Consider the following 112220-nt stretch of genomic DNA (forward strand, 5'->3'; position numbering starts at 1 on the left):
TGAACTACACATGAAACTCTTGTTGTGCATTCAGTCTTTTGAGTGAGTTTGCTGAAATCAAGACAATTTAATTTATAAAGCACTAGAGGCAGAAGAAAAAAGACTTTCATGCTCTGATGAATAATAATGTTTGTGATTTAACCATATGTATTTATCATAAGGAATTATAATTCCTAAGGAGATTCTACCATAATTTATTGTTGTTTCCATGTCCCCCCCTATTTTTCCCTTCTTAATGTATTTCACAAAAATCATAAAGTCTATTTAAAAAGGAAAATATATAAAAAAAACACAAAAAAACTATTTAATAAAACTATTTGAAATGTGGAAACAACGATCAAAACAATTTTTAAGCAGAATACAAGATTAAAAGGAGATCTCAATACTTTGCGATCACATTAATGTTGCAAATAAACCAATAGGGAAGCTCTCACTGACAGACACCGTTGAGGGGGCGGGGCTGAATGTGGGCGTCGTCGGTCACTATTTAAATGCACGCACATCGACCCTCCTCTTCAGTGAGGAGGAAGAGCTCAGTCAGTCCTGCAGTCACCTGTGTGTTTCAATGTGCTTTCATTCATGTGCGGACTGTGGAGGAGAGATTACTCTTTACACAATAAAGCGGTGAGTAAAACAAGGCTTTTTTAGCATCTCATGTGCTGAGTTAAGTTTAATGTTAACAAACATATTCCCCAGTATCCGCTCAGTTTATTTGCATAAACAGCCTATCGATCTTATAAGAAAAATCGATAGATGGGACAGTTAGGTTACTTACACGAGTTGTTTTGAATGCATATACTTGTGTAATATGAAATACATTTTTGTCGGGATGTATTTTGTAGAAACCTTGTTTCCGCTCAATTGTGTGTTTAATTAATCAACTGTAATATATATATATATATATATATATATATATATATATATATATATATATATATATATATATATATATATATATATATATATATATATATATATTGTGTTCTACTCCTTTAATTTAGAGCAGGAAGGATATAATGTGACGCACCTTATATGCATACAATATGAGCTGTTTTGAACCTACATTGGCGGAGTGACATGATAATTGATGTGATAAGCCACTCTGGTATCAGGTGCCCCACGTTGTTGTAGGAGTTGGACATAAAACAAAATGCTTTTTTCACAGCCCTAAAATAAGTTGTCTTACACTATTAAATGTTATATCATTGTGTTTTTATTGTCTATGACATGATGGGCAGTTTATTTTCTCCTAACATTGTCATTAAATAGTCTGAGATTGAAGCTGTGAGGATACAATGTAACAGTCCAATGTATTTCTCCAGGTGACCTGCTTCAGAACTGTTTATCAGTGGAAATAGAGGGTGTAAACATGGAGCCCAAAACTGTCATGAAGGAGAAGTATTTCATCGTGACACGAGGGAAGTCGAGGAAAGGCTTCTGCCGGGGATGCATCGGCCGTGTGGAGGCAGAGACGCAGTGTGGGGAGCTGACGGGACTCCTGTACTCTGGTGGCAGCAACGTCGGGAGCCCCAAGAGCGGCGGCACGGTGCGGAGGGAGGACACGTACCCTCTGACCCGACACCAGGCCCAGCTCCTGCTCTTCGTCTCCTCTTTCAGCAAGCGTCTGGAGCTGCTGTGCAACCCCCAGCTGTTCTCAGCCATCTGCGAGCTAACTCAGGACGACCTGGTGGTGGTGAAGCACAAGAAGGGACACCTGCCCGGCCTGGTGAAGAACCTGATGCAGATTGGGAGGAAGGAGAACAAAGATGACCTCCAAATGCTCGGCTTTGAGGTGGAATTTGTGGTGAGTAAAGTTGATAACCTCAAAGTGTGGGTGTCTTGAATAAACCAGCTAAAGCATGTGATCTGTACTAAGTAATTGCACCTGCACACGAGTATGACTCAAGAAGATGCGCTGCAGCTATGCAATCTCCAGTCATCTGTCGCTAATCAGTCAAAAGATTGTCAGAGAGATATGCACCTTGCAATGTCATAATTGCGAATTGTTTGCATGCTTCTGAGAATTTACCTGGGCTCTGTGCTCTGAGTGCTTAATGACTGTTTGCTTTTCATTGACTGTTATGTTTTGTTCGTGCCTGTAGGACAGTGATCACAACCAGTCATCCAAGAAACCCACACCCCTGCCCTTGTTCAATGCTGCAGACATCATTCAGGTGGTCCCGTCTTACTCGGTCCCCCTCGGACTGCACTGGAGAGACGGACAATGTAAGGGTGAGTAATGTCAAAGTCTCAGCTCGCCAGCTACCTTCAAAGATAACATGTGGAAGGCTATATATGAACCACACAATAACTTTGTCTTAGAGTGCTTGATTTTTTTTTTTTAAACAAAAACCTTGTCCCATTCCCCTACATCTGGCAAATGTAATCCTGTAATTGAAAGTTGTTACCAAATGCCTGGGTCTATATGGAGGACATGGAAGAAGCAGTCCTAGTACAACTGGAAAAACTGGTCTTGTTGTGTTGGAATGTAGAACACTACATGCATCACATGGTCAGGCGTGTTTGCACATTTGGAACTGTTAGCTGTCTGCATACCTCATATGTAGACGTGTTAGCCGGAGGTCAAGCTGATGAGGAGGCATGTGACAACTCCAAAAAATGTCATATGACTTTCTTACCGTCATCCTCTCCCCACCTTCCATGCCTCTGTGCAGGTCTAAACACAAAAGCGGTGACACGCATCAACTCCATGCCAAACACAAGTTCCCGTGCACGCCTAGGGAGAGAGAGCCATACGGAGCCCAGGGTCATTCAGAACCAAAGCACGTCTCCTGCGCCTCTTGAGGTGGGGTCCATGGTGGAGGTGATGTCCAACTCTAAGATCACAGTGTACGGAGTCGTCCAGTGGTTGGGAGTCCCTGCTGGAAAGACTGGTGACTGGGCTGGGATCGAACTGGTGAGGCACTAAAAAGTACTGTTGTCAAGTACAGTTGGCATCATGCATCTAAGACACCTTTTTATATCGTTTTTTTTTCTTGTTTTAGGAATATGAGGTGAACGGCTGCTCTGATGGGAAATATGGAGGCCAGAGATATTTCACCTGCAAAGCGAGCCGAGCTTTGTTTGTTCCTGTCACAAAGTGCAGCCCTGATGCCAGATTTCTCTACTCCTCTACAGGAAGTGGGACCTCAAAGCCCACTGAAATACCTCCAGGTTAGACATTTGTCTTAGTTTGGTGGGACATGCACACAAGCAAGCAATTAACAAATTAATCATGCTGAAATTATTGGAAGCATTTATTCTGAAGGCTCTGTGTGAAATGGTTCTGTTAAAAAATAGGAATGAACTAGAAGGCCACTTGGGGAGTGCTCACATCTGCCAAGGCCAATACCCTCCCTCGCCATTTTAAAGAAAGTTCAAACAAAAAACCTGGATCTGGCCCCTCAATGGAATCTGCTCCACAAGTCAATGGGTTCTTCCCCGACCCATACCACATCATTCCACCAATTTACAATCAAATTTGTCCGATGGAGTTTGTGCAATCCTGCAATAAGCAAAACAAAAGGCAATGAAAACATAACCACCTTTAAGGAGGTACTTCAGAAATGGCCATTTGTATGCTGTGTAGTACGCTGAGCAAAATCAATGTCATGCTGGACATTTAGCAGATGTTTCTCATTCCTTTTCATAATTGCACAAAACCTCACAAACTCGGGATCAGGAACTGTTGAACACCTGGGCTGTGCACACTTCAAATAAACAGTCACAAGTCATGCTTTCTAATCTGGGTCACTGACTTACTGTCCACACCCTTGGCAGGACAAATGAAGTCAATGGCATGTAATGCACTTCCTGGTTTGAAGCACTGTTTTTTTTTATCAGTTGAACATGTTTCCTTTTGAACATGTCTGCCAGTCATATGAACGTCCAGTGATCAGTTTGGCTGTGTTTAAACCTGGTCAGAAACCTCTGCAGAATGCTACATTTCCCAAACCTAAAGCTACCCCTGAAATGATCTGTGTTAAAACCTAATTTAATGGCTTTCAACATGTGTTTGTTTGCTTTTTATTAAGTTCCTCTATTTGAGGACCCTGAGGAGGACGCACCACCTATCCCTGAGTCAGAGGCCTTGTCTTTGTTAGAGGGAAGAATGAAGGGGATTCAGGGTCATATCAACTCCTGTTATCTTGATGCCACACTCTTCAGGTAAAACCAGTTCTTCACACCTTGGGGCGTTTTATTCTCAATTGCCACATTGTTGTGAACCTGGATCATATTTATTTAATTCCCCCATTTATCTGTAGTAATTTGATTTGGAGATCAGATACAAGTGAAATGAGAACAGTGACCTGTATTCAGATCTGCAAAGAGTTTTAAAAAGTGGGTGGTTCTCTCCTCAGTTTGTTCAGCACGTCTGTGACCCTGGATCATATCTGCAAGAAGCCTGCTGACACAGAGCAACCCATAACCTGCACTCTGAGGAAAATAGTCAACCGTTTACGCAGGTATGAACACTTTATTCAAGACTTTTTTTTTAAATTCTTTTCTTTTCTCTTACTGTCAGCCAGTTTGCAAAAGAACATGATGACATTGTATATAATCTCAAATGGTAAACAAGTACTCTCTGTCTTTGTATTATGGGTATTCCGTATTGACTATCTGAGACTGAAGGTACACAAGGTTGAGCCTTGCTTACATTAGAAGGAGTGGCTTTGTGTTTACTCTTTGTTGTTTTTGGTGTGTGCAGCTGTTCCATTGTGAGCTCTTGTTTTTGATGTGTTTTATGGCAGACAAGGATTTGTGCCAACTGAGAGCGTCATGAATTTCCGCAAACAGCTCGGCTGCGACACATTTCAAACAGAGGAAAAGGGTATGCACCATTATCGAACATGCATTGATTTCAAATGTGTTTTAATAGGTCTTTGCAAAGTCATTGCAACACAACATGTGATGCCTGCTTTTGCACTTTTATACATTTAGAATTGTGTTGCTTCACACTTCATTGCAGACCCTGAGGAGCTCATCACAGTCCTCTTTCAGAAGGTGTTGAGCACGGAGCCACTTCTCAAGCTCAGGTATGAAACCGCTCTGGGCTGTTCAGTATTGAATGTCATGTTCTATTTAGCTGCGTTAGACTGAGTTATTGAAAAGCTGTTTCTTCTTAGATCGAAGCGAGAAACATGTCAGGGTGCCTACACCTTGCAGATCTTTCTAGAAAAAGAGCAGATGGGACAGATGCCCACCGTCCAACAGCTGCTGGACACGTCCTGCCTGTCAGGTGACATCAAGTTTGATGAGGTTAGTGCTGCTTTTGAGTGACAAAGATGACCTCATGGGTTTATCAAGTTTTCCTCTATACAGTCGCGTAACCATAATACTGCCTTTTGTCCCTCAGGCACCGTACTGTCTCATTGTTCAGATGCCAAGGTTTGGAAACAAGTATAAGATGTTTTCTCACATCATCCCCTCCACTGAGCTGGATATCACAGATATTCTATACAACTGTGAGGAGCTGGTACAATTTGCACCAATTCATATCTTAGCATAAGAAAGGAAAACCATTTTTAACTCAGTGTTTTTAAAATGCTTGTGTATCACCTACTTTTCCCAACAGCTCCAAGAGAATGCTTCGTCTGTGGACATTTGGCAGAGTATGAGTGTCTTCAGTGTCTACCAGATCGCAAACTACAGCCAGGAAGAATCAAACAGTTCTGCACTACCTGCAACACACAGGTAAACTACAATATCACGTAATAAACAGCATACCTTCAACAAGGGCCAACTGTCCACTTGTATTCAACCAACACGCTCAAAAAGCTCAAAAGAATAAAGAAATAACAAAGGATGAAAAAGTGGTACCATACATGTAGAAGACCAAGATAAAAATATCAAGAGTGCTTTTGGTGAGTAGGACTGACGCCGGTGTTAATGTTCCATAAACAAAAACACGCTCAGGAGATTTCTCTGTTGTTATGAACAGATCTGAGCAGAGAATGTTCTGCTGCGTTGTTAATGTTGAGAAAGGAAAACTCTGGAGAAAGTCCTTACCCAATTCAGCAGACATTCTCTGGAGTTCTGGATGTGAAAAACGGCTCTAAATATCAGTCACCAGGATTTTTCATGAAGATCTATTAATCAAAATCGTTGAAAATGTAAAGTTGGTGAAAATGTAAAAAATGCTGATCTGCCCCAAGTTTTAATGGGTACCTTCTTGGATTACACTTCCCCCTTCAGAATTCAATAAAATTGGTTTTACATCCATCTCCTTGGTGGATGTAACTAGAGATGACTTAAGTGTGACTTTTCTTTTTGTTTAACAGGTGCACAGTCATCCCACACGGCAGGGTCACTCCCCCAAACCTCTACAGGTTCCAGCAAATGTCTCCCCTGACACTCCTGTGCCCAGACACATGATGCAGCTGTTTGCCGTGCTCTGCATTAAAACCAGCCACTACGTGTCCTTTGTCAAATACGGCCCTGACCCTCGCTCCTGGCTCTTCTTTGACAGCATGGCAGACCGATGCGGTAAGATGGGCCTCACCTGGTTTCATTTACTTTTGTTAATGGGGAATTTCTTGGCCTTTTTTTATTTTATCCTGATGTTCGTGCAAACGCTGAATTGTTTTGGCTTACTCTGTGAAGTGGTTACACATGACTGCTTTATTTTCTGATAATGCTGCCTTGACTTTACTAGATAAGGGCACACTCTGACGCATGCTCTTTATCTCTTCTCGCGAAGACGTCTAATCTAGAGGCCACTCTTTTCTTACAGGTGACGATCAAAGTGGCTACAACATTCCAGAGATCCGAGCTTGTCCGGAGCTTGGCGACTTCCTGTCCCAGCCGGAGGAGGAGCTGGCTCGGGCCAACCCCTCCCAGACTCCTGAGCTGACGCGTAGGCTTCTGTGTGACTCCTATATGTTTTTATACCAGAGCCCAGCCACGCCACTTTGAATTCCAAACCATCAGGAGCCTTAAACGCCCATGAGGATGAAGACACGCCGTTCTCACAACAGTGCCCCAATAACCTTGCACCTCTACCTAATCAGAGAGATGTTCTGTTGGTTAATACGTCCAAATAGCAGGAACTGAAGTGGATGTTTAAAACTAAATGGAAAGAGACAATAATTTTGAAGAGAAAAATAACTTTGAATTTGCTTGATCTTTGTCAGTTTATGTTGACTATGTAAAGAAAGAAAGAATGAGGGGTGAATACATAACACTTTGCACTCTTTTCCCTATCATTGCCCTCTGTGTCTCTTAAATGTCTTGTGGTTGTTATTTATACTTTGAGGTTTTTTAATGAGTTCATCGTAGCATCTCATTTTTGTTGTTGTCTATATTCTTGTATTGTTTGTTACTTGGTACATTAAAGTTCATTCAACCACTTTGTGCCATGTTTATTTGATTATTCTATCATTTTAACACCAGATTAAACATTCACTCAGTCTTTAGACTTTGGGGACATCTAGTTGTGAAGTTGCATGTTGCAGCTGAATACCCCTCATCTCCCCCTCCCCTTCCAAACATGAGAGAACCTGTGGTAGACTCCAGGTGTCATAAAACTGAAAAGGTGTTTAGTTTGTCAAGTCTGGATTACTGGTCCTGATGCAAATATAAAATATGTCAATATAAAGGGCCCATTCTAGTATAAACGAATTTGTGTATTGGATTAAAATTCCAGACATTCTAACTTGAGTTTAAATTAGACCGCGGAATGCAGATATAGATGATAGTATTGCCTTGTATGTAAGCAGCCTTTTGTAGCATGGAATAATAGATGATATGCATGGGAGAAAAGGGTTTGGCTAAACAGGAAGTAGTGATTTGAGGCTCTGACAGGCGGGGGCCGTTGTAGTAGGTAATATAATGGACTACAGCGCCATCTAGTGTTGGAGTTTTCCTCGAACACCAATCGTCCACATGGTCTGTGAATGGTATTTCAGAAATAACGCTGCAATAATCTGTATGTATTAATTAAGTTTAAGTGTGTCAAGGTTGTGGAGGACAGTGCAGACGTTTCATGAGTCACACATCCTAGCTGTGGCTCAGGAGGACGTCCACCAAGTAGAAGGTCGGTGGTTTGATCCCAGTTGCTGAACATGTTTTATCATGTGTCAGAGGAAAAGAGGAAGCAGTTGGAGGCCGAGGTTCCATATATGCTGGACCACAAACTTGCTGAGCCTTGTTCATCTAACTGGGCCTCTGGTGTCTTACTGGTCTTAGTGGTTGTTCTGTGTAATGTTGTTTGGATCCACAACTCAACCAACCCTAACTTCACAAGCTCTCCTCTCCTCATCCCCTCCTCTACAGATTAAGATACATTTATGTATTTGTCACATGCACAGACATGCACAAGCACACTCATGCAAGGAGGGAAATTTAACCTCTGCTTTTAACCCATCTGGTGCAGGACACACAGAGCAGTGAGCAGCCATGTACAGCGCCCGGGGAGCAGATGTTGGGAGAGTAAGGTGCCTTGCTCGGGGCACTAGACAGGGCATCCTCTTGGATTTTTGGACAGATCAATCCAAGTTCGTGTTTTTTTTGTTTCTCCGTGGAGTCGAACCAGAGATGAACCAGAGACCTTTTCTGCCACTAGTCCAAGTTTCTGCCACTAGTCCACCGCCTCTTCAGGAAATATAGCTGCTCCTGAGGGTAGCTGAGGTTGGGGAGATGGAGGGATGTGCTGGAGGATGCAGCTCTGAATGAACACAGTTAAACCAGTGGATTATTGGTAATGTATTGCGTGGCAAACTATGGAGATCTCTCTCTCTCTCTCTCTCTCTCTCTCTCTCTCTCTCTCTCTCTCTCTCTCAACTGGCAATAAACCAGTTATTACGCACTTATCCTGTCTGTCTTCCCTCAAGTTTGTGACACAAAATACTGAACCCAATATTCCCTCTGACAGCCGAGAGTGTATGATTGATGTGTGATAGGGAGAGTGCTGCACACGGATGCACTCTATGAATGTGTGTGTGTGTGAAGTGGTGAAAGGTTCTGTTAAGTGCTTTAAGTCATCAACACCAGAAAAGGTTTGTATTAATACAGACCATTCACATGATTTTTTAATCTTAAAAAGGGACAATACTTCAAGGCCTTGAAGGCAGCTCAGACTGTACAAGAGCATTATTCTAACTTAACTTGACATATATGTGAATATTTACTAATTATGTCTGTAATTTGTTTTGAGCTTTGCCATTTGATAACCTATGAAGTAAATATTGATATGCAAATTCCCTAAATCGCAAAAGAATGAGTATGGTCAACGAAACAGGAAAGACAAATCTCAGACATGATGATGATACTGATTGTTGATATTTGATATTATTAATAATTAAAGTACACAAAGCCAATTCTTCATAAGATAGGACAAGATAAGATAATCCTTTATTAGTCCCACAGTAGGTAAATGTGAAACGTTACAACAGCAAATCAAAACCAGTAATGTAATAATAAGTAGCAAGAAATACTTGTAACTGATGGGAGAATTTCCCAGAGAGAAATTAATATTGAACAGTTAAATGTGAACCTTGTCATTTGCATATAAGATGGAGAGAATAGAAACAACACACTGATAATCAAGTGGAGGAGTGAGCCTGGATCACAGTGTTCTCCTGCTCCATGTGTACCCTGCCTCAGTCAGCACAGTGTGTGTGTGTGTGTTTCAGGGCCTGAGCAGCAGCAACACGTTTTGTCGAGAGGAGGAGCCACGCTTGCTCGCTACCATTTAAACGGAGGCGCATGCGCACTAGTGTAAATTTCAGACTTACTCTTACACAACCGTGTCTTTTCTTCATTCTGCCTGCTTCACTCACCGGTGTGTGCCGTGGCTCCACGTTTCTCTTTTTTAATTTCTCCACCCGACAACTCGTTGGAAATGAGTGGGGACCATTACCACAACGAGGACCAGGTAACGTGGAGCGGGTTTTGCGGTGTCATCGCTGCTGCTCGGTCCCTCGCCACCGTTGAATTTGTTTGGTTTTGACAGGGTAACTTGCTAACTGTGAATAGTATCTGCTAGCACACATTTAGTTGTCAACAGCGACTTGACAAGTGTCCCCATTTTTTTCTTTGTGATCTCGCAGACAGCTGCGGTGTAGTTAGCCTCCAGTTTAGTGTCGGTGGCGAAGGGAAAGTGGGTTAACGCAGCATGTGAACTGGTGTTAGCTGCAGCTAATGCTAGCCGTTAGCGGCTCCGGTGTTAGCCGCTACGCCATATTCCCATCCAGAGTAGCACGTTAGCCGAGCTAGCGGGCTACATAGCAAACTGTCGCTTTGCTGCCTCGCAAGTTCAAAGTTAGTTAGCCGGCTAGTTAGCTACTACGGAATGTAACATTCATCTGTGTTTTTCTTTTTCAGATTGACTGTGGCTCTCGAGTCAATGGTAAGTTCACCAGTGTCAGATTCCAGATTAAAAGGACTGTTTTCCTCCCGGTGCGACTTGTTTTTACTGTTCTAATGCAACGTTACGATAGTTCTCAGCAGAGGACAGAAATGGCGTCCAGAGACTAAGTCCTCTGTCTCACTCACAAGCGCCTATTGTTCAAAAGGGAGGTGTTGTTTGAGCTTTTCCGCAAACAATTTTCTCGATCGGAGTCCATGATGCCACACACGTTGAGGTGTTTTATCAGTTTCTCGCCTCGGATGGGCTTGTTGGGCCGCTTTTAGCACCGCATTTCCCACCTGAAAGTGAAGGTTTGGGGGTTGAGGACTTAGTCTCTGCGCCATTTTCTTTTTCGGTGTAGCGGCCTGACTGTGCTGCAAGCTGAACCCAGGCTGGAAGTGCAGATGGCTGAGTGTGGAGGAGCAATGCGAAGGCACAGGGCTACATGGGCTTCCCATGTGGCGGCCCATGAGAGAATAGATTTTTATAAAGGCGATCTAATGTTATTTTTGTTTTATTTTGCCTACTGAAACATAGCACTCCCACGGTAGGCGAAAGTACAGCGTTTTAAAGTTGAATCCACGTTTCAGTAGCAATCATCACATGGCATTAAATTGTGTATTGGATGATCTTGACAACAATTAAAGTTAAAAGTGAGTTTTCTAGTTTTTTTTTTATTCAGCACAATTATAACCTGTCTGACCTGAATCTAGACATACTACTTTTTTTTTGTTCTTTCTTGAAAATCAGCTTCAGGACCATTTTTTCCTTCTAACTGACAAACTGACTCTTCAGTACTTTGAGACAATATATTTTACATCAGTATAAGATTACCCAGCAACCAAGCATGGTGGATTTATTGATACAAGCTTGGTGTTTCTCTGCACCCTTAATGCAAACGTCATATAGTCAACCATAACAGGCTATTATTTGGTTTTCATCCTGAAACCATGTGACACTTCTCTCAGGATCATACAGCCTTGCCACCACCTTTATGATTTCAGAGTTTTGTTTCCTTTAGACTGGAGTAAAACAGCTTGGGTTTAACCGAATTGTGGGTCTATCATTTCCTTTGTCACCACTATGAAGATGACCCTGCTAGAATTCAATATGCTCCCCCATTTTAAAGGTACATGTTGTACTTGTGCATACATTAACTAACAATTGTTTGCTAGTCAGTGGCAGATGTATATTCTGAATTTGTATTACCCCCGAAAGCTGATAGTAGGGTGGAGCTTTAGTCAAACGTCTGTTAGATATGTTTTACAGTTTATCAGTTATGTGACAGAGTTCAACAGCGTCTCGACTTATCACGTCACAACTTGGTGTAGAGCTCTTAGGGGACCACAGAAGTCAAATCTTCTTGTAATAATTGGTCAGCAAAGACGGCTAGTTTTACAGTGATGCCAAGGACATGTGGATGATAGTTGTGTTCCACTGCTGGACCATTGACATATCGGCATCTTGTTTTTAAGGACCTGTAAGTTTATAACTGTTCCCTGGTAAAGATTGGCTGTTGACGCTTTATTTTTGCAGTTGCTTTTTTATTTTCCACAAACATTCTGCTGTGACGCACAAATTAAAGGGAAAAACCTTGTTCACGTGCATGTTTCAACCTGTCAGTTGTTTCATATTGTCTCTAACAATGAGGCTCATACGGGCAGTAGGAGGTGCTGTGCTACCCTGAATACATTTTCTGTTTACATGCTGTACGACATTCAAATTGTGGTGCACTTTGTTCGCCCAGACACTTGCATATTGATTCATACTTGGGCCATTAGGTACTTCTTGGTTCTAATGTAGACATGTGTATGGCATCCAAGCACCATTCAGTCCTCTGTTGGATAAATTCATGTAATGCTTTGTGTGCTTTTGAAGAATGTAACCCTGTTCTCTTCTCAGACTCTCACAAGCATAAAGACAAGTACAAAGAGAAGGAACACAAACATAAGGACCACAAGAAGGATAAGGAACGGGAGAAAGCAAAGCATGGCAACGGGTATGACGGGTGTCCTTCCAGACTGTTGTGTTGGTGTCTGCTTAGTGTGGACAAGACGTACCACTTGACTATTGTAGGATTTTTGGTTGTAGATGGTGGAAGCTGAAACATCCTGTGTCATGTGTTTCTTTAAATTATAGCGACTACAAGGACCCCTCTGACAAGAAACACAGAGAAAAGGAAAAGATGAAGCACAAAGATGGCAGCACAGACAAATACAAGGACAAGCACAAGGAGAAGAGGAAGGAGGATAAGGTGAATAACTATGCAAAATTATTTGTGGGTGAACATCTATTGTGACATTTTTGGGCTCACAATTATGATATTTGTATTACTCTGTCAAATCAGTACCTTCATGGCCCCCTGAGCTATTTAAAAACACGACTAAAAATCTGTAAATTGTTTTAGTTTTCTTATTCTGTTACAATTGTGATATATTTGGCCAATATGTGCCATGAATCCTGACATTAAATGTTAACGGAAACTTAGTTTTGGTTCTCCATAATGTCAGGATGCTTCTAGAAGCTAGACAGATGTGATTGTATTTTAGTAGAATTGTTTTGGCATTGCTCTTGATAACTTAGGGAAATTGTCTTCAAATAAGGTGAATCTTAAGGGCAGGGATGGGAATAACCAAGATACTCTTATTCTTTCCTTTCAAACCAAGTATGTTTAGGCCTGCAAGCAAAATTAAGCACATGGCTTTAAGAACTAGCATTGATGATTTACCATTTAGTAACCATTAAACTGTTAATCTTCTCTGTTGACAAAGTTGTTTATGATCTCTTACTTTTTCGCATAAAAGTTTTATTTCATTATCAACTGTGTGTAAACCAATTTCAGATGAAGTCCCTTGATGGTAAAATAAAAAAAGAAAAAGAGAATGGCTTTGCCAGGTAAGTCTTTACGCCACTTTACTCTGAAGTGTCACATGTAGGCTATCAGCAGGTATGTTTCATATGATACCATTTCTTACTATGAGTGCTTTTTCTTTTGCAGCCCTCCTCCACATGTGAAGTCTGAGCCCGAAGATAACTTTTACCACTCTCCTAAGTCCCTTAAAAGAGAACGGGATGATGATAACGAGTAAGTAGCCAATTCCATTCGACTTCTTACTTGTCTTTAACGCCTACTTCAAATCCTTAGTGAATCAATGTAGTTTTCTGTGACCTAAATTGGATATATCAGATTAGAGATTTATGGGATGTTATTTTTCAGCTCTGAATTCAAGCCCAAGAAAATAAAGATCGAAAATGACAAGAAGGCCAAGAAAAGGAAACCAGTTGAGGTAAGCAAAGGCTACACCATCGCACAAACCTGCTGTTGGATGTAGACATTCTGTAAACAAAGAAAGAGTTTGGCAGTTTTCTGCAGTATATTTTGAAAGGCACAATTAACCTGAAGAATTGGAGAGAATTGAGTGTGTTGATAAGGACATTTTCCCTGAGAGAACTCACTTGGTTTCTATTCCCTTCTTAGGACATCAAGTCCAAAAAGATAAAAAACAAAAAAGGAGAAGTGGCCGATGGAAAAAAGAAAGCAAAGAAAGAACCAGAGGAGAAGTGGAAATGGTGAGTTGGCCAGCTGAATAATGCTTACATGATAGTAGTGGGTGGTGTTGGGTCGTCTGTGGATATATTGCATGTTATTGTTGGCCTGTGAATTATTTTGTTTTCTAGTAAATTCAAACTCCTTTATTGATTGATTCCAGGTGGGAAGAGGAGAGATACACAGACGGTTCCAAGTGGAAGTTTCTTGAACACAAAGGGCCGGTCTTTGCTCCACCATATGATCCTCTTCCTAGCAACGTCAAATTTCATTATGATGGTAAGAGTGGGTTTCTCACTAGAACTCTACCGTTAAATCCCATAAAGACTGTTTAGTATATCTACATGATTGAATCCACGTTTCAGTTAGGGATGCACCGATCCGCTTTTTTCACCTCCGATACCGATATCTGAGGTTTAGTATCGGCCGATCCGATCCGATACCGATATAGAAAAACAGCGCGAAATTATGGTAACAAACTGTAAGTTTCATTGGGGGGAAAAGACTGGGATCATGAGACTTGACTTAAACATTTCTTTCCTATTTTTTTTAAAAACAAATAAACAGATATAAATGTACTGAATTACTTATTTATTTAATAATTGTGCACCAGTAAAACAATCTTAATCATAAAAAAAATAGTGTGACTGGTTCAGTCAGTGCAATTAGGGATTCAAAATACAATGTAAAACAAAATAAATAATAAAGGAGCTGAAATTGAGAAAACAATAGCTTCACTAGCTTGGTTGGTAGACTTTCAAAATAAATAGCAATCAGTTCTTTATATAGTTTAGTGCAAATGGGAATAAAACATCCATTACAAAAGCATCAAAACAATAGCTTCTCTAGCTTGGTAAAACAACAGCCTCGACTTGTGGCTGAAAACCCTGAGCGGGGGCGGTGGGAGTCGTCTCCCTCTGCTAGCTCGCACAGCCACACAAACAGCGGTCCGTCGGAGAGCCGCTCCCTCCATTAAAAATGTTACTCGTCGGTGCTCGGACCCGTGCACCATGCCCATGCTTTAATCCCGGTTAGCTGACTTTGTAGCTAGCAGACGGCGCTGCTACCACTCTCACGTGAAATTTTTGTAAGTGCTTTATGAGGTTTGTCGTATTATAACTGGACGTTTTAGTACCGCCCCTCGGAACATTCACTTTCCAGATGTTGCACGTAGCCGTGGAGCTTGTTGGCTGAGGTAATGTGTAATAGCTCCAGATAGCCGATCCTTTGGCTCGCTTCATTTTGTAAACACTGTAGGCTCTGCACGGCGTGTTGCTTGCGTATGACGTCACTCACAGCGCACAGCATAGAATTACACTGAATAGATCAGCCGATATGGATCGGCCCATTGTCACCGATACCCGATCTAGAAATTTCTTCAATATCAGTACCGATACCGGTACAAATATCGGATCGGTGCATCCCTAGTTTCAGTAGCAATCATCACATGGCATTAAATTGTGTATTGGATGATCTTGACAACATTTAAAGTTAAAAGTGAGTTCTAGTTTTTTTTATTCAGCACAATCAGTATAAGATTACCCAGCATCCAAGCATGGTGGATTTATTGATACAAGCTTGGTGTTTCTCTGCACCCTTAATGCAAAAATCATCTAGTCAACCATAACAGGCTATTCTTTGGTTTTCATCCTGAAGCTATGTGATACTTCTCCCAGGATCATACAGCCTTGCAACCACCTTTATGATTTCAGAGTTTTGTTTCCTTTAGACTGGAGTAAAACAGCTTGGGTTTAACGGAATTGTGGGTCTATGAAGATGACCCTGCTAGAATTCAATATGCTCACCCATTCAATATGCTCACCCATTTTAAAGGTACATGTTGTACTTGTGCATGCATTAACCAATAATTGTTTGCTAGTCAGTGGCAGAGGTATATTCTGAATTACTCTACCTTTAAATCCCTTAAAGACTGTTCAGTATATCTACATGATGGCAGTTGTAAAACTTTGTTTTTTTATATTTTAGGTAAAGTCATGAAGCTCAGTCCAGAAGCAGAGGAAGTTGCCACATTCTTTGCAAAAATGCTTGACCATGAATACACATCGAAGGATATTTTCCGCAAAAACTTCTTCAAAGATTGGAGAAAGGTAGGAAAAATAGGCGTTTCTTTATTAACTTTTAGATGCCTTGCGAAATATTTTCCAAAGATTCTTGTGACTGAGTGTAGTGTGATTACAGGAAATGAACTCCGAGGAAAAGACTAAGATCACAGACCTGAAGAAGTGCGGCTTCAGTGAGATGAGCGAATACTTCAAGGCACAGTCTGAAGCCAGAAAGGCCAAGACGAAGGACGAGAAACTGGTCAGTTACTAAATGTTTGTTGTATCGTTAATGAACTTGACCTAGAGTAAATGGTTAAATATTCTACTTCACATTTTGTAGAAAAATGCTGTGTACATATTTTTGTCTCGGCTGCTACCTCCTCTTTTACATGGAAACCTGCAAGAACAGTTGATGCTCTAAAGAAGGGGGACAGTTTCTACACATCGTGGTATATGGGGCATACCAAGAGCGAGGCAGTCCTTTAAGCTAATAACACAACTTGCATAGGGACTCAAAAACATCTCCAAGAAATGCTGTAACAGTGTCTGTTCTGAGGAAAATTATAAGTTTATAATAAATTTTTTTAGGGCAGGCCAACCTTTTCTTGTAGATGCCCAAATAAAAATGATGAACCTAAATTGCCAAAATATGGGCACTTTAATTACTGTACCTGTGAGCTTTCCACATTCCCCCCCGATGTATTGGGTTTTTCTTTCTCTTCATAATGTTGATCCCATTGAGGAAAGATTCTAATGCTTTGTTTTTCTCCCCCTGTAGAAAACAAAGTTGGAGAACGAACGCCTCCTTCAGGAGTACGGCTTCTGCATCATGGACAACCACAGAGAACGTATTGCTAACTTTCGCATTGAGCCCCCGGGCCTGTTCCGTGGTCGTGGAGATCATCCAAAGATGGGCATGCTCAAACGTCGCATCAGGCCTCAAGACATCATTGTCAATTGCAGCAGGTGAGCGAAGGTTTGCTTTGTCAGTGCTGATGAATTGATGTTAAGGGAGCATAATGATTTAAAAGTTCAATGTGCTCCTCACAGGGACTCCAAGCACCCTGAGCCTCCCTCGGGCAAAAAGTGGAAAGAGGTTCGTCATGACAACAAGGTGACATGGCTGGTGTCGTGGACGGAAAACATTCAAGGCTCGATCAAGTACATCATGCTAAACCCCAGCTCTAGGATCAAGGTAGGCTGAATTGTGTTCCAATTTTTTTATTTTAAATTTTTATTTTTAAATGACCACTTAAATCCTGAGGATAACTTTTGATTGCCTAAATATTTGACTTTCCTTGTCAATGCTTGCCGTCCCCCTAATCTAGGTTAGGTTTAGGGTTAACATAAAAAAAGACCCTGTCAAACGTGCTATGATTCTACTTTCCTCCACCTTATCTCTCACATTTTTTGCAGACTGAGCCCAGGTCAGCAGGAACATCTTCTGGGCTCTGAATCTTCATTATTACTTTTATTGTCGTATTCATCAACGGACCTCTGCTGCAATATCGCTCCCCTTTCTTACTTAGATTGTCAGCCATTGTCTGAAAATAGACTTTAAAAACTTTTTTCATTCTAAGAGCGCTGTAAGAATAGGTACATCCCCCTTAATGCATTTCAGCAAATCACCCAGAATTTCATCATCACTTGTCTTAAACAATGATATGGTCGAATCTGGTCTTATAGTTTGTGTATATATTTAAACGTATGTTGCATCAGGTGTTAATGGGTTAAAGTGAGTCTTGGCTCAATTCTTCAGTTCGGGTCAAACATTGATAGAACAGCATCTTTTTCCATCAGCATCGTCTGTATAGAGACTGTCTCAGTCATGTTGGATCTTTTCAAGACATTAATATTATGAAAGTTATTTTTTCTCATCTGGATTGAAGAAACTGAGCGCCTGTAATTTCTCATTTCACAATGTTAAAGTGAAAATGGCTACTTGCAGTAGTTTACTGAGCAGGGAACACTCTGTCCTGGGTCACAACCTGCTAATTCCATTGGCCTTCCCTCTGACTTTGACACACATGGCACAACATGGCCCCATGTAATTATTCATTTCTTTGTGTCTTATCCTTGTGCCACCTGCCTGCAGGGAGAGAAAGATTGGCAGAAGTATGAAACAGCCCGTGGGCTGAAGAAAATCGTGGACCGCATCAGGAACCAGTACCGTGAAGACTGGAAGTCCAAGGAGATGAGGATCCGACAAAGGGCTGTGGCTCTCTACTTCATCGACAAGGTGAGGGGGGTTGCTACCGTCATTGTCCTGAGAGTGTGTGTGGCTGGAGGTAGTTAATGTAGTGTAATTGCTTTTTAACAATGACTATTACCAGCAAGTGGGGTTTAGAGTGCTTAAACACTGGCTGCAGTGAGGGTAATGTCTTTATAAGCCGGCTTTAATCCATCTGTCCTGATGTGCTCTAGCTGGCCCTGAGAGCGGGAAATGAGAAGGAGGAAGGAGAGACCGCCGACACTGTGGGCTGCTGTTCCCTGAGAGTCGAACACATCAAACTCTACCCAGAGAATGATGGTCAGGAGTTTGTGGTGGAGTTTGACTTCCTGGGTAAAGACTCCATCCGCTACTACAACAAAGTCCCTGTGGAGAAAAGGGTAAGGACCCTAAAGCAGTGCTCTCAATTTAAATGTGCAAACTTTGCCTATGTATTCACATTTGTTCTGTCTCTTATAGGTATTTAAGAACCTTCAGTTGTTTATGGAGAACAAGGAGCCTGATGATGACGTGTTTGATCGCCTGAACGTAAGCAAAACAACACCTTCACTGTCAAACATTCAAAATACAGGATTGACCTATACCAGCTGTAACACCAGTTCTATTTTACAATGATTGCTCTCATGGTTTGTCTTCAGACTTCTATTCTGAACAAGCACCTTCAGGAGCTGATGGATGGTCTGACAGCCAAAGTTTTCCGTACCTTCAACGCTTCAATCACCCTGCAGCAGCAGTTGAAGCAGCTCACGAATGGTATGTGTCTACCTACAGATCTACAACCACTTTTTCTCATCAGTCGAGACAGTACTTGGCTAAAACCCCTTTTTCAGTCATTTTGCACACATCATTAACTGACAACCGATTATATTCTGACTCTAGCGGATGAGAACGTTCCTGCCAAGATCCTGTCTTACAACAGGGCCAACAGGGCTGTGGCCATTCTGTGTAACCATCAAAGAGCTCCACCGAAGACCTTTGAGAAGTCCATGCAGAACCTGCAGACTAAGGTGAGGAAGTGGTGTTTGAATTCTGCAGGTCAGCATTTTGCAAACAATTATTTTCCCTATAACAGTTACAGACTACACTGCAAGTACAATGTATTTCATCACCGTGCAGTTCACGTAATCGTGACCATTATGGGAAGTCAGATGGTTTACTTGCAAGAAATTGGTGGATATTTACGTTGATGTTTTAATGAGTTCTCCAATTTTCACACATGTCACACAAGAATGGTTAAAATAGATTATTATTGTTATCAACTATCAATTTTGGTTTCTTCGTAGATTGATGCTAAAAGGGACCAGCTGTCTGACGCTAGGAGAGACTTGAAAAGTTCGAAGGCTGATGCCAAAGTACGGAGAGACGAAAAATCCAAAAAGTGAGTATGGAAGGCTTGGTTCAGATTGACAGTTTACCTCTGGTCAGCCATGTGTTTAAACGCCTGCGTCTCGTCCATCTGTAGGTCTGTGGAGTCCAAGAAGAAGGCGATTGAAAGGATAGAGGAGCAGCTGATGAAGCTGGAGGTGCAGGCGACAGATCGTGAAGAGAACAAGCAGATCGCCCTCGGCACGTCCAAGCTCAACTATCTGGACCCTCGCATCTCAGTGGCTTGGTAAGATATTTATTTGTGTTTTTACATAATCTTTCACAACTTATTTGGTTATCAGAATCACTCTGCTTCCAATGATTTTTGTTGTTGGGGACAGCGATGCACATGTAAGTAATTTCTGCCTTTTTTTTCCTAGGTGTAAGAAATGGAGCATTCCCGTCGAGAAAATCTACAACAAAACCCAGCGGGAGAAGTTTGCCTGGGCCATCGACATGGCAGAAGATGACTTTGAATTTTAAATCCCAGTTTGTGGTTTTAACTGATACACTTTTTATTTTGTTTTTAATCGGATACTTGTTTTTTTTTTAGCTTAACTGAATTTTGCCCACTGGCCACACCTGGCAAAGAATTTCAGAAAGTCTGAGCAGAAAAAACAACAGCGACATGGTAAGACGAAAAGATGAGGCCATAATGAAATCGGCAGGAGGGTGTTGTGGGTACTCTAAACATCTGATCTGAGATCAGGCTACAAGGCTGAACTATAATCACAGCTGAGCAAAGGCACAGGCATAGTCTCAGTAATCTGAAGACCCTTTTACCTTTGTCAATGCTTGAACTTTGAACTGTGTGGTCCTATAGCTACTGTATTTAGCAAAAAGAAAAAATGCTTTTTATCATTCTTTTCTTTGTTCACTTGCCCTGTATTTTAGCCCTTCCATGTATTATTAATGAATTCTATATTTTGATAGACAAAGTTAAATCAAATGAATTCCTTAAATACACCCCACGCGCCTTTCGAGGAGATGTGAGCTTGACTTTTGAGGTGTGTGCGTGCATGTGTGTATGAGGGACTCGACCATGGAAGCTGTCTGTTTCGGTGAATATTTTAAACTGGACTATGTTGAATTGTTCAGCATGAAAGGGGATGTATGGGCAGGCGAAGGAGGAATACTGCAACCATGTCAATATTTACTTAAGCAAACAGAATGTGAATATTTTGTTTTACATCCTCTATCAGGGACTTCTTTTTCAGTGTAAATGTGAACCAATCATTTGTATTCTTTTGAGTTGCAAGCATCCTCTGAATCTCTGCCTAGCCCTGTCTACATCTGGTTTTAACTTAATTTAACAATTGTTCCAAGGAAAAACAACATGCATTTGTTACTTGAAGATGATGTATTTAAAGTTGGTAAATCAAGTGTTTTTCTTCAGGAAGGGTAAGTGAGGGACAAACTTTGCCAAAAAAAAAAATTCTCCATCTGTTACAATTTTAGACATCTTTTTTAATTATGTAAAGGTCGAGGATAAGATAATGTAACATTTAATGTGAATTATCAGTTCATTTTATTCCACTCTGCTCCACTTATGATAGGAAAGTTGATGTAAGTAGCTGTAAAGTCAACAGCCTATTCCTGTTATACTTTTATTGTCATAGCCTTTGATCATGTTTGAGTTTTACTCTCATTGTAGGTTTAAAAATGAATAAAATCCTACAGGTAAACATACTGTGTATTTGTCTGTGTAAGTGTTTTTCTCATTCATACCATCAGGTCCTTGTGTGTTTCTGCCTTATTATTCTAGTGTTTTGCTCGGTGTTAATTCTGTGGCCCCTCAGAGGCCCCATGTAGCACAGCAGCCTGTTGGTTTTGGACCAGCGGCTGTGGTGGATGGTCCTGCCAGAGTTCCAGCGTCCTCATATTTATTTCATCAAACAAATTTGATCACATATCTCTAGAAGAGCTTAAGCTTTCTCTGAAACTCCAGCCTTTTGGCATATCACGTTCAGGCTTTACCAAAATTAAAAACAAACAATTTGAAGAGTTAAATCTTTTAAATTAAACAACTCAAAATAAATGTTTTCTGTCCTCTATTGAAAAATAATTGGTGCGATTGGAGGTGCCTATAACGTACGATTTTTTTTCATGGAATGCTGAAGTTGGCCACCATCTGTATTAATGCACAAATCAAATAACTCTCCATACATCATGAAGACAAAATAAATTTTGGAAGGATTGCCTGCCATGGAAACTGACGGAAAAATGTTCCTCCTGAGGTCAGTGCTCAATGCTACTTGTACTGCCTGCTTCTCACCAGCAGGTGAGGCTATATGCATTTCTCCAGTGCATGTTACTCCCTCAATCATCACACTGAGTGGTCTGAATTGCAATCATGGAACAATGCAAGTTCTCTCGTGCAAGGTGCTGATCAAATAACGAGGCATCAGTGCTTGGTGAGTATTCAGTTTATTCTGTAAAGATTCAGAAGTGTAGAAAGGATGATACAACAGTGCTTTATGATCAGACTATTTCATAAAAGTTTCTTTTTAAGTGATCATAACACCGTAAGTCCAGATTCCATTTATCTCAAACCAAAATAAATTTGTAACATTCGACACAAGTGCATACACTGCTGGTAGGAGATCAACCTCCAATTTCACTTTGGATGGTATAGCACCGTTCATTAGCTATTAGCAGCTTGACAAAGATGCAGCTTAATAGGATTCATGTAGTGACTGTATGTTTATATAAACACAAGAAAATTCAGAGGAGAGCAAAGATCTCCTCATTTGGCTCTCTAGCTAGCACAATATCTCACTCTGTCATTGTCTAGGGATCAAATTGATAATTTTGCATTAAACAACATTTTTGCCAGTAACAATATTTGATACAATTACATCTTAAAGTTAAACATCTCCAAGTGTACAGAAAGCAGCACAAGATTTTTTTTTCACAGATATAGACCAACAGTGACCATCGATGCACTGGCATGTTTTTTTTTTCTTTCTTGTTTTTTTGTTTTCAGGACAGCACAGTAGCTGGAAAGCAAGGTGATGGACAGACAGGTCATATAAACACATGGACAGAGCTGAGTAAGGCAACGTTAGCGTGACAGGCTTCTCTCTGTTCAGTTTGCAGGGCAGTGTAGTGTATTGATCTCGACAAAGCCGTCAATACCTTTAATGTGGGGCAGTGTGATTTTTTCTAGCATTGCTGTCTTCATTAGTGCATTGTACAGTATATAGTCTCTTGCGTGTAGCTGAACTGCAACGTGACACCGACATTAATACAGATCTAAATAAAACATGTTTGATTGCATCTGGACTTACAGTGACTATAGAAGAGTAATAGAATTGAAAAAAAACAGATAACGGAAAAAGTAAAATTCAAGGCAGTGCTGAAGTACTGGTTGCTAAAAAAGTAAAAAATATCACAAAGCCAACAATAACATTTCCTCGACACATCTTTAGTTTGTCCAGTCGGTACAAACCCTCTCGTATAGTGCAGTTTCAATCATATATATATATTTTCCCCCTCTGACCCAAAACAATATCATTCGGCCCTATCCTATCCTATCTTCGCTCATTCAAGTCAGTTTTCCAGTCAGTGTGCGTCTTCTCTCGCTCGTTTTCTTTGATCCCTCGTACTGACCTCATTGTGCACCCTCCCCACACAACCACAAAGAAGCATGAAAGGCTTAAACATCACAGAACTCAAAAGGTGAGAAGTTCTTTCTTTTTGACGATAGCAGGAAGTGATGGCAGATGGAAGAGAAGGCGTAGGAGGATGAGGAGGGGGGAGGGGGGGTATTCACAGTTACAGTCAGAGTCCAACGGTCCAGCTACAATCACATCTGCTGTCATTATGAACACTCTATTTTTCTTTTCTTTTTTTACACCACGGCCAGGGGAGCGAGCCAACCTTTAAAACATCGTGTTCCTCTGGCGAACTCTGGGCCCGGGCATCATCACACCTCCAGCAGCTCCATCCTCAGACGATCCCTGATCAGCAAACACACACACACAAGAGAGAGGCAGCACTGTAAAAAGACGCCATGCGTATGGGTTGACTTGCCTCTCGGAAATCTATCTCACCAAAGAACAATTGTCATGATTTATTCACATATATTAGCATGCGCTCTCAATCTATAATTCAACGCTTCAGACTCCGACTTAATCTAAAAATAGCATCTTAAACACGGACCTTTGATTGCCCAAATAAGCTCCTCAGCGTTAGTACCTGTACGCACTTCTCCTGCCTCCTTTTTACTGTACATCACGCAGCAGCCACTACAAACAAGCTGTCACGCTTTCATCGCTCCACCTTGCTTTCGCGGCTTCTTTGATTGATAAACAGCCCTAAGCTTGTACAATATCATAAGACACTTGAATGAGAAGTGTATCTCACTTCACAGGCGTTTATCTCACTTTGTAATTCAAGCACAGTGACTGTAGTACCTGGCCTGATTGCCATCAGTCTGTTGTTCGATGAGCGACTGACTGGCCACTGGCTGCTGGTGGTCGTCTGCTCTCTCTGACCAGGGATCCTCTAGGACTTCTGGCGGCGCCGACTCCTCAGCTGGGCCTTGCTCTCCGCCCCCCTCCGACCCCATCAGCCCGAGCAGCGGTGAGTATGAATCCTGCCACACAACCTGCTGCCCTGAGTTCAGTCCTGCTTCTCCTTCAAGGTGCTTGTTCGTGTCTTTCTCAATAAATTTCTTTTTGGCTGCTTGGGGGTCCTTCGGAGATTCAGCTCTGCTGTCTCCGTGGGCCCTTGCCCCCTCCTCCGACTCCCCTGGAAGTTGCTGAAAGGTCTCCAGCCACTTCAGCTGCCCATTCTTGTGGCTGTACCTACAGTCGCTGAACCAGCGCACCACCTCTGACTTGGGAAGGCCCGTCTGGACGCTTAAGTCCTCATACTGCTGACTGCCGGGCCAGCGGGTGTTGGAGAAAACACCTCGGAGGATATTCAGCTGCTGGGGGGTCTTGTTGCCCCAGGGTGGGGAGAAGGACGGCTGAGAGGCGGTCACTTCGGCTGCCTCGGAATTGTGTTCTCGATGTACAATCTCAGATGTGGTCTCGGACTCGTTCATCATCAGCCTCTTGAAGTTGATCTTGATGGGGTCGACTTTCAGCCCTGGGCAGCCTCGCTCCACAGCAAACGGATCCTCATCCTTAATGAGCTGCTTTAAGATTGACATGCCTTTTACTGGAAAGTCCTTGTTGCATTTGCCCTCATCTAAAATGGATGACATGCTTTTTGTAATGACAGTGGTGCTGGTGCTTTCAGTTGGGGATTTGCTGGCGTGGTTTAGGTTCGGTACACTGTCATTACTGGTAGTACTGGGATATTCACTGCTAATACTGTTGTTAGACTTGTGGATGTTGTGGTTGGGTTTGTCGTCGTGCTTTGTGGTGTGAGCCGGCTCCTGTGGACTGATGGCGCCGCTGCTGTGACTGTTATTGGTGACGCTGGATTTGCTGGTGTTGGTGATGATTGCGTGACTCTCGGTGCTGTTCGAAGCTTCCGATCGAATTGGTAAACCGTTGCTTTTGAGATTTGGTTTGCCGTTAGTGTCGGCAACACGGCGCTCATCATTATTGCTAATGTTGGCAGAGCAAGCGGCAATGCTGTTGATGCTGTTTGTGGGGCTGCTGTTATGCACCGTTTTCCTGGTGACAGTCTCAACACCGTTACTACTGCTAGAATAGCTGCTGATGCTGCTGCTACTACTGCAACTACTGCTGCTACTGCTGCTTCGACTGCTGCTGGTGCTACCCACAAACCCACCGTTTCCAGCCATGTCCAGGCTGACGCCATTGCTCTTGACTGTCTCCACAGTGGGCTGGGTATTCTTTGTCAGTACCTGTGTTGTTCTGACTGTGGGTGGAAACTTTGGGGGGACGATTGGAGTAGAATACGAGACCCTGGTGACATTGGGGTTGGTTGACATGCTGGCCTGTGATGCCAGGAGTCCGAGAGGCCTTGTTTTTATACTGCCATAGGGAACTTTGGGCATCTGATAGTTTGGTCCTTTTGAGCCTGGCTGGGCGTGGACAGTGTGGTGAGTTACAATGTGATTGACGTGCCGTTGCACAGTTGGCTGCTTCTGAGGCGCTCCCCCTTGGAACACGGTGTTGAACATCTTCCTCCGGGCCTCCTCGATCTCTTCGGGAGACCAGCTTATGCCTTGCTTAAGCCTCTGGGCAGTAAACCACAGTTTGATCTGCTCCTCTGGGAACTCCGAGACCACTGTCAGGTAGCAGAGCTCAGCTTTGGTGGGGTAAGGGAACTTGCCAAAGGATGTCTTGAGAAAGCTGCTGGTGTCCATAGCAGCATCGTAGGTGGGGATGCTGCTGAGTGGGATCATCACCTTTGGAAGGTCTTTATTGGGGGAGGAGTAAAGGGAGGGAGTGTGCTGGTGAAAGACTTGGTTGGGCACTGTCTTCTTAATAACGTGAGCGACAGATGTCCTCGGCATAGCTGGGGCGCTAGAAACACTTCGAGCCCCGTTTTGGAGTTCAGGCACATTTGTCAGCATGCTGGGGTCTACATCCTTCCCAGAGTCAATCTTCCGTACCTCCACGGTGTGAGAAACCACAATCCTTTTGTGCTCCCCCTTGGCTTTCATCATCTTTGCAATAGGTGTTTTGGTGAGGGAGATCCCAGATTCTCTGTAGTCTTCTCCGCTTTCCGTGAACAGACTTTGTTCCACAGTTGTTACTCCGTCCCTCTTGTTAACATTTAGGGAGGCAGTGACCAAGCCCTCCATTATCTTAGGGTGAGCAGTGGCGTTATGCAGAGCCAGACCCTCGAAGCGGACGACTGACAACCCACAGTTCAGGCAGTAGAAGGTGGGCTGGGCCCTGAAGTCTGAGTGGCAGTTGTGCATGTGATCCAAAAAGTAGTTAAGATCTCTGGATTCAAAACGACAAGTTGGGCAGCTGTACGTGCCTCCTTTTTGCATCTCGCTGCCACTGTCAGATTTGGAGGAGCTGTGAGAAAAATGGCCAGACTCTCCTCCAGAGATGCTGAGTATGCTGTCCTCTGGGATTGTTGGTAGGAGTTCTGGTAGCGAGCCCAGTATGATTTCCTCACGCACATGTTTGGATTTGGATGGTATCATGCAGGGTACAGTGGATTTCCTCTTGCTGGCCATCGTGCAGCGTGGTGTCGATGGAAGAGTGAGTGGTGATTGGTTGTCCGGTATGATGAGAGCAGAGGGTGGGTGGATAGTGGAGAGGGTTGAATGGAGTTTAGTGTCATGGACCAGCCACTATGAGATCACAGTGTTGCTTCATGCCTTCTGCCACTTCAGGACTCCTGTCACATGGACGAGTTTAACAGCTCCCAGGGAACCTGTGAGGAAAGAGGACAAAAAAAGAGATGTGACTCTCTCAGCCCATATTTTATTTAGTCAAAAAGAAATGAGAGTACGACACAGTAAGAACATGGAAAACATGGCGATACAAATTGTATAAAAAGATCTTTAACACCATGCGAATGATGGACAGAATCCTACAAATGGAAGGTATATTTAAATCGTGTTTTCTATTTTAAACCCTGAAATATTTATAGATAATCCAGCAGCAGGATGCAGAGGAAGCAAATAGCCCCACACAGAGTAATAAGTGTAGGTGGGAATTCAGTGTAATCAGTGTAGGTGGTATTTATCAGTAATTACAGCATTGAGGTAGGACTCCAGGGCTTTTTCTTTTCAAAGAGCCGTACGATCTATGCTTTCAGTCAGAATGAAGGTTACATAAAATTACTGCATAGATAGAGGTGGCAAATTTCAGTCTTGACATATTATTTTAATAAATAAAGAGTTCATCAACAAGGTTATTATCAATATTTAAAAATTACATTGGGCTGATACCGAAACCCCCCGTCGCCATGAAATATATAAAAAGGAGAGCAAAGAAAAAGGCTTTTAATTGGCTTCCGCTTTCTTTCACACACACACACACACACACACACACACACACACACACACACACACACACACACACACACACACACACACAAACCTTCAAATCAATGCAGGCTGTCTGTGTTCTTGTTATTTACTAGGATTTACAGACTGGTGTCTAGCTGTCACTTTTTATGAATTCAGAGAAAAAGGAGCATAATAATCAACAGAGCCAGAAACGACCATCTAATCTCGACAATATTTGTTCTTTCCCTTCCCTGCTGCCATAGGTTTGGCTCCTCTAATTACTGATGGCATGCATCCACTGAATTATTTTTAGCAAATCCTCAAGATGCGCAAAAAAATTAAACGTGTAAGAAGCACTTATATTAAAGCTAATGTGATGGCGTGTACAGTGAATGTGATGTGCCGAATATGAATCAGGGATAGGATCTTTTTGGCAGATACCACTTGCCTCCCTACAGGAATAACCACTAAATAAATATTATTCACAGACAACTATAGCTTTTTGGAGAGATTTTGAGTGGGATGCACTTCACCTCTCCACACTGATAGTGAGCTGGATAACCTGAGCAGCTGTTTCACATTGTAATACCGACCACAAATATGCAAAAATGTCCACGTAGGTTTGCGGTTTGTTTGCAAAAATGTTGTAAGCGTAGATATTGTTATTTTAAAGGATTTTACAGGGGGAAAAGGTAAATACAAAATTAAATTTTTAAATGTTTTTTGTCATTTTTGCAAGTGAATAACTACTTTTCTACCACTCGGTTATGAGCCATATGTTTTACATTGAACATTACAGTGTGTCTTCATGTACCTAAGGACTGAAACATCCCCATGAGGTCAGGGAGGGTAACTACAAACCCATCTGAAGCCACTTACAAGCTGCCGACTCAAACAGCCTCATTCTACATTTGCTCAACAAGCAGCATGATGTCACATGCGTGCAAATAATCACAGTACACAGATCACTGGGCGCTCAAATCCATTAGCAAACCACATCCAAAGGCTTCTCCCATCCTATAACGCTGCCTTCATACGGATGGATTGAATTTGCAGCCTTCAACATGTCTCCTTGTTCCTCTCTGCGTTATGTAAAGAGAAAAGAAACATGGCTCTGCTCCCTCACAAAGCCACAAATATTTAACAGAGTGTGAGAAAAGACAAAGGATACACTCCCATCAGTGTTTCATTAGCGATGCAGCTGCTTTAAATCCCTATCTGAACACTAAAAAGTACAGAACATGTAAAACAAATGATGAGGGAAAAAAAATCTCTAAGTAGACTGGACCCTCTGCCCTCTGTATGAACTTGTGTGACACCCCCACCCCCACCCCCACGCACACACACACAGTTTCTGTATATCACATCTGAGACTAGAGAAACATGGATGTGTCAGTCATCCTCTGTCCACGTCACTCGTTACCTTCTCATGCAAACTTGTGCTCTGGGGAAAAATAAAACACACCATATCATCCAAACCCAGCCCTCTGTTGAAATCCAGCATACCTTAACATCACCTTCTGCCGTTGGTTGATATAAGGAAAACGGTTTCAAACACTTTCAACATGTTTTTTTTGTTGTGCTACGTTTACACATACCGAAAAGCACTTTGACAGACTTTGGTTTTACTGCTTCCACATGTGTGTTCACCACGGCCGGCTGGACGGTAAATAAAAGATGAACCTGTTCCAGAATTAAAACCTTCAAACTACTGCCCCAGCAGCACTGATCCCAGACTGTGACCTCCTCCTCTTAACCATACCTGTTTTTCATTCCTCCTGCTTTTTCCCGACAGAAAGAACTCAAATAAAACAAAACAAACAGCAAAAAAACTAGGTCACCAGCATCTTATGCAGTAATCCCGGTTCACTGCATCCAGACGTGGGCATGTGCTGTATGTTCTGCCGCCAGAGAGGTCATGATATCCTCTGACGGCACACTCGATTAACCCCTGGTGAGGACACCGCGTTCATTGAGTTTGTTCCACTGAACCAGGGATTTAGACAGTCAGCAACAGAGGGATGTAGTCATGCACATCTCAAACATCTGTGTGAGAGAAGTCACAATGTTATAGAACTTTGTGGAAAACAAAAATCTGGGCAGGCCTCGGTTTCCCTGCGGTGAAGTGGTTAATTTTGTTTGTCCCACAAACAGCACACTGGATGCCAAGACGCTTTAGAAAATTAAGTGATGGAGAAGGTAATTCGACTGTGACTGGTGGAGCAGCACCCGGAGGGGACGGCGGTATGCGACCAGGCAGACGCTGGCCTAGTACAGAAGCTCCCCCCCCTCCCCGAAAGAACACACATTCCACTTCCTGCATGAGAAAACCCAAGACAAGCCAAAAGTTGAGAAAGGTTACGTAAAGAATCAGGTCACCTATCAAAAGAATGGGCTGCTTTATCTGGCCAGTGAGACGTGCGATCAGACACAAGACAAGGGCTTCCCAGACAGGGAGCCAGTGAATGGTTCCCTCTGAAAAGCCCGGCCTTGCGTTTCAATGGCGGGTTAGACAACACTCAGACGATCACTGTCCCCGGTGCGTCGTATGTTCTCGCACTAGCACTGGGGGGGGGAGTCTTTTCATCTCGGCGGACCAGGGGAGTTGTATCTGAAGTGAGGGAAAGTGGCAGAGCGCTCAGAAGTGCTTTCCGAACACCCACGCTCAGCGCATGCGGAGGGGCCCTGCTCCACAAACTAAGACCCGCATTCGAACCATTCAACTTCTGGAAAACAAGCGTTTCAAAACAAATGGGATTAGACTGGGTTTCAATTCTGATGGCGCTTTATACGTTCTGCCTGATTTAATAGCAGCGTTAAGATATACAGGAGGGCCTCCCTCATGCGCTCTCACACTGTCATTTCCATGACAATATTATATTTACATCTCATTAATATGTATTTAATTGAATTCTCTATACTTTAAAAATGGCAAACAGCTGAGTGGGCTGCTCCCATCTCCAGAAACCAATCGAAAATACGCAGCATGTATCCTCTTTCATCACCTCATAAACTGCTGCAGTAATTACAATATTACAACAGGGAAAAAAAACATGCCCGATCTACAACGAGCTGCTACCAGCAGGAAGAGAGGCGAGGCTGCAAAAAGAGGTTGCTCGACATTAAAATTGTATTCAAAACAGTCCAGTGATTCAGACACTCCCAGATCGTTGGGTCACCTACAGTTGACATCAGCAAACAGAGATTGGTGCTTTTTGTTGTGCCGCCTGTCACATGAACGAAAATGTGAAGGCTAGAGGAGGAAGGACAAAGGAAGACAAAACTCAGACATCTGGGACTGAAGTGAGAGGATGACTGATGATGATGACAGGCTGTGCTGTTTCAATATTCCTCCCCGCTGACACCTCATAGACACACACGTCTCCTCACACACTCCCTCCTCACACACTCCCTCCTCACCTCCGCAACATTTAGCACCTGCACCGTTCTGCAAATCTTTCTTTGAACTGAATAACTGACGAGGGTCTCTTGATGCGACAGTCGCAGAAGAGCTAAAAAAAAAAAAAAAAGAAGAAAAAGAGGCACGAATTCTTTCACTTATAACAATATTTATTTTGCGTGTAATTTGCTTTGACAGTGATCCGCGGCTGTCTTGCTTCAAAAGTCAGCCTCCAGCCCTGCTAAAAAAATTGGTGTCCACTGGGAGTTGGTGCTGAGACAGGGGGTGGTGGGTAGGGGGGGGGGGGACTCCTGACAGATACATTTGAATGACCCAAAAAAAAAAAAAAAAAAAATCTGTTCTGCAGGAACATTTTCTGCCAAATGTCCATTAAATAGATTAACGTCATGTGAGTGGATCAGCTGGACACCCAAATATAAGCCAGAGACAGAGAGCAATTACTGTCTTGCACAGAAAAGAGATTGAGAACAATGGCGCCTCATTTATAAGAGAAACGTGATCCAGTGCTGGGAGCCTTCAGACGGCTGACTGTCTAATTGCGATTGTTCTCTTTTCCTGCATGTCTCCTGTGTCCATCATGCTGCCACAGTGGACTAATGAGAGATGTGATCGTTTGACAGGAGGCTGGACATCTTTGTGTGTGTGGACGGCGGTGTACATTAATAAGTTTCATGCTCCAATGTTACGTGTGCAGAAAAACAATTCAGAGTCGTAAGGGTCATTAGCACGAAGCACTGTACCAGTCTCTACACTGTGTTCTCCACCCGGCCGGCGTGCAGAGACTTCAGTGTGGACGCTCTGTCTCCGCTGCCGGTTTGTGTTATTTTTTCCTACATGGGTGTGTTTGTGTGCGTATTTGTGTCTGAATGTCTGAGATGCAGGTGTTGTCAGCCGGCTCATCCTCCTCCTCACACACACACACACACACGCACACACACACACCTTACCTCCGTGACTGCAGTCTTGTCCACTGGGAGACTGGTCTGTGGTGCCACTCATGTGTTAACATTGCCATGGCAACCCCTTCTTCCCCTTGCCCACCTCGCCACACACACAGCAGAGTCACTCGCCCCCACACCCACTAACCTCTAGACACACACACACGCGCGCATATACACACACACTGAATTCCTTGGACTGCATCCGGTGCAGGACAAACTTAATCCACATGCCCTGCCAGCCATCTTTGAAAAGTCCATTCATGGTTCAAGTCTCTTTCAGCTAACTTTGGGTGAGGTCCGCAACAATAACTCGGCCGTCTTGTCTGGCGAGCAGTTTGTAGCGACGCTGTAATCCCTGCTCCGCTGTTCTCATGTGTTTTATAGCAGTTGATCAAAGGAGTATCGCAGCTGCACACGCTACAAATGACCTCCCGTCTTTGTTATTGACTTGTTAAATCAGTGCCGAGGCCCGAAGACCAATGATGTGCAGTGCAGACCCACTGCCCTCTCCTGTCTGTCTGAGCATCATTGTCGCACGGCCCTGTTTTGTGTTACAGCGAGCGCTAACTGTTGAAATGTAACATTGTTCTCCGTACGCTTCTATCTGTGCCACAGATGAATGACAGACAAATAAACCATGGTGCGCAGAGGAAAAAAACCTCTGAGTCATGCATCCTTTTACATCACTTTTGATGAATAACTTCTTCAGTTCTGTAGCCAAGACTACAGGCATTCATTTGGCAACTTAATGCGAAACGAAAGAAAGATGGCGGCTTACTGCACATTGTAGTGTCCATCCTAAAATGGCTGACATCACAGCCTCCTCTAACTCCCAAAGCCTGGCAAACGCCAGCTCCTGCTGACCAAATCTTTCTTGCATGGGACAGAGAAAGTGGCAGGGGCTCTTTCCCCACTAGCCTCAAGGTCCCCCCCCAGCCCCCCCATCAGTGCACAGGCGTTTTTCTTTTGGTTGGAACTGTGCAAACATGCTGCTTTAGGGGGTCTTTTGAGCGGTCTGGGCAAATGACAAAAGCAATAAGAAAAAGGGTGAAAGACCCAAATAAAAGTGAACCTGTATAGCCTGCCGTCCTTTTGCTGGGGTAAAATGGGGCTCGGCATTGTGTTCCGGGGGATTTTCTGTGAGGACCATGAGGTATGCTGCTTTCATGACTGCTTGTTTTTACAAAAAACGGCTGTAAAATAGATCTTGTTGGCACGATCGTCAATTTTCTTCTCTCAACTCAAGGAATGTTGCACACTCCATGTCAGCTAAATCTTGCAAATCATGCCCATATGACCTTCCTCGGTATTCTCTGGCAGGGGATTCATTCTGAGCTGAGGGAGGCACACACAAACATAACATCCACAAGGGCTGCAGTAAGAAACCGGAGCACCAAATCCCGAAAAGTACAGTACAGCAGGTTTGTGAGGGGCGGCATGAGCAGAGACTCAGCTCTGCAGAGGGGAGTGGGCACTCTTGGCCCACTACATTGTGCCTGTGTATACAAACACTCCGCTGTGGCCATAACGAAAACTGTGAGCTGTGCCTAATTGCAGGGAGTGAGGGATGAAAGGCAATATGCCTGGCCTCATTAGAGCAGTTCCGAGAAGGGAGATGGAAGAGCGTTCCCAGGGATCCACAAAGAGAATTGACATTCCCCAAGTGTAAGCGTCCTGCTGGAGTGAAAACCTCCACACACGCTGAACTCACTGGGCCAAGCTGAACTCCGGCTGCCGGAGCCGCACAGCGAGAGCTCATTTACCTTTGTTTTGCCGGTCATCACACACGCCTGCAAATCAACTATGGGAGAGAAGGAATTGCCCACTGGAGAGTGGACTGCACTCCCCACTTGGAGACACTGTCCACCTACTCCTGCAAGAAAAAAAACCTAAATTTCAGGAGTGCTGCACGTGACCTACATTATATGTAACAAGCTTATGTGGTTCAATAATTGAAATACATTTCCTTAAATTGCCAGTGATTCATCCTGGTCCTACCGGCTGCTTGAATAATTTCGGGGTGTTGTGGACACTGGAGCCACACATGATCCACTGAGGCAACATTAGTCAGCACAGAGGACCCTCCCCTATAAAGGCAGAGGAGGCACTTGGCATTCAAAGCGTGGCCAATATTTTATGCAAAGATATCAAATCTGACTGCGGAGGAACATTTCGAATACAACGCTGACTGATAATCCAAAGTTTTCAAAAATATCTGCGTTCCTGTGATAAGAGCAGCTCTCCTGACTGTACTGTATATGCCTCCGTGTGTGTGTGTGTGTGTGTGTTTGTGTGTGTGTGTGTGTGCGTGCGTATGTTTGTGTTTGTGTAAGAGTAGGGCAGCGGCACATGTTGGTAGGAGGAAGAGGAGGAAATGAAAGAAAAAGTCCAGTGCACAGAGACACGGGCCTACCTTTTTTTTCTGCTCAGGCAAAGGGGAAGAAATGTGTAGAGGGAGAAAGAGAGAGAGAGTGATCGATAAAGGGCAAACTGATAGTTCTCTGTGCAGTTTGAACATCTGTGGACTTTTCTTTCAACATCTGTCGACGAGGCTTTGCTGTACAAGCTCTGCGTTCACAAGTCTTACACAACTACACACAAAAAAAAAGCGCTCAGACTCGCGGCGAAACAACCGCGGTGCGTTGTGCAATAAAATAAAGCAGATACGCCACATTGTATAGGGCGAGAGAGAGAGAGAGAGAGAGAAAGAGAGAGAGAGAGAGAGAGAGAGGACGGAGGATCCTCTCTCCGCTGCTAAGTGTGACAAACCCCCGAGTGGACCCGTCTCCCTCCAGGCACACCGGGGCAGCACACCGCCTCGGAGCCGACGTGCCAAAGGCGATCTGCCACCCTATATAACCTTATGAATATTCCCAAAAAAAAAATCCTCCACCCCCCTCCTCCACCTACTGTCGCCATTTTATACATTGGCGACTTCATGTAAACTGCCTTGACTACAGCAGCAGCAGCAGCACATGAAACATTCAATATTCAATAGCGACGCGTAATTCCAAGCAACTTTACAGAGATCTCACACAACGCGAATAACGAGGCGTGTGTGCGCGTCAATTTTTGTTTTTTTTTTGTTTTTGTGTGAAGAGTGAAAATGTGTCCTTACCTCAGCAGTCGGCGGGCAAAAATGGAATCCGACATTAATATATAAATGAATAATATTGGATTAAGCTCCGATCGTTGCGCTTTGAGAAGAAGAGGAGTCGAGCAGGGGGTGGGAGCTCTCCTCAAGTGAACCCGGTGAACTGGCGTGAACCCGTCAGTGAGCACGGCAAGGTACATTACATTACATTACCTTTCCAACCCCGCTGCCACACTGTATGGAGACGGCAAAAACAACTATGGTCGGCGGCGCAGGACGAGGCAGCTCCAAAAAAAAAAAAAAAAAAAAAATTAAAGCGAGTGTATTTCCTATGAACACGTGATTCGGAGCGTCATCCAAAATCCAAAAGCCCTTTCATCTAAAATTTTGGAGAGGGGCGGGGATGCGATGAATGTGTGTGTGTGTGTGCGTGTGTGTAAAGGGGAGGAGGAGGAGGGAACGTATACTGAGCCCAGTGCACATTTGGGTATGTCGTTATAGGGGCTGAAGGCACATCGGGTTATACATAGTTACAATGGCGCCGGCAGCAGCCTGACTGTATTGTGTGTAGATTTGACACTTCAGTGATCGGCTCTTTCACTGAGCTTCATCACCCAAAAGGTCCGCTTAATTAGGTCACATGTCTTTCTCAATATAGATGGCTGCTCTCTTCTGACAAAAAAAAAGAAAAGAAAACTTGATGGGCTACTATGAATATTAATCGTTGTGGGAATTGTCGTTTAAAGCGCAGGCCTCTCAGCCCACCGGTTTAAAATAGACTTTTACGCACACGCGTAACGGTGCGAAGACCAATTTATGCAGATGTGCTGTACACGTAGCCTAGATGTTCATGTTCTTTTTTAATGTTTGAACATAAAATACTCATTCCTTTGATCGCATAACTATGTTTTTTTTCGGTTTTAATTATATAGGTGTAAAGTGTGTTTTAGGGCTGTGACCCTCACGACCTTGTTGGCCTTCATGTGCGTAAAAGCGCACAGGGAAAAGGCGCAAATTAGGCATCTTTAGAAAGAGGGACTAATATAAAAAGGGTAATATAATAATAATAAAGGATTCACTACAGCAATATATGTTTTTAAAGATATTAAGCAAATATAAAGACAACAAATATTGCAATAGAGTAACAGGAAGTGGGACAATATCCTGTATATTACATAAATTATAACATTCTCATAGTTGTAATGCGTATATAACTACCCTCCACTACCCTCCAGTATTATAGAGATACATGGATTTTCACTTCTTCTCACTTTGTCCTGACTGGATTCAGACGTTGCAAGTATCTGTGGTCGTGTACAGTCAGGAAAAACAAAGATTATCTATCAGGAAGATGAATCACTCAAACATTTAAAAAAATTCTGCAGAGGTGAGTCATGTAGTAGGGCAGGTTTCGGGTTTGGTACGTTTGATTTAAATACCTGTTTGTCTGGATCCATCCGGTAATACATGCAAATTTCAGCGGCCTGTCGTTTGAATGTATAACTATAAAGTGTTTTGTTTGTGAGACAGCGGTGTTGGTGGTGATTTGAGCTTTTGTCAGATTCAGGCAGACACTGCTCTTCAGTGGATTGTCCCATTATAGTTGCATTATAAAGCCAACAGGACATCACCGGAGTGGAGTGGCAGAGCAGAGGCTCCCAAAATAATGGAGAAAACATTTCTATTCGGATTTGTTTGAAGCAAGGTTGTAGGTTTACAGTTTCTTTGACATATGGAATAGTACGATGTAAATTTAGGCTAAACAGGTGTTGTTTCTACACAGTATCAGGATGTATCCTCCGTGAGGTGTCACCAGAGCTACTAAACAGATCGTCAGCATCCTTGGTTTTTCTGAATGAGCCTGCCCACTTAATGTAAAGTGCTACGTCACCGTGTTTCATTCCACAGATTCATTATTTCTAAACAGTGTTTCTTTGAGAGTTAAAATATGGTGCCCAGAACGTGCAGGAGCCAACAGAGGTACTGTTGCTATGGTTACTTTACGCACCTTGTTCACTGATGTAAGGTGATAAACTGTTGATCAGATATTGTCTGGTAACAATCTGTGACTGTGGCGTGACAGAACATCGTGTTGACGGTTAAATAGGCATTTTTTAATTACAATAACACGTCAATAAAATAAGCTTTTATATCCATATATGATAAATGTAGACATTTAAATCCGCCATGCCTTGGTGTAAGCTGGCACAAGTTTCTTTACTGCAAAATCAGGAATTAGAACCATTATTTATGATTGTTTTTCAGTCCTGTAAACAGATGAGCGACCAGCTTCATGCATTAAATCGCTCTGGGCCTCAGATAGTGGGAAATGTGCTGCATGTGACTGCTTCACGCCATGAAACACAAAGTGCTGCTGCTCCTCGTGATTGCAAACAGCTTCATGAGCTCTCCTCAGAGTGACAGATGAGAGGCGAGTGGGCAGATGGCTGAATTATTTTCCTGCATGTTTATCTTATATTAAAGTGAACGAGAGACCCCTCACTGCAAGCAGAGAGAGGACTGGCAGCGTGTGCGAGGACCAGGAATAAGTGTCAGAGTGAGAACTCTGCTCTCTGTGGTGTAACCGGATCAGGGCAGAGCAGAGGGACGCACAGGAGGCTTGTTTGCTTCCAAACGAGCCAATGACAGAGCTGTACATTAGACTGACAGTCTGCCTGGACCAGCCCGGAGACGCTTCTCAGGTTCAACCTCTGCGCCTCAGCCAATAGGGAGCCAGGACGCAGAGGAGCGGAGGAAACCAGGAATACGAATGTGACTCCGTGGAGGTCAGAGCCGTCACCTGGCACCTGCAGCGGAGCCGGAGCGGACAGGTGAGCACCAGGTGGGGACCCAGCACACACAGCCATGGCTCTGTCGCAGTGTTTGGATGACTGTCCTCTGAGCCTGACTCCAAAGCGCACCGGGACCGGGGACCTGAACCTGCAGGAGGTCTACAACGAGCGGCACCGGCTGGCCCTGGAGGAGCTGCTGGCGGGAGGAGTCGACCACTTCCTGGGATTCCTCGCCAAGGAGCGGATCCCCAACTTTCTGTCAGACGAGGAGATCCAGCGGATCCGGAGCAGCGCCGTGCTGTCCCGGTGCGCCTCGGTGCCCGGGGAGGAGCCCTCGCTGGAGCAGTCGATCAGCAGCTCCCTGGACTGCTCCTCCGTCACCTACTTCCCCGAGGTGTCGGACGTGGAGCCGCCGCTGCTGGAGATCGGCTGGCCCGCCTTCACCGCGGGCTCCTACCGGGGAGTCACCCGGGCCGTGGCTCACTTCCAGCCCAGCTACGGGGAGTGCATCTACAGCTGCAAGGAGGCGGCGAGGCGCATGATCAAAAGTGCCAGAGAGGTGAGCACGATGGGATAATGTGCTACAATGTAATCATTACCTGACAGCTCCACACCAGCTGCATAATGATTCTGTTATTCCCCAACAAAATCACCCCCCTGCAGGGACTGGTACCATGTTTTGTCAATATTTGATTCCTACAAGGTCAAACATATTATAGCTAGCTTTCATTTTGATTAGTTTTTTCAAATCATCAGTCATTTGTTTTTCAATGTGGCTCAAAATCCTTTAATTTCCTGGTTACCTTTTGTTTAGATGTCCTAGACTTAGTTTGATTTAGTTGTGTTCAAATTGTATAGTATAGTATAGTAGCTTTATTTGTCAATTTCTTTACATGTACAGACATACAAAGAAATCAATATATCGTTTCTCACTCTCCCACGGTGAAACATAAAGTGCAGGGGGCACAACGGATAAGACAACAAGACATTCCTAATTCTAAGTAAACAGATTCAAGTACAGTACGTATAGCAGCATAGGTTTTATGTGAAGTAAAGTGTACACGTACTAAAGTGATAAAAGTGATAAAAGTGCAAATCAATATCTTATCAAATAGGCCTCCCACTACAAAATAAGTGTGTGTTTGTGTGTGTATTTATACATATAAAACTACTTATTTAAATATTTCTGAAGGCACACTCAAGTTCTAAATCTTTTTCATCCTTAAAAATACAGATTCAGATTGTCAGATTGTCCCCATGGAATGTCCTTGATCAGCCAGAATAATAGAAGCTGAGTTTTTTTGTTTTTTTTTAAATCTTGATTAAAAAGGAAGCAGTGACCAAAGGATACAACAAACAAAAAAACTCCCCACAGCATTCAAATTCACCGTGCTGTTCCTGGCGGGAGCTGTCATTCCCGTCTCGATTTTTTGAAAAGAAACATTCCAGCGTGAGGAGCGTAAGGAGAGTCTGGAGCTCCGGCAGCACCTCAGGCCTGCGTGAGCTCTGCGCTCCAGATGTGCCTCGACATGCTTTGCTCCCCTTCGTGAACATTTGCATTCTCCCTTTCATTGGCAATCTGGAAACCCTAGATTTCAAACCTGGTTCACAGCTAGACGATGGCGGTATACCAGTAGTTTCAGTCTCGCTACCAGTTGAAATGTAGTATTGTCATTCAGAGATCACCCAGTGAACATAGTCTTTATTGTACACAGGGGCCTCTGACTGTAACAACACACTGTGCGTGTACATTGTCACTGGTCAACTCATTGAACCGGCATGGGCCTGTAAATCTCTCAAATTTAACTCTGTTGTTGCACATTTTCCCTTAAAAATAAGCACCGAGACATATCATCCAAATAAGGTGGAACTCCAGACAAAGCTGCATGTGGGTAACACCAGTTAAAAGCAATAAATCCAAAGTATGTAAACATTTATGTCTAATCCTCCCCACACAACCTTTACCGCAGCATGTGAAATTCCATTCCTCCTCGTGAAAAAGAGAAATCTCCACACAGGAAAATGGAGGCAAAATTGACGGTGCACCTGTGTCCAATACAGAAGTCAATTGTTTGCTGACCAAGCGTTACTGCCGATTGCCATGGAAACAGACCACAGTCAATAGAAAGCTCATCAGCATACACATTACAGGGATGGTGTCGGACAGAGATTCGCTGCTCTGTTTGAATAAGGCCTTGCATTTGATAATAATGAAAACACAATCATTTGCTACATCCTGGAAAGCACGGTTGCAGCCCTAGAAAGAATTCTATTATATTACCTCTGTATTCTTCCACTACAGGTGATTGCCATAGTTACAGACTCCCTGACAGACCTGGATATCTTCAGAGATCTTCAGGAGGCTTGTTCTCAACGCAGCGTCCCTGTCTACATCCTGTTGGACCAATCATGTGCTCCTGCTTTCCTCAAGATGTGCAGAAATGTCGGTGTTCATCTGGACGACCTTCGGGTATGTGTTTGGTTCAGTAAAACTGGGTGTGGCTGTGTGTGCACAACAGGATCATCAGATGGCATCACATTAACATTTGTCTTTTTTTAAGTTCTTGCGGTGACTAATATTTGCATTCAAAGCCGTTTGCTTAACAATCTAGTTGGAAAGTAAAAGACGTTGTTCCTTTACCTTCACGACCTTCTTGACACTTCCTGATACAGCATCAGTTTCCCTTTCTGCCCTGAAATAGTGCTTTTCAGGAGGTGTATTATAACATCTTGTCGCGTAAATGCAATGATGGCTGAAGCTGTTGGCAAGCGACCACCACCGCCTGCTCCCCAGTCCCCACAAGGAGCCATTTTCAGCCTCAGAGAAAACTTACACGTAGCACCTTTTAAGATTTGAAGACTGGTTAGGTCTTTACTTAACTCTCATTCCTGTTCTTTCTTTTTGAATCCTTACAGCAAATGAGAGTTCGAACCATAACCGGTACGACTTACTACATGAGATCAGGAGCGAGGATAACTGGGGAAGTTCACGAGAGGTTCATGCTGATTGATGGAAACAGAGCCGCTACAGGTTCCTACAGGTAACAGCCTGCTAACCATTTTATCTAAAGTCTGCTATTATGGAAAGTGGAAATGCCTCAAACCACGGTGTAAAATAATATAAATTTTTCTTTAGCAAATGTAGCAGTTTACTTTCAGTCTTTAATGTCAAAGTCATGTACAGTACATAGACAGGATTGCAATTAGGGACGGGAATCGGCAGGGACATCCCGATACGATATGTATTGCGATTTCTGTGGGTATTGCGATTCGATATTACGATTTCCTGGTATTTCTTTTGGTTATTTTTTTTTTTAAATCCTGGACCATGGAAAAATGTTGAATCATTCCTTCAAATACAACACAGTCAAATTCACTTAGAGCTTTACCAGTTTTATTTCAGATATTAACATTAACTTAATGACTGCCGGGCAGCCAATAGAGAAAATAAATAAAAATGTGCCCTATTATTGTATAGCCCCTGTCAACTGCACACAAACTGACAGATTAAGAAATGTATGCCACTTAGGCTACTTTTAAACAATAAATAAAAGGTAAATTAAATAGAATGAATAAAAGTTTACTTAAAATATAAACTTTGAAATAAACAAAAAGTAGGATATTGTTGTTTGCATGTAGCCGATGCAAAGCTAGTGCTTGGGTATGTTTAGATTCTTGTGCAAAAACAAGAGCTGGTCAACATGCTCTGGGGTGATGTTGCTCCCCCAATATATCCCCCCCGGTATAAACCAATAAATATGTTTTTTACGTCATTCACAAGAATCGCGATTTGTAACTGAATCGATTTTTTACGCCCCATCCCTAATTGCAATGCTGTTTCTCTCTGATCCCCTGTGCAAACATATAAGTAGACAGGACGTATGAGTACGCAACATATTCAGGACTCAATACATAGTACACAATACAACATAGTATGCAGTCATAAGGCACACGGTGGATAGGATGAGACTAGTACAATCCAGACTAGTGTAAAAAATGCAAAAATACTAAATGGGATGTCATTTTCATGTTGTTTAATGTTACTCCTGTGCAGGTTCAACTGGACTGATGGCAAACTAAACAGCAGCAATCTTATCGAGCTTTCTGGCCAGATAACAGAGAAGTTCGATGAGGAGTTCCGCATCCTCTACGCCCAGTCTCTACCCATAAACACCCGAGGACCTCCAAGTGTCCGAAACAGCGGCATCTATGAGAAGCTCCTCATCAGGCACTCGGTCACCTCCTCCCCTCACTTGGCCAGAAAGAGGCTTATGGATTCTGTGTGCCTGACCAGCACGCCCAGCCGCGAGCCCCAAACCTTAGCGGTGCAGCAGCTCACACTTGATCCTTCAACTCCAGATCGCCGTAAATCCAGCCTAGTGTCGGACTCCTCCGTTATAGGTGAGGACTGGATGGGGCAGCATCACATGGAGGAAGAGGAGATCCTGGCTGGTAGCACGACTCAGCCTTCACCCGCAGAGCAGCTACCAGGGAAAGAACCAGCGATACCCAGCACCGTCTCCTGCCACGCCTCCACTCAGACCAGCAGGTCAGTGACGGACAGTGACACCCAGACGGACCTCCAGCTCACACGCCACCCCGGCATCATCACACAGGCAAGCACAGGACAGAACCAGGACGCCTCTCGATCCTTTTCGCAGTCCAGACAGATCTCGCCCACCCAGGCAGCTCCAGAAGACACCTTGAAGGACTCTTTCCACAAGCTGACCAAGGAGCGCCAGCACCACTACTCCACCATCCGCTCCAGGCTGGAACACATGATGACCACACTGTCCCAGAGGCGAGAGCTAGCAGACGTCACAAACATGACTCAGGGGCTTGGCGCTCACAGCAGGCAGGGGGCACACAAAGACTGGGAGGAGCAACAGAACCCCAGACTGCTTGTTGAAAGTGCGGGCAAGGGCACGTGGCCAAGAGCCAGATGTGTACACTAGTTTTCCTGCAGGGTTTTCGATGATGGGGGGGTGGACAAAGAGCTCTTGCAAGGTTTCTAGTGGATCTTCTGTTTCATATAAACGCTTTTGGCTCACGCAGCTTTTTTTTTCCATTTGCCTTTTTGCTTTGCCCACTTTAGACGTTTTCATGCTGTGTCCTGTCCATGTCAAATCAATTTTTGGGGAAATTATAATGCATGGCTGAAAGTGATTTTGCAAACATTAATTGTGACCAAAGACACTGTGCAATAATATTTTTTGACCATGTCAGTTTAATGAATATCATTTGCTGAAGAGGTTAAGACTGGAAAATATTTACTGTAGTGTGAATGAAAATGCATGTTTTGGTGATATCACGTTTGACTGCTGTAGCCACATCTGATCCTCATTCCAGAGAGCAGCTGGCTCTCACTGTGCCTTGCTAATAAATGAAAAAAGTATTTTTTTCTAAATGAGGGCTCATTTCTTTTGTCTTTGTGTCTTCTTGTTCTTACTTGTGTGCACCCTTTGTGTTCCACTCAGCCGCATCGTAGTTAAAACTGCAATCAGCTCCTCCAGTTGAATTTTGGAGACAGAATTGATTCGTTGTTCAGGGTGTATGTAAAGTAGAAACTGTGGAAGATTACAAACATAGATTAGGATGAACGCTCAATCACTTCTTTAAGCAGACAAGGATTTTACAACTGCCAATTCCTTGTATGTTTATTTTCTGCACAGATAATTTGAAAGGACTCCAAGAGAGGATTGGCATTTATAAGAAGCTCTACATTAACAACAATCTAGTTAATTTCAGAATCTCCACACAAAGTCAATCATCGGCACCATGTGCTACGGGGCCTGGCACGAATGTGAGTTATGAAGCCTTTCAATCTCCATGACTCAGACCGAAGCAAAAAGGTCCCGCTGTGAATATCAAAAGTTATCAGATCTAGTTTGAAGAGTGCCCAGAATGCCCTCTTATAAATGAATTACTGGTGCTGAGTTTTTATGTGAATAATGTTTAACTATATGGAGGAGATGAGGTGTTGCCACTGCATATCAAGATGTAGATAGCTTCATTGACAAAGGAAGGAGGCACGTATGTGGTTTTAATACACGATGGAGAGCAGGAATCAGATCACAAGATTATACTTACAGATGAAGAACCACTTAATACTCTCATTAACTGATAAGCTCAAGGTTTTTTTTGCTCACAGATGGGTATTATTAAATATAAGAAACTTAGGGATTCAGGTTATAAAGAAAACAGTCTATTGAAAAATGTACAGAACAATACAGTATTTCTACTTTAGATACCCAGTTATATTTAATAGGCTAACATAAATATTTAGAAACAGTTATTGGATGTTGTACAGTAATACATGTCATTATTATTATTTCCCTGATGAGCATGTTTAATCTCTGACCTATCATATCAGAAAATATAGAAAAAAGACTGTAAATACAAGGACCTTTACTTTTTAAGAACATTTATCTGTGTGTACATACTGAGGACCTCTTCCATAATTTACCTGCTTGTTGCTATGGTCACAGAGATGACTCACCCAATATTTATTATTTAATACATTGATTAATTGCAATTTGAACCATATTGGCATTATTTGATATAGTGTGAGAAAAACTGGAATCACCCCAAGACTTGTTTGACAGATTAATGTAGCAAAAGGTCAGAATAAAACTTTATCATAGAAAAACAGAAAAAACTAGAACTAATTTAAAAACAAGTGGTGTTGTTATGAATGTTTTCCATTTACAGCAGGCCTCATCATTATCATTCAGACTTAACACAGCCAAGACTTTGAAACTATTACATGGCAATAAGGAAAAAACAGCAGGCCGTTCAGTGGGTCCTCCTGTGGCGCGTGTATCTCCTACCAGGCAAACACATCAAAAGCCTCTGCATTATGTAAAATGGCGTCGCTGAAGGGAATCGATGTACAAGTAAATACAATGGTGGTGATATGTGAGAGAATGGTATTTGATTGTAATTGGCTGCTGCAAAGCAACCACTGGCTGCAATCAAGGAAGCAGCAGGGGATCCACAACACAACAGTCTGCACCTATTAGGCTCGGCTCACTGGTAAATAGAGAACATCACATATTCCACTTCACATGCAACAATTAAAAAACCATATCTGTGATTTACTTTTTAATTGATTTTTCCCCTCTTAAATAGAAAGTGCCTATTCCGAACACATTTCAGGATCCCAGTTGTTGTGAGCGTCAGTGGCCGTCAGTGGCAGCACTCAGCCACCAGAGAGAGCCCTGTCCTCAGCTAAAACAAGCTCACTGTCCTTTCCCCCACAGTTTGTCCTGCTTTAGTCCCCTCACAGAGAAGGGCTGCTAATCTAGAAAAACCCAGGGCTCGTTTCTTAGAACAAAATAGCACCTTGTTATTATTTTTTTACCACAAACACTTTGTGGATTTATCACAATTCACAGATGTATTTGTTATACATTCATTCTGGTGCCTCTCACACTGTTTTTAAGCTGTAACACGTTCATGTTCGATTTAAGGTTGACACAGCAGAAATAGCCACCATCAGTTGTCCTCCTCAGGTCAATGGTGATCCCCGGAGAATTGTGGCACAACCTCTCCTGCTGCATGCTGGGTACATTACAGTCCTTGTGGATGTCAGCATGTGTCACAGAAGGTGCAACATTATATCCAACCAAATATTGTGTGTTTTCTTATTCAGTCAGTCAGCACGCATATAGCTTGATAATAATAAGTCACAATTTGAGAAGTCTAAAAAATGGAGTTAGGTAAATGACAGGATTAGAAACGTGGCCAAATTGTCTGAGGAGGGATTGAAGAGGAAACAGAAAACAAATGTCCAGAAATAAAAAGCAAAACAAAATAGCCTACTCTTTACTTTAGGATACTCCCTAAGCCAAACCAAATACAATTATGTATCTAATTATTCTCTCTCTCCTTTTCTCTTTTTTATATCACTCTCTTCTCTTTTCTTTATCTCTTCTTGTTTTATTGTGGTTAACTACTGTTAAAATTGTACTAAAATTTCTTGTAACCTAAATTTCTTATTTCATATGTACAATAATGATAATGACTGTAATTTTGTTCTCATTATTAATTAGGGATGTGGAGATAAACAGTGGTAGATACCTTCTTCTCTTTCTCTCACTATTGGAGAAGTAACTTTCGTCACGGATGAAACTCAAAGAAATATAAAAAAAAAGATAATGATAAATCACAGCTGCAGAATCAGGAACAACAGTAGTGATCAGATTTTTCTGCAGGTTTTTACAACATACTGGGTGTAAATGTGACTTTATTTTAATACATTACTTAATTTGAATATTTTGTACATTTTTAGCATATTCAAAAAATAGCCCGGTTGTGTGTGATACGATGGCAGCATCTCCTTCTCATCCTCACAGCTCTGCAGAGTCCCACAGGACAAAATAGATCAGGATGACACAGACAGACAGCACCGGCCATGTAATTGATTATCGGGTTTATATCCATCACCGTGTACGTGTGTGTCGTCTCCCTCTGTGTCTGGCCGTGAATGCACAGATTGGACTTCTAACTGTAGCACGATGGTTCTGTTATTTCATTATCATATAAACTGAATGAACAATTAGAACAGTGGAATTACTGTCAGATGTTCGGATTTTGGCTCGGGCTTGTGGAAGTAACGAACATCAGGTTTGGCTTCTGACACTAACTGACATAGTTAAATAGCTCTCCTGATGCTGAGCATAAACCTTTTAATTACTGCAAACATGGTTGATGAGTTTGAAGCTTGATTACTTGGCCTTCATTAGTCAGATTGTGAGCTATAGTGACTCCCAGAGGTGCAATTTGGCCCCTCTAAATACTGCCAGCCTCTGTGTTTAGCAGATACATTCACCCTACAGTAGCCTACACCCGAACAGGTGCGTGCACCCAAATACACACTGTGTACTCTTATGTATGTGCGCACATACTTTTTTATCATCATCCTGAACAAGCAGCGCTGTTCGCAGGCGTTTCAGTCTGTTCTTTAATTTGGAGAAAGAACCTGACTTGAGGGAAACACTGATAAAATGTGCTTAGTGTGCTGAGTCCTAGTTTGTCTAACTGTGCCTGTCATAATGATTTGGTGTTTGCTGTGCCATCTTGGCCTTGTTTTCCATCAGGGCGGCCGGTGGTTGACACTACACTGAGGAGGGAGCGTTCTGCCTCAGGCCACGACACACTGATAATGAATGTTCAGCTCATTGGAAAATAAAGTGTTTCTGAATTATGTGGTCAGGATCTGTCCGGTGTTTGGTTGTGTGAGTCAAAGACGCAGTGATGACGTGCAGACGTTCGGTTTGCACAACAGTCCATCACTTCCTGCGCTGCTGATGTCAGGCAAGTACAGGCCGCAGCCAGACTAATGCAGGTGGAAGGTATTGTTGATAGGCTCTTTGTATTAAGCTGCATGTTGGGCTTTAAAAACACGCAGTCCGGCAGCAGCCTTGTCGCTATTTTTAGACGGGTACAGCTGCTCCTTAGCACCCAGCCTTAAACCAGCCATTCACTGGAGATTTATGGCACGAGCCCACGAGAAACAGCTGTAGTGTCTTGCCACTTGCTTGTCCAAGGAGTGCAAGCTGAGGTCTATGAAACATTGCATTTATTGTGTTTACTGCGATGCCTCTTCACAACAGCTGACACCAGTATAAAGTGTAGTTATCAGTGAGTGGGCTGCCTCACGTGATTCGATGTTTTAACCACAAGTCTGGAGTGTCCGGTGCTGCAGCGATGAGTCAGACCACGGTCACCACGCCACCTGAGTCCAACATACGTTCCAACACTTGTGGCGAGCTGATCCCCCACAACACCATGTGTCCCAGCACGTTAGCTCAGCATACTGGTATAAAGCTGAAATAATAACACTACAGATTGTGTATCAGCAGAAAAACACTTCCTTTTTCTAATGAAAGAAGCCCACAGTGTTTGCCCATATGTCCCCGGTTAGGACAGAAGACAGAGAGGATTCCAGGGGACGTTTGTTTGGTACAAATTGCTACATTTCTGCAATTGTGTTTCCTTGACACTGTGATCACAGTCCAGTTCACCACGGCCTCAGTCTGACTGTGACTGTCACATGATTATAGCTGTGTAAATTGGCAGGAAAGTGCTGTGGAGATACAGTCTGCAGAGGAATTGTCCTGCTGGTGGCTGCCTTTACGAGTGTGTGTGTGTGTGTGTGTGTGTGTGTGTGTGTGTGTGTGTGTATATGTGTGTGTGTGTGTGTGTGTGCGTGTGTTTCGGGGGTGGGCACTAAACACGCAGCTCTCTTCCAGCCACACTGTAGCAGCTAAGCTTAAGTTTAGCTTATCACTGTCAGTTTGTTGTCTGCATTATTCAGAAGGACATCTTATCAGCCGGGGCGATTCGTATTAGCCGTCTCCACCATGAGCTCTGCACAATGATGTTCTACACTGTTCCACATTAACTCTGGTGTCTATTTCACCAGCTCTCTATCCATTTATTGATGCATGTCTTCCATTGATCCGGCCATTGATTTGCCATGCAATCCATTACCCATCTGTCTGTTTCAGCGGGCTTTTAAATGATCCGTCAGATTGAGCTATTAAAGGGAGTCGTGGTGAAGTCCAAAGGTTGGTGATACATTCAGTGTGTGTGTGTGTGTGTGTGTGTGTGTGTGTGTGTGTGTGTGTGTGTGTGTGTGTGTGTGTGTGTGTGTGTGTGTGTGTGTGTGTGTGTGTGAGAGAGAGAGAGGGGGGGATGGGATCAGGTGTTGTAGGCATTTAGAATTGGGTTAAACAGTGTTATGAAATGTACAGAGTACAGAAGTCATCAACATAATTGATTAGAGTAGCATCGTCTATATTTGAACAAGAACCCAAAATGTGTAGGACATATTCATTAAAAACTGAGAAGTATTAATGTATCTAATCTAACATTTGAATTACTGCAATAATACTATTAATGAGTTAGTTGAATTGCTTACCTTGTGTTTTCTATATATTTAAATACATTTAAATACACTAAAAACAACAGTTAAAGCCAATAAACAGCTCAGACATCTGCTTTTATTTTTTTAAATATCAAATTAAGGATTTTACTTGCTCAACCTCAATTCATAGGAAGCGTTTGACATTTGTTAATCCTCGTTGTTTTTGTGCTGAGGGATAGCTGAAAAGATAGATATGTCTGTCCGTTAAGTTTCCAGTGTTAGCTATCAGACATTTTCCTAAAACTTTCTAAAGAGGATGTGTGTGAGAATGCAAATGTCCTTGTCACTTTTCCTGCAAGACCCTTGTGAAAAATTCCAGGAAATTTCAGAGTGAACCCATGTAAGAACAGCAGTAAAATGTTTGGAGAATTTAAAGCGAACCAGTTGAGGACGATTCTTACACGCATCAGGGAAAAAACAAAACGAATGAAAGAAAGCAGCCATACATGTAGACTGTGCTTTAAACAATGTCCTGTAAACAAAAGAACATGCTTTCTGCAGCAGAACTTGTACATGATGTCCTTCCCCTGCATGCTTCACACAGATACCACCCCTTCACTGAATGTTCCAAACATTTTCTCGTTGTGAAAGGCTATTTCCCAAACATTATTAATAATTTTCTAAAAAACTATTAAAAAAAAAGGGGAAGCTTGGTTAAAAAGCAAGCCTGACTATAACCTACATCTCACAACATCTCTAAATGCCCCATCTTGTTTCATCTGTTCACAAACTGATGTTTGAGAACAACATACTGTATTTTTCATTTTTACAGGAAGTCACATGCTGAAGCAGTTTCTTGGCCAGGCACAGTGACTTAGCTACAGCTAAGCTAATTGTCTCCTGGCTCTGGCTTCATACCTCACAGACAGAGGAGAGTGGTCTCAATGTTCTCATCTAAGGCTTGGCAAGAGACTGTCTAACTATTCATTCAATTTTAATGGTCCTTTAGGGCCTGAAGCTCATGAAAATGTTTTAGAATTTAACTGGGTAAACTTAAAAAATGCTCAGTCATCAGGCTAAAAAAACAGGTTGTGTTTTATCTGACATTTTGGAGGCTTTCACCTGACACCAGCAGTATTAAAGAAAAACACATCCTCCACATGGCACACTTCTTTAAAGTTCTGGAAGTAGATTTTTTTTTTAACAAAGATAAAAGTGTGCTGGTATTTTTGATGTTTCATGCTTTTTTGAATTATGGTGTGGGTTTTCCAGGGCAACACTTTAATCTTCCAGTAAGAACACACTTTGAGGAAACAAAGAAAGTGCCACCAGCCAAACATAGATGTGGGGCGCTCAGTTGTACGGGAGGGGTTTCAGATTGAGATGCAAGATGGATTCATATATATTCATGAATTCAGTCAGAAAAGTCAAACGGAAGCAGTATGATAATCTTGCAGTAATTGCATTTTTCCCTCCAACTGTTTTTGGCAGAGCTGAGAGCAACATCCTGCGACGTGCGACGGGGAAATCAGCAGCGAGGGAGTGTCACAGCGGTGAACAGTAGATACACTCTGACCCTGTACCTGAGGCCAGCAGATCCACAGCGAGGTCAAGTGGTGGTTATGCCAAATCCATTGGATTCATGGGTAATGGGATGGCCATCATTAGTCCTGGGATGGTCAATTATATGTTTAATTAAGCAAGACAGACGTCAGATAATTGAACTATTGACTGGCCTCTCTGAGTCACATTTGTCTTCTGATACACAGGAGGGCCCAGCTGAAGTCATATCTGATCCCAAGAGTGGATATAAAAAATCCAGGCCTTTTAATTGCTCCACAGATTCATTTGATGTCCTGACCTCTGCCTGAAGAACTTTTATGTTAAAATGCTCTGACGGTGCGCTATTTCTCTCCCAGGCCTCAGGAAACACCATTATAAGCCGACAGAAAAAAGGAGCATCCAAAAGGACCATATTTCAAGCTATCAGGCTTTTTTCATACATGTCAGTCTGCTGGGTACATGTCAGCTGCCGTCTGAAAAGTGCTGACATCGCTGCCCTCCTGTCCGGCAGCCCGCTCCCTCTGTGTGAACTTGGATTTAGCTCAAGGGTATAGCCACCGTGCTAATGTGATGTAGCTCCAAGAAGGAAACAAATTGGCCTGACATCTCATACACTGCCTTGTCTTGATTGTGTGATGGCTTCTACTGCTAATGTGTTACGATGGGTGGACCTGCACGGGGAGGGAGACGGGCCTGTGTGTGTGTGTGTGTGTGTGTGTGTGTGTGTGTGTGCTAGAAAGAGAAAGAGAGAGAAAGAGAGAGAGAGAGGGAGGATGGGGGAAGGGCCTCAGTCTGCAAGATCAGCACAAGTGGAATTGCATTGATTCAGTTAACTGCAGAGTTGGAGCGTGATGTGGAATTCTGTTTATCAAGGGTGGAGTTTACACGATAGGCTCCATTTTGATCTTATTTTCTACATCGTATTCATAATCAGCCCCTGCTCTAAACTATAACATCGGCCTTACACATTTTAGCTTTGCTCCACCTGGAGTTACATGTTACGTTCTACAAAGTGAGCAGATACCTATTCCTCTCTAATTCATCATCTTAAATGTAACAGTCCTATATTATATTTACCAGCAACACAAATAGAAATGCTTGCAGCTGCTCAAATGCTACGGTGGCAGACACACACATCATCATAATCTGTATTAATCTACGAGATCAGATGCAAACCACTGACATCATGTTGTGTACATCACCAGAGAATGAGCAGCACATTCAGGGTAAACAAAGACTCGTGTTTTATATTCAAACCGAAGCAGTGGGCTCAGAGACAACATCTGTCGAATCTTAAGAAAATGCTAAATAAATCTCAAACATTGTTTTAATTAAAGGTAATAAAGCACAGATATTGTAGCTCTGCAATAGACTGTTTTACTATAGGGAGGGGTTGTATATTGCTTTAAAAATATGTTGATAAAAGCTGTGATGTATATGCTGAGCGTACAGAATGTAAAAATAGAGATTCTTAAAATGAGGGATTTTCCTCTATAATAAATCCATATGAGATCAGATCATATTGGTAGATTTTCTTAAAAACAAAGAAGGGTTAGGAAAGAGAGAGAAGAGAAATCTAATGCAGGTGTTTAAAAGCCCTGTGTCTGTGTTTTTGGTAGAGGATGCACACATTGTAAATTAATGAGGCTCTCTCTTAAACATACATTTAAATGGGGATGTTGCAGATGTATATTTTCTCTCTTCTCTTCCCTCTCTAGCTTCTCATTCCTCTGTCTGGCATAGGGAATTTGTCTCTGAGGGTTTATCATAACTGCCTCATATTTCCCCCCCTAGTTTGTCATTTTGCTGATCCAGACGCTTTTTCACATTTCTGTATTCTTATCATCCACTGGCAGTAAGATGATCCATTTCACTTATTTCTTAGAAGTGTGACTGTAGCCTAAGTCAATATCTACAGAATGAATTCAGGGAAAGGAGGGCTTGCTGAGGAGGGGCAGCTAGTTAGCGGTGGTGGTGGTGGTGGTACTGGTGGCGCAGGACACTTTTTTATCCAGAGTCAGCAAGGGTAAAATGTCAAGCATTTCTTAGGGAAGCGGCTCCATAGGATTCCATTCTAAGCTTTAATCTTAATTGAGAGCATCGCACATTGATATTCCATAGGCCTCTTTGCCCTTCGCCTCTCAGCTACTTTCATTTAGAGGACAGCCGTGTACTGCACTAGAGCATGGGGATTGCTTTGTCAGACAGCCAAGAGGCCAAAGGCAAGGTCAACCTCTCTTTGTAATGTGGCTCACTATGGAGTGAAGGCATCACCTCTTTGATGCTGTCAGTGTTTCTGTGAAACATTTCTGAGTCCTCTTCAAGTAAAAGTGAATGAAATGTTTTACATTCTGACCTCATATTGGCACTAAATATTGGCGGAGGACTCGTGTTTTACTTAAAATAGTTTCTCAGTTTCCCGACTTGTGGATCTGAACGCATCACTTCTTTCCTCCCTCCCACAGCTCGAGGCCAAATGGAATGATGATTTAATCCAGAGTGGAGTACAAGAGGATATTTACATATTTTGCAGTCAGAGAGAGTTCATTGAAACAGTCAAAGAGATGATTAAATTATGCTTAAATTGATCTGAAATAATCGTTTAGCTATAAACGCGGCCTCTTCACAGAGGAGGAGATCTGCATGTCGTCCGTGTTGGAGAGCTCCCACTTTAGTGTCAGGGACTGACTAGCTGGCCGGGCTGATGCAGTGATAAGGCCCATATCATCGAGTAAGGTGAGGAGACGAGGAAGGTGCTGGACAGCAATGCTCCCGCCACTCCTGTGGGAAGACTCGTCATGCCACCTTTACAAAGGTGATGATAACAGATGAAATTAGGTCTCATCAAACAAACACATGCACACGCATATACACACACACACCGACAAAAGAAACTGTTTATAGCTGGGCGCACTGCCCGTATCTGCGGGACTGAGGACCGAGCTCGCCTCTATTTCTCATGCCCCTGCTGCTGACACAGTTATTCTGTTAAGAGATAGCATCACAGATAGGTATGCATGTGCATGTCAAAGTAGCCCTAGGGGTAAGGCTGTCTGGAAACCCAGTGTGAAGGGATAACAAACAGCCCATGTGCCACACTTCCCTCATTAATCTCAAACATTTATGTGACACTGACTTGGGAAGCTCGAGATAACAAGTGTAAGTCTTAGCTGCAAACACAAGTGTTTCTTCTGCTGATGAAACACTGAATCAGGATTAAAGGATTAGTTCTTCAAAGATTTGTTTTACCGGGACATACTATGAATAACAGGTTCCTATGGAGGGGCTGCAGCTTCTGACAGATTTATCAGTTGATCAGGGTTTGATAAAGCTTTAGAGAAGCTGCTCGTATTTCAAAGTCCTCTGGTGGTGTGGGAAAGCCCAACTCTCCTGCTTTCCACTCCTCCCAATCAACCAGAGCAGCCTTCACCAAACAACACCTCAGCTGCCAACAACAAATCAACACAGTTAGCCTCCACATCTTTCCACACAACAAAGCAGCTGAACCTCTCAGCTGGACATTGAGAAATAATCTTTAAAGACAGGGTTCACTTTATCACATGGATCAATAAAATCTATTCTAACCAGGCAGTGGTACTTTACTCTTGCCAATAATTCGTAACCTACTTTGTAACTCATCGGGGGACATGAGAATATTGTCCGAGCTTATTTTCTTATTTTCAAACTTTTGGTACTGCCCTTTATTCCAAAAGTTGCTGTTTGACACTATCAGCAGAGCGAAGATTACTCAATGGGTCCCAAAATAATTATTGTCATCGGGTCATATTGATGCTGGCAATTTTATTTACGGCAACTCAACAAAAAGTCACAATTTTGAATGTGTGGAAAAAGGATGCGTGTTGTCCACACATGAGTCAAGGCTGTTCCTCTCCTTCGGGATATAAATATAGCCCCACTCACCATTACTGCTGTCACTCACAGACTTATAGTGACCTTTTGACCTGGCCTGTACAAAGGAGACTTGAAGCTGACATACTCACTCCAAATGTTTTTCACCAGTGCTGCCAACTGGAGACACATCTAGGATTTCTTGTTCTTCTGAGCTTTTATTGCTGTCGGTGTGATAGTTTGTCATGGTATAATTTTAACTAATTTGCCGATCTGTTCTCTAGTAGAAAGTGTTAACGTACGGGAGGCAGCCGAATAGGAGGTTCTCAAAGAAATTGGACAGTTGAATGTTTCTCAACACCTGATGTGCAGGCTGAGGTCAGAGTTTGTTGAGACCACCAACGTGTTGTTGGACAGCTTGAAGATGTTACTGCAGCAAGTCCGGCTTGGCCATGAGTGGGCGGTGTTTTCCTTTACACACTTCACTTTCTCTTCTCCTTTCCTGCACTGCTGCTTTATCTCTACAACTGTATAACGCATCTGAATCTCCTTTTGTGATCCGTTGCCTCATGAAAAACTACAGCAAGATCCATCAGGTCAATAATTTCATGTATCCATTGAAATGTTTCAACTTGTACCTGAGGGGTTGGCACAAAATTTGGTTTTGACATTCATGGTCCCCAGAAGATGCACTTTAAGGACACTGGTGATCTCCTTACTTCACCTCTAGTGCCACCATGAGGTTGAACTTTATGTTTTACATTCAATTTTCATGTCAAAATTCTCACCTGTCTAAATATTTCATTATCAAATAGCTGCAAAATTTACAGTCTCAGCTGTACTTTGTGCTTAGTGCTACTCCGGAGATGCTAGTAATGCTAACCTCAAATCGTGAGCATGGTAAAGAGCTCAGCTTTGGACATAGTCAGTCTTGTTATAATAACACTGTATCACATGAATATTTATAATGTGAAAGAGATGCATCATCACCAGACTGCAGTTCCCATAACTTAACAGCGGATGTTAGCATTTGGAGGTTGATTTTTTGGATTCATGGCCAACAACATTTATTTTTTTCTTTCTTCACTCTCATCAACAGCATTGGTTTAAACGATAAACTGTATAAATGGTCGACAAGACTTCACCACTAGAGTAAGTCAAAGTATCTCAATTGCCACTGGTTGTCTGGCTGCAGTATAGGTCACAAACCGCACCTCATCCATGTTAGCAGATGGGATATGGACCAAAGTAAAAAGTATGAGTCCACGTCAAATAAGCAAAGCTAAGCTAAGTTTGTAAAACTTGAGTGTTATGTTTAGGATTTTTTTCCCAAAAATTGTTTAGATATTATATATTAAAATTTAAATAATTATTTGCCATTAGGCATCACAATTACATTTCTGTTTGCAATGATCAGTCTTAAGAAGCAGCCTTATGTGACTGTGGGTAGTCTGCAACAACGTTTGTCTTAAAATGAACCGTGGTTTAAATTCAGTGGGAACTCTTATCACACCCTCAGTAAACTTTGTTGTTTTCTTGTAACCTCTCATTTTATATTTTTGAGAAGTTAGGGTTTCTCTTTTTTCTGCCGTTAGATCCCAGAACAAAGTACTTCCTGTATCTTGACCACAAAAAGAGCAAACAAGTACATGGGTTCACTCTAGTATAAAATCTTGCATCCCCTTAAATAGATCCCTTATAAGCACCGTGTTGCCCAATGACAAGCTTCTCTCCCTGACAATCCGACCACAGCACACAGTTGGTTGTGTCTCAGTTGTTTTAGTGGAGGTTTAACATGGAGCATGAAGACAAAGATGGCCAGAGAATCAAAGAAAGGGCGTGAGAACACTGCTCTGCCAAATCCTCAAACTGTGTCGATGGCACAGACGGTTACGGCTCCACTAAACTCGTCCGAAAAAGAAAAAAAATATGGCTTTAGATTTAGCGCAGTGCTTCTGAGAAACATGACGGAAGAGTTATGACATACGGGAGCTGTTCACATGACACATTAGTGGGAAAGTGACACACCCAATTCCAAGGAGGCCTGTTAGACTTCACCAGAGCATATGACACTGCTGCCATATTCTCATGTCAGTGACACCCACAGAAACCTATGAAGAAGGGTGTTGAACAGTACACGCTCAGTGACAACAGGAGTTTCGATTTCAAAAACTGTCAACTGCCTCATTCTACTTTTCTTACTTTTTGGGGGTAATCTATATATTTACCAACAATGTGAAGAAAATGTATTCTTAGTATTTTTAATCTACATTTAATCGAAATAGATTCCCTGCCTTTGCAGAATTTATCTTGCTGTTTCTCAGTTTTGGGACCATCAAAAATATGAATTCTGAATTCTTCATAAAATCTTAAAATTTCAAAACCAGCAAAGAACATGCTTTCACCTCTTTTGTAAATCAATGGCAGCAGTAGATGTTTGTTTTTTTAATTTGCAGCAATCAAAATCCTGCTAACTTTTTCAGGATGTGAGTATATACTGAAGGGTGGACCTGCTTTCCAGGTTGTGTTAAACTCACCAGGGTGCACGTGCTGTTGTCGGAGCACGAATTGACCCTTAATCAGCGAAGCTTTGTCAACAGCAACTGAGAGCAACAATCATCTGCCCTATAGATAGGTTGGTTGTGTACTGGGGTCTGGGGGCTGGGGAAAGGGAAAAGGCTGTCAAGAGGGGAAGAGCCTGAGCTAACCTCTGTGTCTCGTGTTTCTACTGTGCACTAATAGACGCCTGTCATCATTATGGACAGAAACAGAAGGGCGCCTGCCAGCTGCATGACCCCCATAAAACAGGACAGGAAATCCTAGCAGGGAATGAAAGGGAACGAGATCTCTTCTCCTCTCTTCTCTTCTCTTTCCTTATCCAATAATCCTTCGTCCACTCTTTGACCTGTCCCTTGTGCTGTAGAACTGCAGTATCTATTCTAGGAAGGAAAATCAAACTGTTTGCTTGTTTGGTTGCTGAAACACATGACATGATTGGTCACTTTCACATCAGCTGAACAGCTCATTTACCTTGTCCTGAATGCCTGTAAAACCCTTCTTTTCACCTCTGTCAACAGGCTCAGGCAGTTTTATATTTCTGTCACGCTGGGAAGAACCTGTATAATTATTACAAACACTGTTTCACCCTTTGCTCTGCAACCAAAGTCCAGGGTCTGTAATGTAACAGGACTTTGTCACACTTCTCTCAGTAGTGTCCAGTGAAACGTGACAAGCGCTTTATCAGAGTGCCTGCCTATCAGATCCCTAAGAGTTCATGCTGAACACAACGTCCCCAGGAAGCTAGATCCGTTATTACAGCCAATAAGATAGCAGGACAAGCTTTATTGTCGTTCTGAGGCTACACATTAATCCACTCTGTTAAATGATGTACAGGCCATCATGTGATAACTTCAGTCATTACCACTAGTACAATCATAATTATCATGGAACGTGGCAACAGGCCTCCCTGCCAGAGATACGGCAAGAAAAAATATATATATGTCCAAAAAGTCCCAATCACGTGATTTTATAAAAAATATCGTAAACAGCTAGAAAGTGCACATACGCATGATTATCTGTATTTGCATACACATGTCTGCGTGTGTGTGTATGTGTGCAATGCCATGGAGACGTCTGTGTGCGTGTGTGTTCACTGCGTGATTCACAGTGTCACAACTGCGTGCAGAAACGACTGGACATCCTGAGCGGAAACCACAGCCGTCGAAGCTGCGTTTTCCTGCGACATACAACCTAACGCTCTCACAAAGAGTCACTTGACTGGACCCTCATATAGGAAGTGAAAGAGGAAGCCCCTCTTCCATCCTGTCCACCATCCCAATCTCTGCTCTTCTCTTCACGTGAAGCCACTCTTATAGACGACCACATATGAGACATTTAGCTGTTGCAACACAACAGTGAAAGAACTGGTTGGGGCTGGAAACGGCTCGGTACTGAAGGTCAAATGTCTGGTCAGTTGACATCTGGCTACAGAAGATGAGTGACAATCATTACTGTGAATGTGGGATTCACTGATTGATCAGCAGGGTTTGTTTGAAACAAAAGAATATTTGCTTAGCTGATCAACTGGTTCTCATTTGGCAGGCCTTTCCTCTATCTAATCTCAAACACTTTTTTTGACAGTCCATCTGAAGCTTTTCAACAAGGTTCTCAGTGTTTAGTCAGCCCAGCTGGACCAAACCAATACAGTGCAGGGCAGATGGGTATGATATCACAGATGGAAGTGGTGAGTGTTTGACTGGGGCCCGCGGCTCGAGGCCTCTGCTTGTGTTCATTGGTGTCAGTGTGCGTAGACTGGCAGCCTACATTCCTCTGCCTGTCCCCACACAATGGTCAGTATCTGCAGCATTCCTCTGTCTGTGTCCGCTGTCTGAGATGCAGCCAGGCCGTGGCAAGAGCCAGGACTCAGCCAAGAGATGGGCACTGTGTTCCACTGATTCATAAAGACACGTTGGGAGTGTTTAGCTGACCACCAGAAAGGGTTATTCGCTTATTTACAGTGTAAACAATTTGTTATAATTAAATCTAGGTTGAACATTTATTTTCTCTTATTAGGTGCCATTAATTAAAAAGGTATCTGCAGGAAAGATTTTAAAATAATGTCAGAGATAATGATGCTTCCTCTTTAACCTGCTTAATCATCTCATTCTGACCTTTTTTTTTTGCAATCATTCCCCTTTCTCCATCTGCTAAAAAAAATGCAAGCATGTCTTTTCTAAACCATTTTCATCGCTCTTTATCCTTCTCCAGCGATTTTGCTGTCTCTCTTGTTCTGATGCCACAGCCGTGCAGACACCTTTCCCTCCTGCTGACTCAGTAGCCAGCCTCAGGCGCTGTGGGCTTGGGGTGTTGGTAGCGGGGGAGAGGAGGAGGAGGAGGTTGGGAGGAAGGGGAGGAGAGGGTGTGGGTGGGGGTGCGAGGCTCCCACATCAGGCCCACCAGCCTATCACATGCGAGGGAAAAGAGCTGGCTAATCGTTTCTACAATGGCACCCTGCACACTGTCACACCACAAACCGCTCTCCTCGCCAATACTCCTACTGTATTATTCTGCTGTTGCTTGGAAAATCCTTATATGAATCCTGCTAGTGCGCAAACGTATGAAACTGAACAAATAAATACATGCTTCTAAATATACAATGCAAAATATAAATGCAAGTATACATATAGATGCATACCTTGAACTCAGTGTAGGATCTGCAAATGTAAACTGAATGCAGTTCAGTGTAAAATTATATATAAATCTGGACGATGCAGTACGTTGGTGTTTAAATTAATTATGCCATTCACAAATCGTGACATGTAAAAAGATATTTACAAATTTCTTCTATATCAACTCTTTCACGGGAGAATTGTAGTTTTAAGACCACCGTTATTTGAATAGGTTTACAGTTAGTTTATTTATGAGAACATTTTTTAAATAGAGGAAACCTCAAATTAGATTGAAGTCATGCCTTTAAATGTAGTCTTACACCACAGCCACTGATTGATGACTACTTCCCAGTAACATTAAAATAATTATTCATTGCTATAACCATCTGGTTATTTTCTGCTACATCGTGGATGCTCACGAACGCAGTCATATCCTCCGTACACTCACAGCGCAGCTGGTTGACCTTCAGGGATTGGGCCTGTTTTCAGAAGGAAAATGCTTTTGCACCTGTGATGAGATTTTAGACATGCTTTCTCTCAACAGAGGGGTGAGGTCAAAACAGTCAGGGGTCACACTTGAAAAGAGAAGCTGGTTTCCAGGCATAAGCGTGGTGCCATTAACTGAGCCACCTGCCCTGCTGAGAATCTTACAGAGAGTGGAAAGTGAAAATGTCTCCTACGACAGCGAGGAACTTGTCACAGAGGATATAAACTCATTTTACAATGTGGCCACTTATCACACATTATCACAGTGGACTTGGAACTGTTACGGTCATCCAAATATTATTGAAGTCCTGAACTGAGAATGATCTATGTTCAGGAAACTTTCTTGAGGATCTGAGACAAACATATCAAGTGAAAGGATTCCTGTGGAGCTGGCAGAAGGAGCGGCGAGCGGTGTGCTGTGGTTGTTGTTGCTCTCTTCCTCTGTTAATGAATGCAGAGGTGATCTGTTTGTCTGAGGAAGAGAGCAGAAAGGAAGCGTGATTTCCACTCCGTTTTATCTGTGCCCCACAGCCCCTGCCAGTCAGCCCCATGTGCTTTCACATGCCGGGGTCCCACAGGAAGCAGCACTCCATGAAGGGCAAAGGTCAGCGAAGGGGAGAAAGCCGATCGTCCTTTCATTCACCACCGAACTGACAAATACACAACGCTGTGATTGTTGGTGTTCTTGTGATTTTTAGCTGTCCAGTAAAAATAATGACGGAACGTGACTTTTTAAAATAACACTGTGGATTTATTGTCATATTTCATAATATGATTTTTAGAATAGATGTAAAGCACAAGCAGTTTTTTCTGGGTGTAGTCTGCAGTGTGCACAAATAAGTCCGTTCACTTCCTGATTTATGTACAATATGCGCTCTATCTTTCAGTGCCTCGATTCTACATGGTGTGCACAAATATAATGTTGGACGGAGCTGCGTTTATAGATTGTCATTTAAAAACTATTTTTCTTTACAATTTTTGGAAATGAATATTACAAATGTTGGAGTAGGTCTCATAAGTTTAACGAATTACACTGCCATGGTGGAAACTGCAAAGAAAATGGTGCATGTGAGTCCGATGTTTTACTGTAAAGAACGTTATTTTGTGGGACAGTAATTTGTCAGCAGATGAGACACAGTTTTAAAAAGTCACAATAGGTTTATTGATCCATAGTAAATGAAAAAACAGTGAATGAAAAACAATTTACATAATTGTATATCATATTTAAAAGAAAAGTCAACAAGGAACACAGTCTCTGTCCAGCAGAATCAGTTTCATAAAAATAATATGAACGTCATTTCTAGCATCAGTCGTTTTTTTGAGATGTTTTCTATTTTAGAGGAAGCTGAACACAAAATATAATTGGAGCTTCAAAAACCAAGCAAAGCAACAAAAAGAAAAATCACCAAAACAAAATTTGAGCTGTAACCGAAGCTTAATGATTAAATTCATATATTCATAAAAGGGAATATTCTCTGATTTCAAGTATCTCCTTTCAGACAAACTGCAGATATGTCTGTGTAAAATAAAAACATCTCATACATGTCCTGCATGCATGCTTCATACTAATGTACTATTCAGACCTTGTTGCCTGGTTGTATCTATGAGGCTACAATTATTTCAGTGGCAGCCTTTTTGTCCAACATGAATTAAAACTCGATGTATCCACGGGGCTGTTTGTCAAGGAGCAGGGCAGCTGCCACCCGAAATGCCTCCCTGTGGAAAACTCTCAGTTCTGCAGGAAAGGAACCAACTCACATTAAATACTCGGGTGAGGAAGGGTTGTCACTGGTGGACCCTGTTTCGTGGTAGCAGTTGGCACCGGACAGTTTCTCACATTTCATTTTGTATGCGTCCCTCTCCCGGATCAGTCTGTTGAGTTCGTGTTTGAGCTGCTCGACCTGTGACACCAGGCTGGTCTTCTCATGCTCCAGGACGTGTTTCTGCTGGACGCGCTTGTAGCGGCAGGACTGTGCGTAACCTCTGTTTTTCAGGGTCCGGCGCTTCTGCTTCAGACGCATCACCTCGTCCTTGCCCAGGCCCCTGAGGAGCCGGTTCAGCTCCCTGACGGACATGGACACCAGCTGGTCGTCGGAGAAGTGGGAGTCGGCGTTGGACCGCCTGTCGTGGCGGCTGTGCGGCTGCTGGAGGTGATGGTGCGCACCGTAGAGCTCCTGCTCGTCGGCCGAGTCGGGGTCGTCGCCCTCCAGCTCGTCTTTGAGATAGGGGTCTTGGCAGAGGCTGCTGGGTATACCCTGCATGTCGGGGTGCCCTGACAGCCCCGGGTAGTGCTGCACAGACTCGTTCAGGTGGCCGTACCCTTCGTATTCGGCTTGGAAAGGGGGCTGGTGGTGGCCGTGGGGCGCTGCCGGGTGTCCCTGCTGCGCCGTGGCGCCGATGAGGGCCTCCACTGCGTCCTCGGGTGTGAGCCCGAACGCTTGTGGGTACATCTGCTGGGGGTACCCCCCGTTGTTGGGTATCCAGAACTGCTCGGCCCCGGGGTTATTTCTCTGCTCGTTTGGATTGAGGTTCGGTGAGGAGGGCACCGAGGTGCACGGGGTGCTGCCCGGGGTAGAGGAGACAGAGTCCGGCCGCTGGAGCTGGTTGCACGGCCCGATGAAGGAGCGGTCCACCCCCTGCATCGCTTCCTTCTTGACACCGAACTTCATGAGGTCGAAATCGCTGACGAAATCCATGGGAGGTTTCTGCAGTCCCAAATGTGAATGCGCCTCGGCGGTCATGTTTTTAAACGGCGGAACGGTCTCTTCACAGAGCTCCAGAAGTCCACTGCTTTTTCATGCAGTCAGCGAGGGTGCACTCACTTTGACAAAAAAAAAAAAAAAATGCAGTAATTCCGAACTTCGATTTCAGCTCAGAAGGAATAACACGACATGTGAGAGGGCTCCACCGCCGGTGAACCTGTGCCGAGGGGGGGGGAGAGTCTGCAGCGCGCAGGAGCCACAAAGTAAAAAGTCCACTGATGCTCTGGCTGCTCAGGAGGAGCGCACTTATTTCATAAAGCTGCATTTGCATGATGTCACGCCTTCCAGACTACACCTCCACGCTGCTCTCCAATGAGAACACAGCAAAGATGATGATTTGCATAAAAGCTGCTGCAAGTCGCTCTCCACGAGCTGCTGGCGAGGATCATTTGACCAAAACCTATAAATGCACAGAGGATCACATTCTCTTCCCTTAAGTGTTTTCTCTTATATCACCGCTCCTCCGCCTTTTACATGTTAGTGTATTTATACAGAAGTGTTTTTTTCAATTTTCACAGGTCCAGTCAAATACGTGAATTGGTTATTCAAGTTATTTCAGGTTACAGATTTATTTATTTGCCCCAAATCTATATGTTGGTATTATTATTATCATCATTATTATTTGTAATCTTATCATTAACTTCACTTCCACTTGAATTGTTGTTTAAACCGTTATTTGTTTTAGATGTATTCTTAAATCTGTGGTGATAAACAGGCTGCCACGACTGCGAAATTTCACGTAAACAACAAAAACCAGGCTGCAAGACAAATAATTGCACACATACTGTATTTCAGTGTGTTCCTTCCTCAGTTCACAGGCAAATACTGACACCTTTTGGTCAACAGTCCACACTACAGGAGTCTCTGAAGCCCACACCATAGCAGAAAAAATGCAAGAGGGAGAAATTGTATTTCTTTAGCCAAGCTTATCTTTGATAAATGAACAAATTGAGCGTTCACCAGAGGTCCCCATCATCACGTCACAGAGCTCTCTTGCTCCTTCCATGTTCGGTTTACCTTCATTTTAATTTTATGATTGTTATTTTGAATGTATATTTCTTGAAGCGCTCTGTCCTCCCTGTTTTCACAGCTCTAATGTGATGAACTCTGTAGGTCTGTGAGACGGCATACTGTGTGAAACCTGTGTGGGAGAGACTTTAGACACTTGTTGTTGCTACAGTAGTCGACCCTGAGCCCCGACAGCCACAGAAGCGGCTGAAGGTTTGATCAAAGCAGCTCAGCAGCACAGATCTGATACCATTCACATTTCTCACGTGTTTCAGGGGGCCCCCCCCTCGATATCAGGGTCTCCTGTGTGGTTCGGGGTTGTCACCACCAGTGGTGTGTAGAGGTGACACAATTGCACCGGATCTCAAAGGGTTAAGCAGCCTTCCTGCCCTGGGGTGACCCTCTCGGACAGTGCTTACTCCAAACGTAGTGAAAGCCTCACTGACAAGAGGGAGGACTCCAGCCAAAACCAATAGACATTGCTGCCTGAGAATGGCAAGGAATTGTTTTGTGCAGCTCTCATTGCTGGGAAGAGCGGAAAAGAGGAGACAGTGTGACTGAGTGAGGATGGCTCAGGGACATACACTAGGATGTTTGCCAGCAAGGCAAGGTCACAGTATGTGGTGTAACTTATGTTAATGATAGGATGCTAACAGCCTAAGTGCACATCACCAGCAGACAGAAGATCATATTTCACCACAACCCTTGTGTGCAAAAACTGTCACACCTCCTACACAAAGCTTTACTTCCATACATTAGCCTATAATCACACACCTACGTCCATACAACCAGTGTTGGGATGGAACAAAGAACTTTTATTTTGTTGCTGTAATTGCATTCATTTCTCATGTATCTCTACTTAAGGGCAGCACCTTTTCTATGTCAGTGTTCAGTATCTTGCTCAAGGACTTCAGCATGCAGAATGGGGAAGACTGGGATAGAACCACCGACCCCACGGTTAGAAGACAACCCACTCTACCCCCTGAGCCACAGCCGCCCCACAACACACATACAGTATTACAAATCTATGTACCTGGTAATTCAAGGATAACCCAGCAAGAATGGAAATTATATAATTTATATTTTTCGGTCAATAAATACGTACCTAAAGAAGATGAAAAATCTACTATGTCCTACTATGTATACCAAGTCTCCAAATACGTTCATACTTCCTCTGTTTTCCTGTAACGTTGAGCCTAAAAGCTTAATTGTTCCTAAAATAAGCTGTCACAGATATACGCTTCCATTTTTAAAACAGCGAGGCACTGTGGTCTTCAGAGAATGTTACTCAATCATGAATAAAGGCTGTATTTGTTTGGGAGTATTTTCAACAGTAAGACAGTGTATGTGGGAATGACTGAAAATAAACTACAGTGTGTGTGTGTGTGATGAGGACACATACATGGACCCTTTATAAAAGGTATGTCTCATTCATGTGTCTTCAAAAGCTGAACTACAGTATATTTTGCTACATAGAAAATACACTTGATATTAGTATTCATTTATTTCCTGTTTTTAGTCTTTTAATAGGATTGATTGACAATAACAAATATACAGAATATCACTCAAAGTGTTCTTTAAGGTTAGAGCTATAGTTAAGTTGTAGTTCTTACAGTTCTTTTGAACCAAGATTGACATACAGCCTGGGCGGAGGTGCTGCTTGAGAGGTTGACCTTAGGACTGAAGCCTTTTTTTGTATTCACGAGGCACACTTACATAACCTATGCTGTCATTGGTTACAACACTGACTCCGAGAATAAACAACACACAACGAGTACTGTCACTGACATGACATTCCTCTTTATTTTCCACTTTAAATGTGACCATATTCAGATTTGTCTGGCACTGACAGGCTGACGCACAACAGTGTCTTTTACAAAGCCTTGACTCCCAGTAAACAACCTGGATAATCCCAGGATCTGTTTTCAAAATTTAAGCCAAGAAGGAAAAGAGAGTGACAGCTTCAGATAAGAGAAAATAGACAAAGATTAATTCCAACCCTAAAGTTACCGTACAGTTTTCAACCAGGCTAACTACATTCTGTGCTATCTCAGCAGAGAGGCAACACATATGTTGGTCTCCCTTTTTGTATACACAACATCTATCCCACATGGCAACGGGGCTCTGTGTGTTTCGGAGGCTATTTTGTAAACACAAAGGGGCATAACTGAAAGATTTTCACTTACTTTCTCATCCAGAGATAACAAACATGGAGCGAGCAAGTAGCATTAGGAGAAAAGCCATGGGTAGGCAACACAAAGCCGAAGTCATGATTGCTGGAGAACAACTCAGGTATGAGCAGAGGGGGCAGACGAACTGAAAATATAAACATTTAAAATTTGTAAAATTCTAATATTAGGATTTGAGATTTAAATTCACAGGTGTGGCTTTTGCTAATTTAAGATTATGATAATTTCAAGGTTGAGACTTCACGATGGAAAACAGATTAAGGAGCGACGCTACCACCTGCGTACGTATCCCAACTGTTTCGTCGCACAGGATCTCATAGACTGGCTGGTGAGCCATAAGGAAGCTCCAGATAGAGCAACAGCTGTCTGTCTCATGCAGCACCTCATGGACCATGACATTGTTCATCACGGCAAGAAAGAATCAAACAAATATCTAAATCAGATTCTATACATTTTAGACACTGTGCAACTTTCAGGTCTTATTTGAAACGTTGTGTTGTCTTTTCTCAGCCTGTGATAAGAGGTCAGTGTTCAAGGATGCCAAACTGCTTTACCGCTTCCGGAAGGATGATGGCACAATTCCCTTTAATTTAGAAGTGAAGATCTTCATGAGAGGACAACGGCTGTATGAACAGTAAGATCTGCTGTGTTTGTGCTGGAACACTCGCTGTTCAAAGTGTTCTGTTAGTCGTACTAATGATCACATTCACACTAGAACCCGAACAATATGAACTTTGGGGGGCTGATACAGAGACTGATATTAGGGAGTAAACTATTTTGTGATACTAATGACCCGTATGACAAAGAAATGTAATTGAGGCTCGATATTTTACAGTTTTACCATAAACTCTAATATAAATAACTAGACATAAAATAAAACACAAACACAATCAATATGAAGCTTAAAATCGAGAAACTAAGCTTTTTTGCATAAAATGTAGACATATATGCCCATCTTTTCTGCATGCTGAAAAAACTTGATGCTGTAAGATAACAGTTTAGATTTTGGGGCACATCTGCAAAGTTAAATGTTGACGGCCACTAATACTTTACAATATGAGGAAAAAGTCTCACCTTGCAAGATTTTCAAAGTTTGTTAAATGTTATGAGAAACCTGACATGTGTTTTTGTGTCTGTTTGACTCAGCCTCATAGGGGAGAAGGACTCCTTTCTGCAGCTGAGAGAGGAGCATGGTGTTGCATATCAGCGCTCCTTTCCTGGCTGTCAGTTGATTGACTGGCTCCTTCAGAATGGAGAAGCAGAGAGCAGGCGCAGGGGCGTGGAGTTGTGCCGTGCATTGCAGGAGCATGGCATCATTCGGCATGGTGGGGAGAGCAATAATTTACACTGATGTATGATGGTAGATCACGCGCAGGCCATCAGTGGCTGCAAGCAGTGGGTGGCCAACTTGGAGTTCAGCAATCTAAAGCAAAAACGGTGATTGAATCTTTGAGAAAAATTTCTTTGTGCTCTCTCTGTCTCTGTCTCTGTCTCTCACTCCAACCAGTGGCAAACAAACACGACTTCTTCGACAGTGGAGTGCTCTATCAGTTCTGCATCAATTTTCGCCGCAGACGCCGACTATCTGAACTTTTAAATGAAGGCGAAGAGGACAACAGCACTGAAGGTGTGGCGGTGTCGACACAAGAAGACAACCACTCGGACAGTCCATTCCTTGTGCGCAAAAACCCACACCACGAGGGCAACAGTGCTTTCAACTCTGGTAAAAAATAAAACTCTACCCTCTTTGTGAATACAAATTACAGCAAAATAACTTCACTACTGATTAAATTATAGTGGGAACGAGTACAGACCTGAAACTAGCTGCAAGTGGGCGCAGGGGCAGCTTGAATTCCCTTCAGCTTCACTCTGCTGGATTTCCACCTTTTGCCCAGTTATCCTCCGTCTCAGTGGTGAGATGCAACCCTAAATCAGGCGAGTGCATAGTTCAGGTTCATCTGACTACAGTCTTAGGTTTGAGTATATTCACACTTGCTTGTGAAAGCGTGTAAACTAAATCTTTTCATGATTTCACAGTGCTTACACGACATGTTACATGTGAAGAATTATTGGCGCCTGGTGCACCCTTCATCAAGAAAGTGTTGACGGTGAGTTGCTGACCTACTTATGATCTTATGTTATTCTTTTTAATTGTATTGCATTATGTCCCTTAAACCTGGACATTATTCCCTCAACGTCTAAAAGTGGGTATACTATTAAGTATTTTATACCCTCTGTTTAAAGTACATTACAATATACCATGTCTGTGGTATTTATCTATTATCAGTACCTGCAATTTCATCAAATATGCCCAATAATTCTTATGTCTGTTTACATCGTATTTAACTATGTATTCAACATGTAATTTCATTCAGTTACCTGCAATATCCTAATGTCTGTTTGTACCTCAGTTATCTACTCACTCTTTGACTTATATGATAACTACTTCTTTACATTAGACAGCTTTAATACATACTCAGCAAACATCAGCAATTGCATTTGTGAGCTGGATGCAAAGTCATGTTTAGCGTGTGGTGTGAATGCCAATAAAGTGACTCTTGAATCGTAATGCCTCTTTCTAAGTTACTTTGGTGGAAACGTTCTGAGATCAAGCTTTTGGCCCGTTCATGGAAAGATGATGATTTAGGAGACATTATTTCATCCATGTGAACAAATGAAGTTGTATCTGACTACATCCAAGCTATACAGATTCCACTTGGTTCCTCCTGAATGTGTGATGTCTCTCTCACCATGATCACAGGTGATAGGAGACCTCCTGGGCTGGGGTTTTGTGGTCAGAGGCCGGGCTCCCTGTTATGTGCAGGCCGTTGACCCTGGAAGTCCAGCAGCAGCTGCTGGAGTTAAGGTTAGATACATGTTATAGCTACACACATGACACACAGATAGAAAATTACATTTACAGAAACATCACCTATGTACCTGATGTAATCGTGTGTAGGTGCAGCAGTTTGTGTGCCAGGTGAACGGACAGTGTGTTCTGGACCTGCACTACAGGACCATGACCAGGCTGGTGATGACTGGACCTCGCACTGTTGTACTGGAAGTGATGGAACCACTGGAATGACAACAACTTGTCATCAAGTCAGCCTCTTTGGACATGTTCTGGATTTTAAATATAATGTTGTTGAACATATGTCTGAAGGGGGCGGAGGTCATGTGCTCATTGGCAGGAAAAGAAACAAATCAGAGAAATGTTTATCTTGGCTGGAGCAAGGGTAAACAATGCAAATGGTTGTGTTTTTACGAGCCTCAATGCCCGAACAACACTGTATGTTTTTATAACTGAAAATAAAGCATCGTAGTAACAGAACCGCAATAAATACAAACTTTTGGCCATTCATCCTGTGCTCACGGCTCCCTGCTACGACTTCCGTCTTTTTGTCGTCGCCATTTTGGATTGAGAGTTGGCTCACTAGTGATAGATAGCGCTAGCTAGCAGCCTGGCCTGAGCAAGCACCAGGCGTAGTCAGAGGACATCGAGTGCCGGGTGGTGCTGTGGCTGTCTCCACTATCGGAGTCTCCTGTTTCTTGTGGCATGAGCACCGCTCTGCGCCGCCTTCTGCCCCTTCAGCTAGCTAGCAGCAAAGCAGATGTGTCAGCTAACTAGCTAGCGTGGTTAGCTAGCTAGCCGTGGCGCTGCAGAGAGCATCAGCACCGGCTCCGAGGAGAGCCAACCCCCCCGTCAGCCTGCACGTCCACGACCCGCCTCTCCACGTCTCTGCTAACCATTTAATGTAGCAAGGCGACCCGTGTGAGGCCAGTCTTCATACGTACAGAGAGGTGAGTCAAACCCGTCCAGGGATCTACTGAAGATGGAGAGATGAATGCTAAGCGTCGCTAGCTTTGGTGATAAGTAGGTGGCCAAGTGCGTTCAGCGGGGCTAGGTTAGGCTAGCTCAGCCGGGCTAGCACACAAAGCAAAACAAAGCATGGTCTGTAAAAGTCTCATTCCGGTGATCACTAGACACGATGGAGCAGCACAGGTCATAGATCTGCTCTGTGCTCCACTATCATTGGTGAAATGCAGTATTGACATCAGTGTAGAAGGATAATGTGAAGCATGTTTACTGAGACAGCACCGGGCCCCGGAACAAACCAGAGCTGTGATCAGAGATGACCATGTTTATCGTAAAGAGTCAATGTGCTGACAGTGATTTGATGAATGGAGAAACGTGTTGAGAGCCTGTTCCACGCTCTTTTTACGGTGATGTGTGAATTATGTGTCAGCTTCTATTGAATTGTATTTTAAGCATCATCTAAGCCTAACTCGGACTAATAAGTGTCATTGTTTGTCAGGAGAGATGTATCAACTCCCAGTAAATAACCTGACCCGAATCAGGAGAGCGAGAAAACAAGTGAAGAAAGCCCTTGGAGACATTGGACTGGAGTTCTGCAAGGAGGCGGCAGAGGTGAGTGTGTTTTACTCAGATAATTCATGTTGGAAAAGCTCTAAAACTAAATTGAGAACCATAGCCTTCAATTAAGCTTATACACGATTACCAATAAGTGAAGTTTTAAAGGTGAGAAGATGTAACATTTGAATCTCTGGAGTCTCTATGCCAACTCAGGAGAATTTGTAAAAATCCGGCGTAAGATAAGTGTTGTTTAATGTCACCAGTACACTTTGTACATATTGACTATTCTTTGAATAAAAATTGTGTGTTTGTCTTTACAATTTAATTACACAGGAGTTCAAAGAGTTTTGCCCTAATGAGCAGTTTGTGAAGGGCAGTTTCTGCCTTGATATCTGTGGATGGGATCCATCATATTCTAAAACCCAGGTAAATAACATTTCTGTTCTCCAAACGTTTTTTTAAATTCTAACACCCAAAATCATTCATTCATGCTAATGAAATCATTTTGTTCCCCTGATGTTTTGTTAGGAATACAGGTCAAAGCCATTTTGCTGCACAGAGTGCCCATTTTCTTCCAAGTACTACTCAGGCTACAAGAATCACTTCCGCAATGTACACAGGAAAAGCTTTGACAATACGATTCTGCTCAACTGTCCATACTGCTCATTCACCGCAAGCAAGAGAACTTTGGAGACCCATGTTAAAATATTCCATATACCCAGCTCAGCACGGCAGAGCCCTGGGACCGCACAGAGAGCCGCACTGCAGAAGACCAACAAACCCCATCTTGATAGAATCAGACAGGGAGATGGTGTCGAGAGAGCAATGTACTTTTGCAAAAAATGCTCGTTCCGGGACAGTCTTTACAATGTTGTGAGAAGGCACATCTATAGGGAACATTTTCAGCATATTGTCTCACCATATCTTGGTATAGTTTCAGAATCGTCTGTCAAAAATGGTGCAAGTTCTGTCAATGGAAACAACATCCTTTGCAAACGCTGCCAATTTTCCACTCGTAACTACGAGGCTCTAGTACAGCATGTTATAGAGTACCACGAGCGCATCGGTGCTCAGGTAACCACTATGATTGGACATGCTAACATTGTAGTCTCCAGGTCTCAGGCCCTACCAGCTCCGTCTATGATCATTAACAGGGGCCACCCAATTCGAGCTGAACCAACAGCACAACCAGTGATAGGATATTTGAAGCCAGTGGCCCCTGTTGTTAAAAATCAGTCCCCCATTGCAGCCAAACAGATGCGGGTCACAGTTGCTGGCAACAACACTGTGACTGAAACTAATGCCGGTGGTGTGTGCACAGCCCAGACACAGAAGTGGAAGATATGCACAGTTTGCAATGAGCTTTTCCCCGAGAACCTCTACAGTGCTCATTTTGAAAGTGCACACAAGGCAAAGAGAGTGTGGGCACTGGCCAAGTACATCATGAAAATCCACAACTTCACTAGCAAGTGTTTGCTTTGCAACCGCTACCTGCCCAGTGACACACTGCTCAACCACATGCTAATTCACGGACTCACTTGTCCCCAGTGCCACTCGGCTTTTCACAGTGTGGAGAAAATCATGGAACACAAGACTCAGAATCACCCCGATGACTTTGTGGGACCCCCAGGTGCATCGCCGCTAACGTTCGATCTCACGGTAAAACAAGACAAGTCCAGTAATATCCAGCTTGTTGTTCTTACATTTAACATGAAAGAGTCTACTAATGGTCAAGATCAGTCGGCCCCTGCTCAGAATAGTGCTCCACCTCAGGTCAAGGTCACCACTCAAAGAATGGTTGAGATCAAAAGTGAACAGCTAAGTCGGGGTTTATCCTCCACAAAAAGTGAAGTTCGCAAGACACTATGTCCGCTGTGTTTCACCATCCTCAAAGGTCCCATCTCTGATGCTTTGGCCATGCATTTGAGGGAGAGGCACCAAGTGCTCCAAACAATGCATCCTGTTGAGAAAAAGATGACATACAAATGCATTCATTGCTTAGGAGTGTACACCAGTAACATGGTGGCCTCCACAATAACACTGCATCTGGTGCAGTGTAGAGCAGTTGGAAGGAACCAGGCGAGCCAGGGCTTTAAGTCGGCCTTGACACTCAACTCGTCTGGGGCTGGCTTCCTCAAGAGGCAGCCACCAGTGCAGGCCACATCCAATCCTAAGAGGTTAAAGTTAAGTAAGGATTCAAGAATGTCCACAACTGCCATTGGAAATCAGGCTGAATCGGATGGTCTTGCTCTGGATCCAAGAAGCTATGAGCACAAGACATACGAAGCCAGAAAAGATTTCCTTACGGCCTACTTCAACCGTCAACCCTACCTTTCTACTCAGGAAGAGGAAAAGCTGTCTGCAAGTCTGTGGCTGTGGAAATCTGACATTTCTAGTCACTTTGTAACCAAGCAAAAGGCATGTGAGAAACACTGTGAGACCAAGAAGGTGTCTGTGCTGCTGGGCTTCGACATGCAGGCTCTCAAGAAAGTTAAGCACGAGATGATCTTTGAGGAGAGCAAGATCGTGGGCACCTCCAGGGCCAGATCTGGAGGCCTGAAGTCTGGCACTCCAAGCATTGACCAAAACAAGCAGTGTGAGACACTAAACTGTACCTTAAAACTCAGCACAAACACAGAGACCATTTCTATTGACTCTGACAGTGAACCAGAAGCAGAAGAGAGACCAGCCGAGAATGGAAATGTTGACGTGAACCGAGAGGAGAACGTAAAATCCCTGGAGCCTGTGAGTCTGACAGAAGAGACAGAACCTGTAAACACAAACGAGCCTTCCAGCGAGAAGGACGGTCAATTGCAAGATGGGAAAGCAGCTGCTTGGATGACTTTCTGTTAGTTCTGCTGCTTTGTGGTGTGCCTTGGTGGAGCAACAGTTCATGTTTAAAGGAGTGTATTAACTAAGATGAGAGGACAAACTACAGACACTTAAATATCAAATGAAATGTGTCACTAAAACTCTATTTCCACACATTCGCCACGTTACCAGTGGTGGAAACATGGAAAGGACTGCATTATAGTGCATAAATATACAGCTTATGTAAGTGACAGTGTATATATTTGAGTCATTATTCTTTGTTAGTCTCCATGAAATCTGTGTTTTTCACTGGTTATTCACAAGACTTAGGATATCAACTTTACCTATTTCTATTGGTGTTTTTTTTCTTTTCTCGACTGTGACAAAGAACTGTAACATCTCGTCATTTCACGTTTAGAAAGTGTAGAATATGCTAATTGCTTATGTACACATTTTAATAAATGTTTGTTTAATAAAAAATATTTTATTTTGTTTTCTACACCAAACACTGTCTGACAATCATCTTTTGGGCCAAATCTTGTCGTAAACTGAGTTTTGTTCAATGCGTAATGTAGCAGAGCCTCAATTGTCAAGTAGAACAGCAAAATAGTGTTTTATGATGAATTAATGTAATATGAGAAATGTAGGATTATTCTTTTGTTCACATTTTTTTCAAATGTTTACAAGGCACTGCTGGAGGTAGATTACATTATTATTATTATTATTAGAAAATTACACTTGATTTTTGGAACAAGAGGTCAGATACTGCTTGTAATATATCATTGATCATTCACACAAAAAAGGTTTTATTTACAAAAAGTGCAACAACAGTAGCAAAGACGAGCCACACTGTTTAGTTTCAAAAGCTAAAACGATGACAGCAGGTTTGCAGTCACTCCACTCCCATTGGTCAGGGTTACACAAATAAAGCAGTGTCCCTTCTTCACCACTCTGATGTCACTCCTCGGGCCCCCTGACTTCCTGTCTGCCTCGGACGCTGATTGGCGCAGGAGCAGCGGGAGGGCGGGACTTCTGGCTGGTACAGTAGCAGAATTGGCCAACCGCCAGCGTGCATCAGCGCTCCGTCTGCAGCTGCAAGAATGTCCATATTGTGTCTGCAGGCTCACATCCAGCGTCTACTGACTCCATAGCTGCAGCCTCCCCGAGAAGCAGGCCTGAGCAGCAGTAAGTACACATGTCAGCCATCGAGCACAGCCAGGGATGCAGCTATCGGTTTGTAGGTGCGATCCCTGTGGAGTGTTTGTAAACAGCTAGTTAGCAGCGGAAGCTAAACCTGGCTGTATTTACGTGACCTGCAGCTGTCAGCGAGGATAGGTTGCCATGTAAACGCACATATTTGGTTTGACGCACATCGGAGCGATCTAAGGATCAGCTATTTGATTGCACAATGCCACAACCCTGCAAGTCAGCTGTTCGTTGTTAGGTCACGTTTGATGTGAAATATTTGTCCCAGGGTTTGGATCAGATTTGTCTGATCAATCCGAGTCATCCTGTAGTTTCCATCCATGTTTGTAGATCAGTCTTTGGACAGATAACTGAATCACACTGGGGACATCAAGACTGCATTACTGTTATTTTCAGATTTACTCCTTATCACTGTGTACTAATGCAGAACATGTGTTTGCACTAAAATACGATCCCATCAATTATAATGTTTAAAATATGCAGATCGGATGATTTGTACATCACTAGCAACTGTCCTGGTAGAATTTCATATCAGAGAGAAATGAATGGGAACCAGAGGATGTTTACAGCAGCACAAGTTGCATCACTTCTCCTGAAATGAACTAACATAACCTTCTCTCCCCCCTGGCTGCTCCCAGACGGCTGCTGCGAGGTGAAGAAGCTCTGATGTGGCAGGCGACAGAGTGAGAGGAATGGCAGGAGAAAGCGTGGGGTCCGACTAGGCTGGCTGTGTGTGGGAGCTTCACACTGTGGACACAATGTCGTACAGCAACAGGGAGCTGGTGGAGTTCTTTATCAGCTACAGGCTGTCTCAGAGGAACTACCCAACCTCTCTACTGAGGCCAGAGGATGCTGGCGGGAGGACTGAGGGAGCCAGGGCCACCTCAGCCGCCAGTAACGGCTTGCTGGTCAACTGCAGGGACAGGTGTGGTGAGCAGGGGACGCCGTCCGTCACCCCGGGTGGTGGTGGTGGTGTGGAGGCCGTGAAGGCAGCTCTCCGGGACTCTGCTGACGAGTTCGAGCTGCTCTTCAGGCAAGCATTCAGTCAGGTTTCCCTGCAGCTGGACATCACCCCTGACACAGCCTACCACAGCTTCAAGAGTGTGATGGATGAGGTGTTCAAGGACGGAGTCAACTGGGGACGTGTGGTGGGCCTGTTTTCTTTTGGGGGTGTGCTGTGTGTGGAATGCGTGGAGAAGAATATGAGCGAGCTGGTCTCCCGCATCGCAGACTGGATGACCATGTACCTGGATGAGCACATCAGTCCGTGGATCCAGAGCCAAGGAGGCTGGGTGAGTCTCCAGGAGATGGACCCAACATGCAGCCTCATTTATGACAGGCTGTGGGTGATCCAGTACCAATAACAAGCAGATTGGGGTCAGGCCATAATGTGACTCACACAATACAATCATTGTCCATATCCTTCTGAAACTCAGCATTTTAGTTATTAATTACAATCATTCAGTTACAGTGAGGATTAGTTATTAGTGCGACAGCAAAGCCTGGCTTCATGATACTTTACATAAAAATGATCCCACATGAATTTCACACACTATGAGCAGAGCATAGGCTTTCAGGGTTCAGTATCTTGCCTTAGCCAATCACTGTAGTTCCTGTGCTTTGGTAACACCAAACTGCTGAAACTCTCCTTTTTGAGAATTTAATTCAATTTATTAGTATTTCTAGGAGAACCAGGCTCAGTGTGCCTCTGCCTCGACCGGTTAGGGTGTATCAAATTCTCTCTACGTAGATCTTTAAAGGTTGCTCTGACCATTTGTAGCTGGGTTCTAATGGAGGAGAGCAGCTGCAGCCGGTTTGGATTCATAGCAGTCACAAGTTATTCAGTGATTTAGTGAAAACATTTTCTGCCTTTGATTTGTATTCGCATGCTTGGTAAAACATTTTCTTACAACTTCTAAGTGTTATTTTTCAGAATGAAAGAAATGCAAAGTTTAGTTTTTGTATTGTCACTTTCTAATTTGGTTTCACTGCAAAAAAAAACAAAACAGTTTGATTTAATTTTAAACTTGTTTTAATTAACAATTTGTTACAATGTAATATGTTCGGCTTTTTATTATTTACGAGAAAAAAGGGAGAAAAGATTGGAAAACAAGTATCAACAAAATTTGGTGCAAAATAGTTTGACCTCAACTTTATAATTTTGGTGAAGTATTCCTTTAATGTGGATGGATAGAAACATTAATATGACCTTATAACAAAAATTCCTCTCCCACTTGTTGTAATTCTACCTAAATCAAATTTCTTTTTCGTTACAGGACCGCTTTGCTGAGATTTTCGGACAAGACGCAGGTGCAGGAGCGCGGAGATATCATGACACGGTGAAGAGATGGCTGCTAGTTGGAGTGGGGGTGTTGACAGGAGTGCTGATTGCGATGCTCATCGCTAAGAGACAATGAAAGTGCTGCATCTCGTTTACCACAACGCTACGCCAACAGAAATACAACTAAATAGTAAATGTTTACAAAAAGCCCAGTCTGCTCGTGCACTGACAGAATGTGGATTGGCTGAAGCAGTTTGTGGGAGTATCTATAACATGTAGCTTGGTGAGCTGCTACGCTTCCCACCCGCTTTGTCCTGTGTCTTTCATTGTTTTGAAAACAGAGCAGAGATTTTCACCTGTTACAGGCTGAAAACTCCAGACTGGAAGTGCTTTAAATGAACCTGATAAGCTAAGAATCAGTGGGAAAACGTAGAGCTGGATTGATGAGACTGCTTATTTTTTATGTTTTTCATTGTGTGTTATCCAAGGACCAATTTTTAATACCCTGAAACTGACAGAATATGTAGGTTATATTTCCTTTTCACTGTGTAATGCTCAGCTCCTTTTGTGGGCCGTACTGGAGTTTAAGGCATGCTTAGAAAAAATAAATAAATATATTTATGTTTTTCTTGTGTATTTCTTCCGTTTTTTCTTTTATCGACTGTAAGCAATGTGAAATCACACATGCAACAACAATAATTTGCCTAAAACCATCACACTTTAGTTGTGTATGCTATTTCCCTTATAGCAATGTCATATGTTTGTGTTAGAATTTCGTATTTATTATAAAGATTAAATGTTATCTGTTCAGGCTCCAAAACAACCATTGTGGAATCATCAGATTGATAAAGTTGTTAAAGTACAACAGTTCAGCTTCATCATCAGTCTGGAGTAAAGTACATTATGAGCCCAAATTGTTAGGAAAGTGATGTACAGTAAATTAATACAGCCATGTTGTGAATCCTGGAGATTTACTGTATTATCATAACTGTCGAAAACAGGATATTTTCTGGGTCAAACTATTAAAAAGATACTCACCACACCCATAAATGAATCAATCAGACATAAGTATATCTAAAACAGTTGAAAATACCCAGACCTTACCTTACATACATTATGCTTCAACATTTTGTTACTGCATGGAATGCAGAAAAACTCATGAACATTATCACTCACATATATGTATGCTATTGTGGAAACTGTCAAAGTCTGAAAAGTAAAGATGCAACGTTCTCTCAGTATTATTCTGTTTAGATGACAGTGCAAACTGTAAACAGTTAACACACAGTACGTGTGTTTACTGTTTACGGAAGAGCTCAGGCTTTTACATCCTGAACAGTCATGTCAGTTGAAGAAAAACAGGAGCTGTAGTGTTGTGTTGTTACCATCTGAGGGCGCTTGTGAACCAGAAACTTCAGAATTACATTACTCACGCTAAAGGCCATGCACATAGCTCTATTGTTTCTCACCGGGGATGTAACAGTGTGATGTAGATGTCTACAGTCAGAAATACATCTGGTTCTTGTTGTTTAAAATGTTTCCCAATCCAAACAGGAGTAGGTGACAAAGATTAAAAAGAGCTCTTTCTCTGTTGTAAATTCTTCCGCTACAACTAATGAAGTTGAATGTGAGCAGAGGCAAGCAGGGAGTTTGAGAGAGAAGGCCACTAACGGACGGCCGTGTTAGAGAACAGGAGCGCGCCTGTGGTCTCTAATCTATCCTTGTCATTTGTTGCCATTTCCCCAGAGCAGAGCTGGCAGCTGCACCAGATAAACAGCAGATAGAGACAGTTAAGGAAGAGGATAAATTATGGACTCACTTGCCAACTAATATTGAATTTAGACATTTCATGACCTTTCTCAACTGTTCTCACTATGTTAGTTCACACAGGTCACACATCACATGTCATCATCAGGAAGGTCCTGAGGGAATCAGGAGGTATTTGAATGGTTGACTGGTAATGAATTTAAAGAAGAGAAACTAAAAGGGAAATTAGAGTTTGTTTATCACCAATACACTCAGGTGTGTGTGTGTGTGTGTGTGTGTGTGTGTGTGTGTGTGTGTGTGTGTGTGTGTGTGTGTGTGTGTGTTTGCTTCTCATTCAGTGTTGAGTGGGTGTTTTGCCCCGGTGTTCACAGGGTGGTGCTCGTAAAGCTGGAACCAAAATGCATAAACGTGTGATTTCTCCCTGACACCTGCACTGAAGCGTGTAAAAATCAACTATGACATTAAACAAACACACACACACACACACACACACACACACACACACACGCACACACACACACACACACACACACACACACACAAACTGATAATTTACAGATTTTTCTCAAGTGAAGTGTTCTGTGTGCCCATAGATTATGAAGCAATAGTGGATTCATTCAACCCGAACATGACATACAGATTTTTTGAAACTATGATTAAACACTTTTCTTTTTCCCACAAACAAATGTAGAGCCACACTGATCCACCTAAACTGTACTCTGAGTGTCATGTCTGAATACCTACAGTGCACACTGCGCCCCTCTTTGACTAACTGACAGGGAGTGTGAGAGCGGCCGTGCCAGCAGCAGGTGGATGGTTTGGCGTCTGTGGCCTCAGTGATAACTTATCAGTCCCTCCCCAGTCCTGAGTGAGCTACCCATGCCCTTCTGCTGCTGCTGCTCATCATAAAACCTACACTGCACACACTTTACTGTACACATCTCAGGGCTGGGTTTACTGCATGGCTTTTAAATAAAAGGCTGAAAAGAATAGCTACTTGCGGATGATTTGTTTGATCTGATTCTTTGTTAAGATTTCAGTTGTCTGTTGCTGCAAGTTCTGTCAAAGAACTTTCTCCAAAAGGTCTAATCTAATCAGTGATGAAGTTCGATCAATAAGAAACAGTTATATCAGGTTCACTGAGTGTGATACCGGGGTGTAGCATGATAACAGAAGCTCAACATCACTAAAATCTACTTGATAAAGCATTTTCTCCTTCTTTATATGTCTAATCTTTTTTATTTATTTTTTATTTTTGTATGGGATTATTGGACTATATTAAAAAACAAATCAGCTATTTTATTTTCCAGATAAAATTATCTTAGTACTTATTACCAGCATGTCATTAAAAAACAATGTCGGCTTGGCCTCTGTCGTTTCAAGCGTGAAACCACTGCGGTCCCCTCGTGAGCATACACACACTGATGAGTAATAACAAATACAAACATGACCTTGTGTCTGCAGTGGAACTTGGAGCCCACTCGTTCACCCAAGGGCTGCTCTTATCTAAAAATACAACCAGGTTTAAGTGTTACACTTAAGTTAAATATTTCTCTATTCAGTGGAAAGGAGGATTTGCATACCCGCTACGTACAATCTCACTGTCAAAGTGGAGCTCCGACCTGCACAAAGAGACTATTATACCTGAGCAGGGGAGGACAATAACACCACACATTAGAATTTAACTGTGGTCTCTACCAATGAAGTGAAAATTCAAATGACTTTCAAAACAAAAGCCTTCATTACTCCAGCAGAATGAATGACACGTTTATTATTTTCTCCGCAAAGAGCTCAATATGGTAATATCAATCATAAAAAGACCAAACAGACCCATAAAATCCCGAAACTAAAGAACCAATTTCACATTATGAATAATAAAAGAGACACAAAGGTGGCTGTCGGATCCGATTTGTGAATGTATTTACAGCTGAGAGAATGTGCGGCAAAGAGATTTTATCTGAATGATCATAACTAAAAAATGTTGTTGTCTAATAAAATACAGTGAAAATATACAGAAAACTCCATTTACGGGCATATCCAGCCTAGAAACACAAATGTACAATACCACACGTAAAAGTACCAGGCGAGTATAATGATTCCTGAATGTACGACGGTGCCGGTTTTGTTGTTTCACACTAGTGTGGGCATCATGCCAGTGTTGAGGTGGTGTGTGTAGGGTAGGGAGGCAGAGGGGTGCAGAGGGGAGGGGGCTTGAATGAGATGAGGTGCGTGGCTGTAGGACAGCATAGTCCCAGGGCCGAGGGAATAGTGCCCGCCGTTGTCGTCCAGAGAAGACGGCTGAGTCATCTCAGAGTACTGATCCAACATGGCAACCTTCTTGCTCTTCTTGTTCTTGTTGGAGACTTTTCTGTTGCGTGTTTGAATGCCGTCCTTCTTCATGGTGAGGGGCCGATTGATCTGGGGGGAAAAAGTCAAATGAAATTTTAAATGTACAACCAGATTCAGGGTGAGGTATCTGGATTTCTTTGTAAAGACTATGGGTGCGATTATGAAAGGACTGGCTGACTCACATTGTGCAGTTTGAAGTAGAGTCCACAGGCGTTACACACAGGCTCTCCACTGGCGTTGCGTCTCCACAGTGTTGTTGTGCTTGTGTGACAGTTGGCACACATTGTACCTGCGCGCTTACTGACAATCTGAAACACACAAAAAAGGAAATTATCTGAATATGTACATTGATCTGACAATAACAAATTGCAAATTGAATTGTTTATTAGGGATGCCAACCAGTAGCCCTCAGTGGCTCATACCAGTCTTTTCTTGGGCCGGATCAGAGGTCTGTTTTGTCCATTCATCTTATGATACAATCCACAGGCGTTGCACAGGTAGTGGCCTGTACCATCCCGACGCCACAGTGGGGTAGCTGTGGCTCCACAGTTCACACACTCTCTGGCCTCTGTTCAGAAACAAGCATGCATAATCATTACTTCAGGCATTTGATAAAAATCCTCATGGTGGATACTTTAAAAATATTAATTTTAGAAACATTTTCAGGTCAGGATGTAGGTGAACCTTGTGGTGAGATGTCATGTGTCAGTGCGTCCTCACCTGGAGTTGATATCCTCATCTTGTTGCGGAGCTTGGGGGAGAAGGAGGGGTTGATCCAGGCCCCGGGGCTGGAGTACAGAGCAGCAGAACTGTACTCCTGCGGGCCAGTCATGTACGAGCTGTAGGGGCTCAGCATGTGCGGGTGGGAGTGGGATGACGGTGTGTATACACTCCCATTGGCAGAAGTCAGGTTCAGAAAGCTGCTGCTGGAACCTGACCCCCCCAGCGGGCTCAAGCGCTCGATCTTTAGGGCCTCCTGCAGCCTGGGGCTCTCCCTGTTCTCTCGGCCCGGAGAGGAGTATCCATCTCTGGAGGTGATGAAGGAGGGGTTGAGTCCGGGAGTGTAGAGGGAGTTCGGGGTGTGGGAGTGCAGCGGGGTCTTGGTGAGAGGGCCGCTGCTCCAGGTGGAGATGGGGGGGTTGTAGGGTGAGCTCAGGGAGTGGGTGGCAGGCACATCCAGGAGCTGGAAGTTGCTGAGGAGGCTCGGCGAGCTGAACACCGGTCGACCTTTGAAAAGATCAACAGGGTCATGAATTACAGGGTGGATGTGTGTGTGTGGGGGGGGATTCGTAGGGTGACGGTGAGTGGGGCACTGACCTGAGCTGTGTCTGTAGGAGGATGCTGCCCGGCTGTGGCTTGGGTTGGAGAAGAAAGAGGAAAGGCCACTGTAGTCCGAGTCCTGGCTGGAGAAGAAGGACTCATTCTCTTCCACTGGAGGCAGCAGGCCGGGCTCGGAGGAGAAACCAACGAGAGCGTCCGAGCTCAGCAGAGCCGGAGACACCCAGTGGGACTGCTCTGAGGAATCCTCCATACTGACAGGGAGAGAACATGGGGCAGATGTGAGAAACCAACAGCACATTTACTGTCAAATGCATTTTGTAACGATCATTTAGATGTTTTTGTCACGTCGGAAAAAGAACCATGTCAGCAAAAGGCCACAGTAAGTCATAACTTTGTGATTTACAGTAACTTTGATTGAAGCAGACCCTGTTCACTTCAAAACAACCTGTGCAACTTGAGGTTATCAAGGACGAGATCTCTCGACTGCAGGTTTCTTCAAACTTCCTTTTCTAGGATCCTCATTTGACTGTGGCCGAAAGTAAAAAAAACTAAAAATAAACAGAGCTATAAATGTTTTGATGCAGCCAATGACCAGACCGTAACTGAGGGGCCTTTCTACAATAGGTGTGTCAAAATGCAACATATATATATATTTATAAGCCCTCGGGGTCGAGTGGACAAACAGCAACAAACTACAAAATTTAAAAATTTAAAAAGCCTGAAGGTCCTGGCAGATAAAGTGAAAGTGTTACCAGAACCTCTGTCACACATCATTGTCACACCAGTTTTCAAATTGTGTAATGTGTGTGCTGTGTTTTAATTAACTCATTGTTCAGTGGTGGTGTATTTAATCTGACAGGGCAAAAGAAGAAAACATAAAAACATAATAAACACATTTGCTGTCCTTTATAAAATACCTAATAGGTGTAATAGAGATATATAATATCTCATTGTGGTCGAAGAGTGTAGTGGGAACTTCAATAGCAAACAAGGCCACTATCATTCCATATCTTTAGAGGAAAGAGAACCGGCTCATTGTTTCTGATAACGTGTGAGAAAATCTGATAGACAGCATTATAGTAATGCTAAATATATCCAGCTCCACTGATACAACGTGAAACTAATCTCATCTGATTAATAGAAATCTGTTAAATAGGAAATAAGAGCGATGTGAGAACACAGCAGCAAAGCAGTGCAGCATGTTGTGCTGATGTGTATAAAGAATACGGGAGAAACTGAGAAATTAAAACAACAACTTTAATTCAACATGTGTTTATTTGTGATATATTGTAAGGTGTCGTTGGGTTTCCGGAAAAGCACTGTGAAATCAAATGGATTCTTATCATTATTAATATTTATCATATTTATATTGAGATGTAATTATTTTCAAAATAGTTCTCAGACATAAGCATCACAAAGAAACATTTGTAATTAATTAACAGTTAATTGCCATCCTAAGTGCAAATAATACATGTATTTATATTAATACATAGACATAAATACAGTTATGGTTACAGTTACAAGAGGATAGTATATTTAATTTGAATTAAAAACCAAAACATCCCAAACCATAATAGCCCTCTGTCCAAATTTAATTAATCACTCTTTGATAAAGACAGATGGAATTATTTTCAAGAAAAAAAGGTGATCAAATAGTAGACAATAATAAAAATGTCAATGCTTTATCGAAGTTTAAGTGAAGTGTCCTTTTCATCGTGAATGAAACAGAATTTCCATCACCCTAAAATCTAATTCCTTTTATCCTCATCTCCGTACAAGTCAGTTAATCAAACAATAAATGGCCTGAAGTGATATTAAAGCCTCCTATGTCTCAAATGCACAACTGTGCATAAACCAGATATTGTTTTGCCAGATGCGTGTTGTTCACTGTTTAATGCTGAGACCAGCAGGAGCCAAACGGCGTAAGGGGTCACCTACCTTAGTTGGTGTCCAGATGATCGAGGTGGTTGGCAGGATTTAATGAACGCAGCCTGCAGGTGGATGGCGGCACAGCGTTTCTCTCTCTACCTCAGTGTAGGCGGATGCCAGAAGAACAACTTCTCCAACCCCTAGCAAAGTTTAGGGCTAAGAGACAGTTGGTGGGAGGGGTTGGGGACAACTTTTTTCTGAAAGACACACCTCTTTGGTCCAGAGAGAGAGAAAAGTTGAAAAATATTTACATCCCCGGTTCAAAACGATGCCTAACTGCGTGATTCATTTGTAAATACCACAAATAAAGGTCTCAGTGAAGTTTTTTTCGGCTTCTGAAGCATGTTCTCAAGGTGAAGGAATCGGATTTAAATCTTGATTCCTCTGCTCTTCCTTTATAGCAGTATGTAATGCAGTGTGGTGTTGATAACTTGTTTGTATCTCTGATGATTTCCACACAGAGAGCTCCGCCACATGGAAAAAGCTAATCAACACCGAACCAAGGCTATTATCAAACAGTTCGGTGGAGCTGGTGGACAGAAATGAACAGAATGAGTTTATTTCATGTAAATCTATATATATGTAGGATTTCATATTGACTTAGGTTTATAATGACAATATAGTGTATGTCACACAGCAGATCCAGGCAGCACGGCAGGATAATGGTTGCTTTTTGCCCCTGATAAGGCCGAGCCCTCATGGAAAAGAGTTTGACGGACATTTGAACAAAGCAAATATAAAATACAAAGACTCAATTTCTTTGCGGTCCAGCCGAGGTTATACTGGAGCGCAGTAATGCAAATCGAGAGAAGGGATGCAATCATGTGGGAGAGATATGGTCCGGACACAGCCTGGCTGCACACAGGCCCATCACTGTCAGCGTCATTTGCTATTCAAAGCAGTTCCCCAACTTTCCTCTGTCTTTCTCCATTTACAGTTTTCAGGGAAATCAGGCGGAAACAGTTGGGACGAATCAAGGCCCTTTTTTTATTGGCAACACTTTTTTGCCGTTAAATTGAAATGGTATCCCAAAGAGGTGTTGACGGGGGCCTATAAACTGCATCAGTTAGGCCAGATGCAAATCGAGTGCCCTGTTTATCTATACCTGTCCCTCTGTCTACAGTCGGTATAAAATTCCTGTTTTCTGCCAACAGAAACAAACTGTTTAATGCTGTATGCAGTTAAGGTCAGAAAGGTCACAGACAGGTCAGACAACTCCACTGAATATTTAACAAGACGGGTTTCAGGAAATTATATTTTGCATTTTCCCCTTAATAAGACAGACAGGATGTTAAGAGGTGACACAAGAAAGCGATCGGTAAATTACACCTGCGCAGGATGTAGCCTGCCTGTGACCAAGTGCATGCTGGGTATGTTCCAGCTTGCCATGACAGGATGAGGGAAAATATATGTCACCCAGCAGAGTGCACACCTCCACCAAGGCCCAACATGCCCCTTCTGAAACCTCAATTAAATTTACTTGATCTTTAATTTTTTTTTTTTGGGGGTGGGGGGGTCTGCTCCAAATTGTAAACACTCGTAAATATCAGATATCCCCTGAACATGTCTTTATTTTCTCTGCACCAGGATTTATTGAGTTCTTCCTTGGGCCATGTCTCACCCCTCCACCGGGTTTCATGGAAATTGGTGGAATATTTTGAAAGCAGTGAAGCTAATTTGCTTATTACGCACAAGGGTTTATCCCGTTTTCTCTCAGTTGTATGCATCTGTCTCCATGCACAGTTTTGCAGTGGAGACAAAAATATTAAAAGTGAAAAAGCATGATGCTGATGTGCACATGCCGTGCAGCAATGTGAGTGAAACTAATATTATGAGTGGTGGAGTGATATGAGTTCTCTGTGGCAGTGCGGACAGCTGGGCAGGGATGTGGCTGCTGCCGCTCTGCTCTGCTCTGATAAGAGACTATCAAGATGAAAGAAAGAAGTCAGGAATTGCAGGCCCCGCCGTTCGCTGTCATGCAGCAGCACAAACGTACACACAGATCCAGAGGACATTGCAGCACATCCGTGGTCGTGCCATATTCACTCACATAAGCCAATGGACGCACATGCATTGACAGACACACACACAACATGCCTGTTCCGTTGACAGTATCTCGACAGAAGCAGTTTGATCTGACACGGGAGTGTGTTGTTGGACAGTTGGGAGGTTGTGTGGGACAGACAGTATTGTGTGTCACCAGTGGACTTTGGGGACAATTTTCTGGTTCCCAAGAAACAGGATTCTCGGTAGGCGTTGGTCTTATCTCTGCTACGCAGAGCTACAGGACATACCCAGGAGGGCTCTCTCTCTCTTTCTCACACACATACATACAAGCCCACACACACGCATACACACACACACACACACACACACACACACACACACAAACACACACACACACACACACGCACACGCACACGCACACACACACACACACACACACACACACACACACACACACACACACACACAAACACACACACACACACACACACACGCACACGCACACGCACACGCACACACACACACACACACACACACACACACACACACACACACACACACGTCTCTCTATAGTTGTGAGGACACTCATTATTGACATAATGCATTCCTCTGCCCCTAACCATCCAAACTAAATGCCAAACCCTTGACCTTGACCTTAACCTGACCCTAACCTAAACAAAATTATAACCTTAACCCTAAAACCAAGTCGTAACCCTCAAACAGCGGTGGGGGGCACTCAAAACAGGTCAATCTGAGGAGGGCTGTTTTAAATGGTATTTTGACCAAAATATGTTACAGACATTTAATTAAGACCCCAAGGAACCATATCAACTTGTGGTAAAATGGGCATAATATGTCTCTATGTTTATGTTTAATATGTTTAACTATAGTTAAACTAAAGATTTTTTCATAAATCTGATTGAATTTGTGCTCATCAAAAGTTAAGAGTGATAAAGGGCTGAATTAACTTAAAATAGTTATTAAATTTTAAATAATGATTTCATTATTTTCCTGGCACAAAAGGGTGAATGAATAACAACAAAAACAAAATAAACAAATATCGGTATCGGCTATCGGCTAGATTGTTGTTTTAAACATCGGTATCGGTATCGGCCAAGAATTTCCATGGTGCATCCCTACTTAAAATGGTATAAGCACAGCACACACACACACACACACACACACTGCTCCCCCCATTCTTCTTAAGTTCCCCCATTATCATCAGCAGTTACTTACATTTTTAGTCACCAAATTTGTTTTATATATAAATAATCTCAGGATACTGTGTGATATCTCTCAGTCTATATAAGACATAAGACTGCTGTATGTGTTTTGGTGTGTTTGATATTTTAAGTGTAATGTTATACAATGTTACTGAATTCAAATATCAAACATTTTAATATTTAAATATCAGCAGACATATGGTAGATAACACCACCTGCCAGCTCCATCAGAGAGTGGAGGAAAGGTGAATCGCCTGAGGCCTATACTGCCCTCTAGTGGTAACTTTGAAAAGAGTGTTTACATCTAATTTCCAACAGATTATTATAATCAGAATCAGAAATACTTTATTGATCACAGAGGGAAATTGTGTCTGCAACCGAAGTTCCATGCAAGAGTAGAAATATAAGCTTATAAAGAGTTAAAAGAATATATAACATTTAATAAAAAATAAATTACATATGAAATATATACAATAAATGCATTCTGTACATTGAGTATTTAGTGCAAGCATGGATATGTGCAGATATTGCTTTATCGTAATGAGTCCTGTCTGTTGACTCAGAGTGTCTGATACTCAGAGGGAGGAGTTGTATAGTTGGATGACACAGGCAGGAATTACTTCCTGTGGCACTCTGTGGTGACATTTATTATTATATTAAATTAGAATGACCTTTTTGATTCCAAAACCTACTAATGTGCAGTGACATACAAACATAATCAAGAAAAAGTAACAAATTATAAATGCAGAAATAAATTTTACACGAATACAATAATAATAAAACTAACATAGTTTTAGCACACAAGTCTTGGATTAATCTAATTTGCTTTTCCAGATTTGAATATGGAACCACTTTTAGGTCCAGTCAGTGTTTTAGTGGTGAGGGGGAAAGAGTCCAGATTTATCACGTGATGCCTTCACTTTGGGTGTTTTGAGAACCATGGGCTATCACAGACTGGGCTTTCTTTCTTTCTTTCTTTCTTTCTTTCTTTCTTTCTTTCTTTCTTTCTTTCTTTCTTTCTTTCTTTCTTTCTTTCTTTCTTTCTTTCTTTCTTTCTTTCTTTCTTTCTTTCTTTTTTAGTAACACTCGTTTCTCTCCATAACAATTGAAGTTGATGATTATAAAACATATTTCAAAATAATACTTGTTTTTTAAATGTTCGTTTAAGGAAAGCAAATAGGTGGTGGTGGATTTATGACCGCTCTAGTTTTTAACATGGGCCCTAATTAAAAAGAACTTGGACTCAAAGCCTATGCTCAAAGCGTACGTCAAACAATCGAAAGTGAAAATCCCGAGCAGCACTTGAAGGACTCGCCAGCAGCTGGAGCTCCGGAGGAAACGACCGTGAACATGAGCGAAGGGAAAGCGGGTGTATCTGTGAAAGTGGTCCTCATAGGAAACTCTGGGTAAAGACTCTCAGCTTGTGTCTCAGCATATCACTTCATGAAATTAATTGTTTGCTTTATCGCTTCATCGAGCTAACTTTCAGTTTCTGAGACTGTAGAGATTTATGCTGACAGGAGTTTTAATCCACATGGATCATCTATGGGAACGGGTTATAATCTGTGTTTAAAGGTGTGGAGCAGGAAGAAGAAGAGTTTATGTTGGAGGAGATAGATTTGAGTGTGCTGCACCTTTACCTGCTGTGTGTGCGTGTGTGTTTGTGTGCGTGTGTGTGTGTGTGTGTGTTTGTGTACGTGTGGTCCAGGTACTCATGTTGTGTGGAACTAAATTTGAAATCAAATCCCAATAACATAAATCTTTAAATTGAGGACATGTTTTAAAGTTTGGTTAAGATCAAGGTTAGTAGTTACAATTTGGTTAAATTTAGCTTAAGTTTCCTGAAAATCAAGCCTATGTAATGTCATGGAAACTTGACTGTGTGTGTGTGTGTGTGTGTGTGTGTGTGTGTGTGTGTGTGTGTGCGTGTGCGTGTGCGTGTGCGTGTGCGTGTGTGTGTGCGTGTGTGTGTGTGTGTGTGTGTGTGTGTGTGTGTGTGTGTGTGTGTGTGTGTGCGTGCGTGCGTGCGTGTGTGTGTTTACTCAGGGTGGGTAAATCCTCCTTCATGAACAGATATGTGAATCACCGCTTCACCAACATGTACCGGGCCACAATAGGAACGGACTTCCTCTCTAAGACGGTGAACCTAGATGGAGCCACAGTCACTCTGCAGGTAACTCTACTGTCTGACCTCATGTTCAGGAGCAGGACACTGATGCATGTTCATTTCTCTGTATCATGTGGAGAGTTTCAACTTTGACATCCTGCATTGCTACTAAAAGCCATCAGGGTCCATCCCTCTCCTCCCCTCTCTGTTGAACCGATGCAGCCACAGACTCGTCCAGCCACATCCCTCACAGTGCTTGGGGGGGCTCCTTTGTGCCATCAGCCATCAGACTAATCAACGCCACAGCACCCACAGTCTAAAATCCACTATCCAAGAAAGACTGCTGCATACAATGTATATTGTATATTGTGTATTACATTTCCCATTGTGCGTTTTCTCCATTGTGCTGCTTTGACAATTGGGAATTTCCTGTACAGAGGATTATTAAAGGTACATCTCATCTCATCTCATCTTATCTTATCTTATCTTCTCCCTCTCCCTGTTCCAGCTGTGGGACACAGCTGGAACAGAGAGGTTCCAGTCTCTGGGTACACCTCTGTACAGAGGAGCTCACTGCTGCATGCTGGTCTTCGATGTCACGTCCAAAGCCAGTTTCTCTGCCCTGGAGCTTTGGAGGAAAGAGTTTCTGTTCCAGGCCGAGCCCCAGGACCCAGCTGACTTCCCTTTTATCGTTATTGGCAACAAGAGTGACCTGGGTGACCGGGAGGTCAGTCACATCAGTTGATAAGTAACACTCCGTCAAGGAGGTTATGTTTTCCTACCTGTCCATTCATTTCTATGTTGTATGTCACAAACTATCTTTAAAATCAACAATAAAACTTGGGGTAAGGATGCTATGTATATCAGGAAAGAAACCATACCATTTTAATGTCGATCCGGATCAGGGGGCAATGCAGATTTTAAAACAAATTTAACTCTTCATTTTTACAACATTTTCACTATTTTCCAGACAATAATCCATGGTTCTTGGTGAAAAAACACAGGTACATTTAGGGAGCTGACACTATGAATGTGTGAAGTGAATTTAAAGGGGACTGTTTGGGCATTGGTGAATGTTTGTGCTCTATTGAGAACAATTCAACAAACACTTGACACACAAGTTTGATGCATTTCAGGAAAAAGCCTATAAAACACCCTTTAGTTAATGTGTTTCTTCACTAATATCCAGAATGATGAGAGTATACTATATTTATAATATGAAATATAAAAATATAAAAACTAAAATGGAACTCCTTAGAGTGCACTCAAGGCCAAACAATCCTTGGTATGATTGTCTGGTTCTCACTGCAGAAATATAAAAGGAAAAAAGAAATGGTGATCTGACTTACGCACTGTAGATGAATAAAAACACGACAGGACTCTTAATATTTAAAAAAAAATAATTATATTGTGTGTTCGCTGGTGTTTAGATGGATCAATCTACAACTATTTCTAATAATTGATGAATAACATCTACGTTTTTAGAGCAATAATTTGTAAACATTCTGTGGTTGCAGAGGATTTGATGCATTTCGGTTTCATATCTTTGTAAACTGGTGAAGTTGAACAAGACAACTGATTTACCTATTTAACATATTTAAAAACATGCTTTAAAAAGCTTTTGGGTGCAGAGTCGAAGTCTTTACTTTCCAGAGTAGAGCTCACCGACCTGTTGTTTTTGTCTATATTGTATGTATGATTTGTGATGTCAGATTCTGTTGTCATATTTCATGGTGTGCCAGTTCTCATTGTCTCCTCCTGCAGGTGTCTTGCAGGACGGCTAAGCAGTGGTGTGAGGAAATCGGAGCAGACTTCTTTGAAGGCAGTGCCAAAGAAGATGTGGGCGTAGAGAAGCCGTTTTTGAAAGCGGCTCAGAGCGGACTACAACAGGTGATTTACTTTCATTTATTGTTTTCTGTTTTGTATTTGAGAGAAGAAAGACATCAAACCTCCCTCTCTGTTTAACATGTTTATTTTTTGATGATAAAAGATACATTACTCCCTACAGTACAAAAAACACACATTGGAAAATACAGGACATTTCCAGATAACCTGCAAACAGCCGACAGAAACTCGCAACACCTGTGAGTGCTGAGAGCAGCACTCGTCCCCGCGTGGGAGGGAAAGTTCAGAGAGACCTCGGCACTGCTGATGATGACCTATCTAACGAGGGTGCAAAAATAGTGACCCAGCAAAGGTACTGTGGAAGGAAAGGACACAATTGTATACCACATGGAGAGAGGGAACAAACTCATTAAATGTTTTTTCTTTTTTTGAGAACCTTCAGCTTATGGTCTAACTTAAGGCATCACTACTAAAATACACTGCTTTTGCATGCATGTCTAGTTTTGTTCAACAGACACACGGACACGCACAAAATCATGAATGCATATGAAGAGAAAAGTTTTGTCTCTAGAAAGAAAAATCAGGGAGAAAACCACAAACGGAAGCCGAGGCGCGAGCCGGAGAAAAGGCGGCAAGCGGAAAACCTCGGCTCTGATCATCCTCTCTGGCCGTTACCATCAACAACTGAATTCACCCTTTAAAAAGTAGATTTACACTCATGTCCGCTCAGAAACCTCCTCCCTGTACAAGTTCGTACTGCAATGAACCGAGCAGTGATTCAGACTCCTACAGTGAATCATCTTGACAGAAGCAAATTAGAACAATCAGGGAGACTATATATATTTATATATATATATATTTGTTTCTTTTATAAGTAAAGACACAAAAGGCAATCAAGAGATGACCAACATGTAAAAACAGTTTGTTACAGGTAATTATATAAAAGGCCAAGATGTTTTTTTTTCTTTGTTTTATTCTTGCTCTATGAACGAACTAATTTACAAGTGAGTACACTCCGACTGTGTAAGCTTTCTTCCCAAGACATACGGGTTTACACATCAGTTAGCTTGCACACCATCTGTAGTCTGAAATACAGAGCCAGGGAAGGAAAAAAATTAAAATTTATTAAATGGATTCACATACATCAATAGGATAGGGAAAATAGGTCTACTAATATAATTTGCCATTCTAAAAATTAAAGAAGAGGTGAGACACCACATTCATGAGCATAAAAAGCGTAGGACAACTGATTTGGGGGATTCAGGGGGAAAGGTATGCAAACATCTGGTGTTCTTCTGTCCACCTACCTACCCCCCCGGCAGAAATTCCATGTTTGGCAAACAGAGCAACACAAGCAATGAGTAGTAAACAAAAGTAAAAACTCTCCTCTCCCTGGGTCCACTTCAAAGTTCCCTTCAGTCCTGTAACCTCTTCGGTTCTACTTGGAACAAATACAAAAGTCTTTCTCTCTTTCGCCTCAATCTGTTAACAACAGGAACATACGACCAACTGAATGAAGATGTTTTTTTTCTTTAAAAATATAGTGGCAACCTCAACACAGCCACCAATCTTCCCACAAACACAAACTATGGGGATGGACAACAGTTAAAAAAAGTGATGCTTTTAAAAATGCACACAACATACACATACACACAGGAGAAAAAAAGCTTAAAAAATACAAAAATAAACTACACAAGATCTGCGTCATTGCTTGCTAATTTTTTGGGAAGATTTTTGCAAGTTTTTTTTCTGTGTGTGCTGCAAGTCTCAATTCTAGCAAAGTCTGTCATGTCGTTCATTCTCCACAAATCTCTTCCTCTGTTGTTCTTTTCTTTGTCCACTTCAAAGTGTCGGCCACCAGTCCTCATATCGGGGGAAAAAAAGCGCAGTGATGACAATACCAGGAGACTGGAGTCCAGTACGATGATTATACAGACTTGGCTCTTGATGATGCAAATTTGTTTGGAGCAAAAAAGAAAGGAAAAAATGATGTCCTCTGTCATCGAGGACAAGTGCTTTATTTGTTTCCATACCGATTTCTCCTCTCATCTAATCTAATGCCTCCAAAGCCTTTTTTCCAACACTGTACACCATTTCATGTAGTCTCTCTCTACATCCCGCCAGGATTCACAAACAAAGACAAAAAAATAAAAAGGTAACATTGCGCTCAGGCTGACTCCCAGTTTGTGAAATATGTAAATGCTTCTCTATACTGCTCAACTACTGAAACAAGCCAAAAATAGATGTTAAAGGATGGAAGAGGATGTGGCTGAAAAAAAGATAATGTGCTCTAAGTTTTTGTTGCTCTAAAAATAGTACGACCAACAGAACGAGGAGGAAGGAGGGTTTTTATCTACAGAAAACATCTCAGATTGACTTTCATCTCGGCTTCATACGGTTGTTCTGCCTCCACTGCTGTCTTGGTCTGAGACTTGAGGGTGGAAGATGAGATTAGGAGATGAGGAGGATGAGGAGGTGGAGGAAGGGTGAAGGTCAGTCTTCCTGATAAAAAGACAGCGAGTGGAAAAAGGACAAAAGACTGGGAGGGGTCTCTGGGCAACCTCACTGGTCCGTCCTTGCTTTCTTTGGACCAGTAGCCTTACTGTGAAGCACACATAAATCCAGAGTAAGCATTGCATGTTTTTCCTTCATCAGTGTCACGTCAAGGTGGAGCCTGTATGCACAGTATGAAATGTCAACACTGTACTTACGTATCAGGAGAGGTGCCTGGTCTTTTGGGGGCCGGTTTTGCTGAGGCAGCATCCTTGCCAGATTCTAGGAAGCACCACATTTGTTAAAAATCTGTCCCTTTGTTAAATATTCACATTCGAGTGTTAGCTTTTGATATGCCGTGCTCACCTTGCAGCCATCGGACTTGCGTGGCAGGACCATAGCCCTTCTCGTTGCGGGCGGCGATGCGGAAGATGATGGCAGGCTTGGTGGTGTAGTCGATGTGGGCGTTGGAGAGGCTGGACGACTGCACCAAGCACGACGGGTTGGGTCCACAGTACACACGCATGAAGGCTAGCTGGGCTGGGGTGGAGGCCTTGGCTTCCGCTGTCTGGTTGCTCTGGATGGCAAGGTACACGGAGTATTCGATGATCTTCCCTGATGTCACAGAGGGGGGCTCCCAGGTCAGGTGGGCACCATCTGGGCTCTGAGGAGGAAAAGTGAATAGATACTAATCAGTCCCTGAAAGCACGGCTTGTGAGATTATCCCGTGTTATAGTAGACTCCCAACAAAAACAAGACAACAGGGGGGGGGAGATATGTATCACTGGAGTGTTACCTTGCTGATTTTGATGGCGCATGGGGCGCCTGGGAAGCCTGGTAAGCAAGTCTTGAAAGCTGAAATCTCTGAGAATGATCCGCGACCGCAAGCGTTGATTCCAGCAACACGGAACTTATAAGCTGTTCCAGGCTGCAACTCCATTTTCTTCATCTGGCTGTAGTCTGGCATGACTCCAGAGTCATCCTTGCAAACAGAAAAAGTAGGATATTAGATGTGCACTGGGAAACTTTACATGCAGTTATCTGACCACGAAGGAAGCCTCCTGTGATACTTACATCTCCATGAGAATCATCCGCTGGCACATAGAAGTGGGTGACAACCATATTCGTCACTTTTACGATTCCAACATCAAACCACTGATTCTCTTTCTTTACAATTGGTTTCACTGGGGTAGGCTGAGGAGCTTGCTTCTGTATAGAACAAAAAAAGAAAAGGCTCATTCATTTAAAAAATATATAAAAATGTCTGTGTGGACCAAGTTCAATAATTGTACAAGGACTCACCTCTCCCTCTATGCCATTGGCGACTTCTGCTAGAGCAGCTGCTGCTTGCAGCTTGGCGGGACTTGCCACCGACACAGAGGGTGCAAAGGTGCTTGATGGAGCAAGTGCTGTAGAGAGAAAGGCGGAATACAAAAAAAGTCAGCCTATTGTACTAAGCAAAATCCAAACTACAAAAACAAACAAGAAGTCTTACTCTCAGCAGTAGTACGTGGCAGCAGAGATGCTACAGCACTGGTGACTGCGGCAGCCAGCTCGTTGTGTCCGTTGCTCTCGACGGAGGGGTCGTTGAGGCTGTCGGCCGGGGCGAGTCCCTCCGTGGGTAAGCTGGCATCAACGCTGGCCTGCTGGGCTGCAGCCTGAGCCTCCTGCAGCTGCTGCTGCTGCTGCACCAGCGCTGCCAGCCCCTGCTGGGTCAGCATGATGGGGATGGTCGTGGGCTGCTGGCTCTCTCCAGCCGAATCACCGTCATCTGGAGACATGGAGAATATTTAGGGATTCATTCATTCCACAGCCGTGGCGTCTTTATGAGAAACAAGATCTTTGTTGAATTTGCAGAGCTTGTTCTCCTGAGGACCATCCAGTTGTTAGCTACAAGTAAAAAAGAAAACTGCACTCCCTGTCTTTTTTCCGATTGACTATGTCCAGACTTTGTCCCTTGAGGCCACTCTTTAAAAATTACAATTGAGTTAGCAGAAAAAGACTTGCTGTACAAGCTTATGGTTAAACTTACTCATTACAGCTTGCTGAGCTGCCTGGAGGACAGCCTGGATAGCGAGGGCCTGGGCTTCTTCAGTGGCTGCTGCCTGAGCAGCGGCCTCTGCTGCTGCGGTCACAGCCAGCTCCTCGTCCGACAGCCCTGTCACCATTAGTGTAGTTCCCTGACCCTCGGACATCAGCTCTGAGGGCAGATTCAGATCTGTCGCCGCTGCTTCTCCCTGATAGATCACAGAAGTTCCATCAAATGATTGAAAAAGGCACTCATAATTTGGAATTTCATAATGTGGAGCCAACACTGGCTTTGTGTGACATGGTACTGTATTTACTTCTGCTTGTGTCTCCATAGCAGTAGCTCCCTCCTCTGCTGTCGCAGCTTCTGCTGATACTGCCTCATTAGTTTGCATCGGTTCCTCTGTAGAGCTGGCGGCAGTACTCACACCCTCTGTGATTGATGAAATTGACTGGAAAGAAAATATATATATTTTTTAATTACATTACATCATCAGATGCACACATGCAGCACTGAGCTATGGTAAGGGTTAGTAGTATTCACTATTCTTACCGGTACAGAGGGCCCTGGGGCTGGTGTAGACTGAGTGACAGTAGTGATGGCCCTGCCCTGGGCGGTGGTGGTGGTGGTGGTGGCGGGGGCAGCAGCAGCGGCGGCTGTGCCTGTTGCTGCAGTAGTAGAGGCTACTTCCGTGCTGCTGGTACCTTCAGCTCCTTCCTCTGTCTGCTGGGCTGCTGGTAGGATACAAATACATAATTAAACTGTGATCCTCATTAACGCCTTTCAATTTCCTGAAAATAAGGCAAGTTTTTACCATTGGCAAGTCAGCATTTGTGAAACTACTTTTGCTGTGTGTGTGTTAGTAGAAGATTAAGAACATAGAAAACTTTTGAATAACATCAGCAATAATTCAAACCTGTGCCTTCGCCTGTCTCCATGCTGCAGGTCGCAGTGGTGGCTGTGTTGGTGGTCCCGGTCTCGTGAGTTTCACATGGTGGGTTGGAGCACACCCTCTGGACCGTCCCTGTTGCTGTGTTGGTCTGGTCGCCTCCCATACTGGAGGTTGCTGTAGACGGGGTGTTGGTGGTCCCTGTCTCATGGGTTTCGCAGGGTGGGTTGGAGCACGCCCTCTGCACGGTGCCTGTCTGGCCTGCGTTCATGCTAGACGATGCCTGAGTGGCTGTGTTGGTGGTTCCTGTCACGTGGGTTTCACAGGGTGGATTGGAGCACACCTGCTGGGACCCACCCATGTTAGCGGATGCTGTGGTAGCTGTGTTAGTTGTCCCAGTTTCGTGGGTCTCGCACGGTGGGTTGGAGCACATACGGGGCGTGGACATGTTTGACGATGCAGTCGTGGCTGTGTTGGTGGTTCCCGTTTCATGGGTCTCACATGGTGGGTTAGAACAGACCTGCTTGCCTCCCATCGTAGCAGAAGCGGTGGTGGCTGTGTTGGTGGTTCCGGTTTCATGGGTCTCACAAGGTGGGTTGGAGCAGACCTGTCCAGCACCCATTGTGGCCGAGGAGGTGGTGGCTGTGTTTGTGGTCCCTGTCTCGTGGGTTTCACAGGGTGGGTTGGAGCAGACCAGGGTGACGGTCCCAGATCCCTCTCCAGCTGCTCCAGCCTCAGTGGAACTGGGCTGCTCGGAGGTTGGTGAAGCCAGGATGGAAACCGGTAGATCCTGCACTGGTTGAGCTTCTACTCCACTCGGAGTTGTGATTAAAGTCACCTGTGTTGGCTGGTTCTGAGAAGAGGACAGCAATTTCAGTCGAGTTGTAGTGTCACACATAAATAAATACTTGGATTGAACTTTGCTTTTAGGTTGTATAAATTCTTATGTTGCAAACTGATGCCACGAACTTCCAGATGATAAGAAATGCTACATTGAGCCAGATGACAAGATAACGGGGCCTACCTGCACTGTGATGGTAGAAGAGGCCAGAGTGGTGGCAGAGGTCAGGCTGGTCTGAGCAGCTGACACAGTTATGGCAGCTGGGCTGATGACCTGGCTGGACAGGGTCGAGATGGTTCCTAGCGTGGTGATGGGGGTGACTAGAGAGGCTTTGGAGCTGTCCACCGTGCCTCCTGCCAGGCTGCTGGAAACGGTGCCAGTGACTGTTCCAAGAGTGGTGACACCTACAAGGAAGAGAAGTGGCCTTAATGAATATAGGTATATAGGTATATAAGAAAAACAGGGAGGGAGAGAAAAAAAGATCCACAAAAAACAGAATATTTGATGAGGTTTTTAAGCACTTATAAACATGACTATTCTTACCAGTAGTCCCCTTCACAACCAGAGTTGTGACAGTGGGCTTCACACCAGACACCGTCACAGGTGTAACAAGTCGAACACCACCCATTGAGCTCATGGGCACCGTACGCAAAATGGTTCCTGGTTGTCCGGGGGCCCCCTTCAAAACCACCTTTAGATAGAAAATTCAGAGTTTGTTTTCTCAGTTGCTTCATTAATGGGCAGAACAAGTCCTTTACCACAAAGATGACATCTACAAAACTTAGCTCACATATGGCGTCAGTTTACCTGTGTCATTCCCTGCTGGCCGGCTGCAGTACCAAGTTTGGGCATGGCAGTGATGATTTTACCGGGAGTTCCAGAGGTCATCACCTTCGTGGTCAGAATTGTGATAGGCGATTTCATGCCTCCACTGCTTGACACGCCTGTGTGGACAATAGAACGACTGATATAAATTTTTATCTGATTATGTCTTGATCAGTTTTTTTCGGTTTAATATTAATTGGTTAGAAGCACTTGGTTACCTGATATGAAAAGATAAGTACAAATGAAGTTTAAAATTAACTCCCTAAAGCCATTTTCAGACATGACCTGCAGATTAAGTCCAGAGAATTGGGTACAGACTTTACTTTTCACACATGCACAATGGCAGAGGCAGGAAGTAAGTTAGCAGCGTATGACTTACTGCTCGGCTCTCAAATATCAATGTGCTTAAAATATAAATAACAAGATTAAAAGACTCCTTTTATCGTATCATATCTTCTCCACATGCCTGGAAATCAACTTGATAATTAAAGCAGAAAATATTTTCTCTCAAATATTCATCTTGTTGAAGAGTTGTTACTACTCAAACTTTTATAAACATCACTTAATTTATTACAGTAATAATGTGCAGGTTGAGGTTTGTAGTTGTATCACGGTAAATGAGAGTGTGTTTGGACCTGTGGCTCCGGACTGGCCCATGATGGCTGACATGGGGATAGTCTTAATGATGGTGGTGCCCTGCTTAGTGGTGGCGGGAGAGACGCCGCTAATGTTGAGGATAGTGGGCTTGTTTCCTGTTCCTCCAGCCTGGGAAGTGGTGATGATGGTTGTGGGCTTGCCGTCAGCAGAGGTCACAAGCTTCAGGATGGTGCCTGCTGGAAGGGGACCCTTTGACTGTGGAGAGAGGCACACATCATCAAAACTGTCTGGAGCAAGTCATCTGGCGCCTGTCTCAGGAGTTTAATGCCAGCTCCTGTTTTTTTGTGCACTCATGCAGATAGCTGACCTGTATGAGCTGTGCGAGAGGGTTAGTTGAAGCATGGCCAGTGACAGCTGAAGTCTGAACTGGCTTGGTTTGTACCACAGACATCATCTTGCCAAGGTTGGAGATCTGCCGACATAGGAGAGAGACTCAAGTTCATGAGTCACCAGAAAACACCAGACAGTACAGGGAGTTCAGTGGGTAGGTGGACCACTAAACTGGTGGCTCTAAGATTCATTCCAGTTCTTATTGATCGGCGGTCATGCAGATCATTAACATCATGCTCCCTGTTTTCTTTGAGTTCTACAACAGTCACTGCAGGGCAACCTTTACTTACTCCCTACTGGTTCTAACTCAGTGCATGTTGTCACTGTCTTGTGACATGACATAAGAAAACAAAACACCCCCACACAAACACAAAGACTGTGTGAAAAGGGATTTACAGAACCCATGATTTACAGCATGCGTGTGAAAGCACCAAGTGTTCTCAGAGTGATGTTTCAGTATTACATTGTGCTTAAGAGTCTTGTTTTCTTACCAGAGTGCCACCGCTGCCCATGCTGAGGGGACTCTTGACCAGGGTGATGGTCTTAGTGACTCCTCCCACAACAGTGGTTACCACCTGAGCCTGCTGGGCTACTGTGACTGCACCGGACTTGTGCACAGTGATGATGGGTCGGGTGGTGGTGGGAGAGGATGCAGTTCCTGTGCCCACCTGAGCTGCAGCAGTCTTCAGCATCCGGGTGGCCGGGTTACTGACCTACAAAGCACAACATTGATTTAAAAATTGATCCGTGAAGGTCAGAATGCACACAGTGTTAGAAGAGAGAATGATAAGTGAGCTCTGTACCATGAGGGGAGAGGCCATTTTCATTGTGGTTGTGCCAGGGGAAACGGCTACCGTTTTGAGAATGGTGGCACCCGCAGGAACATTGAGTAGGGTGCCTGCAGAGGAGGGAGGGATCTTCTGTGTTGCTGCGGCTGCTGCAGCTAAAGCTGCCATGCCACTCATCTGAGGACTACTGCCAATTGGCTGGAAAAAGAAAAATTACACAGCCATTGAAGACAATTGATTATTTGAATAAATAACTCACAATAGCGTTTACTCACAACCAGATGCGTTGAAAATTGTTTGCGTACCGATCCTTGGGTGGTCTGGGCTGGCACTACCATTCGGACACCCGGAGGAAGAGATGTCAAAGTGATAGGGGATTTCCCAGGCTGGCTGGGGCGGACTGTGACAACAGATGTGCCGGTTGCAGATTGCTGGGCTGCAACTTTCAAAATAGCTGTAAAATAAGGAAATCAATGGTGAGACTTGTGCACAGTTTTTGCAGTTGTTTAACTTCCTGATTTTGTGTCAAGAATGAACAGGGAAGAATCAGAAACAAAATGAATCAGTAGAAGTGATACCTGTCTGTGGCAGGTTCTGAGCAGAGGGTGCTGCTACAGCCAGGGCAGGGCTCCTTGGAGAGTTCAGAGGCTGAGAAGGGTTTGCGCTCATGGCAGGTGAGGCTGCAGCTGGAGTTGCTGGGATGTCATACTTCTGTAGCTGCAATAAGTAGGTGTCCGCAGTGGAGACTGCACCCCAGCTAACCTCCAGCGAGTTTGTGTTGGCACGGACTAACTGCACCCTGGCAGGGGCATGTGGCCGCTCTGAGGAGGGCAAAGATTTAACAACAATATTGTTAGACAATCTGAGCCACTGAAATGATTCTGAATGGAAAAATCTATAATGATGCAGCACACATACCTGTTTCCAGGTACCAGAGGTCTTTACAGCAGACTTGGTTGTTCCAAGCTTTACGATACCCATCACGGCCACTCCAAACATAAAGTCTGGAATTGATGGCCACAGCACAATGGCCAGCGCGGGCTCTGGGGATATTGTCTTCAAGAGTATCCATCAACACTGTCTCCCAACACATGGAGTCTGGAAACAAACATATGATACAGAATTAACATCAGTGAAGGCCATTTACTCATTTGTTATTAAAAGTTAATTCTGAGATCATTAATATGGAGTTAGACAAACCAAGATTTAGGCAGGCTAGAGTGTTTGTGCACTTCCACTCTTTCTCATGTGTGGCCACTTTGACATCATCCATCACCAGAGGAACCCATCCTCCAAAAACATACATCCTGCAGAAGGAATTGGGAAAAGGTAGATATTTTGGTACAGAGCACAGCCTGTTCTAAAGGGAATTCAAACATGATTAAAAGCAGCCATTAATATGTTGCTGGCAACGTGAAGCAGCTGTCTCACTTGTTTGTGATGGTGGTGGCAGAGTGAAGACTTCTGGGAAGTGGCGCTGTGCCGTTTACTGATGGTTTGTTCCATGTCAGGGTATCTGGGGACAATGACACAAAGTTGGATGTTAGACAACTGCACCAATTCATTCTTTAATCCAAGAAAATAAATTAAAGCATTACAGTTCAGGCAATTTCACACATATTATTGCACACATTAACCTTGTATTACCTCATGAAAGTGTGGGATTGGCAGGGTGATGATGGTTAATTGCATTTGGGATGACTGGGTGTAAATAACAACATCCTCTCTATGGGCTGCCAGAGGGGCATTTATTTATTTATCAATTTTTGTGCTGCTATTTTCAAATCTCATCTTAGTGACCTACCAATATCGAGTGTCCACAGATCTCCAAGACGACATCCACTCATCCCTCCATAGATTATGAGGCGAGATTTCCTGCTCGTCTTTTCTGTGTAAACCACAGCAGTGTGGCTCTCACGGGGAGGAGGCAAAACTCCGTAGGTGATTGGAATATCCCATCCAACCACACTGGAACCAGCACGAAGCTCCAGTGTGTACAGATCGTTTAGGTATCTGAGCATGAAAAACACAGATATGTCACACTCAGGCTCTTGGTGTAAGTACAGTTTAATCTCAACGAGTCAAACAACAAATATCTTGGTATACCTGGGAATGTTGTTTTTAGGATCCTCGCTGTCATTGGCCAATCCACCAAACAGGTAGCACTTGTTGCCAACCAGTGAAAAACTGTGGCCAAGACGAGGACAAGGAGGGGGCCCATTCTTCGGGTTTTTTGCTTTCAATTTCTTCCATTCCCATCTGCTGGCCTGTGTCAGCATGGTCAAAATAACATATCAGTTCATTAGGGGTTAGCAGAAAGTGTAAAAACAAGTCCCAAGTTGACCTCATTTCTCATTCTGTCAATCTGAATATAATGAAACAACTTTTCCTGTGTTTAATTTGAGTCGCAGACTTTAAACAAAAACACTAGTTCATTCAATTATTTCCCAGTGCCATCTGGACTCCAAAGGACACAACAAGACAGGGCCAATATATATGTATATGTATGTACAGTATTTGTAACTTCAAATGCATTTACAGGACACAGCTTTTACAAGTAGGTCAAATACATCACACCTGTCACATATAATTAGGGAACAGAAAGTGAAAGTACCTGTTGTGTATTTACTGTTTAGTCAGCAGTATATTACTTCAGACAACAATGTAATTCTAATAAAATATAAGTGAGCCCCTCAGGAAGAATCATATGCCTCAAAAACATATTTTTTCCCTGACCCCTTAAAATAAATGACTTAAATCTGCCATTAAATGTAGTTCTATGGAGTACACTGTCAGAATGAACAGAATACTATTATGCAACACAACCCTCTACACTTCACAAATCAGGATTGAAAGTTTCCTTCAACCACTGTGTCCGTGAACTTACTGTCTGAAGCTAAACCCCACCTGAGTGCACGCACATTAACATGTACAGTTCTGAAACTTATGAGATGAAACAATGCATTTGTATAATAATGTTTTCCATTTTCCTTTAATTGTGTTTCTACATCAGCAATCTCTGATATGAAGGGACACGCTTATATGTAAACATGCAAACAGATAACGTTCAGTTGGCTTTGATCCCACAGGGAGCACAGGCCCCTGCTCCATACGAGCAATGTTTGTGTTGTAAACATGTCCAACTACACATTTGCTTGCATGTAATACACAACAGCTACCGAAAGTAAAACTAACATATATAAATATAGGCTGAACAATATTAAAGCTTGTAGGCCCATCTTATAAATTTGATTCAGGAACATGTAATTTTCTTGATGTGGATATCAAAATAGAGATATTTTCTTAAACAGACAGATTACCTGTAGTTCATAGAGGTCGTTGCTGTACTTTCCATACTCCACCATTCCACCAAACACCAGCAATCGTGTGCCATCACAGACAAAACCATACGCAGCACAACCAGGGGGGATATCACCACGGACTGCTGGGATAAACCACTGGTTTGTTGCTAAAAAATTAAAAACATAATAAGGACATGAAGTTAGTACTGGAGGTGCAATGAAAGCAGGTCATTCATATGGTGAAAGAAGTCTGTTGAGATGTAAACAAGGCTGCAAATTCCTGGCTGGTACAACCTGTAAACAACAGTCTTATTAAAATGGAACATACATAACAAGCTGTATTTGAGGATTGGATACACGGACCAGATTTGGGGAATTTGCATGTTCTTATTGGTTTGTGTGCAGGAAATTGGGGCAGAAGATTTGTTTAAACCAACCAGAACCATCCATTTTATTTTAGCCCGCCTTTTTTACATGTAGTACGCGCCCTTCTCCAGCAGAGGGGGACAAATTGAGTCCGGTCGGATCCGCTTGGCCTACTGAGGCCTGTACAGTCAAGTTCTGCACATCACTGATGGATCTTTAAAAACTGAATTACACTGTCCCCGGGTGAAGACTCCAGTTCTATACACGATGTATATCATTTCACATTAATGTACAGGCTAATGGAAACAAAGGGCTTAGATAAGAAAACAATAGTTATAGTTATACACAGAAAGTTACACTTACCGGTGTTGTATACATGCAATTCATCCACGATCCCTTCGTTCCCACCACCAAAGACAACCATCAGCTCCTTTATAGCCACGGCTCTGTGTCCATGCCTGGGCCGGGGAACTGGACCGGACCATCCGAGGACCCGCTTCCACCGCGGCTGCAGAACCGACACCGTGGTCCCAGACACCGCGGAGCCAGGGGCAGACATGACTTCTGTCACAGGGAACAATAAAGCAGCATTGGTCTCGACTCTTTATGTAACGTTGTTGTTCCCAGGCTAATGGTCGAAGCCGCTGAACAGTAGCATCTGGTGTATCGCTGTGGGCAACTTCGGAAACAGTTAGTGCATAGCACAGCTAACACAGCTAGCTCCGGTAAACCGAGCACATCCCGGCACTGATATAACAATAAGCGGGGGAGCTTTCAAGCATTTACTCATATGTGTCTGTAAATATTGCTCTGGTGCTGCAGCTGTGCTGAGAGGGCCATGGAATCTCCCCCACAACACAAGTTATGCCTTAGTTGTTTCTGCCCATTGAATTCAATCCATGGAAGCAGCCATCTTGCAGCCAAACAAACCCCCGCTAACACCGCTACCAGTCTGAAAAATGGCGGAAGCCATCGAAAAAGAAAAATGCAACATAGCTAGCTAGCCACACCGGCAAATAAATACGCTACAGTAGAAACACATTTAACAAGTAAGCTGCGGGCACACGAAGTCGAACAAAGCACAGCTGCAATACACACTTAATCCACAGCTAAATCCGCTAGCGAGCGTCGGCTATTTTCATGCCGCTGTGGGAGTCGCCATATTGTAGCTAGCAAGCTTAGCATGTTCTGTTTCCACTTTGGCGCGGTTAATAACATCGGAAAATGCTCAAAACTCCCTCTAATCGCTATGGGTATTATGAAAACCACATATCAGAATCCACATCCAACAACTCACAGAGGAAAACAATGATGAATACAATCGCGGTGGTCAAACGGATTCAAATGTTAGCTGGGGTCCGTTAGCACTAGCGGCTAGCTGCTCAGCCGAATTTGCCCAAGCTAGCAGCGTTAGCTTTGCGGCTCGCATCTGTCAAAGCGTCCCCAGATTTCACAATTAAATGCAAAGTACTTTCACGCTGATTTGATATGCATTCATCACCTGGTACAGACGTAGTTACAACAACACTGTTGGGGTGCAGCTAGACTGAGTTAAAGCGCATAAACAGAGTGTTATTATGTTTCATGCCGTCTCTGGAAGCAGCCATCTTTCGACAATCGGCCTACTTCTACAGCTCCCACAAGAAAAATGGCCGGGCGGCTTGCCACAACAAAACATAACAAACCGAAAAAGCCGAGCGCATTTCCACCCCCCACTCACCTACTTCGATGCAGTAAATGCAAAAGCACGGGTATGTGGTCTTCTCTTGCGGTAATAATCCAAATTCATTCGATTTGTGAAGAAGTATTTCCTCTCATGCCTGCCTGGAAGCTGCCATCTTCTTGACAACCAGAGGCGGAGGAAAATGGCAGAGCACTGGCGTCACCCAAAGTAAACATGGCGCCTGAGCCCCGCTCTCTGACCATTTCTCACCCTAACGCATTCTAAGCTTGTGTTATTCGGCATCGTGACCCGGCGCAGGATGCTCCGTGTGGCGAGGCGCTTCAATCTGCACTCGGAATCATTATAAAGTCAAGATATCGCCAGTTTCATCATTTATAACAAGTTGCGTTATAGCTTCGGACTTATTGTCCCTTAGTAAAGATGGCGACATCCGGGCAGGGACCCCGTTTATTTTTATTTTGTAGGAGATGCTGATTTTATTCGGCTGTAATCGTTTTAATATCATCCCATGCATGCACGATAATAGTGTTCAAGCATTAATTTACAGATTTAGCGCTCACACATATTAAAGTTACCACGCCCACACCCACCATGATGGCGCCCTCCACTGTCAACAGCACTGCGTTACTACCATCAACAATAAAGTCCTCTGTGTGTGTGTGTGTGTGTGTGTGTGTGTGTGTGTGTGTGTGTGTGTGTGTGTGTGTGTGTGTGTGTGTGTGTGTGTGTGTGTGTGTGTGTGTGTGTGTGTGTGTGTGTGTGTGTGTGTGTGTGTGTGTGTGTGTGTGTGTGTGTGTGTGTGTGTGTGTGTGTGTGTGTGTGTGTGTGTGTGTGTGTGTGTGTGTGTGTGTGTGTGTGTGTGCTCAGCCACACTTCTCTGTGTGTTATTGTAATGAATATACAGGAAGTTAAGGAGAGATTTTATGAAACCTTCTAACTAAAGAACATCTTGTAGTTTCATATTTTTGTGCATGCATTGTATTCCTGCAGCTATTATTTTTCTATCTCCAGATAATACAATACAATGGATTTTGAAAACAGGTATGAGGCTTAACGTATAACCTAATTTAACTACAGGAAAGTTAAGAACATTATCACAATATGGAAAATATTCGTTAAATTGTATTATTTTCCCGAACAATACATATACAATATATAGCTATTCCACCTGGGAATTTGTGTCAATATTTGGGTGCATGAGGATCTGATATCCAGAGGATTTTGTACCACTGACAGAAACCAGATGTAAATAAAGTTACTACTAATACCAACATTGTCTCTGATGCTAGTGTATTGTAACCATAGACTGTATATAAAAACACCTTATGCTACTCCTATACTGCTGTTATAGAATTATTCTCTTGGATTAAAAGGTGTAGGGTGGATCCATTCAAGTAATTTAATTGAATCAATACAGAGATCATGGGTTGGTTTTTAAAGGCTTGCATATGCATTACATTTCATTTAGCTGACGCTTTTATCCAAAGCGACTTACAATAAGTGCATTCAACCCCGAGGGTACAAACCCAGAACAACAAGGATCAAGAAAGTACAATTTCTTCAAAAATAAAGCAAAACTACAAAGTGCTATAAGTAAGTGCCATTTAAGTGCTACTAAATTGTTAGTTTCAAAATTTTATTCAAGGTATAGTTGGAAGAGGTATGTTTTTAGTTTGCAATATTCTTTAGAGTTTTTACAGTATGGATGTCTGTTTTAAATTTTTTTTTTTTACTGGAATCATGAAATGTTGATATTTGTACGTGTTATTCAGAGTAACTTTACTTGAAATCGAACTTTTAGGAGGGCAAAAAAAGACTTTTTGTGTTTGTTATTGAAAAATATATTGGTACTCATTTGTTTGGCCAATGTTTTATATGAGCCACATAATTAAAGCAGATACAATGACGGTGTATACAGTGCAACATAATCTAGATCTGGAAAACGCTTACTTTAGTTTGGAAAAGGAAGTTGTGCTTTGTTGCAATTCCTTGTTAGTCCATAGGGTGACAGCCTTGCGTTGTTTTGAATATAATTTCTCTGCAACTCACATGGAGCAAGTTCTGAACAAATACAACAAAGGGCAGGTGGTTATGGTTGAGTCATGTATATATGTCACTAAGGATCTAGGGTGCAATTTATAGAGTAAAGGAATCACAGTCGAACTTGAAGTCCCTGCACTCCCACACAGGTGTGGTACGTGAGACCACTTCATGCACCAGTAAGATAACTGTGGAATTTAACCTACTTTTATTTGTGCAATAAAGCTGACGAAAAATTAAACTTGATTGATGTTAATTTGTGGTTGAATAGTATAGTAATATTGTTGTAAAAGACTAACCACTTCTCCTCGATCTCACCACTGTGGTCAGAGAATCATACAGCACTTTCACATAGATAGGATGTATAATTATGTGTGGTTTTTTTGATGTGGGTCAAGAGAAATGTTGCTTCTGCAACGGCATAGTAAGAGTACTACTACTACTACTACTACTACTACTACTACTACTACTACTACTACTACTACTACTACTACTTTAAGTCAAGGTCAAAGTCAACGTGAACTTTATTGTCATTTGGACCATACAACAAGAAGCACAGAAGAAACCAAATTGCCTTTTTCCTTCTCCATGTGCAGATATAAAGGCAAGTAACTTAGCACAAGATAAATTGACCTTATTGACAAGACCTGAAGACAAACTAAACCATACAAGATGAAAAATTCCATGTCTGAAAAATCGCACGTCATCTCACAGTGGTTGGATTATTGCACAGTAATAACTCTAATTTACTGTAGTAGTAACAGTAAAACAGTAATGTAAACTTGTAACAGTAATCTGAACTTCTAACAGTAGTGTCAACTTATAACAGTAAATGTAAAATTGTAACAGTAATGTAAACTTGTAACAGTGATATAAACTTGAAACAAAAAACTATACTTGTAACAGTAGATTTTATCTTGTCACTGGTGAATATCAATTGCTTGAGTGGTGAAACATTGAATTATTTCACAAAATATAGCTGCATTCGAGAAGATATGATTTTATGGGTGCTGAATATATATGTGTCTGCCTGTGTGTGTGTGTGTGTTCAGCAGTTCAACAGTAATCAGGCCAGTATATTTGTATTGTTAAAGGGAATTGCGTAATCTGATGGCCTGTGGGAAAAAGCTCTTGGTGAGTCTGGCACCGCATGCTGTGCTAGCGTTAGCCAGAGAGGAGGTTTAACAGTCCACGAGCCGGGGGGGTTGAGTCTCTATGTCTTGGTGGCTCTGCCAAAGCAGCGTGTCCGGTGTGGATCCTGTCTAGATGGGAGCGGGTCATCTGATTATTTTCTCAGCTGCCAGACCCGAATGAGAGGCAGCTGGTCAGGCTGCTCGATATAGTTCCTCTGTAGAAAGTTGTGAGGAACGGAGGGAGGTTTGCTCTTCTGGTCTGTCGCAGGAAGCGAAGATGCTGCTGTGCCCTCTTGACAAGGGAAGTGATGTTTGTAGTCTATGTCAGGTCATCCGTGATGTGCACCCCCAGGAACTTGGTGGATCGCACTGATTCCACTGCGTTGCCATGGATTTTAAGTTTGTACCGTTTGTTCCTCTCGAAGTCAACAGTGATCTCCTTCGTCTAGTTGACACTCAGTGACAGGTTGTTGTTGTCACATCAGACAACAAGTTGGTTTGTACTACTACTACCACTTTAACTACGACCACTTCATTTATGTGTTGACTGAACTTAAAACCAGACACTGCTTACATTTCATCAATTTTATTAAGTCTACACAACCCCCTTAATCCTCACATCAGCATAAATTGTTTGTTCACACATTTTTCTTTTTTAATATTAATTTCAAATTGCAAACTATTTTATCAGTACTTTTTTCATGTGTTCACTCATTGGCCACATTAAAACCTATTGTCATTTCTAAAATATTCAATTGTCACTGGTCACTGTGTAACATAATGTCGCCTCAATTCACTTTACCTAGTATCACCTCAAATATATAGCAATCAAAGAATTTCTGTCTGAGCAAAACATTTTTTTTAAGCAGGATGATCAATTGTAACTGTGTCCTCACAAGTCTCAGTAAAAAAATGAACTGCAGCCCATGCAAATGCTGAGTCCTCATTAACAAGAACATAAATGGACTAAATCTATGATTAATTGTTATACTATGAAGCATCCAGACCCCTGAGGTCATCTGAAACATATATATATGTTATATCTTATATATATATATCTACATCCATATCTGTATCTGTATCTGTGTCTATATCTATATCTATATCTATATCTATATCTATATCTATATCTATATCTATATCTATATCTATATCTATATCTATATCTATCTAGAAATCCTAAATTTACAAAACGCACATCATCCTCTGGTATTGGATATACAAAACATGTGGAGGAAAGATAAAAGAAAGGAAAACACAAGCGTGTGTAAAGCACTAATGCCCTCACCCAGTTCACGGCCTAACTAAATGATTCTGTCAAACTACTGAGGCTCACACCTATAAGCCTGGAACAACATCAGACAGGCAATCTATAAAACTCATGAAACCCTGATGTACCAGTCATTTCTTATTTATTTATCCATCAATCGGTAATATATTTTAATTTGTAAAAGTAAATCTTCAAGATCATGTGTATTTCATTTTGGACGTGTATATTGATTAATATTATGAGTTTTTCGCAAATAATTTTAAAGTTTGAGATTGTTTTGCTGGTATAAACTTTCCTATAGATTGTTACAAACATTGTGAAATATGGTACCATGCAATGTACTCTTGGTCTCTCACTTCACCCAACTGGTCGAATGTCTTCCAGCAGCTTGATGATCAACTTGAGCAGAAATTAGAAGACAGGATATTAAAGGAACTAGAGAGAAGAGAAAAACAATATTTAGTATGTTTGGTCACTCATTAATTACTCCATCACTTCAATAAAACATGCATTTGCTACATAAATTACATCGCAATTAATTATTTTTCAAGCTTTCCTTTAGTTTCTGTGTTTATACTTTCCTTTCATTCTTGCAGGTGGGAGATTGGAGCGGTTGTCATGCAATACAGGAGGACGATTTATTCAAATGTAGTGGAAAAGACACCAGAGACTGATCAGTCACGTCATTAAGCTAATTAGAAAAACTAGTAAAACAATAGGTTGTTTGTGTCATTGTGACTGCTACTGTTTGCCAAATCCCCCCCACTTTAAAATTTCTACCATTTCCACATGACTCCTGATAAGTGATTTGAATCAGTATTGGACAAAAAAGGGAAATATCTACAATCATGTGTTCTGATTTACCGTAACGGAGCCCGTCAGCCTCATACTCATACAGCCACTAGAATTTTATTTTTGTCATTCGCAGACATGCAGTCATTCCTTTTCATTATCACAGTGTAACATGTTCATGCGTGTGCGTGAGCAAAGCAGCAGGTGAAGCAGGTCAGTGGAGCTCAGACGTACAACTTGACCTTCCATACTTTTCTGAGCTGCCGGTAATTGTCGACATACGATAAGAGTCTTACGAAGCGGCTGGAGAACTGAACTCTGAGATCCTAAAGAGATCATGAGGCAAAGCCCCACAAGTGACATGGATCAAGGATTATTGCAGCAGGAGGTGGAGGCTTTTGGGAGGTGATTAGGATTTCTACCCACCATAGGTCTTAGAGCATATTAGTGTGTAAGCCCTTCTCTCAAAGACTGTTTCCATGTTAGATAAAACAATATATCTTTAGATTATTTAGATTAACGAACTGATATTTTGTTACCATACTTAAATGGGATTTGGTACAGATTTGTCTTAAAAGAAGCGTAGTGGAACAAGGTTGTATAAGAGTCTGTTGCTTGCACTTCTTCAACATAAATAATCAGTGGTTTCTAGTCTACGGATGTATACCCTGCTCCTGTCTCAGTTACTATATGCATCAATGAATTTCTTGACTGTCACATATAACATTCTGCAGTATAAACCACTCACCTTTACGGATGTGACTGATGTCGATGCTGAGGCTGCGGCTGCTATTCGTTCTTCTCCTGGCATTGTGAATATTTGTTCTAAATCTCACCTTCACATGAACTCAATAACAGTGTTTATCATGAAGGAAAGAAAGTCTCATCCTAATGCTCTTGTGAGACCACTGTTTTCCTTGCTTCCTATTCTTAATGCCAATTATCCTATTTGCTTGTGTCCTTTGAATCCTCTAGCTGGTTGAAATAGCGTCACATGTAAAGCCTCTTTAATCTGCTTACAGTTTTCTATTACATTCAACATGAGCGAGCAATAATACATAGATCATACAGGCTAGTTAATGATAGTTAGATGCTACCCAGGCCCAATCATTAACAACAACTTACTTAATTTATTGTTTCATAAACTTGTTCACAGTCATTTCAATCGACTTGAAGCCTTTAATTCTCAAAGTTTGTAAAAATGTCCTTTTAATCATCATGTCAGCTCTTTGCACTGAAAACAAAACAGTTGGCCCAACTTAGAAAAAATGCTTCAATTGGTAAAACAAAAAAAATGAATTAAATTTGTTCAAATTAAAATAAACAAGTAATACAATAACACAAGTGATAATTTAGTTTGTTAAACATTTTATTTTTGGTTTATATTTGGTTTGGTATGAGATTGTTGCCCCAGTACAGGATTGAAGCATACATGGTAAAATGTAAATAGTCTGTTCTTATATTGCACTTTTCTACTATTGATGACCATTCAAAGCCCTTTTACAGAAGTTTTTCCAATTCACACACTCATAGAGTGCATCTATGGGCAGCACTCTTTTTTTCTATGGGGTGCAAGCCTTGGTTCAGTATCTTGCCCTAAGAGACACTTCAGCATGCAGATGTGATCGAATATGGTTAGAAGATGACCGCTCTATCCCCAAAGCCACAGATCATCAGTCTAACTTTTGAGCTTGACAAATCTCCGTGCACAGGTAATTATTTGTCCCAATGGCATCAATAGGACACTTTCCCCCAGAAATTACTTTTTTGATGGGGTTGCTTTTTACGGCCCACTTTTCTAGTCTTAACAATCATCACACATCGTGAACTGACATGTGGACTGGAGGAGCCAGGGATCAAACCACTGACCTTCTCTACCTGCTGAGCAACACCCGCGCACTATATTTGTACCTGAAAGAAAATATAAGAAAAGGATTAATTTCATTTGTGGCTATAGCTACATGAAATTGTTGCCTTACAGCTTTTCTGAAGGGTCAGCCA

General features: G+C 42.8%; 11 protein-coding genes across 18 annotated transcripts; 7 read left to right on the top strand and 4 right to left on the bottom strand.

The window, feature by feature from the left end:
- The first annotated feature begins 570 nt into the window (after positions 1-570).
- cyldb (cylindromatosis (turban tumor syndrome), b) lies at positions 571-7090 on the top strand. Its single transcript, XM_061070616.1, has 14 exons — positions 571-624; positions 1323-1804; positions 2103-2232; positions 2676-2917; positions 3006-3174; positions 4035-4167; positions 4362-4466; positions 4752-4879; positions 4970-5036; positions 5127-5259; positions 5357-5465; positions 5576-5694; positions 6282-6486; positions 6734-7090. The coding sequence occupies exons 2-14, from the start codon at positions 1370-1372 to the stop codon at positions 6913-6915; spliced, it is 2157 nt and encodes a 718-aa protein (XP_060926599.1). The 5' UTR covers positions 571-624; positions 1323-1369; the 3' UTR covers positions 6916-7090.
- A 2671-nt stretch (positions 7091-9761) lies between these two features.
- top1a (DNA topoisomerase Ia) lies at positions 9762-21243 on the top strand. Its single transcript, XM_061069574.1, has 21 exons — positions 9762-9874; positions 10324-10348; positions 12251-12347; positions 12488-12602; positions 13191-13243; positions 13347-13433; positions 13566-13635; positions 13827-13918; positions 14059-14174; positions 15882-16003; positions 16095-16217; positions 16737-16924; positions 17009-17153; positions 18054-18197; positions 18383-18568; positions 18648-18716; positions 18827-18941; positions 19068-19195; positions 19472-19566; positions 19651-19800; positions 19934-21243. Exons 1-21 carry the CDS (start codon positions 9842-9844, stop codon positions 20034-20036), a joined length of 2256 nt encoding a protein of 751 aa, XP_060925557.1. The 5' UTR covers positions 9762-9841; the 3' UTR covers positions 20037-21243.
- A 718-nt stretch (positions 21244-21961) lies between these two features.
- zhx3a (zinc fingers and homeoboxes 3a) lies at positions 21962-68394 on the bottom strand. Of its 4 annotated transcripts, XM_061069096.1 has the most exons (5): positions 68350-68394; positions 67414-67525; positions 43151-43268; positions 23972-26873; positions 21962-23515 (listed from the first exon to the last, which is right to left on the bottom strand). In XM_061069096.1, exons 4-5 carry the CDS (start codon positions 26671-26673, stop codon positions 23482-23484), a joined length of 2736 nt encoding a protein of 911 aa, XP_060925079.1. In that variant the 5' UTR covers positions 26674-26873; positions 43151-43268; positions 67414-67525; positions 68350-68394; the 3' UTR covers positions 21962-23481. The 4 variants fall into 4 exon arrangements, with proteins under 4 accessions (XP_060925079.1, XP_060925080.1, XP_060925078.1 ...); XM_061069097.1 differs by lacking the exons at positions 43151-43268; positions 67414-67525; positions 68350-68394 and adding an exon at positions 35123-35177; XM_061069095.1 differs by lacking the exons at positions 43151-43268; positions 67414-67525; positions 68350-68394 and adding an exon at positions 34934-35164.
- Positions 37651-43109, top strand: fam83d (family with sequence similarity 83 member D). The gene is made up of 4 exons (XM_061069100.1): positions 37651-38260; positions 40004-40171; positions 40618-40742; positions 41756-43109. The coding sequence occupies exons 1-4, from the start codon at positions 37775-37777 to the stop codon at positions 42654-42656; spliced, it is 1680 nt and encodes a 559-aa protein (XP_060925083.1). The 5' UTR covers positions 37651-37774; the 3' UTR covers positions 42657-43109.
- Positions 60781-62612, bottom strand: mafbb (v-maf avian musculoaponeurotic fibrosarcoma oncogene homolog Bb). The gene has a single exon (XM_061069474.1). The coding sequence runs from the start codon at positions 62379-62381 to the stop codon at positions 61395-61397; it is 987 nt and encodes a 328-aa protein (XP_060925457.1). The 5' UTR covers positions 62382-62612; the 3' UTR covers positions 60781-61394.
- si:dkeyp-97e7.9 (DEP domain-containing mTOR-interacting protein) lies at positions 64806-68882 on the top strand. The gene is made up of 10 exons (XM_061069101.1): positions 64806-64830; positions 65609-65702; positions 65831-66009; positions 66110-66233; positions 66746-66924; positions 67107-67322; positions 67397-67534; positions 67637-67707; positions 68361-68465; positions 68559-68882. Exons 2-10 carry the CDS (start codon positions 65620-65622, stop codon positions 68682-68684), a joined length of 1221 nt encoding a protein of 406 aa, XP_060925084.1. The 5' UTR covers positions 64806-64830; positions 65609-65619; the 3' UTR covers positions 68685-68882.
- Positions 68883-69022: 140 nt separating this feature from the next.
- Positions 69023-73214, top strand: adnpa (activity-dependent neuroprotector homeobox a). The gene is made up of 4 exons (XM_061069099.1): positions 69023-69400; positions 69916-70028; positions 70308-70400; positions 70503-73214. The coding sequence occupies exons 2-4, from the start codon at positions 69921-69923 to the stop codon at positions 72825-72827; spliced, it is 2526 nt and encodes an 841-aa protein (XP_060925082.1). The 5' UTR covers positions 69023-69400; positions 69916-69920; the 3' UTR covers positions 72828-73214.
- A 634-nt stretch (positions 73215-73848) lies between these two features.
- Positions 73849-76899, top strand: LOC132999990 (bcl-2-like protein 1). The gene is made up of 3 exons (XM_061069810.1): positions 73849-73970; positions 74630-75283; positions 76268-76899. The coding sequence occupies exons 2-3, from the start codon at positions 74750-74752 to the stop codon at positions 76406-76408; spliced, it is 675 nt and encodes a 224-aa protein (XP_060925793.1). The 5' UTR covers positions 73849-73970; positions 74630-74749; the 3' UTR covers positions 76409-76899.
- Positions 76900-79777: 2878 nt separating this feature from the next.
- Positions 79778-83712, bottom strand: gata1a (GATA binding protein 1a). Its single transcript, XM_061069889.1, has 6 exons — positions 83608-83712; positions 81706-81920; positions 81109-81615; positions 80811-80956; positions 80571-80696; positions 79778-80457 (listed from the first exon to the last, which is right to left on the bottom strand). Exons 2-6 carry the CDS (start codon positions 81917-81919, stop codon positions 80170-80172), a joined length of 1281 nt encoding a protein of 426 aa, XP_060925872.1. The 5' UTR covers position 81920; positions 83608-83712; the 3' UTR covers positions 79778-80169.
- Positions 83713-88135: 4423 nt separating this feature from the next.
- On the top strand, positions 88136-92950 carry si:dkey-13a21.4 (uncharacterized protein LOC494576 homolog). 3 transcript variants are annotated; one of them, XR_009678214.1, is made up of 6 exons: positions 88136-88234; positions 88875-89001; positions 89444-89662; positions 90700-90825; positions 90944-91132; positions 92629-92694. XR_009678214.1 is itself a non-coding variant. In XM_061070700.1 (5 exons), exons 1-5 carry the CDS (start codon positions 88179-88181, stop codon positions 92836-92838), a joined length of 738 nt encoding a protein of 245 aa, XP_060926683.1. In that variant the 5' UTR covers positions 88136-88178; the 3' UTR covers positions 92839-92950. The 3 variants fall into 3 exon arrangements, 2 of the variants coding, with proteins under 2 accessions (XP_060926683.1, XP_060926684.1); XM_061070700.1 differs by lacking the exon at positions 90944-91132 and having other exon boundaries at positions 92629-92950; XM_061070701.1 differs by lacking the exon at positions 92629-92694 and having other exon boundaries at positions 90944-91215.
- hcfc1a (host cell factor C1a) lies at positions 90890-105147 on the bottom strand. Of its 3 annotated transcripts, none has more exons than XM_061070699.1 (28): positions 105021-105147; positions 103664-103864; positions 102953-103101; positions 101739-101899; positions 101437-101645; positions 101064-101148; positions 100833-100939; positions 100551-100730; positions 100211-100453; positions 99938-100086; positions 99648-99830; positions 99336-99557; positions 98822-98926; positions 98493-98709; positions 97840-97976; positions 97576-97723; positions 97216-97436; positions 96219-97044; positions 95855-96033; positions 95619-95753; positions 95306-95510; positions 94769-95044; positions 94576-94682; positions 94348-94482; positions 94070-94255; positions 93640-93937; positions 93492-93555; positions 90890-93382 (listed from the first exon to the last, which is right to left on the bottom strand). In XM_061070699.1, exons 2-28 carry the CDS (start codon positions 103857-103859, stop codon positions 93343-93345), a joined length of 5163 nt encoding a protein of 1720 aa, XP_060926682.1. In that variant the 5' UTR covers positions 103860-103864; positions 105021-105147; the 3' UTR covers positions 90890-93342. The 3 variants fall into 3 exon arrangements, with proteins under 3 accessions (XP_060926682.1, XP_060926681.1, XP_060926680.1); XM_061070698.1 differs by having other exon boundaries at positions 95855-96036; XM_061070697.1 differs by having other exon boundaries at positions 95855-96036; positions 99908-100086.
- Positions 105148-112220: the final 7073 nt, after the last annotated feature.

The sequence above is a fragment of the Limanda limanda genome, chromosome 4 (genome assembly GCF_963576545.1).
Source record: "Limanda limanda chromosome 4, fLimLim1.1, whole genome shotgun sequence".
NCBI classification, from domain to species: Eukaryota; Metazoa; Chordata; class Actinopteri; order Pleuronectiformes; family Pleuronectidae; genus Limanda; species Limanda limanda.

Coding starts and splice junctions, on each gene's coding strand:
- cyldb (XM_061070616.1), top strand. CDS start 1,370: ATGGAGCCCAAAACTGTCATGAAGGAGAAGTATTTCATCGTGACACGA. Junction 1,805..2,102: donor GCTTTGAGGTGGAATTTGTG/GTGAGTAAAGTT, acceptor TCGTGCCTGTAG/GACAGTGATCACAACCAGTC. Junction 5,695..6,281: donor GCACTACCTGCAACACACAG/GTAAACTACAAT, acceptor TTTGTTTAACAG/GTGCACAGTCATCCCACACG.
- top1a (XM_061069574.1), top strand. CDS start 9,842: ATGAGTGGGGACCATTACCACAACGAGGACCAG. Junction 16,925..17,008: donor ATCATTGTCAATTGCAGCAG/GTGAGCGAAGGT, acceptor TGCTCCTCACAG/GGACTCCAAGCACCCTGAGC. Junction 18,198..18,382: donor CTCTCTACTTCATCGACAAG/GTGAGGGGGGTT, acceptor GATGTGCTCTAG/CTGGCCCTGAGAGCGGGAAA.
- zhx3a (XM_061069096.1), bottom strand. CDS start 26,673: ATGGCCAGCAAGAGGAAATCCACTGTACCCTGCATGATACCATCCAAA. Junction 23,516..23,971: donor ACTGATGGCAATCAGGCCAG/GTACTACAGTCA, acceptor TTTGCTGATCAG/GGATCGTCTGAGGATGGAGC.
- fam83d (XM_061069100.1), top strand. CDS start 37,775: ATGGCTCTGTCGCAGTGTTTGGATGACTGTCCTCTGAGCCTGACTCCA. Junction 40,172..40,617: donor TTCATCTGGACGACCTTCGG/GTATGTGTTTGG, acceptor GAATCCTTACAG/CAAATGAGAGTTCGAACCAT. Junction 40,743..41,755: donor GCCGCTACAGGTTCCTACAG/GTAACAGCCTGC, acceptor ACTCCTGTGCAG/GTTCAACTGGACTGATGGCA.
- mafbb (XM_061069474.1), bottom strand. CDS start 62,381: ATGACCGCCGAGGCGCATTCACATTTGGGACTGCAGAAACCTCCCATG.
- si:dkeyp-97e7.9 (XM_061069101.1), top strand. CDS start 65,620: ATGGAGCGAGCAAGTAGCATTAGGAGAAAAGCCATGGGTAGGCAACAC. Junction 66,010..66,109: donor CCATGACATTGTTCATCACG/GCAAGAAAGAAT, acceptor GTCTTTTCTCAG/CCTGTGATAAGAGGTCAGTG. Junction 66,925..67,106: donor GCATGGCATCATTCGGCATG/GTGGGGAGAGCA, acceptor CACTCCAACCAG/TGGCAAACAAACACGACTTC.
- adnpa (XM_061069099.1), top strand. CDS start 69,921: ATGTATCAACTCCCAGTAAATAACCTGACCCGAATCAGGAGAGCGAGA. Junction 70,029..70,307: donor TCTGCAAGGAGGCGGCAGAG/GTGAGTGTGTTT, acceptor TTAATTACACAG/GAGTTCAAAGAGTTTTGCCC. Junction 70,401..70,502: donor CATCATATTCTAAAACCCAG/GTAAATAACATT, acceptor ATGTTTTGTTAG/GAATACAGGTCAAAGCCATT.
- LOC132999990 (XM_061069810.1), top strand. CDS start 74,750: ATGTCGTACAGCAACAGGGAGCTGGTGGAGTTCTTTATCAGCTACAGG. Junction 75,284..76,267: donor TCCAGAGCCAAGGAGGCTGG/GTGAGTCTCCAG, acceptor TTTTCGTTACAG/GACCGCTTTGCTGAGATTTT.
- gata1a (XM_061069889.1), bottom strand. CDS start 81,919: ATGGAGGATTCCTCAGAGCAGTCCCACTGGGTGTCTCCGGCTCTGCTG. Junction 81,616..81,705: donor CTCCTACAGACACAGCTCAG/GTCAGTGCCCCA, acceptor ATCTTTTCAAAG/GTCGACCGGTGTTCAGCTCG. Junction 80,957..81,108: donor GATGAGGATATCAACTCCAG/GTGAGGACGCAC, acceptor GTTTCTGAACAG/AGGCCAGAGAGTGTGTGAAC.
- si:dkey-13a21.4 (XM_061070700.1), top strand. CDS start 88,179: ATGAGCGAAGGGAAAGCGGGTGTATCTGTGAAAGTGGTCCTCATAGGA. Junction 89,002..89,443: donor GAGCCACAGTCACTCTGCAG/GTAACTCTACTG, acceptor TCCCTGTTCCAG/CTGTGGGACACAGCTGGAAC. Junction 89,663..90,699: donor GTGACCTGGGTGACCGGGAG/GTCAGTCACATC, acceptor CTCCTCCTGCAG/GTGTCTTGCAGGACGGCTAA.
- hcfc1a (XM_061070697.1), bottom strand. CDS start 103,859: ATGTCTGCCCCTGGCTCCGCGGTGTCTGGGACCACGGTGTCGGTTCTG. Junction 98,710..98,821: donor CTCTCGCACAGCTCATACAG/GTCAGCTATCTG, acceptor CTCTCTCCACAG/TCAAAGGGTCCCCTTCCAGC. Junction 94,683..94,768: donor GCCACGTACTACTGCTGAGA/GTAAGACTTCTT, acceptor TTCTCTCTACAG/CACTTGCTCCATCAAGCACC.